Source organism: Xiphophorus maculatus, chromosome 24, assembly GCF_002775205.1.
Source record: "Xiphophorus maculatus strain JP 163 A chromosome 24, X_maculatus-5.0-male, whole genome shotgun sequence".
In the NCBI taxonomy this organism is placed as follows: Eukaryota; Metazoa; Chordata; class Actinopteri; order Cyprinodontiformes; family Poeciliidae; genus Xiphophorus; species Xiphophorus maculatus.
Genome location: NC_036466.1, coordinates 7,724,694 through 7,845,919, shown reverse-complemented (window position 1 = coordinate 7,845,919; position 121,226 = coordinate 7,724,694). Strand labels below are relative to the sequence as shown.

The 121,226-nt window shown below is 38.2% G+C and overlaps 2 protein-coding genes across 4 annotated transcripts; one reads left to right on the top strand and one right to left on the bottom strand.

Annotated features, from left to right (window-relative positions):
* Positions 1-36,154: 36,154 nt before the first annotated feature.
* arhgap6 (Rho GTPase activating protein 6) lies at positions 36,155-96,215 on the bottom strand. 2 transcript variants are annotated; one of them, XM_023329624.1, is made up of 14 exons: positions 95,581-96,215; positions 49,737-49,896; positions 46,840-46,911; positions 44,844-44,992; positions 43,919-44,047; positions 43,604-43,799; positions 43,452-43,507; positions 41,624-41,774; positions 41,330-41,478; positions 40,091-40,270; positions 39,775-39,866; positions 39,478-39,692; positions 39,325-39,396; positions 36,155-38,869 (listed from the first exon to the last, which is right to left on the bottom strand). In XM_023329624.1, exons 1-14 carry the CDS (start codon positions 96,061-96,063, stop codon positions 38,373-38,375), a joined length of 2,601 nt encoding a protein of 866 aa, XP_023185392.1. In that variant the 5' UTR covers positions 96,064-96,215; the 3' UTR covers positions 36,155-38,372. The 2 variants fall into 2 exon arrangements, with proteins under 2 accessions (XP_023185392.1, XP_023185393.1); XM_023329625.1 differs by lacking the exon at positions 95,581-96,215 and adding an exon at positions 68,033-68,381.
* A 2,178-nt stretch (positions 96,216-98,393) lies between these two features.
* Positions 98,394-105,691, top strand: msl3 (MSL complex subunit 3). Of its 2 annotated transcripts, XM_005804999.2 has the most exons (14): positions 98,394-98,613; positions 99,875-99,957; positions 100,046-100,141; positions 100,230-100,324; positions 100,405-100,502; positions 100,575-100,703; positions 100,772-100,929; positions 101,002-101,160; positions 101,234-101,478; positions 101,555-101,644; positions 102,242-102,351; positions 102,444-102,543; positions 102,621-102,705; positions 104,540-105,691. In XM_005804999.2, the coding sequence occupies exons 1-14, from the start codon at positions 98,515-98,517 to the stop codon at positions 104,637-104,639; spliced, it is 1,647 nt and encodes a 548-aa protein (XP_005805056.1). In that variant the 5' UTR covers positions 98,394-98,514; the 3' UTR covers positions 104,640-105,691. The 2 variants fall into 2 exon arrangements, with proteins under 2 accessions (XP_005805056.1, XP_023185669.1); XM_023329901.1 differs by lacking the exon at positions 98,394-98,613 and having other exon boundaries at positions 99,938-99,957; positions 100,046-100,110.
* The last annotated feature ends 15,535 nt before the right edge of the window (positions 105,692-121,226 follow it).

Below are 121,226 nucleotides of genomic sequence, written 5' to 3'. Positions count from 1 at the left end.
AGTCAAAATGACATTTGAAACATTTGACAGATGAAGACTATTTTTGGCAAAATTGGAATTTTGAGTGAAGAAAGATTTGGAGTTTCTCAAAGCTCCACACTCAGGCCTCTTTTATTCAGTATCTATGTGCCCCTTATGTCTTAGCTGTGTTAAATTTGTACATTTGTTTTTCTTGTCCTTTTCTCTTGCACAACACTTAACTTACCTTGTGTATAGACTGTGCTATGCAAAAGACCTTGGTGTATTTCTTATCACCTGCCACGATAAACAGGCTGGTTTTTGTTTATGTAAGGCAACAAATTTTATTGCTCTGCATTGATAAACAGGAAGATTTAAGCACAGCCACTTCCTTTGATAGTGCATCTATAAAAAAAGAACTGACTGACTGCTTGAATTGCTGTAAAAGATGTATCGTGAGCAGAATCCTGTTCTCTGTGTGCAAAGTTGCATAAAATGTGAATCCAACAGCTAAGTAAACGAAAGAAGTAAGACAAACTTGTGTAAAAATGCTAATATTAGGCTTAATTAACTTTCCAACTTATTTTCTTTCTTTCTCCAGTTTATTCTGTTAAGCAGTGGCTGTAAATATTTAAAGTGGAAAGCTGTAAATATATTTTTATCATGACGTCCTCATTCATAAATATTGCCGTTTAATTTTCAAACTTCCAAACACACTGTGCCCTATTAAAATTATAGTTACAACAAAACTAAAACTATCTGATAGTGTGGTACTTGTATTGCAGTAAGTCTGTTCATTAGCAGTTGAATGGCCACACAGATTGAGTTTATGGTTTATATACAAACTAAAGAGTAATTTAACATTTGAACAGCTTTTTCTTTTCATCTCAGTTTTTGATTGCAGATCAAGATAGTTATGTTCATTTACATAACTAGATAGTTATTTATATAACTATCTACAACATGTTGGTTCTTTTGTTTGAAAGAACAAAAGTGACCAAATTGGGTCTCCAGTGCACAACTCAATCAATATCATACCTGCTTTCAGGACCTTGTAAACCTAACAACCTAGAAACCTACAAAGCTCAGTGTTTAGGTCAAGCTGGATGAAATGCCGCTTGGGATCTGAACTGTATTAAAAATTTAAATTCTGGCATCATTCGAGTAATGTTCTGACACCACTGTTACTCTGATGTATGCAATCATCAACAGGCCACACATCCATTGAACAAATTCTTTAAAAAATGTATTTTTTATCAAGAAAACATCTGTATACTAATAACTTAATAGATGGGACTGACACAGATGCTGTGTTCTCTGTTTGGTAGAGCTTCCTGCTTTTGGTCGGCCAGATGCTTAACTCTTTGATCTTTGTCAAACAATGCAAAGACAAATTGTGACTTGAGTGTATTAATATTTATAGGTTTGTTTGGCTTTGAAATGTGATAATATATCCTCGCGTTCACAGCAGTCCCATTAAACTCAGATTACAACCAGCTGCAACGAGGTTTATGTTTGAGAGACTCGAAGCAAGATCAATTAATAATTTTATGCATCAAGATGGATGGTATTTTGGAAATGTGTTTTTGTTTTGTATTGAACAAATTTAATAAACTGAGAGCTGACATGACTTAAGCTGTTGAAGTGAAAACAAATTGAGAAATAAAAAGACACAGGTTTGTCAAATAAAGCTGTCTTCAGATTCAAGATGAATAGAAGCCATAAAAGAAGTCACTCCCTCATCAGTAAAATGAATCTCCCACTAGAGTTTTTCCCCATTGTTTCCCTGACGTCACCATGGCTCTCCCTAAACCTTAAAACCTCAGCTGTTTTGGCTGCTACTCATGAATCTTGCTCACTATTTTTTTTTTCTATGGCCTACAAGAAAAGCTGCTTAAAATAATCTCCAAGATGCAAGTCGGCAAGCTGCACACTATGACTGCAGTGTTTGGTTGAATATCCCCGACGTTAATCAGCTATATGATTGGACGTCACAGCTCTCTTCATCCTGGCCATTGCACATCACAACAAGCAAAATGAATAAAAACAATCTGCTTAAATCTTTTATTTTGAGGTTTTTCAGCTCATGTGATATAAAAGCATTTAAGCCGGGAGCACATCGGTTGCTGAATAATGAATAATCCCTGGCATTTGGCCTTGTGAAAATTGAGTTCTGTGGATAGAAGTGTGGAACATGGTTTTACTTAGCAAAGGTTTGTGGGTCTATTCTGCTCTGTGTTCAGTACAGTAACTTCTTTGTACCAGAAATGTTCTGCTGGGATAAAATTGAGTTAAACATATCAGCTTGAATGTGGTAGTTACCAGACAGAAAGCTAATATAAACCTAAAACCACTAAAAAGACAGAAAAAAGATTCTTTGTGCATTTAAGTTCACCCATGCTTTGATCAGTTTTAATCTGAAGGAGTGGTGATCTTAATTAATTCCTTATTACTCTGACATTCACATTGTACATTGTGTGTTTCTCTTGTGGTCAGAGTGGAATCAGTTGAGGTGAGGCGGTTGCCAAAGAATGTTCTTTTGGAAACGGACACAAACAGTTTCCATCTCGGGTCAGTTCTCTGAAAGAGCAGTACTCGCTCTCTGACTCTCCAAACCAATCATACAATTCATCAATAAAACAAAATAAAGGACCCGTAGGTTTACAAACAATGCTATCTAAAAATAGGATGCTCCACGTCACAAATCACCCTTAACTTATTGAAAGTAAATATGCTTTGGAACAAAACTCTGGTATCCGTTTAGTAGCTACAATAATTGGGGAAAAAAGTGGAATTGGCTAAACATTAGCTGTAGTTAGCAATGTTAAGTAATTGGACCACCCTGAGTCTCCAGGACCTCAGGGACAACGAGAACATTTTTTGACCGCAAGCTGGAAAACCTGCCGTTTTCCAGATTTGACTGTTTGTTGTCTCCAGTTTGTTATTTTTCTTGCTGCTTTGCCAATTATACTACAGCACTGCATTGCTTCTACAGGTATTGCATCAGTTGATGTTTCTGAGCTGACCAATTAGCTGTACTTGGTGTTTTTGTAGCTGTGAGATGAGGCAAGAATATCTGGAAAAAGTCCATGCATGCAGAAAAACAGGCAACCTCCACACAGAGAAACCCCCAGACTGGAACCATCTTTATGCACGACAATAACGCTACCAACTTCACTGTCATCCAGTTCTTGATTTTGAACAATTTGTGAAGTTTCCCTAAAACTCTGGGGGGATTCTGCACCACCTGGATTAGTTTATTAGCATGTAAAATATGTTGGGATTTTCTTCAGCACTGAGAGCTTTTTTCGACCCTGTTCAGTGATGTAATCTGCCTACTTTCCTGATGACTCACAGAAGACTTTCCAGTAAACCTTCAGAGACATAAGCTTCATATTCTTTTTGTATTGTGTTATTTCATGATGTGGTCTTGTTCCAGTGTAACGAGGATCTTTTGCATTATGTTCGTCATCTCCTCTTAGACTTTGAGATCATGGTGGCCAAATTTATTTCACTCCTTTTGCATTTATTCGATTGGATTCTGGTACTTGTCCAGCTTCCCAGGTCTTTTTTTTAAAGTTGCACTTCTTCTCTAGGTTGGATTCATTTCAGGCAGTGCTGCACGCTGACTTCAATAGAGTGAGGAAATTTGTTTTGTTAGATTAGTGTCTTGTGCTTTAAAGGTCGCAGACTGATTCCATTTTGTCACTGCTACATCTCATAGATTGAGGTCCAGGTCTAGCTTTGTCCGGTGTTCTATCATTTTTCTCTTTGGAAGGTTTCCAAAAGCTTTCTTTAGAATTAAAGGACAATGACACAAGGACTCTACATTCATCTAAGGAACATAATAGATAACGGAATGCTAGGTTTCTTTGTCCTACCTCTTTAGAAAACAGACCTTTTTTGTTGCTTACTTTGTGGGGCCATTTAATCTTCATTTATTGATTCTTAAGACAGAACAAATCAGCCAATCACATGGTGTGAGATTCCTATGCTCTTTGTCATTTCCCAAATCTGAAAGAGTCAAGAGCCTTTTGTTATTCAATGGTGTACAATTCAGATGCCAAGGCATCAAAATTGCACACGGTTCCTCCGTTTTCAGTTTTGAATAATGAAATTATTACTCAACTGTAATTTAAGGCGTTGTGTATTTAATCTTGGATAGTCAAGTTGAAATTAAGATAGATATATTTTTTTCTCAAGTCTTATGTGAAAAAAAAAAGTTAAAAAGCCCACACTATAGATCTACAGAGTGGTCTTTAAAGAAAAAATATCCACTTAGTAGCCATTGTGTGAATTTTCTCGCTTTGATCAAGAGTTGGTTCTGCTGGCATCTGCCCCCAAAGTCATGTGTCCAGTGGTTTAAGGATCAGTATGTATTTTGTATGGTACTTTGAAAAGTTATTCAGGATATTTTTGATTTGACTTATGATGCAAAAACTATCTTTTTAATCAAATAACGAACATACATGTAAACAGCACTTTAAATATTCAAAAGATGAAAAAAGTGCTTCACAGCATAAACAAAACAGAATTGAACAAAAACATTTGAGTATTTCATAAAGTCAGCCCTATTGCTTATTTATTTTAAGCTAACTGCATTGGTAAAATGCATTGTGGTCTTGCACTTGCCTTTTATTGTAAACCTACCGATAACCCCGGTACACACACACATATTTCTCAATTTAGGAAAGGCAATACGCTCAGAGTTTAAAAGCAGCCTTATTTTTAATGATCAGGAATGAGTGGAATGCTGCCTCTCCTCTCGCAGGGTGAGACCATCACGCAGATACAGGACGACAGGGTTACGACTTAAAACGTTTCCTGGGGCCATGTGCACAGTGGGTACTTTTGGATTTGAAGGATTCGCCTTGCACATATGTGCAGATACACCCACAGGACTTTAATGCCTTGAACGGCTATTCGCCAGCCTCCCAGGTTGAATAAATGCAAATGGACAGATACTGGAGGCCATTGTGCACACCAAATATGTTGACTCCATCTGCATGTGGCATCTTTACAACTAAGAGATTCAACACTTTGTTGGCTGAAACTGGGGTAAAAATCTTCATACAGTCATGCATACTGAAATATTTTGTATCAGTGTCTGTCTAGACGACCCCTGATGGTCTTTTTTTCAAGCTGACCTCTAGTTTTCTTGAGCATGGGGTTACATTCATGACAGGAAGGGTCTGGTTTTAATAAGCTCCAGGAAGACCTACAGCTGCTCCAGGAGGAGAGCTGGAGGGGAAGTAGTTATATTCTTTGTTTTAGAGCAATTTTTCTAGAGTAAACTATTCATCCCAGGAGAATTAAATACCCTAAAAAGGTTTAAAGAAGGCAGCAGATGGAGACGGATTAAACAAATAAAATGAGGGAGGGGCACAGGAGAAAAGAATCTTAGGTATCAATAGGAGAATCTCTTAAAATTTGCAAGAACAAAGTTGATTACTTTGTTTCTGTGTCTTACTGTTTGAATAACTAGAGCTGAAACTTAGTTGTATGAACTGATTGTAGAGAGAACGGGGAAAGCAAAGCTTAAGGTGCATCTAAAAAAGAGGCAAACAGTCATAGGAGATGATTGTGACTCACTAACTCAAACTGAGGTCAGACAATCTATGGAAATATTTTGATTTGCTCATTCCTCTGTGTCCCTAATAAGGAGCGTGAGGCAACTGAGGTCATAGTGAATCATAATGTTCTTTGAGTAAACAGTAGCTGTGGTTCTGTTTAACCAATGGCTACTTTTTCTTCTAAGAGAGAGAGAGGATTATCATCATATTTTGCAACCATAACTAAAAAGAATAAAGATCTGGAGTGTAGCTGAACCTGAAAGCAAATTCTGTTTTACATCAGGCAACCATCTAAACCCACTGCCTTAATCTGAGAGCCTGAGGTCTTTCTGGAGCTCCGATTCTCTGTAATAACACACTAACCAGTGAACGTGTCCTTTTACAGTAAGACGAACTCATCTTTTAAGCCTAAAGGCACAAATATGTATGTGCAGACATGAAAACGGGCTGTTTGTAAGAAACAAACGGGCACATTTGCACATTTGCATATATACATGTCAGGCAGCATTATCATTAGCCTAACATATCCGCAAACTGTCTAGAGAAAAGTCACATCATCACCTCTTATCCTCCGCCCAAAGCGGCGCCGCGCTGCATCAGATGACAACTGCGTGAACCTTCAAAAATATTCTTTTAATTGTAGAAATCACTCACCATATTTGGATTAGCGAAGGTTTTATATAAATAGAAGGCAGTTAAATATAGCTACTGTTTTATTTATGTTACAGGAAATCGCTTTGATGTTTGTGTCATGTATTTAATTTTTATATACTCACATCTTGTACTGCCGTGATGTTTGACTTTCATGGTTCAGTTTTTGAAACTATACAAGGAGACTCCATTGACTCCAATTTACTGAACAAATTATCGGTGACATGATAATTTACTAATGCAGTGTTTCACAATCTTCAAACCTAGAATGGTTGAAAGTGGTATTTAGTTTTATTCCATGCATAAAAACACAAATGACAACACTGGGATAGTTTCCAGCCTCTTAACCTCCAAACGTCTTTTGAAATGTTATCTTTATAATGACCAACAATTTTCCACTCTGCTTTTGTTTTTAATAAACTTTTTGCTTGATGTGAAATATAACTAATGTGATGTATTGCAGCGAAGCTTAGATAGATTAGATTTCTCTGTCACTGACTGGAACCCTTAATCGCATTATCTTAAATCTTAATCAGATTTCAACTAACTTAGACATTTCATCAATTACCTTCTATTGAGTCTAATGGGATATAGTGGGATGACTTAATGTTTCTGAAAACCAAATATGTCTGGTTCATATCAGAAACTACTTGGTGAATAAAAAGCTACTCTGAGAGGCAAACTTACCTTTAAGCCGATATGCTATTTCAAGCACCACAGCATAAATTTATTATATTAAAATTCTCATCCACTGGAAAGTAACATCTGGCTGCCATTTTGGATAGGGCAACATAGGGTGTAATGATGCATAAAACTGTGCTGTTTTTCTTTTTAGGTAAGATTAAAAGCCGGCTGAGTTTTAAAAACGTGCTTGAAGTTTAAGGAAAGTTGTTGCAACATTTTATCTAAAAGGTGGTCACCTGCAAGAAAAATACCCACAATCCTAATGGCATCAGAGCAAAGCAAAAATACTTTTTCTTCATAATTGTCTTTTTTTTGTGGGTGATTTTAGTAAATCACTGTCCAGTTTTTCTGAGAAGGTTGAAAAAGCATATAAGTGATTGTAAAATCAAGTTTTTCTAAAATATAGTTTTCAACAATGTATATATATATATATATATATATATATATATTTATGATATGTCCATTAAAACATATCCAGATGATAAACAAGCGTCTATTACCACAATGTCTGAAATCTCTTGGTGTAATCACTATGCATATTTTTCCTGACAAAAATATCCCGATGTTTTGAATAAAAATGTGCCTTCATTTTACAGTCAAGGACAACTGATGTGCTACAGAGAATCTATGCAGGAATTGTGTCCAGAATGGTTGCATATAGGTAGGAAACTGGTATAATAGATGTCCAAGCTATTTTAAAAACGTCCTTCTCTTCACTTACGATTTAGTCATAGAAATCTTCACTTCATGATCTGAAATCCCAAGCAGGAGACTTTGCAGTCATTATGTCTTCTTTGAATAGCCATTTTTTGTGCTCTGATGCCCTGGTTCACTGTTCTAAACGTCACTCCAAAACAACTTGCAGCAATTTCCATGTTTGCCTTTTGGTAACCTTTTCCCTTTGTATATTTCTCTATTTTGGATATGGAAATTAATGTAGCTATCATGAGCTACATGCCTGAACACATCAGAAAAGGAAAAAGTTGTAAAAGTGATGATTTATGCCCTTTTAAATGACATTTCTATAATGGTGACCTTTCCAGAAGACAGTCCCCATTCGCCTGCAAATGATACAGTTAACTGAAAATGAACCCATTCGAGCTGACATGCAGATTCCCACACAGAACAAAATGTACATCCTAATTTAGGCAACCACATTTGACGATTTAAAGCCGGTATATTTATTTATAAAGCCAGATATTTTTACAGTCATGCTTCCTTAAGATTAGCTTTCCCGCTGTGGAAAAAATTGACTTTTTCCCAGGTGTGCTGAATGACGGCATGGAGCATGAATAAGTTATAAGCGAAAGTCAAGCTCCCGAGCCCCAATGGCTGTCGCCCCTGCTGTGTAGAGTGTGAATATGTGTGTGGTGGTTAATCTAATGCCATGATTAATGTCCTTTGGGCTGCCTAAAGTACAGAGAATTTTCTGATTTATGTGCGTGTCACTGCCTGTGACCGCGAGGACATGCACACAAACTCGCACACATGCTTACTCCTGTTTTGGTAACATCTTCTTTGACAAAATCTGCATTTGGGAAAAGAAAGAAAGTGGGAATTGCAAATGAAAGTAAAATGTACTAAAAGTGACTGGCAGGAGTTCAGCACCGGAACTTTAATCAAAGGACATGCATTTTGTATGAGGGTTTGCAGGTGGCTTTACATAGTTTCAGAGCTGGTGATTAATAATTAATTGCTTAAGTGATGGACTCAGTTGGATCATTATTGGCATAAAATATTAATCAAATCTGGCTCAGGTCTGATTTGTATGAAGCTGAAATTATTGTCTAGTGATCAACCTGTTCAAGGCATACAAACTGTTAGGACCTAGAGAAAAATGCAGATTATTCCTATAAGACTCCCAGTGGCTGATGATTCTTGCTTTCTCACATCATTTATAAAATAATTTTGTAAAATGTATGAAACCAGACATCAGAGTAAAGCATTTTTTATCACTTCATCTCATAATTACAGTGGAAAATGGTTCTTGCCAATTTTGAAACAAATGAAAATGAAATGAAAATGTCTTATCACTTCGACAACGCAGCTGTCTCATGTTTTTTTTTGTCATTTGAACTTGGAGGTGCAATCTCAATAAAACAAGTTCACATTTAAAGTTTTACACAATAATCACATAACTTGGAGCTATTTAAAGATATATATATTTTTTTTTTTTAATTAAGCAACTTTTTTGCTGTGCTGCTGATGAACCTTAGCATGGATACACAATTTGACCATTTGCAACTTTTTGTTTTATTGCAGATTCATGAGGCAAAAAGAAGTAATGACAAGACCTTTGGTTCTTCAAGGACATTTTGAAATGATGTGCAGAAAAGCAGAGTAAGGTAGGTTATTAAGTCTTTTGAATTTTTTTTTGTTGTTGTTTTTTGTCCTGGGTTTGTTGTTGGGTAGTGTGGCCATGACGTGCGATCTTAGGAAAACAAGTTTTCCGACAGCTAAATGTTTTCAAAGAAAGCTTAATTGAAGAGGAAAAGATATTCTACGCTGTATAGACAAAACTCTGAGACGGTTCTCATGCAGTATTTAGATAGTGATGCCAACAGGCAGTTATGCTGTCAAACTGAGGAGCATCTCAGGAAACACAGCTTCTTAAAGTCACTGACATTTGCTTCAAACATGCTGGGGCGCTCTACGTGTCTTGCTTTCCGATCCATCCTGAACTGTCCCCTCAGGCGAAGCCAACACCTTGTTTCCATTTTCCTACCATCGGTTCAGATGAATACCACCAGGAACAAACATAAAGACCCAGTTTTCCAACTCTGATATAAACAGACTCCAGATTTTCAATCTATAAAAAAATCCGCACAGCACTTCCCAAGAAAACGAGGGAATCTAAACCTGTGCAAAACACGGAATATAAATAGTTGTTCATCCATAAGAAGTAGCACAGAAATCCATAGCAACAGTTTGCGAATATAAGACTGACGTCTAGCAACAAGGGGAATCACTTTCCCATAACTGCTTACTTAGTTAGTCCAACCAGAACACATTGACCCAATCCAGCTTGTAGGACATCTATTGAATTTTTGCTCCAGCTAATCAAAGAGCCAATTAAAGCTGTCAGTACATTGTGCACTAAGGGGAACCAATAACTAGCACACTGAGCTTCACAGAATTTGTTCAGGCCATAGTGTGTCAGCAGGCACTTCTCTTGGAAAGACAGTATCATTCTTCAAATGTGAAACTTGTGGAAAAAAGTTTTTTTTTATTCCACTCAACTTCAACCTTTAATTTGTGTTTTTAAACTTTTTACATACATGTATTGCATGTTAGACTGTCTTCTGCTGTCCTCAAGAAGCACAAGTTCTATAATTGGTTGTTTAACTGCAAGTTTGGAAAAACATCCAACTTTCACAATGTTTGGTTTATTGTGTGCAGCGATGCTAATGCAAGCTAACCTAAGTCACGATTTTAACTACAATGATATAATTCTGTTTTAGATACAACATCAGACACTCAATTTAAAAGCTTTATAAAGTATCATTTAATAAACAACTTCCATCTGAAAGTCATCGCTGAAATTGATGCTTATTGGACCCGGCAATGTTTTTCTAGTTTGTTAATGTCCAGTTTCGGTGACTGTATTGTGTTCCTAGTTAGCAGGATTGGCTAACTATCCCATTAGTGTGTTTTTCTGTTGCTGTAGCCCATCTACATCCATACTCAACACAATGTGCATTCAGATATTGCTTTGCACATGCATCGGTTGTATCGCAACTGTTTATTTAAGCTGCTTTTTGTTCCATCTTTGTGAACTGGTCTATTTTCCTCCAACCTGCACGAGACTTCCTTTTTTTGTCAACACTCCTCCTGCTCACTGGATGTTTTCTCTTCCTTTGGAGGCTTAGAAATTCTTGTGCATTGAAAATCAGAAGTTTCTGAAATATTCAATCTAGGTAATCTGGCACAAACAGTGCTACATTCAAAGTTTACTTGCATCCTGTTACTCAGTTTGAAATTTTGAAAGTCATCTTCACCACATCAAGAACCCTAACGGCATTCTGCTGCCACGATCAGCTGATTTGGCTAATTGTGTTAACAAGCAATTGAACGGGCGTGCATCAAGTGCTGTGTGAGTACATTTGCATTTTCGCCTCCATTGTCTGTCAGTGTCAGTGTCAGCTGCAAGCTCCTATGAATGTAGCTCCACTTGTAGAAATATTCTAACACTTTAAACTCTCGTAAGACCCTTCTAATGTTCTGTAGTGGCTTGCACAAAAGGACAATATGTTGAGAGAAGCAGATTCCCAGCACAGCTGAAGAACAGCTTTGCAAAAGCTGTGTGGTTGGCAGAGATGGAACTGAACGGAGCACTTGACTAGTTCACAGCCCATCTTATCACTGAGTGTCTTTGGCTCTCTAAGGCTTTGTCATAGTACAGATTAACATTCAAGTCCCATGTTTGGTCACCCGAAGAACAAACCAGTCCATTCATATTTCCCAGCGCCCCCCGGGTGGATAAAAAGAGACCATTGCAAATACATTGCCGCAAATTCTATTTGTGCTGCCACCCACTTCTCTCCAAATTCGGCGCGACGCCTTTTTTTTCTCCATTCAAACTTGCTTTCTTTGGTTTCGGTATAAGGGAAGGAAGTGGCTTGAAGCCAGTGTTCTGCTGCTGGGGAGCTGAAACATGAATGCCAAGATGGATGGGATTTTATAGCTGGAATGTTGGGGGTGGGTTGGCCGGGCATGAAAAAGATTTGACACACTGGCACTCAGTGATGCCAAGGCTCCAGCGCTCTACACCCTGCTGAGCAGCAAATATAGCTGAGAGGGTGTTATAACTGGAAGTAATTTCAGCATATCAAAGAGGGAAGAAGAATATTAAGTTTTAAAAACATCAAACATGCAATAAAAATATCTGTATTGTATTTCCAATTGCATTTTAGCTGAAAATGATTTCTCATTTGTACAAAACGTAGTGAAGAGAGTTAAAGAGATTTACGCGTTCTACTCAATTTTTCTCCGACACCATCCGCTTAGAAGTTAATATATACTGCTGGTTTGTCACACTGCTTGTTTTTAGCTTGGCATCCATAGCTCCAGGTATTCCCACTGTCACCTTCTGCTTCTTTCAACCAACACTTTCCCTCCCACACATGTCAGAGCTGATAAGAGAGTGAGGCTCATAGTATAGAAAATATGAACTTGGAATGCCAAAAGCAACAATATCTGAGACTGTGATGGCTGCCTGTAGCTGTTGATACAGTACAACTGAATGATGTACAGCCAGCCTAAGGAATGAGCAACCTGGGCCGCTGAATAGGTGCCTAAAATCATCAGGGGCTCCATTTATGTTAGGTTTATTTTTTATTTTTTTTACATGAGTTATGCAATAGCAGTAAATTTACACGTCAAAACTTGTGATTCTTGATGCGGAAATGTTTATATGTAAATTAGTATTGGGAGACTGTAATGTATTTTTGTCTGGGTAGAATATTTTGTTGTGCAATAGATAAACATTCTATAATCTCCTCATGCTGAAGTAAAGATAAATTGATTTGGTACATCAGCAGGTGAAACTAATATATTCAATCCAGCAGATGGCCGTTATCATTGTGTGAATGGGTGACATTTTGAAGCCTTTATTTCTTCCGAATTATTACCATCGGAATTTTCAAAAATTTAATTCTGTGGCTGAATCAAAGTAGCGTGATACAAATCTCATTTAAAATAAATAAAACATAGACTGTCAAGTTGAAAAATGAGTGAAGAAAACGCGCTGTGAACCAACAGCATAAATGCATTTAATTAATCTTGCTGTACAGACCTGCTCTCCTACTCACAGAGAAATGCAATACTTTCTGCACCACCAACTAAATGCATTCCGGTTCATTATTCAATACTTAGCTCTGTGTGTGTTTCTGTGCTGGCGACAAATTAGACCCACACAGATTTGCTGCAGCAATGTTGCCAGATTGCAAACATGTGCATATCGATAAAGGAAAACACTTTTATTGTCTTCTAAACTTGAAACAATCTTACTGAAGATCTTAGCAAAGTTGTCCATAATTCATAAGGGCACATATACCATGTTTGTATTATTTATTTGCCATGTCAGGTGCCTTTTACTGCTTTACAGTGAAGAATGAGGTAGTATTTAAATTCTCATTGAGTTTTATGTACACCAGAAGGAGCAATTCATCATGTAGAGGGATTCACTTTTTTAAATGTTTTTGAAGGATTGATGAATAAATTCAGTTTGGAAGCAGCTGTGGAAACTGTCCATTAATCATTGCCCCTTTCTTCTGTACAAGTTTGCAAGAGTTGGTCTATTGACTTAAACAGTCGTTTAATAGTCCAAAGTCTTGTTTATGTAGCTTAAAATTATTTGTTTTTCAGGAGACTTTTTTGTATGTATTGGAAGAGACCCAAATAATTCTGAATTCTTATCACAACTCAGAAAATTTTAAATGCAGGAAATTTTAAACTTAAAATACAGGGAATTATATATAGTGGTTTGTTTTATTGCCTCAGACTGAGAAAACGCCTCTCTATCAAAGTCAAAATAGCAATAAATGTTAATTAAAAATAAATTAATTTGTTATTTATGCAGAAACAAAAATAATAGTCTCCACACTTGCGTGCATCACACTGCAACTGACTTGAACATAAAAAAATGAATACACTCTAAATTTGCAGATGATGGCAACAACAAAGATTAAAAGGGAACTGTGCTGTGCAATGAAGCACTTTACCCATTTTTAGGAACATAAAACAAAACAAATAGCATTTTGAAGGAAACAGAAACTTCATTGGTTTTGTGGTTTTTCTTTCTGAAAAATTGCTATAGAATGCATGGGGTAACAAAATATTTTGTATTATATAACAAGCTGATATCAGACTGTATTTCTATATTGAAGATTAGTTTGAGAGGTTTTTGGGAATGTATAGTGAAGCATCAATTTAAAAAATCCATTATACAGCTAATGATGGCAAAATAGCTCAAGTTCACACCCAAAGACAAAAGCTGCTCTGGAACAATGATAGCCACACACACGCACATGCCTGCATTCGACAGCCAAGCTGAGACCACATGGAGTAATTAACCCCTAAATTTCCCATCATCCATTTGTGACCAACTCCACCCTTTAGATGTATGACATCCCATTTTAATGTGCCACAAAGGGGAAGAAAAACCTCTAAACCTACAGCCTATTGAGGATTTTTTTTTTTTCCCCAGTAAATGTGAATTAGGCAACAAAGGAGGCACTTACATTGAAGAGCCTGACATGGTCCTCTGGGAGATAAAAGAACCAGGCAGTCGCTCCACTCTCAGAAAACAATAGAAACATTGAAGAAAGAGCAGGAGAGCCGGGGAAAGTGAGGGGGTGAGAAAGACTGCAAGTTGGAGACTTTGGTAGAAAAAAAAACGAGAGCAATAGGAAACAAGTTTATCCATCCACAGACACAGCATTCAAATCAAAGCACTTTGGTTCTTTTCCTCCTCCTTCTGTTCAGCTTTGTCCCCCCACCACCACGACCCGCGCCTTCAGGTTTGACTTGTCATGTGCTCCGGCTCAGGCAAGCGTGGAGCAGACTGAAGAAACCGAGGTTTGATCTCGAGGATAGGAATGTCATACTTCCATTTGGAGAAACATGAGTTGTTTTTAAACTCCTCAATTTGATCACAACTCAATACTAAATGGGGTGGGCATTTTGCATACTGTATCACTGGCATACGATGATGCAAACTGCCTCTTCTCTGGTTAAAGCTCTCCCCTCCCCAACCTGCTTTTAACTTTCAGTGGCTGTCGCAGAGGGGAGCAGCTGAACAGAACAACTAATAGTCCCCAGGTTCACTTTGAGTACTTCAGGCTGAAAATAAAAACAAGTAAAGAGTAGAAAATCTAAGGCTTATATACATTTTCATGGCATCGTATGAAATCAGCTAAGCAAAGAAAATGCAACCAAACTAGACATCACCCAAGAAATCAATTAAAATTGTAAAAAACTCTTGTGTTCTAGATCATTTTCAAATATGGTTGCAAGCTCTGTGCTCAGAAGACTTTATCCTTGTCACTTTTGCTGACTTGCTACACAGCTTGTATTTCTGGGTGAATGTCCCAACTTTGCGAAACAATGCCATACTTGACTTGTTGACATGACTGAAAATTGACTCAGTTACACATCTTGTCATGATATCATGAAATGACGAAGTCTCAATATTGACATAATTATTTTTAGACAGGAAATGTCTCTGCCTGTTTAATGGATGTCAGTGACACGGTAAAAAAAAGAAAAGGGTAGACGCGTGGGCATGTTGACTTGACTGACAGGTGTCTTAGTCTATCACACTCAGCTGTTTTATTTATACCGTGTTGAGCTTTCGAAATATTTTAGTGGCCCCAGACGCTGCGAATGGATGAGTTCTTGTAGAAGCATCAAAACATGTAAAACTAAAAAATGTCAAAATATACAATCTGTTCACAAGAGGGGGATATTTTATGGCATACTGTGCACTTTTTATAAGCTCAGATGAGGTAAAACGCTCACTCAAAACTTTTATTAATGCAATATATGACACAAAACTCTACACCAATGCACGAGTGTTTCAGACTACCATATTTTAAAGCTGCCTCATATGTCTTTAGAGATGGACTGAAGCCATATGGATAAATAGAAGAGATTAACCCCTTTGCTAATGTTCTGAATGAGGACAGTAATTATGCCCCATGTTGACAGGGAACATGGTTTTAAAGACGGAGGGTGGTCTAAACAACATCAGTCGCTAAGTTGAGCCCCATCAAAGAGTTTGTGTCCTGCTGATGAGTGAAGACATTCCTATTCATCAACTGATTCGGTGATGGAAGAGAAGACTGATTACACCGAATAATGAGATACGCTGTTCTGTTTAGAGAAGACCGTTTAGTGCTTCGTGAGGATTTCAGAGGACGTCTGGCTGATTTTCCATGTAGTTGCTTAATCATGAATATGGCCATAATTCTGATAGGAGAATTTGCGTCACAGAGAAATCTGTTTGTTGTTTTTTTTTCCCTCTGAAACTTCTTATTCTGCATATTGCTTTGATATGTTTTTTGTACACTGTAAACAATGAGTGCATTTAAGATGAGGCAGAGCTCAAAGCTGCTTTTCATTTGAACTCCTTCGAAGCTGCAAACGACCAGCTTCATTGTTCATTGGGGGAACAATGAAGACAGGGCTGTGGCTGTCTTCATTGTTCCCCAAGCTCTAAAATTCAGTCCTCAAGTATTCCACAGCACCCTTTGCTGAGTTTTTAACATTTTTATCCTTTTGTTGAAGAAGTCTATTGACACTTGAGCAGGGTTCTCGATGTCCTCACCTTATCAGTGTTACCAGTGTGCCTCACAAATTCAGGTTAGTCAGTCGGCGCCTTTAAGACACTTTGGACACGTTATACTGCAATGCGGCAAAACAAGTGAGATTACTGGATTCTACTGTGAAAACCTGCATTGAATCTTGAAAAGAACAAGCTTGAATAGGATCACTGGGAGCTGACAAACTACTGCTGACAAACTACTCATTATGGTTGTGTTATGGAAAATAATGGAGATGTCTTACACTTTTGGCGTGTTTTATTTTTAAAGTTTCTATTTCTAATTTATGTAATACCCATCAGTCACCACAAGGTGTATTGGGTTATAAACCAGCACTTTTACTTCACAATGTATAAAGATACTTAAGATTATAGATGAAGAATCCACATAGTGTGTTTTCAGTTGTTGAGTTGAAAACCTTTGGTACACTATTGTATCAGTGGGAGTTGATAATCAGCAAGTGACTTGTTTTAAGACTAAAACAACCTTTTTATTAAGGTGCCTATATCATCCTGAAAAAACAGGCTATAATTTAGAGAACAGATTCTAATGCTTGAGGGATTGAAATGCTGTGAAATTAACAGTGTCCTAAGCTGTCAAGAAACACTGTCTATTAACATTATTCTGGTAATTTTAGGCATGTGGGAATAAGAATCTAAATAAGGCTAGATTAACTAGATATGAGTTTTGATGTTGAGGATAGATAGATCTGAATTTGTGCCTTTTCCATTAGAGCGGGTGGCGCAGTTCATTTCTGCTGTGGATCAGTTGAACACCTTCAACATACTTCAATGATGATGACGAATGAGATGATATCTTCCAATCCATGAAGTTTATTTCTGTGTTGACAGTTTGCTCACACATCCCAGGTGTGCTCTGCTTGAAAGAGAAACAAACGGGTCAAAGCCGCTTGAAATTTTGCATCAGCAGCTTTTTCTCTCCGCTTCATCTTCACGTGTGGGGGGTCAGCTTTATACCATCGGGACATCACTGACATATATGCAAGGCCTGTTGACCCATTTAGCCCATCTGTGCTGCAGGAAAAAAATTCAAGAAAGTTCTTTTTTTTCCTGGAGATGAATCATAGAGGTGACTGTTACATCATGATGTGTATTTCACTTTATCAGCTGAGCCAAACTGCCTGTTGAGACTTCATCAAAAAGTTGCTCATACATCACCAGCCTTCAGTGCAAGGCAGCAGTATTTTGGGTCAAACATCAATGGGAATCAGCCAAAAAAAAAAGAAGAAGAAATATTATGACAGTGTCAGATGGCATATATTTTTTTCACAGGTTGCCTAAATTTGCATTTGACAAGAAAACTGTCAGTGTCAGTTTAAATGTTTTCTATCATTACTTACATCAAAAGAGAAAAACTATTCTGAAGAAAAAAATAGCTTATATTCACTATATTTACAGTATCTTACAATAAATCCTAAAGCATTTTTAGATATGGCATTCTTTAAATGTAAATGAACGAGGGCTTAAATATTTTGCCTTTAATAGAACTATAGTTGGTTTCTGAAGAAAAAAAATATTTGTGCTGGTGTTACTGGATGCCATTGCTGCATTTGACACAGCTGATCATAAGTTAGTTTGGTTTTAAAATGTTGACACCTTGGTTTTCAAATCTTTAGTGCTCCCTTTAGTGCAGAGGATAACAAAAAAAAACAATGTTACTCTGTCATATGTCAGCATTGTTCAGATTTAGGTATATTGCTTGAAAATGTGGACATTTCATGTATTTTATAAGCCATTTTCTGGGTAAATGTTCCACTACATCGGAACAACCATATGCTACAACAAAGAAAAATAATTGTTGGAGGAACAACCAGGGTATTTTACATAATGTGCTTTAAAAAGCAAATGGACTATAATGAGGAACAACTACTGACTTGGGATCTTATTTAACTTAAAGAAAGCAGCTACAAAGAAATGACATGATAGTTGCGGGTTGAGCCCAAGGGCACCAGTTACTGTATCCTTTGGGGCCAGTCACAATCAGTGTATCATTAAATTACAAGACTTGTGTGTCGAGTTGGATTTAGTTTAAATTCTTTGTTGACGTTAACTGAAAATAGCCTATGGATGACCTACTTCCTCATGATTTTAAAACTGGTCTACATTCTTTTATTATTATTTTATTTATTTTTTTTGCAGGACTCTTTCCTGTCTCCAAGGCATAATTCAACCATGTATCCAAGCTTTTATTCTTTCATGCTACAAAACAGGCATTTTTTTTAAACAAGAAATTGGTGAATAAGTTTATATTTATTATAGCTCATCTCTAATTATTCCTGGTTCAAAACTGCAAATACAGTAGGCTAACTAATCCTTAGTTAACATATCCTTTAGCAATGTTTGCTTTGTGTCCTTGGCTTTCTGGATCTCCCCTAAGTTCCTTCAAACAACATGTGACCAAGTACTTCAATATTTTTCTCATTTGACAGTGAAGCTTTTCTCCAGAAGGCATTTGACTCGTTCTTGTGGGTGTTCAGTGTCTTAATCAAGCTTGAAGTTATCAGTTGTAGAGCAGAGAGCTTCTTTCATCGCTGGTATCCTCTCATTCCATAGCAGTGCGGTACTTGCATCACTATGGAAAGTTAGACCATTTTCCAGTAGATCTTAGTTCATGTCAGAATGGAGTCTTGGTGGTTCTTGGATTGTTCCTGATCCTCTAACTCAATTACCGTTTATGGCAACTACCGAGTGCCTACCAGCTAGTGATGTAAATCTCAGAAAGAGCCAATGGTTCAAACATGCAAATCTCACACTCTTCTTTCTCTTGCTGTTTGTTGCAATTTTCTCCCCCACCACTCTAACACAGTATTACAATACATTTCAGCTCTACATCCCCTTTACCCAGTCATATGTGACTTTCATGAGCCACATTACTTAGCATGCATCTGTCTCATCCCCATGCCTTCATCACCCATGACGACGCCTCAGGGATAAGGAACATGTGTGTGCGGGGGGAGGGCCAAAAATGTCACGACCACTTACTCTTCTGCTCCTGCCCTTACTGCCTAACTCCCTCCACCCGGGGATCTCCTTTAATTACCCTATACGTGCTTTACCAACTGTAGCCAGAGATGGACTCAGCTGTGGGAAACAAACAAGTGTGCTGACCTGGAAAAAGAAAGCCTCAACTCCGAAAGGCCCTGAGGCTTTATAGGGTGCTATAAGGGATAACAGCTGGCTGGCTTTCAAGTATTTGCAACATCATTCCCATCAGACTCAGTTGAACTTGTTTGCTATGAGCTAACAAATGCTATGAGCTGCTGTTTGGCAACTCATGCAGAACAGCAGACTCTATATGTTCAGTACCTTGTGAAAGTACTTAAATCTTCTGTGCTCTACATTTTTTCCTCATTATAACCACAAAATTTAAGATTTGTGGAACACCAGCACAACGTGGCACATAATTATGTAGAAAAACAAAATTTTCACTTTATGAGCAAAAATCTGAAAAATGTCAAATGTATTTGTATTCAGGCAGAGATTTACCTTCCAGTATGATACAGATTCCAAACATACAGCAAGATCTTCAATCAATCAAAGCATATTCAAAGTCAAGCTCAGAAGCATTGAATTGAAAAGTGATCTTCAGAGGCATCTGGTTGAGCTTGAAGACATTTTCTAAGACTTTTCAGTGTGTAGATATGAAACATGGTTGAGGTACAATCCATGGTTGAGGGCCAGCCATCTTTATTGCCCTCGTTGTTAGATAACAGACCCTGTCTCACAATGCCTTTCACTACTGCTAACTCCACAGAGCATGAACAGTAATTTAATCAAGCCCTCTGACTTTCCTAAAGGGCAATTGTTAGAACAAACACAATTAATAAAAAGGGTGACTTTTCTGCTCTTTGTTCCCCTTTTCTCATTTGAGTGGCTGAGCAGAATCCCCTGGTGGCATCCTGACTCAATTTGCATCTAGAAATTCAAACCTGGCCTTTTTTCCACTAAATATTCATAAGTTTTACATAAACAGCAAACAGTTTCCCAAGAAGAATTAAAGAAGAGGGATTATAAGTGCTAAAGGCTAAACACTTATTGCTAAAACAGTGACGCATTCATTGACTGCACAGCATTTGTGGCTCAAGCCATTGTTTAAGTAAAATGTGTACATCAGAATATAGTCCTCAAGGAGACTATTTATCACTCTTAAATGGCAATCTTTCACTAAGGATGGTACTTGGACAAAAGTTGGACCTCTTTGGGATTTCTTTGCTAAAGCTGAGGGTTATTATCAGGCCAAATGCAGCTCCAAGATGACTGAGTTTCCATAGGATAGTTCTGATTGTAACAAGGTTAATTAGCAAGAGTTGGGAACTAGAAGCAGGAATAAAATTGTGAATAATCTGTTAGTGATTGGGAATTTTAAGAGATGGTACAGAGCAGGATACATTTAATCAATTTTGGGTAACCTGCAGTTTCAAACAAGATTAATGTTTTTTCAGAGAAGTGTGTTGTCCAGATTCCTGGATCCTTTTTTCTACAAGATTCAGGTGTAGGAGTTGAGATGACCATCGACAAAGGTTGATTGTGTGTCTCGTGAACCATTCCTGTGTTGGTTTGGCACTATGTTCTGAATTATTTAATTGAAAAATGCAGTGACCACTCATTTTCAGGTTTCCATCAAAAACCTCCATATTTTTATGATGCCATGGACTCTGTAAATACTAAGGCTCTTTTAAGAGAAACACGCCCACGGCATTACAGACTCCACTTCACAAGTGGGCAGAAATGCTTTCCAACAAACTGATTCATTGTTTCATCCTAGATCCAAATTGAAAGTCGGCTGCTTTCTCTGGCCTCTTATTAAAAAACCTCAAATCCTATGATTTGAGGAAAGAATTATGAAAATCTCAGTTTTTAAAAGCAATGAATGATTCAGATTTCAATTAGCATATGCTAAGAGTAAAACATTCTCAAATGGAATTATTATAGATTCCACAAATCTTTTTACACTGTCTATGTTGCCTTTACGCTAAAAAGTAAAGCTCGAATCCCCCAAGCCTCCAATATTATGCTGTTTTCCATAAGTACCAGAATCTGGGTCTTTACAAAGAAAAGAAAACTGACTGGTTTGACTTAAAACTTAAGAGAAATCCTGCAACCAGTCATGAAAGTTAATCCACAAAGATTTGAAGGGACTGCACATTTCCTGCCTAAGGACCACTCACACACTGGCTAGGTCATCCAGCCACCAGTAGAAGGTCATTGGCTGGAGGATTGTTCCCCACAGCACTAAAAGTAAAGGATTAAAGGTCAACCAAAGACCAAACCGCTCTGACACAGACAGTTGTGTGAGTGTGTGAATAGTAATGGCTGGTCGGTGTGTTCATGTATGGGGTCGGTTCTAGCTGTTCTACCTGCATATATGATTTTCTGGTTAACTGAGTTTGTGCTCTATGTGCGTCCCGCTGCTGAACCATGTGAGAGGATTACTGTGCTGCCAGCTTTACAGTATGCCAACATCTGTCTTCTACTGGAAGTCTTCAATTATGAATCTGCTCACCTGCTTGTAAGAGTCACAAAGCTTCCCAAATGTACAGTACATGCAGTTCCACCAGAAGGTATGAAAAACACTTGGCTCTGTCCACATTTTGCAATGTTGCAGATTTTGTTTCTAAAACCTGAATCTGAACCTTTCAGATGGTTTTATGGGAGTACTTCAAACATAAAAATATGTGTTCACTTATTTTCTTTCTTGTAAGAGGTAATAAAAATTTTGTAAGATTACAACATTGGGTGAATTAGATGGCAGAATTTCCTCTGACCAGAGCAAGCTATGAATAAAAAAATAATCATATGTTTATTACACATCATATAATTTAAAATATCACTATCAAAAGGAATTTTTTAGCACAGAAAGTCACTTGTCAGTCACTGATGACTGTGAAAAGTCCAATTAATTTAGATACATTAGTATACAACCATACTATTGTGCAGCAATTGTCATTTTAAAATGAATGTGCTCAGCCCCATATACACAAACTCAACCCAAACTATTTACACATCCTCTACACTCATCTTCATGCCTTTCAGTAGAAACTATTCTTGTCTTTAGAGAAACACAGGTGTACATCACACCTAGCTAAAGTAATTGGATGACAGTGTTCAGGCAAGTTTCATCACATTACATGACAAGCTAAGTTTAGATTTGCTTCCTTGGTAAACTTGCAAGTACCTCTCTCTGAATGAACCAAGCCATTGGTCTGATTTTTCATCATTTGTTCTTCTTCTTCTCGGTTTCTGGCATTGTTGAGTTTACTAAATGGAAGCATGGCTAAAATCTGTTTCATGGCATTACATGAAAGAGAGTATCATGTTTCTGCTTACCAGTATATTCTGCTTCCAGTAATTTTCACAAACAAGAAGGGTGTGATGAAACAAGACACAAATAGAAAGATTATTTCTATTTGTGTCTTGGCTCTAGGCTTAATTCGTGTCGGTTCTGCCATTTTTATTCACTATTAAATCTCATGTATTTGTCTTTATTTCATTCAAAAAGTCTTTTGTGGGGTGGGATTACCTTTTTCACAATGTTCAAATATTTCTGTGATCATATTTTTTCATTCCGAGTTCATTCTTTGCCACTTTTACCTTAAAGTGATTTATCAAATAATAGTCCCTCTGACCCCTCTATCCAGTAGCTGGTTCTGTTTCAGCTTTAAAAATCCATGATGATGTTATATTATAGGGTAAAATGGCATTTCTATTTTTTGCCGTCTCGTCTGCCTCCAAAAATTCCCAATTGAGATCATGTTAAGAGCTTTTCAAATAAAAAGGCAAACCACAGCCTCCACTTCCCTTCATGCATATTTGACCTTCTCTGATTCTCAAACTGTATTTCTACATCTGTAGAAGTCTGTATTTTTACTTTTACCCAGCAGGCTTTGGAACAATGCAGCCTTTGGCTCTTAGGAGGCATTAGCCTCTGTCAGATGAATTGGAAAAGTCAGATTTTCAGGGCAAATGAAAGAGCTCTCAAAAGACCCCATGAAATCTTAAAGACTTTCCAGACCAGCACTTTTCATGCTTTTTCATTTGGCAAGTGGTTTAGGCAGTGCGCAAACCCAAAGGGTTTGTGACGAGACCACAGTTGTTCTATGTGTTGGTTTGTTTTATGTCGCCACAAGAGAAATGTGCTGTATTTGGGGCAGAACCTAAATTAGGTTGCAATTTGAAATATCTGATTTTAAGTTGATTTAATCAAACTTTATACAGATTTGGTTTTTGTCCCTCAGTGGTCTCTTTTACAGCTGAAATCAAGTTACATTGTACCAGGCAACGCTCTTTCAAATTAATGAACTTTTATGATTTTCAGCCTAATTTTTTTTACCACCATGCTGCTTGCCACAGGCACTCAAGTTTGCTTCATATTTGACGTAATAATATGGGGGGAAAGAAGCTAATATTGATAAATCACTGCTGCCTAGATGATGCATAATTTAATAATTTCTTAATTTCAACAAGACTGGGTCCTTTGTTCCAATATAACCTTTTTAGAAATGATGGAGCCCAGATAAGTACACCAGTTCACCATTTCCTTTTTAACAATGACTTTTTTGGGGTTTGGATTTCTAAAATTACAAGCTGTAATGAAATGATTGAAAATTTTTCCTTAACCAAAAATCATGCTGTTGTACTTTTGTGGCTGGACTTTGGTCAGTCCACTTTAAGTAGTTTTGCATTTTGATGAATGCCAAAGCTACCTGAGGTGCATTTTGAAAGATTTTCCATCAGATGCACCTTTAACTGATAACTGGTTATTAAAGGTTTGCGTCTCCTTAGATTGCTAAATAATTCAAACCCCAGACGCAGAACCCTTTGCAAATATACATTTTCCCCAGACTCTAATGACCTGGTTTGGCCTGTAAGACACTAATTAAAACACAGAGACGCTGGAACACAGAATAATGTGAAAAATAAATCTAGACCTGACTTTCAGGAGGTAAAACATCTGTTTGCCTCGTTAATTATCAAAGCGCCATACTGTTGGATACACTTGAAGCCTATTGATTTTCCTCGAAGAGGGTGCGCAGTCTGTCTTCTATTTACCCTAACAGGCAACAAAGGTCTGTTCAGGCAAGGATGAGGGAAAAGAAATGGCAAGATCTTTCAGCAGACATAAGAAATCCCCAATCCATTAGAGGTCTGCGGTACTTTGGGCAACACTTATGCAGACACACATCACCTCAGTCACTTTTTCCGCTCTGGTTTGCTGGCGGTTAGCTTACATTTCTATCTGTCAAGTCAAAAGCCAAGGATTGCTTTTGTGCTCCAACTTTCCAGAAATCATCTTAAACATGTAGAATATTTAGCGCAATGTCACTCAAGTGAACATTTTTGATGTCAGTTTCTAGTAACAATTGTAGACTGTCAATGTATAATAGAGTCTCTATTTGGCCTCTATAAGTAATAAAGTCGCATCCATGTATAAACTTGCTAGCTGTTATATCAGCCTCTACTTCAGCCGTGTTGGACATTAAATAAAGGAACAATGAATGAATAGAAGGACTAGTAAGAGAGTTGCAAAACTTTATAACTGTTGGTGATTACCTAATTTGATTTTTAGCATGTTTAAGTCAGCTTTGTCCTTTACTTTGAAGTTATTTTCAGATGTTCTTCTGTATTCCTGAGAGGCTGTCTGAAAGGCCGCTTTATGGTCCTGTTTTGCATTCACAGCTATTGTGCTAAAGCTCCTGTAGATCAGCACTTTCTGAAATACTCAGATCAGCCAGTCTGGCACTAACATCCATGCCACATTCAAAGTTATTTAAGCTCCTTTCCTTCCAATTCTGGTCCTCTGTTTGAACTTCGACATATCGTCTTCACCACGTCAAGTTATTATCTTTTTTTATTAATTTTGCTAACTATTTTAACAATCAGTAAAACAGATGTACCTAATAAAGCTAAACCCACATTTTCACTTTTGCAAACAGGAGAAGCTGAGTTTTGTCAGTTAGCTTTAAATCCTTATGGAGAAAATTGCATTTCATTGGAGTTTGCTAAGGTAATTCCAGAGCCATTGTTAGTTTTAACAGAATGGGATTGACACCAAGGTCCTGGGAAGATAGATTTTGGACAAAAATTGGTAGCAGATGTGTTGGACTTGCCCTTTAGAGCTCTACCAAATAATCAGTTTGGATTTTCATCAGCGACTGACAGAACAAATGTTTGACATATCTGAAGCCTACATCATTATGCTTGTGGTCACTGAGAAAACAATAAGTCAGTTGCTCTGGGTCAGAGAAATGGAAAGGAGTGGATGCCGATTCAGTCAGTTTTGACTAGACCACAGACGTGGACCGGCACGCCCTGCTCCAACCACATGGTAAGTGTTTCCACTCACAGAGGACATGAAGAATTTGAACCAAAATATTTCAAACAAAACAAGAGGAAGTGGTTTTCTTTAAATCCTTTAGAACTGAAGTAGAACTTTCAGAAATATTTTATGGTTTTCAAGTAATATCTGAAACAGATCAGCTTCTGTCATCCTTTACTATACGGAAAGGAGTGTTTATAAAGCTCAGGAGATTGAGCTCTACCTCATCTTCAGCTGCCTTGAACAATCTCTGGTTTCTTATAAATTCACAGATGCACATGAGGCTTCTGCTCCTGCATTCTGTTATTTTATTTCTGGTGTGTGGGGACAAAAAATAGCTTTAAAAAATGCTTTACTTCAGCTGCTGAAATACAGAAATCCACTTTTTCCGCTTGCTGCAGCACCAATTTGATCATACTTAAACAACAAGCCCACATACATTTCAATCCTTGCAGTGCTGTGCAAAGCAATTTAATATATAGCCATTAATTCTGAAAATTGTAAAATTGCCCAAACACAGCTATAAGTTATATTGCTGATTTATTATACGAGTGAAATATGAGAATAAAAAGCACAATTTCAGCTGGTTGGTTGTCTGCAGTTTCAGGCCAACATTTTTTGACCTTGTCCTGATTAATCTGCTGCAAAGGCTTTTGTCATCCACTGGCCTTGTTTTTTTGGGGTTTTTTTTTTTTTTGCTTTTTGAGCCAAAGCATAATGAGAGATGTCTCACTTAGACATCTCTCATACAAGCTAAGTAGTAAACAGATCTTTTTTTTTTTTTTTGTTATAAAATGTTAAACTAGAGACTTTCTGACCTTTCTTGACTTCCATTGGCATTGCACAGGTCACATTAATAGTAATGTAAATATTTTTTTGTTATTTTCTTTAAAAGAATACAAAAGAAGCACTTTGTAGATTAGTTTTTTTTGTTAAAACAAAAAAAGTAAAGAAAAATGCAAGACATTTTCCATCATAATGTTTGGACAGCCATTCTGTTCAGAAAAGATAACAAGCAGACATATTTGATCAGAAAAGATATGAAAAGTATTAGGAGTCATCATAAAACACCAGAAAGAATCAGAAATGTAGGAAACATCTGAAAATATAATTGCAAGGTTAGAGAAGAAGCAGGTTAGTCAACATGTCAGATGATTTTAAGGTATTCGATAGACTTTATTGAAATATGTAGATAATGTCCGACTGTGTTTCCACAAACACTGATGTGGTAGGTAATAAACATGCTGTAGCATGCATAGTTTTTTTGTTTATTTTTTTACTGCCAAGTAAATAGTCTCTACTGAAAACTCACTGCTAATTCAGTTGCCAAACGCTGAATGTTAAATATCTTGAAGCAGTTAGTATTTTTAACATGACGAGCCAAAAGACGGCATGTTTAAAGTCTCAAATGACAATGAATCTAAGTCGTGTGGTTAGGGGGATGAAAAAGCTCAGCAATATGGTGCTACACTAAATTTAGGACCAGTGATGCATCCAACCAGGATAATGAAATGTTTCTTCTTTTTTTTTAAAAAAAAAAAAAAAGAAGTGTAGCAAGGAAGTGCAATGGAAAATAAGCCCAACACTAAAAGTGGAGTGGAAGTGACAGCCAGGTTCCTTATATCCCATAATTAGAGCTCCACCACCTCATCTCCTCTCCTAACCTCCTGTCCTGTCATTTCTCCTTTTAACACCCGGCTTCACACTTCTGCTCAATCACAACACGCATTCTCCTTCCTCCAGCCCTGTCAACTGTCATTTAATAACACTCTTTCTTGTGACTTTCTCAGCTCCTCCTGGAGTCACCCAGGCCACTTGACATTTTTGCTCACCCTTGGGAATGCTTCTTCTGTTTGTTTGGCATCCAGTCTGTAAGAAGACCTCTGTTTTGTCAGTCACAAGTAACCTGGCAAGAGCCAAATTACATACAAGCTAAGTAGTGCAGCTAGCTGTTTAAAAATGCTAACATCTTAAAATAATAAATATAAATTGATTTCAAAAGATTTTCATTCTAATATTTATTATTCCTGCAAACATTAGTCTTTAATATTTTATGGCAATACATACCAAAGATCATATTTGAGCATGCCGTATTTAAACACTAAAGCAATACTATATGGACTCCTACCTTTCTTTTTAATTTTTGCTCATTAAACGTTGACAACCAGATCTAAATTCACCAGACTCCAGCACAGTATGGTAAAGTTTGAGTTTCAATGACCAAAGCAGATTTCCTGGCTGCATACTGCAGGACACAAGGTACAGTAGGCCACCGGTATTCAGAGATTAGAGACCACAGCGTGTCTAAAATATCTAAAACGCTTTTAGCAGCCTATTGTAGTAGTTAAAGTAATATAATACATTATAGTTGCTGTATATTTGGTGCAAATACACACCAAAATGCATTAATACGCACAGTAATATCAGATTAATATCATTGAGTATGTATTATAATGTATTAATTTGTTAAAACTATACTAAATGCAACACTCCAGTTTGAAATTAACATATTTTTGGTCTTTTGGAATTGCATGGTATTGATGTTAATCTGTCATTCCAATTTCTCAAGGACAAAATTGCTTTTTATCATATTTCATATAATCGTTGGCTTAAACACTTACGTCAAACATGCTTATCTAGTCTGAAAAGCATTATATCTTGTAGGGACTTTCCACAAGAGAATTCAGTAAAAAAAAGCCTAACCCTTCCTAAAAGTCAGACAACATCCAAACAACAACTTGTAAGTGGTGAATCAATATTTCAGTCTTCTGTGCTGCATTGTGAGCAGACGGCCTTCACCAAACAATAGGATCCTGACCTGCATTATTCATCTCTCACTCTTTCAGTCCTCTTTGACTCAGATGCACAGGGGAATCAACTTTCCCAAACCACACTTCAGATAAGAAAACCTTTCAGAACACTTGCCTTTTCATCCTTGATTTTTTTTTGTGGTACTCCAAGTTACTTTGTGCTGTCCCTCATACATTAATGCTAACCAAGTTGAATAATGCATTACTGCATTATCGTTCCTAAAATCATTGTGCCTTAAGCCATTGGGCCTGACAGAATACCAATGACTCCAGCAAACAAACCCACTGCTATTGTGATCATTTTCATTTTAGCTGGAAAATTTCTAGTTCACATATAAGCCCACCAAAATTTATTTGGTATCTGTGTTTATAAGTATGAGAATTGCATTAAACCACAGGACAGAACATTTCTCTGGAGCATCGGTCTCTATCTCCAAAGTCTGGCTTGTTGGACTGAATTTCTCTGTCCTCTTCAATCTTAAGCCTGGCGAATGGAACAACGAGAAAATTCTGTGCCTCTGAACAAAGACGGTACGCAGCAGTATATTTTGTAAGAAGATTAGATGAGTAATCTGGGGCCTGGTTGTTTAGGGCTCCATATGTTAGTGTGAGAATTTTAAAAACCAATCCTAAAATCCATTGTAAAGAATATAAAATGGAGACAATGTGAGCTTGCTTGCTGGAACACCGGCATCAAATAAATAAGTTATGTTCTTTGCATAAGTGACAGCAGTCATTTACTGAGCCATCCATTAAATTTGGGTTAAGAGTACGGATCTAAAAGTTGCAGGTCAGGACAGGTGCATAAATAATAATGTTCAGACATCACTAGCATATAATAAGTCAAAGTAAATTATTCTGAAATTTTAAGTATTTATGCAAAAAAGCCAAGCCATAAAATAGTTCAGTCGCTACTGTGACTGTAATGTTAAGTATCCAATTAGCATAGTCAGGCTTCAACAGAATGGCTCAAAATCACGCAGCAGATTTTTAATGAACTTGACATTTAATGCTTCATGGCTTTTAGTAGGTTTTTCCCTAATGTCTTTTCACAGCGTGCAATTAGGCATGGACCTTAAACAATGTGTGCGTGCTAAGGTTTCTAACAGGATGAGATGAGGATCGCTCTGCTTCAATCAGTGTATCATCTGGGTCTGGACTATTACAGAGTCTGGCTACTTAATAGCCTTTGAATTAGATGTGGGGTTGATTGCTCATTGATTAGATGGGAATGAGGGCAGTGGATGTCAATCGCTTTACCCAAAGTGACTTTAAAGATCTCGTAGAGTGGACCCTGGAGGAGAATTTTACTAATGGAGATGTAAATCAGGACACATATGACACCTATAAGTCTGCCATTAGAATTACCATAACAAGACTCAGAATTCTCTAAAAAAAAAAAACTTTGTTTCAATCACCTCACAAATACAGATTTTTGGTGAGGTTCTGCTCTGTGCTAAAATATGATAGCAGTCTGGCAAGTGTCAAGCAATTGTTGGTTTGCAAATTGTTTTCTGGGACTGATGCCTCCAGAAAGGTATCACAGCCAAACAAAAAGCCTGATCAAGTGTAGTTACTACAGAGAGACAAAGAACTGAGAGCAAACATAAAAGTTAACAGTCAAAATGACAAATATTGCAAATCTGAGAGTAGTTGTAGAAGAAAATAGTGGGGAAAAGTGTGTCCTTCTGCAGGCAAGGCATAACTTTCTTATTTTTTTTCTTTATTTAACCAGGTAAACCATTGAGTTCCAGGTCTCTTTTTCAAGGGGGACTACAGACACAACTCAGGAAAGCAAAACCCGTTAGAATGAGGCATGAAAGCATCAAAACCAGGGAGAACCATCTTTCCAGAATGCATTCACCCCCACTGGAAAGTCCATCGGAGACATGTAGGACTGTAGGCCTCAGGTTTGAAATTAGACACCGCTGCCCAAGGCACTTATGGTCTCCCGTCTGTTAAAGTGAAAAACAAAACATCTGTTAAAGACTGAAATAACTTTGAAAGATCACATTTCCTGAACTACAAAAGCAAGGAATAATGTGAACTGGAATAAAATAGTTCTAAGATCTGTAAAAAAAAAAAAAAGATCTGATCACCTCAGGTTCTACTGAGTGTTTTAGTACCTTCTGTAATTTGTTTGGCATTGCTAAAGAGGCATACCTTAGCCAATATACTTTATCTGTCCTACATAGACTCTTTGTTCTTTCCTTTCTGCAGTGATGTCTTCCTTTTTCACTTCTCATGGAGCTCCTCCATTGGAGAACTAACATTCAGCTTCATAAATGTCCTAATAAAAAGTGTTGAAAACAATTAGACAAAAAAATTCTAAGTTAGTGCCACATCCTTTAAGTGTTCAGAATTTAACTATTTTTCACATCCTAAAACAGGACTTTCAAGTCGTTTCTTGGTCATCTCTGACTTAATGATGTAATGTCAGCCGCATTCCACTCGGAAAGCGGCGACAGAGTTGAAGACATGAATTGAAACCAAATGGTCACCAGAAACCTGGCTATAAACAGGATATTCTCAATATCACGTCTCGGCATGCTGCACAGCTCTATCCACAGAGGACTCAACAAAAACCAGCTGGCCGTCTCTCTAAGAGGCTCATCTGTTAAACGTGAGGTTGGGTGATGAAAATCTGTCTCTTTAGAAGATTGCTCAAAGGTCAGCGTGAGGAATGTGTTTTTGTAGATGTTAAAGGGAAGTTAAGAAGTAAAGTCCACATGCTGAAGCCAGGCATCACAAAATTCAGTAGGTTGATGGATGGAATTACACATTTGTAGGTGTCCGACGTGGCCTAATATAAGAATTGTTAATGTGAATTCTTCACTTTCAATTTCAGCTCAAATGTTTAAATCAGCAACCATATATTATTTAAAAAAAACTGTCAATGAGCAATAAACATCAGTTATACTGTCTCTCCTGGTTACTTGCCTACTGTATGAGGACCAATCAAAGCAGAGTTACAGTGTCCTTCATCTTTTACTCCTTTTCTGCTTCAGGGTCATCCTTTGTCATCCTTTACTCCTGTACAACTTCAGCTGTGCCCACTGAGAGAATACTTAAATATGCTGATAGATACAAAACCATAGCCATGTTTCAAAATGTATATGTCTTGCAAATGTAGAAATTACTTGTTATATTTTGATATTATTTGCTAATGGTTTCATTTAACAAAACTAAACTAATTAAGTAACTGAACTTGATCCTGCTTTACTATCTGCTCCTTGTCCTGGTAATAGTATGACATGTAGAATCACTTACAGAGAATGTTTGACAACATAAAGTTGGCTAAAAAATATCAAAGACAAACGATCTAAGAAAATTAAGAAGAGAGAAGAAACAAATTATTACAAAGCCATTTGTCGGGATTTAAGACAGAAGTGAGAACAGTTATTCAAAAACAGAGAAAATATTAAATTTGAAAATGGTTGAAATTTTATAGGCTCTTTAGAGTTTGCTTTTTAGTCCAGCTTCTCTTGTCTTGACATACCTGTTTGGTCACTGCTGCAGTGCTCCTTCATTAAACCTAATTGCACTGGTTGCTCATTGATTGCAGCCAGATTTGCTCTACTATTGATTTTGGTTTAACCTTTGAACCTTGCTTCATGACTTTGTTTGCAGCCATTCAGACGAACCTCAACAAGAAAAACTAGGTTGTTGGCACAGAACAGAAGGTTATATATGCAAAACGCCCAATCTGAATTAAACACAATAAAAAAAATAACTGATTAAAGCACTTTATATGAATGTTTTTTTTAATTGTTTTTCTAGAATATTTGTGTGCCGTCTAGCTAGAAAGAACTGCTGTAGATTTAAAAATCATACGGGTGGGATGAAAGTAAGGTCTCTCATTTGGTCTTCAAATGGAAATGTGCGTTTTGAATTTTGCCAAATTGTGTAGGAACATGTGTGCATCATGACCTCCTGGGGCAGATCAGAGTTCTGGTTGGCTGGTTACTGCTGCCTATGTCACATGACTGCAGTTGTCACATTCATGAGTGCACGGTGCAAATAATGCTGCTTCTTCACCGCCTTGTGGGCCCTGTAGCCACAAGGGGTTTTGGAATATATTCTCTTTTTAATGTTGCATTCAATTTTCACTCACTATATGACAGTTTTGATTCTTAGATATTTTTTGGGCTGTTTTATTGAACAAATTGTTGCAATTGGAAGTATGACAATTTTTGTGGGGAGAGCTGGTTGTCTCCTTTGACCTCCCCTTGCAATTTAGAGCACTTGTCATTTTTACACGTCTTAGCTAAAATGTCCAGATACTTTAAAGAAAAAGAGCTTTGGGTTTAAATTGAAAACACTGCAGTGGAGGCTTGTCATCACCTCAGTCTATGCGTGTCAAACAGCCATGCAAGGCAAAGCCCAGCCATGAAGGATGGCAGGTTACCTTTAACACTTTCTCTCTTTGGGGAAAAAGGTCATGAGTGATGCTGTTGGTGTTTTGACAGAATGTCTCATTTATAGGATTCTTAAAATTTTATATGTTTATAGAACTGATGATCTGTCCGAGAAGGTGATCCTGTGGGCTTTTTGTTTGGTTTTGTCTGAGTTCATACTAGTTTTGTTTTTTCTTGAGTTTTTGACATTTGGCTTTCTTTTCTTAGAGTTGCTTGTGAATAGTAGTTCTGCTACTAATTTTTATCATATGTGGTGTTAGCTCACTTTTGGAAGCTATAACAGTTTCAACTTCACAAGGAAAACTTTAAAGAAGGCCTAGGAGTGTGTTTATGGGATATTTTGATTGTTCTTGAATAAGCACATTTGTGAGGTCAGACATGAATCTCAGATGAGAAGGCCTGGCCTGTGCTGTTTATGCTCGAAAGACTTGACTGGTTTGCTGGGTGCATGCCACACAGCAAACCAGTATGCACACAACCTTTCTACATTGAACTCGCTCATTTGTTTTTAGGAACCTTCCTTTGTACACTGGTGCACCGCCATGTTGGAACAGGACGGGAGCATCCCCACCTGTTGCCATAAGGTTGGGAAAATGGCATTATCCAAACTGACTATGTAGCAATAACTTAGAAAAGGCAGAGCCCAACTCCTAACTCTACACCAAACTTTACACAATTCAGTAAGTTGAGCGCCACTGCTCAGTCAACTATCAGTGACACATAAGTAATTGAAAGAACTGAATTCCATCAATGGATGAATGCATACTGTTGTCAAATATTGCACCTGAGTTTTTTACCATCTTTACACATTTGTGCCATTAACAGGTATTCTGAACTCCTTGGATTTGCTTCCCTCACATCTGCTATTCATCCTGTCTATTTGACTAACTCGATTTATTTGATCCTGGTCTCACTAAGCAGGATCAAACCTTCCCTTTGGGCCCTCAACAGATTTTCCTGTTTACCAGTCTTCCTCTTGTTTTGTCTGGTGTCACCCTGTTGTCCCAGGGATTTTGCCCCTCTCCTCCCTATCCTATTTGCCTGTAGGATTTTTCCTTTTTCCAATAAAGCACCTGGAACATGATCAGATGTCCCACTGTCTGCATTTGGGCCCATTGCAACAAACCCATGACATCTGCTATTTAAAGAAGTATCCATTTTCTAAGTGGAATAATTTAGCACTACATATGTTAGGTGCATTGGGTTAAGCAAATGCTGTGAAATTTGATTCAGTCTTTCTCTGCGTTAGCCAGAGCGGTGAATTTTGGTGCAAACTATAAGACTAAGCGGTCTGAAAGAAAATCTTGTAGATACATGAGTCATGCAACGTCTAAGCAGGTCATGAACTGCAGCTCTTTCAACTTGTCTTCCCTCCAGTCTTGAAAAGAAAATATGAGGTACTCAAACATTTTATTTTAGCTTACTTTCAAATAAACATTTTATTTTCACTCACTGATTTCCAAACGGGCCTAAAAAGGAAGGAAACTTTTTCTGTCTTTTGGTCTGCATGAAGCAAACGCATGACTAGAATAAACCAACTGTGGCCACTAATGAGGACCTTGTGGGTACACATTCCTTTCAGGATGTGTCTGCGTGGAAATGTTTCTGCAAGTATGGGCAAGAAGAAAAAATGTTTTGCACACTGTCCAGATTGTTGCACTCACAAAACATTACCTCAAACGACCCTCCTAAAATATGATCAAAGAAAATGAAATCCGCATTTTATTTAGTGGCGTGCATGAATTCTCCTCTCCCTTTGGGGCTGAGCTTTTGAACTGGCAATTTCAACTCTCTCCGTGTGGGCGTGTTCATGCGTAGCTATACGATTTTCTGCCTAATATTTTTTTAATTTTGTTTTTAGCTTGGCCAACTGCATAGCTTTACTCCAGGCCAAGTCATTAGCCGCTACAATAAAGCAGCTTTGTTTTGTTGTCATGGTCCGCAAAATTCTATTTAAAATCCGGCTCCTTTCCAATGAGCCGACAAAGAAAAACAGAAGAAGCGCACTTGCAGTACGGAGTGTGGAACAAACTGCTTCTGTGTCTACGCTGATCCCAATTAGTCAGAATGTCCTGAAGCAGACATGCTCATTTCAAACATGAGCTGCATGAGAGAAGTTTGATTGTCTTCTAAAGTAGAGTTAGTGTTCGAAAGAGTCAGTGGATAACCTGAATAACCTTAACATAAATTGATTTCTAAAGATATTTATCTAATCGGAAGCTATTATTATTCCTAAGGCCCACGTTGAGAGTATAGTCAAAGTAAATGTTAATTGAACCTTGTCACTATCGCAGTTATCAGATTCTGCCCTTTCAGCCATTGACTTGCACAGCAAGTAAACACTCAAATCTCGATACTATATCTTGCCAGTATGCGTAAGGCTGTGCTAACTGGTACAAGACCTCTGATGGAGTCTGTAAAAAGCTAACAGCCAAAAACCATAAAATCTTACTCCTCTTTTTTTATTCTCTTTGCTCAAACATGTTTCTATTCATTAAACTGAGGAAGACATCTTTAGTTTAGACTTTGTCATTTCTGTGCCGTTTGTGTAACTTTATTAATCAGCTGTTATTTTGATGTCAAATAAAAAGGTTTTGAAGCTCTTGACTGACCTCTAGTGGCAGTCTTGGTCAAAGACAACAGATGGAATAGCAGCAGATGGAATCGAAGTATGACTGATATCTCAATGTTACCTTGAAAACGAGTTTATTGGTTGGTAATGAGATATATTTTAGGAATTTTTACAAAAAACAGGGATATTTGTTCACATTCAAACTACAAAATTCTATATTTTTAGATATAGATATAGAGTTGAATCCCTAAGCAAGTAGCCTACTTTCTCCATTTGCTGATCACCAAACTTTTTTTTTTCCCTTTTTGTTCTTTACAGTTTGACCACAGACATGTTCTCTCAGGTGTCATGCTAGGTGAAAGCTCTGTATCTCTAAACCACTGGAAGCAGATGCAAAAACCCCCGACTCAGGCCTCGACGCCTGACATTTAGCCGTGAAGAGACTTAGTCGCTTTTCTTCTTCTCTACATTTTCAAACGAGCTGTCACAGATGAGGCGCACAAGGACGTCATCACTCTCCCTGACTTCCTGGCTGATGCTACTTTTGTTGCTTCTCTGCTGGCTTGCTTGAAAAAGCTTTCACAGCCTCTTTGTATCCCGAAGCACCTAACAAAGCACAGCCTAGAGGTCGCTTTGATCTCCCGCAGCAAAAGCTGCCGAAATAATGCAACAAGGCACACAGACAGAGGCAGTAAACTCTGCAGAGAGTGCATCTTGGACTTTAATCTACAGGTTGTCTATTGGGATTTGCTGCTATATATATAGAGAGAGACTGGATAGAAATGAATGTTCATGAAATGTAGTATGAAAATATTAAAGGACATCCAGGTGTAACCTTTATCATATTTAATTCAATGGTAGCATATGCTGATGAGGACACGCAGTACAAAAGCAGTAACCAAACACAACCTTTGACCCCGTAAAAGCCACCAAAACAAACAGGCTCTGGTGGTTTAATAGTTAAGTCAACAAGACATGACATTAAATGAAGACCATTGCTTTCTTTTTTTTCTTTCTTTTTTCAGTTCAGATTGATACATTTTATTTCATATTATAACAACAAAAAAACCCACAGAAGTATAAAATAAAATGAGCTATACATGGAGATACCAAACCTATGGCACACTCAATTCCTAGCATTTATTCCAAAAGGTGCTTTAAGTCACATGCTTTGAATCTCCGTACTGATAGGCGGGTGGGTTTCCATGGAAATTTTGCAACGTGGGAGGCAGGAACAAGCTGGAGTGCGTTTTTCCAACACTAGATGGCACCACCTGCATTATGAAAACCATTTCTTCTGTTATGGCGCTATATTTTGCTGACTAATAGAAATCAAAAAGGGCTTTATATGAGCAAATATGATTTGTGTAGAGAATAAAAAAGTGAAATATTTGCCTGCAAATATTTTACTTCAGAGTCAAATCTGAGAAGAGTAGGCCAGACTGGATCAATGTCGTTAATCAGTTGGGTCTGTTTGGCATTATTCAGTTAAATGTGTGCTATGCAAAAGAACCAATTAATAGCTCTGAAAAAAACATTTGAAAGAATATTTCCAGCACCCTACATGACTATCAACACTCCTGGTAAAGATCTGTAAAAGTTCTCAGAAATAAATTTTTTTTTTTATTGTAGTGCATTGCCTTTAGTTGTTAAAGTTTGCCCATATCTACAGTCAAAGGGATAACTGAAAACATTTTACAAGTGCTATGACAAAGGCACACATTTATCTCAATACAGTCCATAAATCTCCAAAACTAGTTTTAAAGAAAACTGCATCAAAATGTGCCAGTTTGAATTCTCCTTCTCTCCATAGCATTAGATCCTATCAACATGTTGCTGTTTGGTAGGTATTATAGGGGAAAAAAACCTGTTTGACAATTGCAAATGTAAATGATTGGGAGTTACACTGCAGAATCAATACAGAGACAAACTTAAAAAAAGAATATCTTCCCGTCACAATCCTAGTCCTCACTTAAATTCTTTGGAGAACACAACTTTACCAGGGGTGCCAATAATTATAGAAGAGGCTGTACATTTTTTTATTCAATATTTTACATTAAGTATATATATGTTTTTTCTTCTTTTACAAAAATCAATAATACCATGAAAAAATATCATCTTTTTTTTTCCAAATTTGTCATATTTTGAAATACTTGTAAATATCAATATCTATGCATGGTGTCTAAGGCTAAACTTTGTGTTTTTGCATCAGAATTTGATGAATTTTCTTTTAATGACCTGACACTTTGCTTCTAAAATCAGATGTTTTTTTATGCTTGTGAAATAAAGGAAATATTTACAAAACCTGTCCAAATACCCATCTTGAACATTCGACAAAGCTCCCCTAGTGGAGCTTTGTCACATTGTGTCCGCAGTCCAGCAGGCAGCAAGAGCGCACAACTTACAGCATTTAAGCCAAAAGAGAAACTTTCTACATTCAAAAGGAAATATGGTAACAAAAGAGAGACAAAAAGCATCTAGACAAACCAGCAAAGCAGGTGTCTTAATTTTACGGAGATACTCTGAGGAAAACATACATATGTTACATTATCTTACATATTGTACAGTCCAATAACATTTAACATTAAAGCATAATTAAAAGTTTGATCTTTGCAGAAACGTGGCTGAGTTACATCAACAGAATTCTTATTCACAAAACAAGTTAGCAGCAAATAATGATGTGTACATCTTAGAGTGTGTGTACAAAATAAAAGCAATAAAATGTGTTTACAAAATGGAAAATAGTTTTCCATCATGGAGGATAAGCTGACTCATAGTGGAATACTTGGGTATTTTCTCTACAGGGGTATATATACTTTGAGGTATTTTTGGTGGACTCCTATCTCACAAAAAAAAGAGGTCACAAAATCCATACAAAGAAGAAATACTTGTGGCTCGTAGATTAAAAAAAGTCTGTATAAGGCAGGAGCTGCGCATGTAAACATCTTCAAGGCGGTGAGATGCAAGAGCTCAAAGAGGGTTTCTTAAGAGAAGGAAAAGATGGAAGGGGGGGTCAATGAAAGGTTTTGGAGACTACAGTCTTAAGATCACACCAGCGTCTCCGGCAGTGTGTCGGCGTTGTCTGACGAGAGCAGCTGCCAGATCTGCCACCGTTCCCGCTGCCATTCCTGCCACTCGGAACTCTGCGGAACCATCTGGCCCAAGTTGGTCTGCGGCGTTGTCGGTCTGCCGGGCTGCGGCGGGGGCCGAGGGGCTGCAGCAAGCTGCGGCAAGCTCTGAGAGCCTGCCACACGGTGATGGGCGTTGTATGGGGGAGGGGAGCGTCCGTCGCTTGGTGACTGAAGGGGGCCCGGCATGCTGTTCAGGTGGGCTGTCACGGGGGGTTTAATGTTCAGGTGGAGGCGCGGCCGCCCCGCCTCCGAGTGGGGGGCCGTGCACAGTCGGGTTACAGGGGGGTGGGATCTGCACTCTGGTGTCGTGTGAGTCCGTTTTGCATCGTTGTGCAGTTTGACGTCACCATGGAGTCCGTCAAGACCTTCCTGAGAGCTGCGGGAGCTTTCCTCTGACATGTTGCCATGGGAACCTAGAAACAGCATCACATCATGAGAAAAAGTCATTATTTTTAATGAATAAGAACACAGAAATACCTGAACACTTAAAATTAGTAATAGAAAAAATCATTTTTATTAATATATACAGTATATAGAAATAATGGTTGTGATTAATTTTCATAACGAACTTCCACAATCATGACACTAACATTCTACAGTTGCGTATTTAAAAATATGTGCAACTGTAGCATTTTGTAGAATTATTTTCATTTCAATAATTCAATTAAAAATGTAAACTAACACACAGATTTAAGTGTTTATCTCAGATATTAGCTTAGAGAAAACTATAGAACTTCTCTATTTTGCTGTTATATCAGTAGGTTGATGACCTCAGGAGAATCCATTGAATATATTTTATTTTGTGGTATTAGTTTGAAGTTATAATCCTCATGGTGCTCAAGGCGGTAACTGATTTCAAAATGGTTACCAGTATGCGATTGATTCTTGAGAACTGGCTTGAGAGTGGTGTGCCATGTGCCCCAAATGTTAGCATGCTCCTCTGAAAAAGGTTAAAAAATGTTACTTGGTACCACAGGAGAAAGAAAAGACTTAGTGAGTTGATAAATTCTACAGAGCTGACCTTTAGAAGGCTCTCGACTCCAGTCAGCCACCTGCTCCACCGCAGGGAACTGCTGGTCAGCGGCTGGACTCCCTGGATCTCCTCTTCGCTCGCTCAGCACCGGCGAATTGTTGTCGTAAGGAGAAACTTCACCACTGGACACCTTGTTGGAGTCGCTGGACGAACGTCGCTCGCTTAGAGCGAAGGGCTCCTCAGACGGAAGGAGGTCGGGACTCCTGTGGTAAAACCAAAAATTAGGGAACATACAGACGGCTAAAGAAAAACGAGACATGGAGACGGTGAATGAATGCGACTCACTGTGAGGCTTTCCTCCTGAGAAGATAATCAACCACATCTGGATCTGTCTCCAAAAGGCTCATCAAGACTTCATTTTGCAGATCAGGGGGCACCTATAAGACCACAATCAATCACATTGAATTCTTCAATCAATGCTTGAACACTCACTAAGACCTTAAATCCATATTTGTGCGAAAAAAGTAGCAAAAGTACAATAAAAAATGAGAGCTCAGTCTAAAAAGTTTAGTTCTTCTCAAGTTATTGAGGACTCTTAAAGTCAAAACAAGCAAGCAAATGTGAAATTGAGTGCATATGTGCACCAAGCAAAGCTACAAACCATGAAGAGGGTTTGGCACCCTGCGATCATCCTCTGCAGCACGGCGATGACGGCAGTGCTCTCCTCGGCCCGGGCAGAGCTCTGGACGCTGAACTCCTTATCTGAGCTCTTCTGTTTGTGGAGCAGGTTGGGCCCGAAGATGGTGGCGAGATTTAGAGACGTCATTTTGTTCCCTGGAATCTGAAATAGAATCGATTTAGGCAACAAAATTAACATTATACTCGTTATACATTTATATACTAAAGTACTAAGAGTATTTTTGTAGTTTTTCATAACTTCTTAGCACTTTCCCATTTTGATCATTTGGTCTCGCTTTCCATGTTGTTCCTAATGCCTTACATTCTACTCTAATTTTGAGCACTTGGGCACATTTACCACAGTGTTTTCTTTTGTGTTGAGGCATAGTAGCTCATATTTGGTAACAAAATGTACAACCCCAGCTCAAAAATCTGAATCCAGTTGACTTTCTCTTGTCCAGTTCACTCCCTTTCCACACCCAGTCCCTGCAGAGGGATGAGAAGCACCAGCAGCCGAAAAAAGTAATGAAGAGATCTTCACAATCTGGTGTGGAACATCCGGACTTCCTGTGACAGGGTCAGGACGTGGGAGCCTTAAATCCACTTTCAGTGTTTGAGTTTATTGTCATGTAAACACATTAACACACACACACACGAAATACGTTTTTATGTGCAAAAACCACAAACACTCCCTTGAAGAAAATGTACTCCTTAAGGGAAAAAGTAAGAAAAACAAATCTTTGAAACATGTTTAAAAAGGTATTGGTGTGGAAAAGTGATGACAATCACAAAAGAATGTTGCTGAAAAACAATTGGAATAGTATAAAACAGTTTCAATGTGTTTTTATTTTCTCTAATCAGTCTATTTCTGAAATGAAATTCTCATATGTGCCTATATGATTCCCCGTCTTTAGGCTGTTTCTGTTGCAGCCAATGGTAGCTAAATGTCAGTTTAGTTTGCAGATCTGGGTGTAAGTGCAGCCATTCACATAATATCTGATGTGATAGACACTCCAAGACCACTTGGTAATCTTCCATCAGTGTTTGTCCAGAGCATTTTCTCCTCCAGGGCTGCAGATAGAGCCTGGTTAAACAAGCCGCTTCCTGTTACTTGTTTTTGGTTATTTCCACCAAATGAGGTGGAAATAAACCTTACACAAACCGCCCAGAAGATATTTAAGCGCGTTCTCTACTCAACCTGATACTTCTGTTCGGTCCTCACCTCCTGACCATCCTTGGTATGCTGGTCATTGGCGTGGTCCGCTACGGTGGACAGGAACTCAAGCAGGCGGTGAAGAGTGTCGCTGTTGCATGCTGGGAGAAGGTAGATCAGCAACTGCGTGACGCTCTGCTGCTCATCCAGATCCAACACTGTGCAGCACAGATCAGGAGGGAATAAGATAGAGAACAAAATACCCGTCTGGGGAAAATGTTCACTTTCTTATAGGTTTGATTTGTTTTTGCAGTTTTTAAGTATGGTATGGTAACCAGAAAGTAGCAGGTTGGTGAGGCTCACATGTGGTGTTGATGAAGGCTGTGTAGAGCTCCCGGGTTAGAAGCGGGTCGGGCATGTCTCTGAGGAACTCCTTCAGCAGAGCCGCCACGTCGTGAACGCTGTGTTCCTCGTCCAGCTGCACGTCGATACCCCGATCGAACTCTTCCCGCAGCTGAGAGCCAAGGAGAGGAAGAGCGACTTTCAGAAACATCCTCTCCACTAAACAATGGACATTATATTCTTTGAAGCGACACACCCGTACACATTCCCAACCTTTTGACCCTCTAAACGACTGTATCCAGACCACTTCTGCCAGTATGAGTTGTAATCTTGACCATCTAGCCTTTTGGAGGAAATCCAGACGGCTCATTCCAGTTTTGCTTTTCTTTTTTTAGGAGACGATATAAAACACATCACTTCCAACATATTTTGATTTGAGAAATTTGCTCTAATAACCACGAATCATCCAGAACTATCTGAAACAAACTCAAAAATAAGTTACACACTCTCAGGTATTGGGTTTACATAAATAATATGATTTATGCGCAACAAAAAGGTTGTTGATCTTCATAAGAACGTCATCGCTTCTAAACACAACATACCACTTAGGTGGGAGAACTAAATGTTCTCCCACCTAAACGCCATCCCCTCCCTAAGCAGCCGTCCATCCATTACCTCTGAACCATTACAGCAGATAACACCAATGCAGCTGACGGTTTACAAGCTGATTATATATCAGCTCATGCTACAAAAAAAAATGTAAGTAATGCAAATTTATGAAAGATTTGACCTGTTCTGGTTGACTGAGCGAGTTGTAAACCATGCGGGACAAAAACTGATTAATTTGAAGATCAAAGATAATCCTTAAACCTCTTCCCAAATAAGACCTGGCTGTTATTGAGGGAAACAATAGTCAGGCAAATATATATTAAATAACTTATGTTTACAACAGAACTTGTATACCTTCAACTTCAGTTTTTTTTTTTTACACTAAAACCACAAAACAGGGTATTTTTAGGGCTCCAACAGAAAGTAATGTTGGATTGTGAAGTGAAAATAACAAATCTATAGTTTTCAATCCTTTTTTTACATCACACCTTTCAGATTTGTGTGTTAATGGATGTGTGTTTGTGTTAGCATCCATGAAGAGCCAGAAATGCCTCAATCAGATTGGGTGGTGCTACAAAAACATGTTGCCACCATCGCAGAGCTTGTTCATGTTTGACAGCAGGTTGGTGAGTGTGCATCTGTCCAAAGGGTTCTAAAGCAATAGCATAGTGATAAGAACTTTTGTACGAGGAAAACATCAAAGACAGAATGAAATTCATTACGAAGCACAAGGATGAACAGTTAAAGATGAAACCTCCCTTAGATTGATTGGAATCAGTGGAAAATAATTTCTCCAGAGCAGCAAAAGTGGTCGTGCCAACCATGAAGGACTTTGATTGAAACCATGTGAGAGGTTTCGTTTCATCCAACAGAATGGTTTTCTTCCCAGTTCTACCTTAGAGCAATGCCATTAATAAATGCTACTTTTTTAAATAGTCCAGGTATTTTTTTTGTGTGCGTGAATTTTCCCATATTATATAGAGCTGTGTCACAATGTAGAGATAACAAAAAATAAGTCTGAAATTTTGGACCACAAAACTCAAGAATGAACCACCATCAGACAGGATTCGGTCTAGACGATGACCTGCATGCCAGCATGATTTTGTTAAGTCATAAAAAAAGAATTTGCTAAGCCAGTGCCAATATTTCTGAAAAAGGAAAAATTTCTGGATTGAAGTGGATAACTTTGCACCAACTGAAGAAAAATCCTGTCAAATGAGAAACATTTTGGAGAACTCACTTGTCTTACTCTCTTCTTAGAGCTTCCCACTCTGAAGATTCCCACAGTCTGCAAACCTGAAAAGAAACGAAAAAAAACCCCAACAAAAATGAGTTTGAAAACATGAAGTGCGAAATGTTTTCACCAACTGCTCAAGTTGGGCATATGCCTACCGTATTTCTCGATGTGCTGACAGCAGCTGTCGACCACCCGGGGCACCTGCCGGTAGATGGGGTTCAGGCTCAGACGTTTGTCTCTGTGCTTTTCCTTCTTGCTCTGCGTCTCGGCCGGCAGGGAGAGCTGCAGCGCCTCGAGGAGGCGGGACTGGTTGTCGTCCAGGTCTGTGATGGAATCCACAGACATGCCTCCCTGGTGGGTAATCATGCATTTGATTCAATCTAACTCCAGTGAATTAAACAAACAAAAACAAGCAGGTCCATGTTTGGGATTCGAGGAGAGGAAGGAGGACTTTTAAAGCGCTTTCTTACCCTCCGGCGGACTCGTGGTGCAGACTCGGGGGTGTTGGGTGACGTTGACTCATTGGCCGTCTCTGACGTGGAACTGAGTGAGGAGTTACTGCTGGATAACTCTTTGTTGGAGGGTCGCTTGGTGGCGAACTAAACAAAACATCCATCCAGGGTCTTAATTTGTGTTTTTCTCCACAATTGAAACCCACAATTGCTTGTTTTTGTCTTATTTTGTCCCAGTTAAATGCTTCAGATTCGACAGATGTAATTTGAAAATTATATCTAATTATATCTATTATATCTATATAAAATTATGACAAAATGCAATTTTTAAAACATTTTCATTTTCATGCCAAATATTGCAGGATCACAAGCCTGTTACACATTTTCTAAAGAAACATCTTGAAGTTCATCAGAACCTGTGGAAAATGTTCAGTGGATTTTGTGTTTTTGCAGCGTTTGAATTCTACAGAAAATCCTCAAAAGTCCAGATTGCATCTTTAAACTCGAGCTAATTTTGCTTTGGTTATGTGGTCCAACAAATAATGAAGATACACCAACAAGTCAAGCTCCCAATAGCTAAAAACAATCTAAATAAAAGTTTTGGAGTGACTTAATCAAAGTCCAGTTAGTCCTTCTTCAAATGACTCGTATATATTGAAATTAAAACAATTCTTAAACAAGTGGACCAAAAGTTTTCCATAGAGATGTAAATTATGTTTTGTCGAATTTTTTTGTTTTTTTGAAAGGCCAGCTTTAGTTCCTTCATAAATGACATAATCGTTTGAAAAATCCATTTTGTATTTTTCAAGTTATATTTGTCTGGTATTAAAAGCAAAATTTAAAACATCTGTGAGGGAGCAATCACTTTTCTTTCTTTTTTTTCACAGCATTTGTGTAAAAAATGCTGTGAATTTCCAAACAGTAAAAGTAGATGATTAAAGACCTGCAAAATGGATGACACAAGGTCGGAGGAGTCTTTGTGCTCCTCCCTTTGCGGAGGGTCCAGGCGGTAAGCATCCTGGCGCTGCCTGTGCGCTCTGTCATTAGCAATAACCTGGGACAGGGGTATGCTGAAGGCCTGGGGTACACACTCTGTGGAGAGGGGGAAGAAGCAGGTTCTTTTAAATCGAGACAATAAAACGTATGAGGCATGAAACTACCAAAAATAGTCCTGAAGATGGTAAGCAGAGGCTCTGCGTCCTATCTGTTTCGGCTTGGCCTTTTACGCAGACGCAATAAAAAGCATCAAAAAGCATGTTTACCGTGTCAGTAAAAATCTTGCGCGGTGATTAAAGCGCAACATCTGTTTTCCAAAATAATACATCAGAGGAAACGTGACGATGCCGCCTTATTTTAGCTTTCTTGACCAAAATAACATGGATGGCTTCCTGCCAAGCCATCCCGTACTCCGCCTGCCCATCATCTACAGTTGAAGAGGATCGTTCTCATTGTATGCTTCAAACCTTTTTGAATATGTTCATAAAGACTAAATTCTGTCTGGAGAGTCCTGTAATGCAAAATCTAAAAGCGCAGGTCTGCGAGCGACTAAGAGAGAGAAGAAAAAAAAGCCATTCCACAGCCACAAACGCAGGCCTGCGGTTTTTAGACAACATGATGGCTTCCACTGTGACACAATGTGTTTGCTCTGGAGTCTCACTGTGTTAAAAGGCTTTACATAATTGCACATAAACACAGAAATGCATTTAGAGTCGATGTGACTCCCGATTATTGGATTTCACAGATGAGTCCACAGCCAAACCACATTTCTCATGCTGTCAGTTGTATCAAAATAGCCCTGGGGAAAAGTTGGGTATGGTTTGAATCGTGTATGCTAACATGTGAAGGTAGGTGGGGATTAACTTGCAGTTCAACAAAAGTGCTAAAAAACATATGAAGGAAGGATTATTTTGTTTACCAAGATGAGTCTGGATCAGACTTTTGTAACGCTCTGCGTAGGATAAATGGGCCATATTTGTTCATGTTGATCTCCCAAGTCTTTTCAAAAATACTTCTGCCAACCAGATTTCTGCAACCAAATTAATATCTTCCATTTGTCCATTTGGCTGTCTTGCGTAAAAGCCTCTAAGTGAAAACCAAGGTTGATATCAAGGACCATGAAGAGAAGAAGTAGTTTAACACATAGATGCATCTGAGCCATGTATGCAATGGTAGAAAGAGATGACTACACCAGATTTATGACTCCTTCAAACTGACATACATCTTGGAGGCACAAATGAATCACCTGACTTTGTTATTCTCCTCAACATGAGCTCACATGTAACCCAACTAAGTATTTGCACAGCTGGAGTGGAGAAGCCTCAGCGTCATTTAGGTCTAAACCTGGACTGAAGGAAATAATGTTGTTTCTCCAATTACAGTACAAATATAAAATCTGTACACCCCTGTTCCACTGGTTGGCTTTTGTGATGGGCTAAAAATTAAACACTTTTAGATGTTTTTCAATCTTTAATAAGATTTAAAATTTGCACAACTCAACTAAAAAAATAAACTAAAGTGGTCACATAAGTTTGGACAATCTTAAAACTTTCTAGAAACCCCGTTTTATATTCCTGAACTACCTCTATTTGCATTAGGAGACTATTGGTGTGGTGCATTTTAGCCCTCTTCAGATCAACCCACAGATTGTAAAACCAGATTTAGTTTTATGTTCTGGCAGGGCCTTTCCGCCTCCTGGTAAAGTTGTCTTTTTTTGCTGTTACTGGTTGTTACCAAAAACTGAAGCTCCTCTTTAGAATGTGAAGTGTTATCTTTGTACCAAACATACCTCAATTTATGGCTAAAACATTTTACTTTGGTTTTGCCACAACCTAACACATTTTACCAAATGATTTTGGGAGTCTAACTCCCTTTCAGACCCTTTTTTTCTCAGAGAATTGAACTCCTGTCGATTTTTAATGTATTTAAAACACTTTACTTACCTTTATCTTTGCCCTTTTCTTTGGCTAGAGAGTCCAGCTTCCTTCTTAATGACTTTTTCCTCTTCTGTCCATCTGTCCCAGGCGGGGAAAAAAAAAACAAACAAGTAAATAAATCATGTGAAACAAATAGTTCCCATATCTTCGCTTTCTTATCTGACTTTTATGTTTAATAAAATTATGCCAGGAATGCAGACATAAATTAACCACAGAGGAAAAACCATTTCAATGAACAGTCAGGTTAGAAATAGTAGCTGCCACCACAAAAAAAAAAAAAAAAAAATTAGTGAGACACAATTAGTGAGATTGCTTATGCAAACACTCCGCTGTGTCTTTTATTAACTTTGGTTATTCATTGCCATACATGGTCATCTTGGACTGTCTTCCTCTTTTGATCTGCCTTGATCTCTTATCGACTCATAAAAATGGCAAAAAATAAACAAACGGCAACAAAAAAGTAGCTCAGCCCAAAAAAAGAAAAAAAAAATAAGAGTAACACACGAGAAGTTCAGCAGCAAACGGCTCAGTTACGGCTCGCAATCACATGAGGATATTTGTGTTTGGATGGAAGGAAGCCACTCTGTCAGCTCCCAGCATGATAAATGACTCTTGGATCTGCTGATTAACAGTCAGGAAACTCTGGAAATCGAGACACAAGCAGGTTTCAAGTCTTTCAGGGCATCTTGGAGCATGATGTCATTTGTTGGAAAGCTTTTAACTCCATTGTTTGTATTGGTGCTGTCCAAAACCGACTGCTTAATGCATGAAATCCCTTTTGGTTAAATTAGGATTTCTGGCTTGAAGACTTCTGTTTGAACCTCACGAGTTCTGAATAAGAATGAATCTCATTTAAAGTGCTTTGGAAAAAGATTTATTCCCTTTGAGCTTCTTCATATTTTGTCAGAATACACTGACAAAAGTTAGTCCATTTGTCATAAAAGCAGTCAAATAAATGGCCCACAGTAACTCTGGAGGAGCTGTAGAGATTCACAGCATAGATGTAAAAATCTGAAAACGTTTACTTTCACCATTTATCTATTTCTCACTAATCTGGATATGTTGGAGCTCTGAATGCTACCCAAGATCCCGAAATCTTGTTTATTTGTGATCTATAGAACAGCAAAGAAATTCTGGGTCTCCGTGACACGACACCAGGGAGGACGGGGTGCAAACTGTGAGGAGAAACTGCAGCAGATGTTGTGATGGAGGCCGAGGGAGAATGAGAGAAGGGAGATAGGAAATGGTTTGGATTTTTGACAGATGGCTCCCAAAGCCGTACGGAAATCCCCCAAACCTCCACACTCTCTTTCTGCTCCAGACCTGTGTTGCAGCGCCTTCTGATGAACCTCCGCTGACTTTCTGTCTCATCGCATCGTCTTCTCGTCCGTTCTTGTCTCTCTTAATTTTGTCTTTCTTTAATCTGCTTTTTCGTCTTGAAGAAACGCCAGACATTCAGCCCTGCGGCGCTCGCACAAATATTATCTAAAAAAATCTGGGACTGGAAAACAAGCATTAGCTGAAATAGCCCTCACAGATGTGCACACTTGTCCATTTGAGATATTTCCCTCGCCTGCACATGGCAGCAGTCAGGAGCTCTGAAATTCATAAGCAACACAGACAAGTATGTATTAAATCATGGTGGGGAGAGGTTTAACCTTCAGCTGGAATGCAGAGCCCTGGATAATCCATTAGCTGCTCAACACTGCTGCTATGAAACTAACTCCAGCGCTATACAGTGCAGTGGAACAAATGCAGCCCTCAGTGTGCATGACGTGGACTGTTGCAAAAACAAGACGTAATCTCTGAAGGAAAGTACGGAAAAATGCGACACTGAGGAAATCCAGAGATCTGGAAACATGGAAAAAATATCCATTGATAAAAAATAAGTTAAAGGAGAATATAAATCGTTTGCACCACTTGAAACCAGATCAAAGGCTCATGAAAAAGTTGTGAGAAAGTAAAAAGCCAAGTCAGCATATCAAAACCACTGGGTAGGATTGCAACTTTTCATCTGGTATTACCATGACTATAATCTCATGAGATTCCGACTTTATTACTATTCCGACTTTATTCTAAGTTTATTTTCATAGTATTAGAACTTTTTATTGTATTATTACAACTTTTTTCCTACTACTATGTTTTCTCTATTATTACGACATATGATTTTATAATTTTGACTTTGATCCTGTAACATTACTTTTTCTCATGATTACAACTTTTTCCTCATTAAGACTTCTCATAATATTATGACTTTTGTTGTTTGACTATATTCTTGCACAACTCTTCATATTACAGACAAGTATGTCTGTTACATGTCTGTCTTCATATTACAACTTTATCCTTGTGGGGGTTTTTTCAACTTTCACAAATTGATTTTATTCTCATACATTTTTTTATCGCAAAGTAAATATTTTTCTGTCTTTTCTTAGCCTAGTCCTAATACTGTTGTAATACAAACAACAATTATGTGGTTAAACAGCGAAAGAGTGGGAAGCTGTCTTCGTCAAAACGTCTGTCGGCATCAAAACGAGTTTGGAAAAAAATGTAAAATCTGGGAATCGCTTATTCCGTATTCCACGAGTAGCAGAGGGTTACTTGGGAAACGATTTCCATCTTGGAACTGTTGCCCCCCAAGACCTAATCTTCGCTACAGATGGATGGCACACTCTTTTGCTTAAAATTGAGTGGAAATTATTACATTTTTCCCTTGTACAGTTTTTGACTCATAATGGGACATTTAGGATGGGCGAGTCCAGTAGAAAACCATCGACTCCTTCTGTATTCTCATGTGCTAGATTTGCAACAATTGTTTAATGTTGTTATTTTGTAATAAATGCCAAATTATCAAGACTCAAATTTTATAAATCATATCAGAAAAAAAATGCATGCTTTGCTCCTACCCTTTGGGATGGTTATTTGACATCCCAGGTCATAGTCCTGGAGTAAGCGGCTGTAGGCTACTTCCTGCAGCCTGGCTCTTTCCAGCTCTGACAGGCTCTGGACGGCGACTGGAGTCAGACGTACACTCCGCCCCGACAGACTGCTCCAGGTGAAATCTCCCTGAGATGGAAACAACCGGGGGAATGTTTAGACAACATTAACAAAAGACTGAGACACAAAAGAAGGGACTAATGCACCTTCTGACAAAGAAGGACTTAAAGACCCACTCTCCTGGGTAGTTGAGTTTTTCTTTCCAACTCTGCCAGTATGCAATTTACTCACGAACAAAAGAAAACTAAGCACTCAAAAGTCCAGGTGCTAAATAAAACAGAATTGTGCATTCTTTGTCGTCATTGTTCACCCCTATAAATCTTTCAACACAGATGTTAACTAAAGATATGTGGTCCTTTTTTTGCTGTTGTTTTCCATAATTGCACAAAATTATGATCTGTTTCTGGTAAAGAGGGAAAACAGAATCACGATTAAGCATTGATGAGGGGAAAAAATGAGTTTAAACACAAAAACACACAAAACTATCCTGATGTTTGGACTTCACAAAGTTAGTTCTAGTTTTTGGAACTTATCTGAATAATTCCAGTGTTAAAACACAATGGAAACAGTGGACAAATGGAAAGAAATTACATCAATCCTCAAAATAAGCATTCATTCCTTACTTGTATTTACAAAAAAATACATACAAGGGGGAAATAAAAATATGTTTCATTAAAATAAATACTTGATTCATGATTGTATGGTCTGACATCAGTCATGACTACTTCAATCAGGGGAATAAAAAGAGAGGAGAGTAATAATGAGTTGCTTGAAACCTAAAGATGGACAGTGGAGATTCTCAATCTCCGGTCATGCATTCTTGTGTCTAAGTAAAAGGGAAAGAGAAGACTTTGTAAAAGTCCATTTAATGCCTCTTTCAGACAGATGGCTTAACAATGTCCTCTAAATGTGTCTGTGTTTACATAATTTTGTAATTTTGCAAGCAGACAGCACACAGTTCACATAGAGGATATACTTTTTTTTTCTCCAAAAGCAGTAACTGTAGATCTCCAAGCAGCAATCCTGAAAATCTGACCCGCAAATAAAAGAACGGTCACGAGTCAACAAACCACGTTGCCGCCTTGCTGCATTTCATCCAGCACAGCTGTTCTGTGTTGTTGTGAGCGCATGCCTGTGTAGGCCATTCCTTATCGCTGGCTGAGGAAAGCCTTTTGCCTCCTGAGTGACCTCACTCACGGCTCAACGGTGCACAAAGATGCACATGCCTTTGCATGACCACGAGTCTCCAGCAAAAGAAAAGACAACAGGTCGGAGAAAACTGTGATAAGCGGGCCGCCGACCGTCGAGTCGGTTCCGCCCAGCAGGATGTTTGACGGGGATGGATGAGCTTGAGTGAAACTATGGGAATGCTGGCGGTGAGTGATGTGGGAGATTAAACGCAAGCGTGACTGCTGGGCCTTGGAAGCCTGATTGACCTGTAGTGGCGTCCAAACCGAGATATTGGTTTAGCCAACAGCTAACTTTGTTTGCTACGTCATTCATGCTGCACAGCTGATGAACAATAGTACATAGATTGTCCTCTACATGCCTAGACTCTTACTCATGTGAGTTTTTTTGTACAATTCACAACGGGCTGCAGCTACAGATTGATGGATCAGGGCATTTATCACATCTGTGATCGAAAACAAGTGTTGAAGTTGTTGTTCTTGAGTTACAGGTTCATCATTCTTCCAGTGCTCATCTAAAGTTAATGAGATTTTGTTTATGAGAGCTCTGCAACTTCTGTTCCCAATGGGTGTCAGTCAGGGCAGGGGAGTTTAAATACCACGGTCTTGTTCAGAACTGCTCACAAGGTCTGACCAAGAGATTTTGCGATAGATCGGACCCTTCTGATTGGTAGAAAGGATGATGTCTCTGTCTTTCGTAACAAAGGAATGAAGCTAACCCATTTGTCTTCTGATGCTCACCTAATGGTAATGACTTACTGGGACTTTTAAAGAAGACCTTGGCTGGCTTATTATCATTGATGGCATGATCAATTTTAAATTTTAGCAAAAAATCTTTAAAAAAACATTCTACTGGTCTGCGCAACAGTGAGGCCAAAGAACAGAACTATGCAAAAAAACATTGGGTCAGGATCAGAAAACAAACACCAAGATGTTGCTCTCGATTTTACTCATTACAAATACTGTAATGTTACTTGAATTGACTGGTACACAATCTTGGCATTCAATGTTTACAATCACTGTTAGAATCTTGCCTATACTGAATTATAATCTTGAATACTATTTCTCTTTTAAAGTGGCATTTTGCATTACGAAGAAGAACCACCTTGGATTTGTTTGAACTTTCAAACCATCAACTTTCGATGTTAACGGTTATTCTTAATGATGGCTCTTCACAGCAGATAAAAATGCTGCTCAAAATGTTGCAACACATATAGTCCGCATGGTTACATAATAGACAGAAAATAAAAACACTAAGCTGATTAAGAGCTTGGTTTCTTTACTCTTCTTGTAATGACAGCCAGTTACTATTATGTACATGTTAAACAGAACCCATGGTAATTAGTTTCTGGCTATATCAATAGAACAAATGAGCAGTACAAAACACACACGCATGATAACATCACAGCCAATTTCCTAATACTACACTGAGACCCATTAAGGTTAATGAGATCATATATTACTGGGCCACAAATTCCATTTAAAGACAAATGTCAGGCCACTGTGCAATAATACCTCTGATGGCATTCATTCTGAGAGATCTGTGTATGATATGAAAGCAAACTGTTTGGATAGTTTGTGTGAGGACAAATCTGACAAGCTATTATTACAAGCTTCTGATTGTATTTGATAGACATTTCAAAATATTTGTGGCGTCGTACCGCTATCTCTTTGTGTAACCCGCATGCACCTCCCACAAAGAACAAACATGCCACCAATCTGTGTTTTTTGTGACCCGAGTTGGCTGTTGTTGCAGCTTGACAAATACAAGCAATCATAACTTCTAATCTGCTTCTAATAAAACAAGCACCAAACTATGATAGCCAGTATTGTTTTCAATTGAACAAAATGGCCTTTGAAGCTTTGTTATCCTCTCAACCAGCAAACGCCGGCTAGTTAATAAGCTAACATGAAATTGTCAAGGTTTGTCTTGTTGCACAACATCAACTTTTCAGTCTACCTGCTTCCTTTATTTTCTACAATAGAGCTTAAGCTTGTACTTAATGAATCTTAATAAGTGATAAAGGTTTGGTATTTATTGACTAAGTTTATCATTCAGTCAGAATCTCATCTCGGCCTTGGACTAGTCTCAAAATGCAATGTTTAGTTTTTACTTCCTTTAAACATGCCAGAGATCCATTTAAAAAAAAAGCCTATTGAGTTGATTATTGTCTATCAATTTTATTACTTGGCCAGACTAATTATAGAAAGCTTTTGAAAAATGGAAATCTCTGCTCAGAATCCTGTATACAATTCTGAAAATACCAAGCCGTCGTTGCTGCAGCTATTTTGTGCTCCCATGTCACAAACGCTTTGCTGGAAAGATTAATAACTCAAACTGTATGCATACCATGCAGTTAGATGACTAATGCCATCTGGAGATTCAGTACAGTGCTGCGCAGCATGTGGTTTTTGTTCTATTTTAGACAAAGGGACAAATGGCGCAAATAAAAAAATATGTCAGTTTCCATAGCAGCATATACATACAGAAAGGGAAGTGAAAAAAATATTACTATGGCAACCCATTTGGAGGTCACACAAAGGCAGTGGGACGCATGTTGCTATGACGCACTGCTCAAATTATTGAACAACACGAGAGAGAGATTTAAAACATTAATGGCAGCCATGTAAATGTTTTAAATTTGATGTAAATCATTTCTGGCATGAAAAGTGTGCCGGAGGTACATTCACATTTGAATAAAAATAAGTATGACGGCAAATAATTTTGTTTAGGCAATTTTAGAGATCTGTTAAAATGGAAAAATAACTCACGAGGAAAAAGTTTCAATCTCCTGTGGTATTATATCTTATCTTTTTTCAATCATGTTATTTATTTTCATAAGCCAACAGATGTGCAAGGCTTTAATGACAGCTAGCATCATATTTTGCTTTTTTTTGTATATTTTTATTTAGTCTGTTGATAAAATGTTTCTTTTAAGTCATAATAGTTGTCTAGTTTCCTGTAGTCTTAATACAATCTCGCTTATAATGTAGATTTTATATGTATGGCAATAACCAGATAAGCTAGCAATAAACACAAAGTAAGGGTGGGCGATTTGGACTTCAAAATTTATCAGGATATTTCGTGGTACTGTTGTGATGACAGTAAAAGTTATGATAAACTTATTATTACCTCTTTAAACTTTTAAGAAGTGTGTTTTTTGAAGGTCAAGGAAGGTTATGGAGAAACTTTCTAACAGGGGACACTAAAGCACAAAAGGAGCTTTCCAAAATTTCACATTGTACTCGTGGTTTGTTTTCTTCTGCTTTACGTTTTGCAGCTGGTTTTAAATGACCCTTGAGCAGAGATTTGGAATCATAACACTGAGCTGGAGGAATGTACAAGAATGTTCCAATGCTGCTTCTTATTTCTTTCTTTCTGTATTGTTTGTTTTTTACAAGTTGGCTTCACACATGCATGAGTAACTCAATAATACATGGATTTTACTGACCTGGAACCTCCCCAGCACTCACATCTGCTTGTAATTACTGACCAACTCACCCTGCCAGCTAGTGATGATAGTGTGTGCTGCAGTGTTTGTACACTTATCTGTCCCAGATTCACAATTAATGGCCTTTTCCACCTGTTTTTAAATGGCTGAAAGGAAAACAAGCACATTTATTTTGGATCCATGTTATGCATGTTAAAAAAAACTCCTTGCAGAAGAAATGTATCTGTTTTTTTTATTAACTCAAGAATGTTGAGGTTATTTAACCCAGGAATGTGACATACCATTGCTTTGGATGACAAAAACAGTCTGACTTTCTAAATTAGAGTTATCATGGCTTCCATGGTGCTTAACAACACCATGATTAGCATTGAGTGCTGATGATTAGACCTGGCCAACGTCAGGATATTTTGAACTACAGGGCTCCAGAGCCCAGCTAAGCTGATGTGACTGTTAAAAATATAAAAAACATTTTATGTTTTTTGGCATTATAACTGCCTTAGAATAAAGATTTTATGAGGATAAAAACTTAAATGTGCAAACTGTTAGAACCTTTAGTAAATTATTGCATAGTTGTTACAGATCTTATGAAACGCAGTTTGTGATTCATTAGTTTTTCTCTATTTACGTAAACTAAAAACAGGAAGTCCTAGTTTTCCCCAAAATATTACAAAATTCCTTTATAATCTGGTTATTAACTGTGTTGTTTATTATCCCATCTCAAAGCTGCAGTGTCAATAAAAAGACATTTAAGCTTCATTAGTCATAGCACTGGCCAAGACCCAAGGCATTTACTAAAGAAAAATGTTGAGTGGATTACTTTTGGATTAAAAGTATTAGAGTGGATTAAGTGTTACTAATTCATGAAATGTATATTTCCTGAAGATTTATCATTGTGAAATACTCTAACCAGCATAGAAAATGATATTAGCATTGAAAATGTGTAGCTTTAAGTTGTGCTAAAATGACCGTTGTGGAGAACACTGGAAAAAAAGCACTTTCTAAATCCAAAGGAGTAGAAAATGCAGGAATTTTACATTTTAAAATCAGTTCTCTTCGGTTAGTAGGGCATCATTCTCACAATATTGGGACAAAGAAAAAAATGCTATGTAGATCCTATTGCTTAACTTTCTAATCATTTTTGAAAATAACTGAACAGAATCAATTTGTCATGACACATATTGATAGTGTTACTGTTTATATGGGCATAATGTGCTTTGTTTAATAGAATTTACACACTATGAACATCTTGATTTAGCTTCAATTTAACAAGATCAGAGAGTAATTCCTTTCAAAACATACATAGTGCACTTAAAATGTCTGTTTTAATGGTTGTTTAACAGACCCAGCAACCACCTTTTTATTTGATTCACTCTAAACGTCTTCTAGATGACGTAGGCCGAGGCATTAGAGTGGATTTACATGATGTCAACACTAGCTGTGAAGCAGTTAAAACGAAGGTTTCAACTTTCACCGCACATTGTTGCAATAGCTCCCTTTGCATTTAATGAGTCCTTGCTGGCTTGGTGACAAGAGTGAGCAACTTGGAGTGTGTGCTCCAGATACCCCCCACCATCACCACCCGAATCACTGGCAAGAACATCTAAAGCCTCAGGCAGGCTTCAAACATCTCTTCAGACAGAATAATACGAAGGGCCTGTGGCAATAATGAGGGCCGAGCTTCAAGAATTAAAGCCTTGCATAAATGTTACATAAGCAGCAAAGGCGAAGGAAATTGAAGCATCGCGACCCGGTCCCGAACGTGGAAGGAGAAGTTGAGGAAGTGAATGGGCTTTGTGTGTTTTGTGGTGCTGTTATCTGCACATGACAGGCCAACCACTGATAACATACGAAGATATGTTGAAGCATTCTCTTAATCTGCTGTCACTGACAGATTGGACTATGTTAGAGACATTAGACCCCATCTTGGGACACAGACCTCAATGACTCATGGGGTTAAAAGCAATTAAACAAACCAGGTATTCCCAGTAAAAAAGAAAAAAAAATAATTTGAATTGTAGTTTCAGTTTGCTGCTGTGGTATTAGTACTTGCCCAGAAGGCAAGTCCAAAAAATGTTCACAACAAGCTGGGAAACCTGTTCCAGCTAACAGGGCTAGAGTAGGGTTGCTGCCAGAGTAGTAGCAGAGTGTGACATAGGGCCCACCTCATGGACCACCACCACTGTTGAACCCTGCACCCAAGATTGTAATAAGCTGCTACTGCAATCTCATCATAGAAGTTTTGTGCATGCTCAAACAAGTCAAGAAAATCTTACATCACTCATATTGGTTCACAAACGTTATTCCTGTCGCACCTTAGAAAAACTCAAGAGCCTGAAAAAGCCAACCAAAAACCCAGTATATAAACAGGAGGTGTGACTGTTTTCAGTGATTTAAACTTGTATGTTGCAATTATTTTTGCCTGAAGCTTGTGCTATTTTTTTTATTATTTTGTTTTGTTTTTTCGATGCATTACAATTGGAGCCATCAGTGACTTGTCCTTGAGCTGTGAGTGTGTAAAAGGGTGTTTGAGAGCCTGATGTCTGCTCTGGGATTCTGTGGTATGAAATTGAGGTCAAAACTCTGTGGAAGCCTAACCAATGCCAAACACTTCTAAACCAATTACCACTCCTGGCTTCTAGCCAACACAAGCAGTCAACAGTCATCTACAATGGATAAATGGAGAAGCAATCATTAAAGCCCTTTTTTTTGCATTTTGAAATCATATTTGTATGAAAATGTTCCTTTATATTTTACACATCAGCACTGAGGATATTACAGTTGCAACAGTAAGAGACCAAACACCACTCATGTGAGTTTAAAGCAGTTTGTGTTCCCAGAGTATTTGCAAGACAATATCTCCCAAATGTGCCTCCATAGACTGAAGAATCTAATGCAAACTGAATAAAGAGCATGCCTCAACATTTGAGTCGAATTAATCCGTCAATCAGTCAAAAAAGTTATGTAAGTAGACCCATGGGTATAAGGTTCCCATCAACTTTTTGGCGCCCAAATGTTATGCCATGCTAGCACCGTGAGAACTGGATCTTCCGCACACACACACATTTATATGCATGGGCAAAACAGAAAACACTCCCAGCAAAGTAGTATGACCCATCAATGCAGGAATGTTTTTAAAAATTGGATTCAAAGATTAGCCCAAAAGGCTGCAATGTGTCAGCCCCCCGATGTTAACTTGGAATCTAAATCATCCTATCTTATCTTTTGACCTGACTGTGAATGGAAATATCCAGGCAATTGAAATACTTTCAGCTCCAGTCATGCTTCCTCGGGTTTCATCTTCAGGCTCAGCAATGCGCACAATCTAAACACCTTCAAGGCTGAGAAGTTTCTGACTTTCAGCTGTCGACATATTTATGTGGCAAGCATAAAAAACTGTACATTTACAAAATTCACTGCTTGATCTCAAGCCCTCCTGAGCGATGACGGCAACAGAAAATGTGCCAACAACACACCTGGTGTCGTGTTTTTCAGCTGCCATTAAAAGCACAGGACAAACTGTCCAATTTGTAGAAATTAGCCTCTTAAGCTCAAACGTTACATTGATGTCGTTTTTTTGTAACAGGTCCCATCTTCTAAGCACTGCTTTAGCCAAAAGCTTGACATTTCACGACAAACTCAACTGTCCACAGTCTGCAGGTAGGCGTGTTTTAGGATCTGCTGGTATTTCTTGAGGAAATGGGGCTACAACTGTCATTCATGATAAGGCTAACATCTCTGAACTGCTTCAAACGAACTCTTGTACATGGTAAATCCAGCAAGACGAACTGTATGACCTCACCCTTTCAGCAGCTGTGTTTAAACAAACTTCCATTTCCACATAGCTTGGACGCATTCAGACGAGTGATAGTTTTTCATGGATATGAGATTATGTGTTGATCCTCTTAGGGAATTATTTACTTTTCGCACCAAGAACAGAAGCTTAAAAAGTTGCAACACAATTTCGTGGTCTTGCCTTTGATTTTTTCCCCCACCATATCCTTTAAATGCAATAAGATCAGAGGGAAGATTTCATAAGACTCTTTATGTCCCACGTGGGTTCTGGGTTAATCCTTTGAGGTAGCTGAAGAGCACAGATTATAAAACGTTAGGTCTGTTCCTCACAATCGTGATGATGCTGGTGATGAAAATGACAGAGTAAAAAATAGAGGTGGTCACTTTAAGACACACGGGCTAGTATTTGGTTGCTGTGCTTATAGTTCCACATAGAGAAGAAAAAAAACTATTTTCTTCTGCTTTTGCTTTGTCACAAATGTTTGAGATCACTCAACTAATCAAATATAAGACAAAGATAACCACACCAAATAAACCAAATAAAAAAATGCAGTTTTCTAATCATTATTTCATTTCATATGAAAAAACTATCCAAATCTGTTTCCTAAACCTAAGAACTGCTTGTTCACCATAAAACATTTGACATAACTTTAAAAAAGTCTTACATCCCCTTGGAGGATTCTTTGTAACGTAGTATAATTAGAGGGTTTTCAAAAATGAAAACCCTAGTTCAGGTAATGCAACAGCATATTGATTTTCAATTAAGTCTGGACTTTGAATGGACCACTCCAAATCCTTTGTATTGCTTTTGAGCCATTCAGAGTTGAACCTGCAGGTGTGCTTTGCATTATTGTCCTGTTGCAAAACCCAGGGATGTTGGTCAGAGATTTTTATCAAAGAATTTTCTGTTCAAGAGCAGAATTCATGGTTACATCAATTACAGCAAGTTGACTAAATGCTAAAATCCAAATCTGGACTTCCAGACTGGCTACAATGAGCTTAGATAGGGTCATAATGTGTTTTTGGAATTTACTGAACATTGTCGGACACATTTTATTTTTGATTTTACAGCTCTGGCATTAATCAGACTTGGGTGTGACTCGTGAAACTGAAGTCACATTATGTTTCAAAGAATCTGGTTGATTGGGATTGTGAGGCAGGGAATTACTTTTTGTTTCTCAACTTAAAACATTTAGTGAGCGGCTAAATGCTTTTTCACAGCACTTAAAATGCAAGCAGGAAAAATCATTGTGACAGAAACATTTTAATATGTGCTAATGTGCTAACAATGCAACAAGCACACTGTTACCCTAAGCAATTGTGCTTTGGCTGGGTCTCAACATCTTTAAAAGTAAATGTGTAGAAAAAAAGGTTTTTCAATTCCATGCTGTAATGACAGCTTAAAGTTTCACCTTGTACCACAGACAAGACTGAAAAAGTTTAATGTGGCAGATTATTTTTTCACAACAAGTAATACATAATAATGAGGACGTAGCCCATCAATGTACAGTATTTATAAAGTTACAACACTTAACCTACTTAACTGTTTAGTTGCATAAGAAGCTACCACTCCAAATATTTCCTCCCAAGCCTTCAGCCAGTTATAATAGTGTTTCTTTTTTGGAGCTAGCTATGCAAGCTAGTTATTGGGCAACTGAACACTTATGTCACCCAATGAAATGACTTTTTCTACTCAATAGGTAGTTTTTATATAAATGACGGTGGCCGGTTGAGCATGTCCTTCTACTGGCATTCATCCAACCAAAATGCAGGAAGACAACAGTGCTACTAACTGTGCGACTCCTCTGTAAAGTCTGTTAAGAGAAATAAAATTAGCAATTTAAGACCAGCAGCCTTGTTTCAGTTCAGGAAGTTTTCTCTAAGTGTGACTTCCTGAAGACCCACACCACACCCGATACGACCCGGCGGAGCTTTGTTCTCTCTGCACAGTACCTATGACTGTGCATGTGTTTATATGCATACGGGTTTGTGCACGTGTAACAGAGGTCACTGGCAGAGCAGCTGGTTTATTATTGATTTCATGACGGAAAGAGAACAAACACAATGCTTCACTGTAGCTGTTCTTTGTAACAGAACCAGACAAACTTTAACTGATCACAATGTGTGTGTGTCGGGTGTGTGTGTGTGTGAACAGAAAGCTAGTAAACAATGGCTATTAAAGAACAGTTAAAGTAGGTGCTAATAAGTGTTAATGGGCTGTTTAATGTGGTGCTTGAAGAAAACCTTCAGCTCTCAGTCAGTGGATTGGTATCAAAAGCTTGGCTTAGATTTGGTTTGATTGGGAGTCTAGATCCAAGGTATCTACAGAACATGAATGCGTTATTAATCAAAATATATTAATCTGTTCCATCATATCTGGTTTAGTGTTGATGGATGAATGTTGACATGGTAAAGTGATCAATGAAATGTTTTTTGGTTTTTTTGTGCTTCATAAGGATAGAATCTCTGCTCTATGAAAGGAGTTTGGATCAATTCTCTGGTACAGTCCTGGTACTTGACAATGGTGACATATTTTATATGTTTTTTTTTTTTTGAACAAGAAGACAAGGTGGTGCACAAATAGAAATATATTTGAAATGCTTGTTTTAAAAACTTTGCTACAGGTCAATCAAAATTTAATTAAAATGAAAAATTAGGACAAACTCACCCTGCATTTGATACATGAACAAAAAAAAAAGTCTAAATATGCAGTTGGAAAGTTAAATGTCAAACCCATACAGATGAGGATTAAACTGCTAATTTAACAGGAATCACCTTGTTAGCAATTTGCTAATTTAACTGGAACAGCTTGTGTCTTTTTGCCATTTTGTTCATTTTATGCTGGTGACTAGGCTGCTAAAGTATCAAAAATACGTTCACAAAGCCAGGTAGCAGGATAAAGACATGATGGATGACTTGAATCTACTCCATGCTGTCGGATTGCTGCTGTTGTAAGAAATTCATATTCTTAATGTTATAAGTTAAGGTTAAAAAGATCAGGTAGTGTCCTTTAATGGTTCCAACCACTGATACAAAAATGTCATTTGACCTCCATTTTGCACAGTGCTGTCCAGTTCTGTAAATATTTAGATCACCAGGTTTGTTGAAATCAATTTTCACACATTCTGGCAGTGAGAACGAAGAGGGGAAATAGCCTTTGAGAACAGCCAGGGTGTATTAATAAAGAGTGATAATGTGGTTGGAAAAAAAGTCACTGAGCCGCGTTGAGACGAGCTTGTGAGTTTGAACGTGTACTGCCACAACAGACTTGATCCCCACATTCTACTCACTGCCTTGAGAGAAGCTAATCCAACTCTAGGAAAAGACCCTCTGAAATCCTGGGACACACACACACGCCCACACACACGATGCACGTGCACTGTTCCTACTACTCTAAATACGTGCGTGATTCTTGACCTAAATATCTGTGTTATTCTTGGCATCATCTGCATTGCTCTGTGTCTGGATGTTTCCCTCGGTGAGGCTCTCTGATATGCCACCCGGCTGGAAATTTGACTTCCGACTTCCTGTCTGTCAGCAAACCTGATTGATGCTATCTGGTCAGAAAGACTCCAATATGTCTGACATTTCATCTTCTCTACAACCCTGATGATTTGATTGGGCTTTCAGGGGCAATCAAATAGTCAGACATGAAAGCCACAGATATAGAAGTAATGTCAGATAATCTTTGACAGTCTTCACTCTCCATCAGGCTATCTCTCTACCTTTATTAGTAACATTGTAATAAATAATGGATTCTTTTGATAAATATATGAAACAGCTCGGATCATTACGGCCAGCTAGCAGTAGTTTAGTTATTAAACTCAAACTCAAAGTCTGGATTTCCTAAGGAATACACAAAAAAACAAGGTCATTCACCAATTTGTATCCCCATCATGCATTGTTCCATTCTTTGCAAAGTACCAGCACCTTTTTTTGTAAGAAATTCATAAAACAGTTACTCGCAATTGCTGTTAAATAAGTCTTAAAAGTCTAGTTTAGTTTACTTTTTAAAAAAAGGAGCCGACATAAAGGTTGCATTTAAATCCCCTTTACTCAACATACAAATGGCAGTTGGTGAAAATAAAAATGGCACTTTTTGCCTAATAGGAGATTATTAATTATTAATCCAAAAAAGTAATCAACAGATAAGTAAACAGTATTTATTTAGTTGCAGATGCATCATTTGTTGCAATACTTATTTTAGGTAATAATCTGTTTATTTTCCCCATTCAAAAAGAAATTAAATCATTTGTTTCATCTTCTAATACTAAAAAAGCTTTTGTGGTTCAATGAACATTTTTCAGAATGTACCTTTTTTAAAAAAAATCCAATTAATCATTGGAATAATTGTTAGAATTGAATAACTGAATAATGGAGTACTAAAATAATTTGCAGCCCTGTATAAAAGCAAAGCTTTACTTACTAATTGGGGTGAGTCAATGTTAATCAACATGCTAGTGATAACCCATAATCTACTTGTGGTGTCAACATGCTAGTCGCTCAACATTCTAGTGATGGTCCTCATGCTAACAATATCCTTGTAACTAAAATATGCATTACAGCCAAGTTTTAAAACATTTTTCAACAAGAAGATGGTTCTACTAATTCAGTCAACTAAGAAACTCCCAGAAAGTTGTCCAAGAGAATCACACATCTGCCTCGTTCAAGTAAAAACAATCAGACCCAGCTTGTCAAATGCTCCCTGACCTCAGGAGACGCACTGAAGCAGCACCAGATGACTTGATGCTTGATGTAGTGATTCCACAGAGACCTCCCTGCCTGACCTTTATGGCTTGTTGACTTTTTTCCAGAGAGGAAATTTTTAACCCAGTTTGAGCGTAAAAGTTTATTGTGCGGGCGGAAGATCTGTTCTCGTCTGTTATTTTGCAACTTGAGCAGGGGAAATAGCTGCATTCTGATCAGATTCAGCAGCTATTGTTTGGCATAGTTGTGCTGTTTGTCATGTATGGAGCAACAGCTGTCTTGGGGTATTTCTACATAGGACAGCACAATCTGTTCTCATTGGTTACCATCCAAGCGTGTTTTAGTGCTCATAAAGCCCAGAATAATCAGCTATGCCTTTCATCCAAGTCACTTCACAATTCTGCACCATTGAAGTCTCTGATTTAAGATATTATACAATGACATGTCAAATGTTGCCATGTCAAACAGCTTCTGCACAGTGAGGGCAAAAGGGAATTTTTGCTCAACCAATTTTTCCCAGCTATGAGAAGGAAAAAAAACGCCTTTGGGTTAAACGAAAGCATGGCAGGAGTGTCAGGTATAAATCATCCTCCTGGCAATGCATATTTCGCTACGGTTAGGAGACAGACCCCTGCATTTGGAAGCACATCTGGCTCTGCGCACGCTGGATCCGATCTCAACAGAACTCCCTCTCCGCCGCTCTCCCCTCAGCCTTCTCGGTCCGTCTCCATAAAAAGACAAGTCTCGAGGAAGGGCGGACTTCTCCCCGTGCTGTTGATAATAAAGCAAGTGCTTTTAGCCTGACACGGTGAAAAACGAGGTACGGGCAGCATTGTCATGACGGGCCAAAAGTGACAGCTGTGGAATGCTCAGAGCGGTGTTCATTTCTAGCCATGCCATAGCGGCTGTCCGCTTTGCAATATCAAGACTGAATCCTTTCAGATTCAAGCTATGTGGATAACCTGTGAACTGACCTTACAGGATGCTAATGCTTTAAAATTGTCCAGTGAAGCACAAACAACAGAGGGTAGTTGCTGCCACTAGAGGAGGTACCAACAGCTTTAGATTTATTTTCAGAATTTACCAGGTTGGTTAGCATTTTCCCTTAACTAATGGCACATAAACTCTCAACAAGACATAATTGGTGTCTGCAAATAAAATAAAAAGGGGTTCTATTCCCAAAAGTAGAACTAAGAGGAGATTGTACTCCAAGCTAAACTTTCTTTCAGCCTACACATTCCAAATAACAGCACCCCTGTAAGCTCTCCTCCTGGGTCAGGGTGTGCTTTGGAAAACATGTAATCAATGTAAATAAACTTAGTCTGCAGATGACTAGAGACCCACATGTGCTGTTGATTCACCCAAGACCCAGGTTTTTCTTTTTTTTTTTTTGTCTTTTACAACCTTAAATTAGACAAGATGTACTTATTCAGTTAAATCTAATTGTCGGTTTATGAGGCAACGCATTGTATTCTTTTTCGGGCCCAAGTTGTTTGTACTGGGAGTGGCACGGGAGTAAAGCAAATACTTGTAACCGCTGCTAGAAGGTCGTCACACATCATCAGGTAAGCAGAAAATGGTGTGCTGCAACATGTTTGCTCTTGGCATTACTGAGCAGGAAAAGGAACAAATTGAAATTCTTGGAAAAGTCACACTCAGACGGTAACAACGGTGGGGAGGGCTTAAAGAATACCCCACTTCCACAAATTTTCTTACGTCTCAGACTTCTATAGATTTTGTAACATAGTTACAATCCAATGTAACTATGAAACCCAAAATAGTGGTAATTATGATGTGGAGTCCAAACATCATAATTTAAAAAATATTTTACAAATAAAAACCATTCTATGAATATGAATCGATCTAAACCAGTGGTTTTCAATCCCCATCCTCAGTAACAATATTGTTCAGCAGGTTTAGATGATTCCCTGTAACCACATACCTGACTAAAATGAACGAGTGACACAAATTTATACAAGACTTCGCACTGCTCTAGAATGCAAAATTCCAATGACTATTAAAAAATAGTCATTGTGACATAGCAAAATGTCAAGGGTGCAGAAGGAAAATATTCCGTCCTTCCAACAGTTGCTGGTCAGCTATTTGAGCCACTGAAGATGCTGTTGCTCTACGCAAAAGAACGGGCTCTCTCACAAATCCTTTGTCTAAATGACAGTCTTTCTATATAGCATGCAACTTGTACCAAAATGCCAGGACTCGCAAACAAAGGGCAAGGTTCCAAGACAATGGCAGCCTTGATTTGACTATTGGCATACCATCAGTGTGGACTGGCTGCTCTGCAGGCTTGGCTTCCTTTAAACTTCCTTGTTCGTTAATTTCTCTGCCACAACCTGACAGAGAGACAGCAAAGTATCCCCGGGTACACGCGACCTCCACAGCGTCTCGTTTGAAATAACAAATTTGGAATGTGAAGCCCACTGTTGTTTTTAGTGTTATTGGAAAATCAAATTTTACAGGACAAACAGATAGAATTGAATACACACCTTTTACTAAAACAATAAATGTGATTAACTGCTCATGTGGTTTGAATTTTCCTCTGAACGCAAAGGGGTAGAATGCAATTTGCCTGATTACATTCGTTAGAGGTTATCTGCCGATGATGATGATGATCTAGAGGGGCGAGCAAACTGCTCAGCTGATCTAGATTGACTAATAAAATTTAGCTAGCTCAACTACACACACATGTGCAGACAGAAATGTTTTTGTGAGGAGATTTTACAATGCTGTGGCAATCAGAGTTGGAAATGGGAGTATCTTAAATTGACTGAAGGCCTTTTAGGTGTGGACAATATTTTCTACATCACGAAGCTTAGATGATCTAAAACTGAGATCTTGAACCTCTATGCTATTCAAAAAATCTACATCAAATGGAACATTTTTCCAAATGGAGTCATTTTAGTTCCCTATTTACTGGTGTTTAGCTTTCTAAATGATTTATATAAGCATACAAATTGGTAGAGTTTTCTGAGTTGTAACTTTATGGGGCCTTTGTAGTTACATGACACGCTAAATCTAACTAATCTATATTTGATTCTTGGTTTCTGCTGTGCTAAGAGGAGATGATAACACAGGTGAATAATTAATTTTAGGCCAATAAATCACTCTATCTTCTGCTACTAGTCTACTTTTTTTATCCAGAATGCCGCTCCTAAGAGAACTTATCAGGAAGCTTTCTGATAAGTTCCTTAAGTGTTTTATTGGGCTGAAAAGAGGAGGAAAGAATTTTAGTCCAACAAAGGCACATCCAAACACATCAAATATAATCTCCTAAGGATGATGACATGCAGCATAGCTGACAATTACATTGAGAAAAGGCTTGTTGGATTTTAGAAGTTATTACTGTGGGCAGTGTGGCAGAGCTTCCACACCACTCAGCCCAGCTACAAAGCCCTAATTCAAACCACAACATTGTGCCTGTAAAGCCAAAGAAAAAAAAATTTGTTTCCCAATCAGTGCTTGATGTTTTATGGGGGACTTCCAGCCACAGAAACATTGCTCATAAAGATCCGACAGACCACTGGAGCAGTCCGTTTCAGATCCCTCACGACTGGGGAAATTAGGGAGGTGGGATGATGGGGATAAGAAAGGGAGGACAATAAAACACACTTGTTTGTGGATATATATATAAATCAGTGGCTATTCTTGGCTTTATGACATCTCACCATGTTTAATATAATATCCATGTACTGTACTGTAGAACAACCCAGATCAGGTTTTATCAGGTTAAGTATTTTATATATTGAACCATCCATCCATCTAATAACTTGTGCCTAGTGGTTTCGGGAGGGCTGCTGGTGCCAATCTTTTCGGTCGCCAGTCTGTCGCAGGGCAACACAGAGACAGACAGGACAAACAACCATTCACACCCACACGGACAGCTAGGGCGAATTTGGAGAGGCCAATTAACCTGACAGTCATATTTTTGGACTGTGGGAGGAAGCCAGAGTACCCGGAGAGAACCCACGCATGCACAGGGAGAACATGCAGAAAGACCCCAGGCTTCTTGCTGCAAGGCAACAGTGCTACCAACTGCGCCACTGTGCAGCCCCAATATTAAACTAGAAATCATGAAATACCATAGGTTCTTTTTAAAACATTGAAGTAAGCTTTTTTTTTCTTCTTTTTTTCAATGGCTACTCTATGGTGTATAGTGGTGATTTTGTGATGTACAACAGAGGGCATTTTAGGTATGTTGCCTTTTTATTTTGAAGTATCAGTTGGCTCCAAAACAATTACCAAGCCCCTGTGATTTTCTGATTTGGGTCAAAACACTCAACTGAGGTATGATATTCAATATTGATTACACAATATGCACATATAACACTGATTCTGTGTGCAATTGACTTTCACCTCTTTAAAATTTGGCTCCTCTAACGTGCTGCCGCCCTGGGCAATGAACCACAAATCCCACATGCAAAACAGCAACTGATTAAACCAACTCCACATTTAAAATGAACCTGCTCTGAGAACCACCTGCTGTGTTTCTTTCTCACAATCTTGGCCTTTCTAATCTTTGCCACAAATATGCTAAATAGTCAACTCCAGCATCTGAGAATTGCAGTGTGTTTCAGTTTGAAGCACGGTTCTCAGTAACCCTCATGCGTCCTCAAAGCCTTGACCCATATCTGCGTGTTTTGCCTTCATCCCTGTACGCTTTGAGGGTGTAGCATGTAACACAACACCTGTTTCTCTGCACAACCTTGCACTGAGCTCGCAAGTTGCTTCATCTTTTTTGAAATGTAAAAAAAAAAAAAAAAAAACAGGAAACATGTGGGGTCTTGCGCCTCCTCTGAATGCATACTTGGTCACTTAAGACGTTCCATCACAGGAAGTTTTTGCATGTTGGTTTCACTGGCAGTTTAAGAGGAAATCCGTTTTCATTCGTTTTTAAGTCAAAGTCGTCAAAGTAATTGGCACACACACACACACACAACACTTTAAAGGATTCAAGCCACAGTGTTACTCACACACGCGCGCTGTCAGACTAGGAGATGAATGCGCTCAGGGAGGGTTGAGACATTACAATGTATTCAGTTGACTACTTACAAGATACGAGTGCTGCCTGTCCAGGAACACAGAGTCTCCCATCATCAACAGTAAATTTCCACATAAAGCAGACACCAAAAATCTAGAGGAGAATAAATAACATCCAAAGTCCAGGAAACAGGATTGGTGCGCTTTTGGCAAAGCAAAACAAAAAGTATCCGCGAATCACTCTTCTGTTTTCAATGCAACCGGAGATCGAACTTTATGAGTTTATTTTTCAAAGCTCGGCTGTCTTAAAATGCACTAAGAAACGCGCGTAAGGAAACCGACTGTGCCAAAAAGGACACCGCGGTGCGTAATGCGTAACGGATCCATACTGCGCGCCCCGCGGATTCTGAAGGCAGATGCTTCACCCGAGCAGAGGAGAGCGACTATAGTGTTAAGGCAGCATCGTTACGAAAACAACTTCCGGTAAAACCTTTCAAAATAAAATGTAATTTGTAGGTAGGCGTCTATTTTCCCCTCTTTTAGCAAAACATACTCATGATCTTTGGACTTTTTTTATTTTAACTTGCACACTTCAAACAATAACATTGTTAAAGCAGTTTGCACCCCAAACATGCTGCTGACCAAACTGCACTTGTTTTTATTGATTCATTATCAGTTATGAAGTTAAAGTCCCTGCATGTGATGTTTTCATGATGAAAAACCTTAGGATCATTTCTCTAAATTGCCATTTGTTAATATGCTTTTATTTTAAAGGTGGGGATGTCTTTTTCCTGTATTTCATTATGCTCCTCTAAAAATTCCCAACGGGAGAAGAGAATGGTGGGCGGGGCACTGGAGGAGGAGGGCCAGCCATGGAAGGAGTCTCTCGATTATCAGCAGCAGGACTGCTCAAATGTTTTCATGTCACTGACCCACAAATGGGGCTTTGCACATGATAAGATTGGACTGCAGAGAACCCCATGCAGGAAGGCTGCTTATTGTGCAGGAGTTCACTCTGCAGGGAGAAGCTGCTGTATTTAGATTTAACTCAAGTGGAAAAGACTTTTTTTTTTTTGACAACCTCTTTTCTGAAGGTGTAAATAGCTTGCTGGGGCCGGATGGTTGTGGGAAATAAATGGGAGCAAATAAAGCTGAAGCAGGCACTCTGCAGAGCCGAGCTGGAGTGAGACGCTTCAGATGCAATTATCAGCCATCACTATTGTTTATTAGCTTCCCCCTCTTTTAAATACACTCTTAAATCGGCCACTTTGACTCATCCATCCTTGTGTAATAGTTAATGTTGAACCAGCGTCGGGCAATCTATTTCTAAATACTCCACTTGCATCCAGTCTCATTAAAAAAACAACAAAAAAAAAACAGAAGTTGATTTCATCGGGGATATGACTGCTGAGAAATGAGCTAGACTCACACTCACACACATAAAGTCACACGCACTTGAGTTAATGAAAACCATCTGCTTTCTTCAGTCCCCCACCACCACCTCCACTTCTCTTTCCGAAGCAGGACACCAGGTTCTTATGCTTTTAATTCAATATACCAAATGTATGAATGGCCTAGCAAGCTAGAAAACCGTAGCTTGCTCCTTCCCTGCTTATCAGATTGGGTGGAAAACCATTTGAAGAATGCAGAGTTAAAAGTTAAAAGGGATGCTTATTGTGAGATAACAGACTCCAGAGGACTGACTCTGCTGTAAAGTAGCTGCTGTGATGTATTGTTAGGGAGTGTGTGTGCATGTGGGGGGGAGGGGCGTATCTCTCACACTGGCATCATGAAAACACTTGCAGTGTTAGCAGAGAAAGAAAACCTGTTTTTCTAAAGCAGAGGCTTATCAGATCTTTCCTAAATGAGGTTTAGAAAGCTGCAAGTTTAGAACCTAAACTCAATCGCATTGAGGCAAAAAGTGACAAAAAATGTGGCTAATCAAAACAAATATTTTTTTTTTATTCCTGTAATAAATAACATTTACGTTATGTTTTCATTTGTTTTAGTCATTCTGTTAAATTTTCTTGCCACATTACAAGCATAACTTTTAAATGGCTGTATTTGCATTGCACTTTATTTAGGGGGATTAGAGGAAAATAAGCTGAATACAAATACTAACCACACTTTTCAGATTTTTATATAATCATGTATCCTTGTTTTCCACTACACAATTAGGTACTAGTTGTGTCGGCCTAACATAAAATCCCCAAAAAAGAGACACTTATGTTTGCAATAACTTTGCAAGACACTGTATTTATAATGTACATATGCTTGATTTGGACTGAGATAACATGCAAGAAATCTGCAAGGGCTGCAAACACTTTCCAGTCGACTTTGGCTCTTCAAGATAGAAGTGCAATGATTTTCCGCTTTGGTTCGGTTTTAGATATTTGATCAACAGCTGCAAGCAATTTGGCTTGTGCCTTACAACACTGACTAAACAAATTACTCACCAATCAAAACAATGTCGGATCCAAATCCCAAATAGTTGTCTTTCTGCCTCTACAATTTGTTTTGAGAAAATGACATTTTAGTTACTGCGTTAAGTATCGATGATCTCCATGGCGATTGCAAACACGGTGCCACGGCTACTTTTTCCCCCGTAAATGTCCGTAAAAGATCCCAAATGCAGGATTTTGCGGCTCTTTCCACACATTTGCACAGATTTTCACCAGGTACTCCAGATTTCTGCCACAGTTAATGGACATCAGGTTTAGTGGTGTTGGAAAAAAATAAAATTTCCTAAGCATGAAAAATAATTTTGAACATATTGCACGAGGGAACTATGTTGCTGTTTGTCAGTAGTTTTTAAAATCCACATTGTGATTAAAAAAAACAAAAAACTGTCTAACTTCCTCATAAGTACCACTGCAATGATGCTTGTTAATATTTGCCATTGCTTTTATTTTTGTAAGCATATATTTTTTGTTTATGTTCATAATTTCTTAACATTAGTCAACTTGTCATGTAGCTAATAAGGGAATTTCTTGTCTCTTATCGTGTTGATTTTTGAAATCTCAAATCGTGCTGTGATATAGCTCCTGTTTAAATACATTATTAGAATTATTTCTTGGTTCTGTTGACCTGATTACTTTTTCCACATAGGTGTAGTTCTGTTTGCATCGTTTTGTTTTCTTTGACTTAACAATAACTGTTTCTACTTTGATTATTTTTGTTTTAGGTTAAAGTTTGCTTGCTGATCTGAAATATTAAGGTGTGAGAAAGGAGTGAAAAACAAAACCAGAGGACACCTGAAAGGGGTAAATACTTTTTTCCAGCAGACTTAATATTAAACAATGACAGATGTGGTGAATTGCGTAGTGTACAGGAGTATACGTCTTGCCATGGGAATGCTAAAATTACTATTTAATATCAATTAAATGGTCTAAAGAAGAATTTAAGGCTAATAAAGACCTCAGTCAGTAGATTTCTAAACAAAATTATTTGGGTCCAACCCCTGTGGACTTACAGGGAAATTGCTTTTTACAATTTTGACTTGACTATTTGGCCAATTTTAATCTCCATAATCTGTTGAAGGGATTTGGAAAACAGTAGCTAGAATAATATGTACCACACTAAAATTGTTATGTTTGACAGCTTAATTTCAAGGTTGCAGAAATTTATAAAGGTACTAATAAGGGACATTCATAGGTGTCTAAAATCCCAATCAACTCTTCCCTTTGCCTGGGTCAGTCAGCATCTGAGTACTGATTTGTAGGCGAGTGGTTCAGATTTGCATCTGGCTCGGCCATCGCTGCTGAGCTGCAGCCATGAACTGAGTTTCATATGCAAACTCTCTTTGTTGTCTGCTGCACAAAGCAGCAACCATTGTTGCATAAGCCTCCGGCCTCAGAGTACATGACAAAGTGAGTAGTTAATAATGCTGCCAAAAGCAATAATTGCCAAGTCTATTTAAAGCGTGGAGGAGAAGTAATGGTGCAACAGGTTCGCACTGCCAGTGATGCTAAAATCAGCTCCTTCAAGTCCACATTTTCACTTTGCCAATAATTAATGAGAATTATGAGCTCAGCCGACTGCACCAGAGAGAAATCTTATATGGCTTTATGAGACTGTTTACTTGGAAGGTGCAGCATCCTTCCAAATGCGAGATGCCTGAATTGTGAAATCACTCCATTAGGCGGAAAGTATTTTTGCTAAAGTGGTTTAAGCCAGATCAGTAAATGACAGAGAAAAATCTGTGCAGGTCTTTGATTTGTTTATTAAACACCAAACACGCTGTTGCAAGCCTAAAGATTTGCAACCATGGCTGACTTTTTGAGGACGATGGTTAAAATCTCCAAGCACAGTGTTGAACAAAAGTTGTCAGAGGAAGACGTGAAGATTTTCAAATAATCAGATTTCCAACTATGTGAATCACCTACTTGTTTCATAATGCTTCTGCAGCTCAGGAAACTGCTGGCTTGAACAGTATTTTTTTAATCATTTTAATAGAGTTGTTGGCCATCAAAGATAAACCAGCAGAGGTTAATCTGGAGGGAAAGTTGTTAAAAATGCTAGCAAATGTACTTGAACTTATTTGCTGTGTTTAATCTGAGTTTGGAAAACTGTGACTTTCCATCAACATTGAAAATAGCTGCGGTTTTCCAATAAATTTTTTAGGAGTTTTTTGTCATTAGGCTGTTTTTTTTTTTTTTCTTCATAATCAACTTTTTAGGCCAGGATTGTCTGGCCAAACAACGATTTTGACCTCTATTTCAAAAGCTTATATTTTGTAGCTGTTGGTTTGACCTTTTAGATCCACTGTACATTACGAAATATATGAAAACAAGCCGTTAGTTTGGTCAGTTCTGTTTTCTGCTCGCTTAAAATAGTGGAAGATGAGAACTACAACATTGCAGTCGCATGTTTCCCAGCTTATTAGCTTATGGTCTTTAGGGTGTTTATCTCGTTCTCTCTGATGTTGCACTTTGACCTGCATTTTTACAAGACAATCCTACAAAGTGTTTTAAAAGAAAAAGGACCAAAATTGAAGAGAAGAGTGGCTGGTAAAGAGAGAGTGTATGTAAATGACTTTACAGCAGGAGCTGCACAAAGCAGCTCAGGGTGATGACCTCAGAACTGGAGAATGCGTGCTTGTGTCTGTGCGCAGAAGAAAAAGAGGAAAACGACAAACGTACGCTCGAGAGTTAACTTGGGGGGTAAACAGTGTATGCAAGCATATAAAAACAAATATGACACAAAAATTTGCACTTTTCTGGGTTCTAAAACTGCAGTAAAACATGAGATAACACTTGGCTAATAGAAATAACATTTCCTCCCCTTCTGTAGTTGATTCTCTGAGCGTCCTCCAAATCCAGGACACACAATCATGCGCGCACTAAGTGACGACGGCATGGGTCTGGATTCAATCTGGATGCTTCCATTAACAAGCCAACCCACTTCTCCTAAATTTTTATACTCAGTCCTGAAAACCAAATGGCAGAGAAAAAGAAAAGAGAACACTCAGAGAATGTTGGACATTAGTCCTTTGTTTTTATTTAGCTCTCATCTCTTTCTTATCGCCATTAAATCAGCCTTATTCAGCCCCTACCTGCAGACAACTTGTTAAATGCAGCATGACTCTTGTGTACAGTAAAGCAACACTTAAGCACCTGCATATTCACCCTGAAAAAGTTTGATTGCTGCGGGCTTTGGGTTGATGGAATCATGCAATGTAATGGAAACGCAACAAGTGGATGGAGATAAAACTTGCTTGGATGCAAATAAAATTTTAAAAAGCTAACCAGCATTTTTTGAGAGACACTCAATGGTTTAGAGTTCATGCTTTAGTGTTTCGCTGCACGCACCAACATGCAAAAAAAGTCAATACCACAAATGAAAATAGTCTACAGATAGTAACCAGACAGCTTCTGCATCCTCCAGTCCAGACTAGCAATCCATTCAACTGCATCAAAAATATGTGGAAACGGGAAGAAAATGTCGTCTTTATGGATCTTCCTGACACCGTATAAACATTTTGAATGGTTGTGATGTAAGCTGTTGAAATCTTCAATGAGATCCTATTTAAAGGCTTGTTGTACTATGAGAAAAAGTCTAACTGAGTTCAGTGGCGCCAGGGGTCTTCGGGGAAAAGGCCAGGCCTATAAATTAGCCGGCTTGTGTACTGGCAACCCTGGCTAGACAAACTTGGAAGCCTTTGATTTGTTAAACAACTTCAAGGAGTTTTAATTTTTTTTTTTTATTTTTAGTTTATTTTTGCTTTCTAGCCTACTGTTTTTAAAATCCATCAGAGTCTGACACTCCAAACCTTACGTTTGTGGGGTTCAGGTCGGGTAAGTTTCCTGGCCAGTCAAGCCCACTAGGTGCTAACTAATGCTGGAAAATAAAATCTGCATTTCCATAAAGTTTGTCAGCAGAGAAAGCCATAAGTGCCCTAAAATTTTCAGGTAGAAAACTGAACTGAGTTTGGACTTGATAAAACTTGTTGCACCAACACCTACAGAAGACATGATGCCCAAATCATTGCTGACTAACAGATATAAGCGCACACTTTCTTATTTTATGTTTTTTCTTGACTTCGTTTAGCACCTTGTGCTCTGCTGTCTAAGTGAACTTGCTCGGACTGCCAGACCAGGGGGTTGGCGGTAGTTTCCTGACTGCTGATGCTGTTATCTGCCCGTGTGACCTGCCACCCCTCTGTCACAGCTGACGCATACTTTCATGTCAGCTTTTTTTTTCTTTTTCCTTGCTGGTTTGTTGACAGATTTCTTCCTGTGAATCCGCAAATAATGCTGCGCCAGTTTTCCATAAGGGGTTCGGCTGACATGAGCTGTGGTGTCTGATTCTGGTCTTTGAGGAGCAGAGATGTTGCTCTGCTTCGACACACTTGATTTAAATTAGTGGGCCATTAAGAGTTCTCTACAGATGTAAATTTGTTTTTATTGATTAGGAACATGGTGATAAAAACTTTATGAAGTTCTGAGCGTCGAAATGGCAAAGAAAGAGCATTTAAGTGACTTTAAATGTAACCAGATTTGCAGCAACTAAAAGGATGGACAGTATGGACCAATATCTCAGAGGAATGTTTTGGAGATGTTGAATTTATCACCTAAAATAATTAGAGCAGTTCTGAAAGCAAAAGGTGTCAGGGCCATATATATTCTTTGAGCATGTTCCTTTAAAGATTGGACAAATGAAACAACATAAATTTTACTATTGACTTCTTCTGCTACTACTATTCATAATTAGGAAATATCAATAGGTTTTGTAGTAATGCGCAACTTGCTACAAAAACATGATTAAATCCTCGCTGGCATCATTTACTGATCCAAATGCTGACACCAATCAGGTTAGGATCAAATCAACTTCAAAATTGAAAATCAGATTTGATTCTTTTTTTCAAGTAACAATTAATTTTGAAGTGGTTTACAGTTTATTCCTAAGTAAAATGATGTCACAGATGTGTATTTCAGCATTATATTTATATTTATCTTGGACCTTTGCCCAAACATAAGGTTACAATGTAAAAAACAAATTCAACATAAAACTATAATTCAGATGTGTAGACTATTTAAAAATGTACTGCCATTCTATTGCATGTTCTTTTTAAACATGTCTTGCAAAATAAGAAACATTTTTAAAAAAAACATGGCTATATGTTTAGGTTTTATAAATGTGAAACACTTGACAAGCTTTTGAATTGTGAGATGTTTAACTGAAACATAATTTGTTATGTTTTGTGCTTTTTAATCATAGTATTCCTTGGTTATGATCAACATGTATTGTTTCGATGGATATAATTAGAAGGTGAAGCATTCAGATGGGAGCCAGGTGCATTACTAAAACACAACCTGATTGCTCAAGTGTGACTGAATGGCATCAGTGTTTAATTCAGGCTGGGGTTTTTTTCTAATAAACATATTTAGTCTCTCAGCTTCAGCCTCTCCACATTGACACACACACACACACACACACACGCTAGTACCCACTGTTATCAACCTCCTACGCCTCCTTACCGTCTTCTGCATCAACAGTTGCCATGGTGTCTCAGCTCGCCTGCTGCTCTGGACGCCACATTAACAATGCGTGGATTTTGATGACGCCATGCGTTATGACACATGGGTTTGCTTTCTCCGTTTAGTAGTCGAGTGTGTTTTAATGCCTCGTAGGGAACTAATGACGCATTTCACATTTGAGATATCACAGTGCCTGGCCAAAGTGTTCAGTTTGTGTTGGTCAATCACAGAAAGTCCCACTTTGATACACTGAAGTCTAGTCGTTGTAGCAGGATATTGTACATGTAAAATATGGACTTATGTTCAATTTTCTTCCAAAAAAATTCAAATATTAATCATTCATCGTCTTTCCAAAGTGTGGTAGAAGTGTTGAGTAGAAGGGTTTTACTCTTGGTATGCCATAACTTTTTACATTGTACCCTATTCCTTTGCACTGATCATTCTGCCTGACACTGAGTGGAAGGTCTCATGAGTAAATACCCGGGTCGGGTTTGTAATAGCGTGACTCGCAGAATAAAATATTGCGCCATGTGACGCAAGTTTTGCTGGCTCAGCCTGCTCGAGAAGAAGGAAAGCACTTATCCTGGAAAAAAACTGTCCTAACATTTCCTATGTCTCTAAGTGCGTGTTCCTACCTAGTCTTTTGTATTTAGGAATCTGCCATTGTGATTTGTTTGAGGTGTTTTTATGGTTGTTCGTGGCGGTTTGGAAAGTTAGAAATTCAGAATGAGTTTGAACATCTTTAGCAAACAAGACGCTTTTTTGTCGGTCCAACTCTGTCTCCTTACATTTTTTAGCAACTTTACAGATTACTTCTAAGCATTTGTATCTTTAGATAACCTATATGACATCTATTCATTTCTTGTTGCCGTAATGTTATCTTGTTTCCGATCTTTTGTTTATTTTGTAATTTAACTTTAGGAAATGAATGTGCTACAGTGAAATGCAAAGCTACCATTAACAGATCTAGCACTTGTTCACAGACATTTTGTTGAGCCCTGTTTCCTGCTTGATCATGTTTTCTTCCATCTTTTCTAATTAAATCATACTCCATGTACGAAAGCTAGGTCACGCATATGTCAGGTAAATAAACAGATTCAACTCTCTGTATTGTTATGCTTGTTTCCTATGATAATCTAATCAGCCCGGGCTGCTCACAATTGCACTTATTCCACATGCAAATCAGCTTCTCGTGAATTTTTTGTTGTTTCTGGATGATGATGTAGAGTCAGCAGTAGGTTGCTGTCCAGAATGTCGTACTGTGGTTGGTCAATTTGAATTTGGTAGTTGAAGGATATTGGATCAAAACAATATCCTTCAAACTCTGGCCACTTGTAGCTATAATATCATATAATAAATAATGCAGTCGTTACATTCAATAAATTAGAATATATGTCTTGATGCGTCTCATTTGTCAGATTAAAAATAATTTTGGAAAAAAAAATACCTTTAAGCAGGTATTAGACTTTTCATTAAGCCTGCATCTCTTTAAATAGATTTTTATTGGTCTGATATGTAATTCTAATTTTAAATGCCATGTTTTAATTTTTTTTAAATCACCATAATTAACAGAAAAAAAGGCTTCCAAACAACCATATGTGTATAACTACATGTATAATGGGTTTCACTTGGTGAAAAAGTTTTGAAAATTAATGGGATGTTCAATAATAATCAAATTAATTGAACATATCTTGCATAAATGAAACTCTTTGTGGACGTGGGAGCATTTCTGTTGATGTGGACTCCACAGATTTCTGTTCATTATTGTTTTATTGCTGTGTGAGCCTTCGTGCCTGTGTATACGCAGACAGTGCCAGTACACCACATGTACAGCAGAGATTGTTTGCATAACTGTATAAACATCACATGTGGGTTATGTGTGGTCTGTGCAGCATGTGGTCACCTGTCCTGCAGGGAATCAAAGCTTTACCAAAGGCAGAATGAGCCGTTCTTCTCAGCTCATATGATAAATATTTAGTCTGCAGTATAAATACAGCAGCCTTCTAGGAATGCTGCGCTTTAGTGTGAAGCTGATAAGGTTTTAAAATACAATAAGTGGTGCTTTTGTTTCATAGGTAAAAACAGATGTTGTAGAAATTCACTTCTAGCAACATCAATAAACATAAACTTCCATGAAAATAGTACAAAATGCCCCAACTTTTATTGTGCAACCTTTTTTGCTAGTTTGAAGCAACGATTAGTTAAATATTGAACATGGAAAGAAAGGAAGAAAGAAAGAAGGACCTGGAGAAGGGAGAGAGGTTGGAGATGAGAAAGGAAAGGAAGCAAGAGCCCGAGTGACGGAGGGAGGACACAAGAAAAGAAAGGAGGACACCACGTTCAGACAAAGGGACAGTGAATAAAATTTGGAAATAAAAAAGGTTATCATTTATCATTTCTATATACTTTTCTAGATGTAGAAAACATTGAAATCAAGTTCCAGGCTGCTTAGAAATCATGCAAAACTGTTTCCTGATGATTCAATGCTTTGAAAGCTTTTAGCTTTTAGCATCTTTCACAATCTGTCTAAATATAAATCCTTCAACTTTGTCTCCCCTTAATTTAAACTTGTGTTTTGTCTTATTCGTGGTTGTCCAGTGTCGTAAGACGCATGTAAATACAAGTTTTGTTTTTGTTTTTTTCTTTTCATCCAAACAAACTCACTTAAACACATAGGAAGGTTTCATGTTCCCAGAAGGGTTTTCATTTCCCAGACAGTATTGTCAGGAGCTCTAACATGAGCCCCAGTGTTTGTATTTATGTGCGACTGGTTAGAGGTGAAGAATGAAAAAGTAAGACGTAGAAGAAAAGGACGGGAGGCGGGGGTTGACAGATCCATCTCATCTCTTTTTCTATCTCTGGAATGCTGTTGGAATCCAAGCTTGCCTCCCTTGTTGGCTCCACACACTCCCAGCGCCTTGTATCATGCTACAGTGCACACGCATGCACCCATTGCACTGGTTATTACTCTGGTTGGGTCATTTTAACCATGAAATCACTGAATAACAGCTGGAGCTTTGCAGCTGATACAGAGATGAGATCACTCCTTGTGTTTGAGAGGGAGCAACTTTCCATGTCTGGCACAAAGCTGGCTGGAGCAGAGACCCTGGCCTCCACTAATCAACCTTAATGGAGTAATTAATGGTTGCTGGAATTTCTTTTTTATATATACTTGAGCACTTAAGGCAGGGGTGTCAAACATCAGTTCTCAAGGGCCGGTGTCCTGCAACTTTTAGATGTGCCTCTGCTGCACCACCTGAATAGAATAATTAGGTCATAAAGGCTCTGGAGAACTGATCTACACAAGAAGGAGTTCATTAAATCATTTCATTCCAGAGTTTTGTACCTGTGGCACATCTAAAAACTGCAGGACAGTGGCCCTCGAGGACTGGAGTTTGACACCTGTGACTTAAGGCCTTATAACAAAAGCATGCAAAATAAAATTTTTCTATTTAAATATATGGGCACAGTATGATGTTAGATTATGTGAAATTAAACTCTGCAAATCTGCCTGGTCCTAGTCAAAACAAATCCCTTTACAGGTTCCAGTTCTCTGATTTAGTGACTGACTCGAGAAATTGAAATATATATACAGTATATATATATATATATATAACAATTGTTCTGAAAATTCTGGCGCAAAGGCTTAACCACATTGAAATTCTATGAAACTCCAATTCTTTTAGGGTATGTTTTGCACCAACTTTCCATGTCTAGAAATTGCAATTATTTTCAGGAAACTACCTAAATCTCTGTAAGGTTGGAAGAACAGCATCTAGAAATGCTGTTTTTAAGTTTTACAAATAAAAATGTCAATTTAACTCAGCTGTAGACAAAGGTAACCTCGTATTTAGTTCAAAGAGTTTAATTTTGGTCAAATATCAGAAGAATAAATATATTTCCTGTGTCCTCTGCATGAACTGTGATAAACTGCAAATGGACTATGTAGACCTTAAACTAGCTTCAGTTGATAACTACCCGAGGTTTCAGCATTACGTGACTTTTTATTTGACTACCTTGGATAGGACATACCCTTCTTCACGCACAAGAACATGATAAATTTTACTCTCTTCATCAATAGGAATGTTTATAATGGGGATGAACCATAACAAAACCATACTTCATAGATATGAGTTCCTGTTTCACAGTTCTTTACCCTTAGAACTATCTAAGATGTGTTTTTTTTAGATAAACTAATAGCCAAGAAACAGCTTCAGCACAGAAATCACAGCTGAACTTGTGCTCCATAGTTATCAGACATGCAAATGTTCTCTGTAACTCCTACAGTGAATCACCTTCATGCATAACATTTTGCTCCTGTAATGTCAGTGATAATAGATGTTGGAGGTGCAGTAACTGACGTTTTGTCCTCAACTTTCTTGCTATTTTCCAATCTATTTATGCTTTGAGCCAAAGTTCCTCACGTCTTGAGTTTTTTATTTTTTTTTTCCATTGCCTAGAAGTTGTGCCGACTGCGTCAGAGCCTTTCGACATATAAACTATCTCCTGATGCTTACGTTTGAGAAAGATGCTTTCTTTGTTCTCACTCCTACTGCCGGGGTCAGGCAGTAGTGTTTACATCAGCGAGCCGTTGCCGTGGCAACAGACTGAGCCCAGCAGTCAGACGGCTCGAGGAAGCTTGCGGACTTGGATGGAGAAATCCTTGAAAAATGAAAGGAAACAGAAAGCGTGACGCATTTTTGTGTTTGGGGAACTGCTTTTTCTTCTAAGCTCTTAAAACTGAGCTGCCCTCGTTTTATCATGGTTCATTAGTGAGTGTTGCCTTTGGACAATTTGAGCACTCAAAGAGCTTTTCATTTGAAAAATTCAAATATGGTTTTTAAGCAACAACAAATGTTTCTCAAACCATCTTAAAGCCTTAGAAGAAAAACAATCGAGCATCCTTCGGTCTGGCATAGATTTCCACCTTATTCAGTTCTGTCTCCACTGTCAACAGAGAGAAAATGGAAAGATTTAATAACATATAAAGCCAACAAAAGCCCCAAAATATACACGCGTACATTCCGTCACACACTGCACGACTGCAGTAAGTCATTTCAGAACCTATTAAATCTTCATTAACACGCAGCCTCCCTCCTAGCCACAGGTAATATAATCCATGTGTGTGTTGAGAGTGTTTTCACCTTTCCCCTTCTCTGTTTTGCCTTTCTTCTTTCTTACCTTTCCAAATCTCTCGTTCCCTACTTCCCTACTTCTACTTCTGGTTTATGTCTGCTCTTCAGTTTTTGACCATGCTCTCACGTTAACCTGACAAGCCTTCCTTTAGACAATCATTTTATAATTAGGTCAAATGATGGCAAACCACTGTTTCCAGAGGGGGAACCAGTTAAAGCCATCTTGCCTTCAGTTTAAAGAATAAGGCTGATGTTTTCACCTGACTTCTCTATGCCACAGTTCCTATATTTTTTGACATCTTTCAGCCCTTAATTTTCATCTGAAATGTTGAAGAGCAGGACAGAAAAACAGACAGATAAGACGCAGAACTAAGGCAAAACATCTGCTTCCTATTTAGCCGCTTTCTCACTATTGAGACTGAAAGATGATGCACAGTGACAACAGGCTTATAAAAGCAAGCTATGAACTCAAAGAAAGGTGAGACATTCCATTGTTGCCCAACTCTCTTCAGGGTACCTTCACCATTCCTTTCGATTCTCAAGATTTTTCACCCAGAATTTTCCACCCACTTTCCCACCAACTCAATTTCAAAACATGAATTTAGAAAGTCATATTTGATACACAGCATTTTCATATCAACTGAACTTACTTACTTGTTTATCCATTTTGCCATAATAGAAACATTGAACAGCAACATGTGAAATATTTGGGAAAATTAACTTCTTGCAGAGCTGTCTGCATTGATTAATACATTATCAAACATATGCTTGATGGAGGAATCAACTGATGGCAGTTAATGTTAAAAATCCTCGACTGAAATAAGTCTTCCCTTCCTTGCACACTCACACTCATGCCCCCTTGAACACACACCCGTGGATGTTCTGGGAATGCACACTGCAGGGGAGAATCTGATCCCTGCTTGGAACACTGTTCCCTCAAACAGTGCAAACACACACCGTTGTGTTGGTGCATGGACGTGCAATCGTGTTTATGCACATTTGTCTAAATGCGTTGCTGACAGTACAAACAACTGTGTACTCTTCAGGAGTTCACGAGAACACCAAACAAATGTGTCACCTTACAATACGGGCCTCCGTTAACAGGAAGGTGGCGTTAAAAAGTTGCAAGGGAAACTTTGCAGCTTAACAAGGTTGAAATGTCTGAGGCTTGTAAAAGACCCAAACAAACCCGGATCAAATAGTTTGGTTCTGTTCTCCCATTGCGCTGCATTTGAAACAGTTTGGTTTGGCCCAGGCACTCGGAGGTATGCTGTGGCTGCAGCTGCTATCAGCAATTTTGTTGTTTTTGGGAGATAATTATGAAGCAGACAGGCTGAGAAGACAGACGTGTGCAGCTGTGGCAAGCCACAATGTAGCCCACCCACATATTATTATTATTATTATTATTATTATTAATCATTTCGGTATATATGCATTTTAGTGTGTGGGACAGTCAAAATACATTTTAAAGGGTTTGTTTTAATAACCTGGTACATATTGGGAAAGCTCACTGCTGCCCTCTCTTGGTTAAAAAGCTCTTTACATTAACTTTATATCTTAAGGGAGAATATAATATTGGAAAGCAGTAAAACATATAAATAATACAATAAATATGCACAATTAATTCATAATTAGGGCTTTCACATTTTTTTCAAAGTTGGTGAGATTCCAAAAGAACTTTTTGACTCTATTCCTCTTACAAAAATGAAGTGTGTCATGTAAAGTTGTTGTCACATGGGTCTGAAAGCACACAGACTGTTTACCTTTTAAACAGGAGGACTATGTAAAAAGAATAAAGAAAGTCCCTACATTGCAAACAATTTTAGCAATTCTTTGGTATGAAGCAATTGGAATTTTTATCTTAGGAGAAGAAAATAACAAAACCTAAAGGACAGGGACACTACACAGCCCATGCCACAGCTGGCTTGAAGAGGAAGTAAATAGCCAAATCACAAAAGTGACCACAGCTTTCATATGTGATTGTAAAATTTCTCTGGTAAAAATGCTTCCCTTTCCAGCAGTTTTTACTTTCTTTCAAAATCAATTAATATCTTACCTGAAAAAAAAAAAAAAACAATACGATGAATAATAATTACTTGTTGAATTAAATGAATAAATTTAAAAATGAAAATAATTTCACCAAAACTGCCCACTAGATGGCAGTCAAACATCCCAAAACTGATCACTTGTCATGTTGCTTGCTGATTTCTACTGCATGGTTATTAGCACTTTGCTTTGACTTGATGTTAAACCCACCCACCCAAACTTCACCATGCAGTATGTTATATTGTATGCATGAGCCATCGTTTCCTTTAGCCTCTCACATTCAACTATAAGCTACAATATCTTTCTCCGTTTCCCTCCTGGAACCTGAGCGTGTCAATCCATTCCTCTGCTGAGCTGTTTTCTATTTATAGCTGCAGAACTCTGGCCTGTCTCTCTCACTTTTGCTTCCTTACTGTATGGGGCAGTTTTGTGGGGGTGGCATAAGAGGTGAGGGAAGGTCAGTCATGTCTTCTTACATTATAGCTGCTTCCTTTTTTAAAATTTGGACATGGATTACTTTTTATCTTTTAGTGACAAAAGTTTTGACTTCAGTCAATTTGAGAGTTTCTGAGCGATTTATTATTATTTATTTGTTACAAAAAATGTAGTCCCACCTGGCCCATAAGTCAGAGACTTAATACAAACCCTTTTTTTTCCCACGTAAAAACACTTAAGAGTTTGAGTTCCCTCAAAGCTAAAGATGCACAGTTCTATTTTCCAATAAAATGCAGATTTAGCTGCTAGCAGACATGAGTATCTATCAAATTAACAAAGTAAGAAAGTGAGCTTCTAATCAGAGAAAATAAAACCATGCGAAAAGGAGAGGAAGCCATCAGGGGGTCACCAGTCCTGGGGCATCGGCACAAAGCTCTAACCTGGAATTCCAAATAAATAATTCCCCAACACAACCGCCTTCCCACTATCACACTGAACGAGGCCCAGGCACGCTAACACACAGCACAAGGTAGTGCCTGAGCAAAATACACTGTTTAATTAGTAATTTCTGTTAATTATTATCTGATAGGATGCAAAGTAGTTTTATTCGTTAAAGGGCACATATCCCAAACTTTCCCCTAGTGTTCTGTTCAGGCTTGTAATTCACAATATTTACTTCATGGACCATGAACAGTATGTAAATTTATGAGGGGAAACAGCGAGTGATAATGTTATGGTTTGAACTCTTAACTCGGGGATCACTACCAACAATCTCTGCCCAAAACAAAAGTACAGAAAGTTCTGCTTGCGAAAAAAACTGCAATTCAAACACAATTTCTATCAGAATTTCAGATTGTAATTTGCCCTTTATTTATGCTAGAGTAAAATGGCTGTCATAACATTATAGTGGGGACTCAAACAAACCTTCATTTGGCTCAGAGAAAGGAGAAACAATTGTACTTGAAGCTAATTTTCATGGCAAAAACTGCAAGAGGTAGGAGTGTTAATATTCTAGATTTTACATAATTTCAAATATAAAAGTAAAAAAAAAATGTAGAAATGGCATGTTTTTGTGGATTACCATTAAAATCCATATTGCTCATCTTTTTTTCTAGGACCTTTGGAATAAACATGCTCATTAGATCCTTTTTTTTTGTGTGTTGCCAATAAGAGACCAAGCAGAAATTTCAAGTTTCTAATGAAAACTTTATAAATAAATAAAAATCAGGCACTCCGGTACCTTTTCTGTAAAAATAAGTGGTCATAAAATGACCTGTCTTGAAAAACACTAAACAGGCTGATTTTGACTATTGTATTTCATAATTGGAATATTTAGAGGTTTTATATAAAAAGTATGATGTTAGTTTTTAATCAATAGACATGCAACAAACATGACCTTAAATTGACATGAGGTTAAATTGACAAAAGTGAATGCAAAGAAGCAATTACAGCCTATACATTCATTATGGAGGTAATAAAATGGTAAATGGAGGTACCAAAGGCAAGTAAATATGTGGCATGTCTTCTACTGGACTTATTAAATCTTGCAAATCAGCTCAGGGATAATAAAGCAGTGCAGATAAAATCGAGAACAAATTTTTGATATCATTCCTTTCGGCTCATTTCTCAGCAACCGGACAGGATATGAACAGAAAGTATTTCTTTGAAATACTCACACAAACACACCCACAGCCTGCAGCCAGTAAAGCGTTGTACATTCCTTTTTTGAAAAACTATAATTTAGTAAATAATTAACGAGAAAGCCACTGCCTATTGAGTACTTGCATCAAATATGTGTTCGCATACTGTTGGTTAAACAATTGGTATGTACAAACTCTTTGTTGTGAACTCAACGGCTGAATCTTTTTAAAGGCCACTTATGCATGTATAGTTCGCTAAACCAGTGCTGTAGCATTTCAAAAAGCAATTTTCCAGATATGTGAAGACGATCTTTAATGTTCCCACAATATCTGAATCATTTCTGTTGCAAATTGCTCATGCTTTTTTAGATACTTTTTCAAATAACATACACAATGATGACACATTTTTAGTTTATTGGTGAAGTTTAATTTAAAATCCCCACTTTATTTAAAAGACTCCATGAAACCATGCATGTGCATAGCTACTTTTTTATTGAAATTTCCTGACTCCTGAAGATACTTATTTGCCAAACTTGAATTCCACGTTTTTGGTTTCACATGTTGAAGAAAGTTTCAGTAGATCCCTGCCTATTCACTGGTCAGTATTGGTGAATCAACGCAACTCAAATTATTTTCAGAAGATTTGCCTGCTTGTGGATTTCAGCATTTTTAAAAGATCTAATTACATCCAGTTTTTGTACATTGCAAATCTCATATGAGAAATGCCAGTAATTGAAAGAAAATGAAACTCAGGAGTCTGAAATATTTAGGCAGGCACAATGCTATTTGTCACTATTGATTGGAGTTTGCAAAGCAGCCAATCGTGAAGTGCCATTTATTTATTTAAGCATTTTTAGAGGGGGTATTTTCCCAGATTTGTAGATTTTAGCTATATGAGAGTGACTGTGACCTCTAATCCCTGCAAAAGTCGGGGAGACATTAATTATTGGGAGTACCTGTGGAAAAATTCTTTACTAGCTAAAATAAAATAATCAAATATTTGTAAGAGTGTTATTAGTTAAAAAAAGAAGAAGAATTGGTGTGAGGAACCATGAATGAAGTGTGATGCTAAATGTATACATTCAGAACTCTGTTCGATCGTGTGATTAAAAAGACTTTTTCATTTTTTGACCATAAAGTAACTGTGACTTCAAAACATGCCCTGAACCACAAATTTTGTCTACAATTTTACCCATGCTTTTAACTCCAGAGCATTATTATTTTTAAACATACGCTTTTTCACCAGTGTAAATTCTCCTTAGTTAAAGTGACCTCAAAAATGGCATCATTCATTTGTTTTTCTTTCTCATGAAGATGAAAAGTTATCTTTACGACTAGCGGTTTTAAACTAAAGGGTTGATATTATTGACATATTAAATTTCTTCCCAAAGAGTGAGTTTAACCTTTTTCACATTTCTCTTAATACGTTTAGATTTTTTATTTTTTATTTTTTTTTAAAGATGGGCTAAAGTTCATGTCGGAGCCCCTCTGAGGATCAGATTACGTGGTGCATTAATAACCAACAAAACACAGTTTTTCCTAATGTGGATAGTTTCCACTGTGTGTGGCCTTTTTAATTGGGTGACCTGCATAATAAGTTTCCAATTCAAGTATTTGTGTGGTGATTTCCTAAATCAATCATTTAGTCAGAGTTAATCTTTTCCCAGAATAGTTTAAGTGTGTTTTGAGATGTTATGAAACATTTTCACTCAGTGTGTGTGTCATATCAGCACAGTTTATACACAGCCTCAGATAACTGCATGATATCCCTATACCCCCTCTGAGCCATGACAAACCAGATTAGAGAGCACATTAGCGAACATTAGCATCTGTGTAATACACACACACAAAATACACATGAGGGATAGACTTCTAGCCTATAGAGAATTGGATCATCCACCCACTGGCTTTGGATTCTCTTCCAAGTCACTCATAAGTGTATTTATCGACACAAATAGTAACTCAACACTGCAGATTTCGAACCAAAGGAGAGGTTTAATCGACAACAGACAGACAGATTCTGACTACGGAAATTAATGTTTACTTTACAGCCGTCTCTATTTCAGGCCGCTCGCTTTGCCTTCATTGTTGAGAAAACATCCCAGAGGAGATGTGAGCTCGCTCAGAACCAAAACAGTGCCAAACAAACCCTGCTGATTCATATGGTTCTCTTCAGCAGCGTATCGTGGAAACTTGTCAAAAAACGGCCCTGAGAGGGATTTAGTTACAGAGCACAAATGAGACGAGGCACAAAACATATTTCCACGCACATTTTATAATATATTTAGAGTCCTTTGCAGACCCAAGCTGATTTCATCATCCTGTAATGGCCTCAAAATAGCAAGTTCATTCTCTAAGCTACTTAATTTATCTGATTGGCTCCTTGGTCAAAAGTATGAGGGTGCTGTCAAACCAACAACTTTCCAAACCTATAAGATTTGATACCTCTCTAAACTTGGCTACCAATGATGCCACACTAATACCGGTGTACTGCATCATCATCTTTGGATAAATTTGCAGTTGGCAAAGCAGACTTTAAGGTGCCTTAGCACCACTAACCCACTCTAATTTTAACTGTAGATCGGACACAAAAAAATCTATCAATCATTTTTTGGCTTCTGTTACTTTTTCTAATAGCGTCCCTACAAGACTGTTGAAACTACATGAAAAAATTGAGGCTGATTTTTGATAATAAATAGTTTGATTTAAAACATTAAGTGATGTGCAACGATCCTAAGATCTCTTATTTAGCTGGCTTGAGTCCCACAGCTGTGAGGTCTTACTTTACCTTTAAAACAGCTCTACACTGTTCCCCAGTCCTTGTCTCAAGCCAACAAAATCAAGCTGTACTTCATCATATTTTCAGTATTCACAAAGATGGCGGCCCTTGCAACACAGTGATGACATCCTATTCTCAACTCCTTGAACTAAATCCTGTGATCTACTACTAGATTGCCCTTTTTCTGAAGCAGCAGAAATTTACAATCCACAACAAGAAGCAAGCGTGTCAAAATCAGTAAAGTTTTTCAAATTTTGTCTGGACTGCTTATGGTTGTCTGATTTGATTGTTTTTTGGGGTGTTTTTGCTATAAGCATTCCACAGATGTCAGCTTGCGAAGGTCTTGTTCCTCCAACGCAGCCTCATCATTTTGAGGGAACGTAGGGAGGAAATAAGGGAGGAAAGGCAAAATGGACAGCAGTTGGGTTCACAAGTTCAAGCATTAGTTTCTGAAGTCTGTCCAAGAATCAGCTGCTTGTCAATGTACCCTCGACTTACAGGTTAGTGTCCTGCTTTAGTCAACCATTTCATTAGCATGATTGGACTAATAAAGGCTCTTAATTGAGGAAGGAATTAATTACAAGACAAGATAGATTGACTTTGGAGTGCATTTTAGAAAATCAGACTTTCTTTCCAAGTTAAATGAAGCTGAAATCGTCAATGGATGTTGAATTCTACAGGAGCATTGGTACGATATATTTTATAGAGCTGGATTAATTAAGAATACTTAATGGCTCAACAAACTCTTATTTAGGTAAAAACTGATTATTCATTTTGGAGAATAATGTGAAATATTTTTATTCTGTCATGTTTGAATGTTTCAGGTCAGACAAAGACAACAGGAGTAAACACGAAAAGCAGTCATCGAATGATCATTTCAAACGAATTACAGAATATGCTAAATATTACTGCTCATTTTGTCAAATAAGGAATTAGCACTGGTTAACCACAACGTTGTGGTTCGGTTTCATTCAACTTACCCAGGCCTGATTACTACCAGACCTGAGCAATGAATGAATCATTTAAATAGAACTGAAAGCACGTAGTAACCTAAAAGATCTCTAAAAGCAACAAATTATTGCCCGTAATTTACAGTACAAGTCTTCAGGAGAGGTCCAAAGCCCAAAACCCAGCTTGAATTTGCTAAAGCACATCTTGTTTGATGGCTAACAACGTGATGGGGCCATAAATTGTGTTCTACCACCTCAACCTAAAGGAGCATGCTGACCTCTGAAGAAAGAAAAACACAATAAAAGCTTTGATGTGATCTAGTCAAAGTGTTTAGATTTCAATTCAATCAATTGAAAATCCTCCAATGTGATTGAATTTTATCCCACTATCATTATTATTCCACAACTCTTGTATTTATGCATCCTTAATATTTGCTCCAACAGACACATTTTCGACCTCAAAAATGTTATTTATACTGTTTTTTATTACTAGTAGTAAAGCAGATGGGTTAAATGTTGAAGTAGATTATGTTTGCATTTTCAAAGCTCACGTTTCACAGAATACAATTACCTTGAAGGGAGTTGTCACTCCCAAAGATATTTCAGTGAGACTGGACCATGAAGATATAACCAAGAATATACTGCAGTGCTAGCTGCTTCATAAGGCTCCACTTAAGTAGGCATCATTACAGCTGGGTGCATGACAGCTTCAGCCAATATAACATTGTTTTAAAGTATGGGTAAGTTAATAAGTAAACTGAAAAACTTAGAAGGAATGAAGGCAAATGGACAGCTCAATGCAAATGGATTTACATTTTTGAAAGGTATACACTGTAAATTGAGAGTGTACAGTTTATACTCTCAATTTACTTGCAAATGAAAATGAGTGAGATCATTTTAATTGTGTTAACTTCTGAGTTTATAGTTAGAAACATCAGCTGAAATGCCCTTCTGACAATGAAGTTCTGACTGGGAATATCTGGTGAACCCAGCAAATCTCCAGTTTAGAATCCAACATGGCTGCCAACTGTACAAACTCCAGTGAAGGTTGTAGTAATTAACTGTTTCTTTGACCCTTTTACACTACATAAAAAGTTCCTTCTAGTGTTTTAATGTATATGTTATTATTAGCTTGCATGGCTAAGAGTGTTTATCCTTGTACAGGCTGTACAAAATATGACAATGATTTGTTTTAGTAATCTGTATCAGGGCAAATTATTTTTTAAAGCACTGGTCTTGAATATTTATATCTCCTCAATATTACCACCACTCAATAAGTAATGTATTCAAATTGCAGAGATTGACTTTTTTTCTGAATAATTTTCATCATGGAGTCGCAGAAGCATTAGGGTTAGTGCTGTAGACCTAAAATTAGAAGTACAATGTCAACATTCTGGTTCTCCATAAACAGTCAGGATTCAATTAGGGAACCACTGCTTTCCCTCTAGTGTTGGGGGTTATGTGTGCATATTATTAGTGAAAAAAGTTAGCAGTAGCTTCAGGATACTCTTCACAGACTAAAGATTGGAGTTGGCAAGCGCTCACTAGCGTCTCAAAATCACTCATTCTGTTATTTAAGTGTTAGCTATCTCAGAAGAGCATATGCTGTCACAACCAATCACTACTAATCACTGTGAGGTATAAAATAAAATAGATGGTTTCACATCACTGGTCTTCCAACATAGAAAAATGCAACTATTGAGATCAATCACTGGCAGCATACCTGACAGACGTTTTGTTCTAACCATGATGCCTTCATTTGTGTTTCTTTCTCCAACTCTTTCTCTCTCTGCCGCTCTGCCCTCTCCTCTCTCCATAAAAAGGCATGAGGCGATACAAATCTGGGCAGGTTGCCTTATGAAGAGTACACTCTCAATTTACAGTGTATACCTTTCAAGAATTTACAATGGGGTCTTCATTCAACAAATGTTTGGATAGTAATTTGCTGACTTAAACCGACTGCATATTAAAAATCTCTGCTGGAATTCAGATTCTGGATGTATTGGACTTCTGCTGTTCATTTTACTTAATTTATAAGGAAGAAATAAGCATCTAAGTATGTTTCAATGTCTTTAAAATAGAGATGGATGTCACTATTGGGGGGAAAATTATTTAAAAGTAAAAAACAGGTCATGCAAATGGGCTCATATCACATAGTAGTGATAAATTTCAGGGTTTTCCCTTCGACGACCACATTCAAGCCCTGTCAGAAGTTGACTAAATTTTTAAATCTGAAACAATGTACTGATGCCCAAACCACTACTCCTTTTACAGTTAAAAAAAATAAATACCGTTTATCACTTATAATTCAGCATTTCAAAAATGCTCAACTGCAAAAAAATAAAATAAAATACTCCAGTAAGCATACTCTGTTATACTCTGAGTTTCACTTTCTGGCATAAAATTTAAACTTTCTCACGATGAGCTAGTTTTGTTAGCTGAACTTGTATCTTTTATCCTATGAAAAAATGCATATCTGCTGCAAAAAGTGAAATATACACGCCAGGTGGTAGCAATAATGTTTTGTTATACTCAGAAACTTTCATACTTGGGTTTCGTTTTCATCAAGGCTTTTAAAATATATACGTGTTGAACTGTGTAGCCATAATAGTCTTATACTGAATACTAAATTGTATGAGTCTTTAAGTGTTCTGCTTTCAGGAGTTTGTCTGGATGTCTGTCAAAAAGTCAAATGCTCTCTTTTATAAATAAACTCTTGACTGACTAATTTAAATAGTGGTTAAATGTTTGACTATGAAATTTAAAGCTGTTTTCTTCTTTAAATTTCACTTACTTATTCTTTACTGGTTTAGATTTATACCTCTGTTCCACTTATGTTTGCGTTTCTATGCACCTGATTCTGTCTCAGGCATACACAAATTGTCTGGATATGTTAAAAAAAATGTATTACACCAACTTTTAAACTCAGAGACATTAGGTATAGAATACAAATTAGGTAGTGCACTTTTATTCTCATGGTATACTATGCAGACCTTCTGTTTGCACTGCTGAAGATTCAACTCTTGAGCACTTGGCATAGATGAGGACCTCATTCATTTTGATCAATTTAACAGCAGAAGTTAAATCCCTAGAAGATCATGTCATATTTGGAATCACGTGGAAAAACGGGCAATTTGGGCTGCACAGTGGCGCAGTTGGTAGCACTGTTGCCTTGCAGCAAGAAGGTCCTGGGTTCGATTCCCGGCCCGGGTCTTTCTGCATGGAGTTTGCATGTTCTCCCTGTGCATGCGTGGGTTCTCTCCGGGTACTCCGGCTTCCTCCCACAGTCCAAAAACATGACTGTTAGGTTAATTGGTCTATCTAAATTCTCCCTAGAGATGAGTGTGCGTGTGTGAACGGTTGTTTGTCCTGTATGTCTTTGACTGGCGACCTGTCCAGGGTGTACCCCGCCTCCCGCCCGGAACGTAGCTGGAGATAGGCACCAGCAACCCTCCCGACCCCATTAGGGACAAAGGGTGACCAGAAAATGGATGGACGTGGAAAAACGGAACATGAGACCGAGATGTAAATTAATTTACTTTATCCCTAACTGGGAGCACTGTCAATTTTATACCCTTCTCTAAAGCACAGGTGCAATACACAAAACTGGAGTGCATCATAAAGAAATATATAATTCATGTAGGTTATGGGGCATGTTTCATAACAATGGTTTGTGTTTCTTTGTGTTTGAACCCTAGAAAAACTACATTTTTACATGTGCCAGCACATAAGGCAAGAAAGAAGTAATGTACCAGCAACTCGAAACAAACTACAATCAATATCATGGATATGTCTGGGTGTGGAGGCTCTAAAAGTACTGACTTGTGATAATGCAAGCAGTACTGTGCTTATCTATGCTCCTTTTGCACCTTCATCTTCAAGACATTTTCCTTCCACTAAACTTTCCATAGATATGCTTGGATACAGCATTCTGTGAACCCCTTTCTTTGGTAGTTAACTTTTGTGGTTTATCATCCTTATGAAGAGTGTCAATAACTGGCTGCTGGAAAAAATGAAAAATCCTCCCCATCATTTTGCATGCCATAACATTTCTGCATTACAAATTTATGCATAACTTTCATTTTTTTCAAATGATTTACTGAAATTAACTAACTTTTTTCATTATATTCTTATTTTTGGAGAGGTGGTACATTGGTGCAATAAGTTTTTGATGGATTTTGCAATTTTATTTGTCCTAGTTCCCAGATAAGAGTTCTGACTCTTAAGGCAGTAGTTAGTTAGTGGTTAGCAAACAACATTCCTACAGTGTGAGGTGGATGGACAGTTAAACATCTGTTATGTTATATTCCACCTTTTGTTGGTATTTTTGGAAGTGGGAACTATACAAAAATATAGTTTGGGATTATTCAGATTCCAGAATTTCAGATTCCAGCAGAACATTTTAGAGTACTTTTTTATTATTAATATTCTGATAAGACGATTGGTGCATTTTTCTTTCCCAGAGAGATCTAGACACTGCAGGTACGGACAAATGGTATTGGGTTGGCACACTCATTCCTACGCTATCACTTGGATGTGGACCAAAGTTTTCCCGATGAGCAGACAGCATTACAACAAACAGAGCAAGCTTCCACTAGAGCTGAAAACAACGCTGGTATGCAGCTTACAGCCGTCTCTGTCTCCCCGTGTTAGTATAGCTGCAAGAAAGAATGTCCTTTCTCTTAAATAAACCCTGCATGCATATCCTAATTGGGCAAAAGCATATAAAATTTGACAATTCTCTCTGACTGTTGTAGTTTAGCCTTTATGTAATCATTTTTCTCCACAGCGAGCAAAGTGGAACACATCCCAGCACACCAACAGCAACGTCTTAAGTCTGGATTTCTATGAAAACCCTGAGGTGCAATAACTTTACGGTCTGGATTGGACCAATGACTCCATGCTGATGGCCTCATGCTACCCTTGGTGGGCCTTAATGTGGAGGGGAGGGGGGTGTAACTACATGGAAAATACACTTATTGTGGTGGGAAATGCTCCATAGTGAGATCCAGAGAGCAGATGCATGTGCGTGTAAACAAGCAACAGAGGCACGCTGTGAGAGAAGTAGATTAGGGAATGAAGCGAACGCTGCTGGGAGAGCTGAACATGGGCCGCGTGGTTTTTGACCCTGTGACCCCCTCCCAGTCGTGAGAACTTTCTTTTCAGACCCTGAAACGAGCGTTGCACACTCTCAGCACAAGAACAACAAAACTTGAGCAGAAAAGGAAAACACCTCATTTTCTAAAAAAAACAAACAAAAAAAGAGTAAAATCATCATACCTTTCCACCAGTGCAAGTGGACTCGTGCCAAGTATGCAGCCTGTGAAGCACCCCCCTCCTAGTTCACTTAAAATAAGTCAACCAAGTATGTTTTGGTTAGGATTTCATACCTGCCTGCTCTTCATTCACTCTCAGTTTGAGGTTCTTATGAAGACAAAAGGTTCCCAAAAGTCAATGATGGCAACAGCAGGGGGCAAACTAACTGCACTTCATTGCACCTTTTGTTGGGTTGGTTTAATCCTTAAAAGCTCCTGGGTCATTTTCTTATGCTTTCCCACAGGTACAGTGGCTCGGAAAAGTGCCTCTTCACATGCTGTCCCTTCAAAAGCGCAAATGTAATGTGGTTTATTGGGATTCTGTGTGATGACCAACACAGAGTATTACAAAAATGGTGAGGTGGAAGTACAGTGATGCATGGCTTTCAAAATTTTTAAAGTTTTTTTTTGTTTTGTTTTGTTTTAAGAACAATTCTTAGAAATGTGAAGTGCTTATTAGTAAGTAATATGATGCCCCTAAATAAAGCTATGATAGCTAACCCAGTGCAATTAGCTTAAATTTTAATCTGCTTGACCATTGTTGTCACTCTTAGAAGAAAACATCCCCACAGTCTGATGCTTTGAGGTCACAGAGAACCATCTTACCAATATGCTGAAATCAATATGACGGTTTGTCACTAGAGATGTACGGTACATTTTGATATTGATCAGAATAAATGTTTTTGTGTTTTTCTTTTTAATTATTTTGTTAAAAGCTTGTGAGTGTCAACATAATAACATACTAACATGATAAACAGAAACAATAGCAAAAACAGCACAAATTTGTGTCCATTTTCTACATAAAAACATACAAAATATTTTTCTTTCAGAACAAATCAGAGTAAGATATTTTTTTAACAATAGCTGAGAGTTGGTCTGCCCACCTGCAAGAGGTTTATGGTAACTTTGGAGGAGATGCAGAGTTACAAAGCTCAGGTGTGAGAATTTATTTTGACTGGATGACAAGTAAGGGATATATATAAAAGTAGAAATAATGTGTTAGTTTCTACAAGTCGTGCAGGGAGACATGGCAAACAAATGGGAGAGCATAGTCTCTAATCAGATTAAAAGCACTGAGAAAGAAAACAATGCATATCACCCTAAACACACCATTCCAACAGTGAACCATGGTGGTGGCAGCATCACGCAGAGGGGATGCTTTTCTTTTATCATGCAAAAGACAAAGGAGAAAAATACTTTTTTCTTTTATTTTTGCAAATTAGGACAATAATGTCAACCAAGCAGGGATAAGAACCCGTGCATTTGGTTAACTAATGCCCTCTTTAAAATAATAATGAAAAAATTACAAAACTTGTAAGGCACCCTCGTTGGTTTCCTTACCTCTGATTTCCACACAACATACGCATGAGGGCAGGTCGGCTGAACTTTCCTCTGGAGCCACCTCCGCGGCGAGAAGAGCGCGCCGGTGCTCCCCGACTGCGCAGCCCCGGCTCCCCTCACCATAAACGGTAAATCCCCCGCGGTATTCCTTTTTGGGCGCTTCGGGATATCATAGTCGAAGTGGAAATTGGAGGATGGAGAAACGTCCGAAGGTATGGATGGGGAGGAGACCGACGGCGTGATGGGTTCTTTCAGCGCCGGGATCCTGGCGCGCAAAGCCGGCTTCGCACCCGGCGGCGCACCTGCTTCGGCGGCCGCAAATTGCGCCCCGCTCATCCCATCGGTCCCGGTCCCGGTCCCGCAGTGCCGTATGATAGCCGGGTCCAGGCTGCGGGTTTGGCGCAGCCTCCTCTTGGCTATTGCTTTGGAGGCAGGAGAGGAGCAAGAAAAGACGCTGTTGAGAAGTCCCTGCGCGGCTGACATGTCGCCTCAACGTTGGATCAGCTCAGCAACTTTTCTAAAGCCTCCCCGGCGAATACAAGTCTGGAGTTCAGAAGTGCTCCATTGAACGCAGAGCCCATGGAGAGCTGCGTAAAGACTGATCAAGTGTTCCTCTCTCTTGTGCGTCTTCTGAGGAATGGGCGTGAGTGGGGGCTTGTGGGTAGAGGGGAGGTGGTCTGAAAACTGTTTTAGCCAGTGTTGAACTTTCACTTTTAAATTGAAAGAAAATAGTCCTATCCAAAACCTCATCCTCTGAAATATTTTTTTTTAAATTAATTTGTGCAGTTTATAATCTGTAAGTATGGAGTCATCAGACAGGCAGTAGGTCACACACAGGCACATCCATGATTTAGCTGAGATGAAAATAGGAGTATTAATCCTCCTCTCCTATTAATCCATCTGTCTGGTAACACTAGACCTATCAGGGGAAGCCTTCTGTGTTCTAAAATTAGCCAAACAATAAGTGAGCAATGGGATTAATAGCTCTTCTTCTCCTCATATGCACTGCCTTGCATTCATGCTTTTTTATGTTGTGTAAGTAAAACCACAAACATCATTTTTGTGGGGGAAACTGATTGTGAGAGAGTGATGCAAAAGTCATTTAGAAAATAAGAGTTTTTTTTGTTGTTTTTTTTTTAAAGAAAGGTTGTATCCATTCCCCCATTGTACGAATACATTGAATCACATTTGATAGACACTTTCCTGAAACTTTTAAGGAGTCATTAATTTGATTCAGGTGCTGGAGAAGGGATGCAATGTTGCAGGATAGCAGGGGTTTGTGACCTTTACAACCTAAAGAGTCATTTTGCTCTCAAGACGGTGAAATAAAACTCATTTAGCAAATGTCACTTGACTTTCAAAACAACAGGCAACTCTTTTAAACAATTACCTACTTTCAGAAATGTCTTGGCATTTTTATAACCAGCATGTTTCTTCCTTTTTTAGGATTTGAAATAAAGATAAAAGTGAGAATATTAATATTTAAAAGTAAAAAAAAATAAAACAAAAACCAGTCTTATGACTAGTCAAATATATTTAAAAACATATTTTAGTCTCATTCTTTGTGGAAATTCAAATTCAAAATTAAAAACTGCTAATCAAGCAGCATTTGTTATTATATCCGTATTTTAAACATCAGCTCGTTCCTTTTATTTTTAGCCAGTTATTCAGAAGTGGAAGATGCAAAGTTGTTACTCTGGAGCCACGGGTAACAACTTTGCATCTTGCATCTGCTCTTTAGGACTGAATTTGGTCATCTCTAATCGAAACGTTGCCAGCTCTATTGCAGTTCTGGCTCTGTTTCTTGTCCTGTGCAGCCTTTAACAGCTTTTCTTCCAGGGATACCTTATATTTTGCTCCTTCCATCTTTACTGTTCCTGGATATGAAAAGCATCCTCACACCATGACGCTGCCACCCCCATGTTTCACAGTGGGGATGATATGCACGTTTTAAAAACAATGTTCATTTTCATTCCACTTAAGAATTATGCATTTCTTTGATAATTTAAACATAAAATCCTAATAAAGAAGGTCAAAGTTTGTGTGAAGCATGATCAAATATTAAAAGGTTTAAATGTATGATAAAATTGAAAGGGAATAGCGTGAAATCCCGCTAATGAGGGAGCCCATGAAGCAGCAACACAGCATGACATGACACTGATAACAGCTGAGATAGATTTGACACTTCTAAAAACAGTTTGAAAGGGGGTGGCGGGTAAAGTGCAGAAGCTGTGGATTTAGATAAACATTGTCTTTTTCATAGCGGAAGAAAGAAAAACATTTCAGGAATTATTGACGGTGACTATCAATTTAGGAGAGAAAAAAAAAATTGCAGCTCAATTCAGTTTGCCTGACATCTGTTTATTTCAATAGAGTACATTCATAACAATTGTCATCTCCAGGCACTTTATGACACAATCATGTTAATTTTATGTAGATAAATATATAGAATCATATTCTTTTGAAGTTAGACTAATTATTTATTACTCAGGTTGCGTCCTGAACTTTTCCCGTGTTATATTGCCATCTGCTGGTTAGGTTTTGAAATCGCAATTTTTAAGCAGTGTTTCCTGTTGCCTTCGCGTCTGCGCGGAACATCAACATTCATTAGAGTGCGACTGATTTTAGCGGTAATCATTGAATAGTAGTTTTTTTTTTCTAAAAAACAAAAAAAGTACTTTAGGATTAATTAAAAAAAACATATAAAAAATACCATAATACGTATTTTCAAACATGTTAGAGCTGAGAATGGAGTGTAGAAATTTCCAGTTGCCCGTGAATGCAGCGCTGTGAAGTTTCGCCCTGTGTTCCCACAACAGCGCCATCTTTTCCAAAGACTCCTTTAGCTGCGAAACTCCCACATAGGACAGGAAAGGGTTAAGAGGGTTTAAGAATCCGATCGATGCCTTCTCTCCCACACGTCGCCATGAACAAATGAATTCGCGGGGAATTAAATACCAGTTTCACAAAGGAGAACGAGTCTTGTGCTTTGAACCCGATCCAACCAAGGCTAAAGTCTTGTATGACGCTAAGGTAAGATTTTAACCAAGCTATCGTTGCCATTTGGTGTTTAAACCCCCGAAAGAGGAGTCATTTACAAAAGGAAAGCAAGGTTGTTTTATACAGTGTGGAGCCACGAGTGACCACAAAGGCGACTTAGGCCATTACAAAAATGCATTCTTGGTATTAAATTACCGGGTTGTTTCTCTTTGCATAATCGCATGGTTTCCGGGTGCGTTCGATTACATGTTTGCAGCTGAATGATGGGTTTATAAAAAAAAAAAAAAAACAGAAAAACGTAAACAAAGCTGCAGTACTGCAGTTTTACACGGTCGTGAGTCCATTTGAGGAGAACTTCCAATCCGAGCATTTCCTCAAACATTTATCGTCTTCTTTGAAAAAAAAATAAATTGTCATAGTGATTTATGTCGTGACTTTAGTGCTGTTAAATGTCAGCATCTATAAACAAACTCACCGCGACTGCGCAGCTAATGTAGATCTTAGTTTTGCTAGGTAGCTAAGCTGAATAAATTCGGCCGTGCATTTCACTGTTTTTTGTACAGCGTTTCCATAAACTAAGCAAATTGCTGTTTAATAGATGGAGACAACTATTTTGTGAAAATTAGCAGCTTGAATCTCGCATTTTGCTAACCTGAGCTAGCAGGTTAGCCAAACCTGGGATGCTAGCTGTAGGTTAGCATCCCAACTTCTTCCAGCCCTGCTTGTATCTTCGTATTCTGGTTGATTTATTATAACTTTGTAATTACTAATAATTTACGCAAGTTTCTTGAAAAAAAAAACTTACCTAGTAAATATCTAAATATTGCTACTTTATATTAATATTGCAAATTTTACTACATTTAGGCACTTGTTGCATTTTTCTTTCAGAAGCGTTAATAATGCTTGGTATTATTTTGAGTTCTACAATCAAATACCAATGTAATACAGATGCATACATAATTTCGATGTCATAATATAAATTTATATCAGTAAATTTGTTCCGAAACTGAAGATGTTCTACTTTGAAAGCTTAAGCCATATTTTGAATATATTTTAATATCAGGATACCAATTTTTGACTGAAGCTTAGAGCACAAGTTTCATAACAGGCCTAAAATCTGCAGCTTGGGAATCTACTTTATTCAACTTTGACCAGAAATATTCTGAAACCTCATGTTTCTAAAGCCAAAAACAAGGATGTGTAAATGTATACCTCCAATTTACATTTGTTCACTAGGGATTGTTCAACTTTAATTTCATGGCAATTGACAGAAGCTTTGCTTTTGATCCTGCAGGTCCTTGATGTCTTGATAGGTACAGATGAACATGGGAGACGAGTCCCAAAGTACCTGATTCACTTCAGCGGTTGGAGCAGAAGGTAACAGTATATTCACTAGGTCATATTTAGTTTCATGTTTTGAGGTTTTAACTCTCTCTGTATTAAACTGACGCTTGCGTTGGTGCAGCTGGGATCGTTGGGCTGCCGAGGATCATGTCCTAAGGGACACGGAGGAAAACCGCAAATTGCAACGTAAGCTGGCTCGCAAAGCTCTGGGGCGCATGTAAGTTCTTGTTCTAATCAAGATTTCCATTTCCAAACGTGAATAAGCTTTCTGAATTTCATTTGCTCCATTTCATGCCGGCGGTAAGGAAGAGAAAGGGATGGACGAAGCGGCGACATCGTCAGTCTGGTAACAAATCTTCTCTGAAGACTCTCCCAAAGGAGGAGGACAGCGATGATGCATGTGAGAACTCCCGTCTGCGGCGCTCGATCTCCCGCTGCCGTCTGCAAGCGTTTCAAAGTTTTACTCTTCCCCGCCGTCAGGTTTGATTTCGACCTCAGACAGCAGCGAAGGGGACGACTCGGAGCCTGACTCTTCGAACAGCGGCGACAGCACCTTCTCGGAAGACGTCAACAAAATGGTGACGAGTCGTGCTGGGGCTATTTTCTCGGCACGGCGCTTCAAGGTAGTCATTCGCCTTTCATGTTTTCAGCGGGTCGAGCCGGAAGTTAACGTGAAGCGAGAATGCGAGGAGAAGGTGGTCCACGTGGACATCAGCATCCCCGATGTTCTAAAGAAGAAACTGGAAGACGACTGCTTTTACATCAACAAGAGGAAGAAGGTACGACTCGACCTCCCCAAGGTTTCTGTGACGGGTTTTGCTCTTAACGCTTCTCCTCTCTTCTCCAGCTTGTTATGGTCCCCTGTCAGACCAACGTGGTTCACATCCTGGAGTCCTACGTGAAGCACTTTACGATCAACAAGGCCTTCATGGCCAACGAGCGGTACCGGCGGCAACAGAACACCACGCAGAGCAGCAGCCCACAGACAATTCCCCCGGAGAGGAGGTGAGGACCCTGACGGCACTAAAGTTAAGAAATCAGCTTTTTTTTTTTGTGAACTTTGTGTTTGTTTTTCAGCGAGGAACTTTGTAAGGAAATGGTCGATGGGTTGAGGATCACTTTTGACTTCACCTTACCCATGATCCTGCTGTACCCCTGCGAACAAGCTCAGTTTAAGAAAGTCACCTCCTCCAGGCTGCTCCTCACGGTCAACGAAACCTCGCCCAGCTCCAGCAAGTATGTGCATTCTGACCAAAACGTTTTCCCTCTGTGACGGGTGACTCTTAACTTTTCTTTCTTTCTTTTCCAGCACCCAACGAGAACGTAGCCCAAGCCCACCGGCTCACAACCCCCCCACGCCTCAATCCACGGACAGCCAGCCGGCGTTGAGTGACACCTCCGCCGCCACGCCCACGGCTCCGGCCCCCACGCCGAAGCGCCGCCGCCACCCCGACATGGACTGCATCTCCTACCAGTCCTCCCAGTCCCAGTCCCTCAGGCGCTCCACCAGGAACACGTCTGGTGGAGATCGGCCCACCGAGGGAAGCAGCGGAGGTCAGAAAACGTGTCACCTTTTTTCTTTTCTGATCGGATTCATGATTGCTGATGTCTAAATGTGAAACATCAACAGGTGGAGGGAGCGCTACGGCTTCTCCGCAGCTCAAACGACGTCTGATCGACACGTCAGCGCAACCCAAGTTCTTCCTCAACCTGGAAAAAAGTATGATTGATTTAATTATGAAATCAATGAATTGAGGTTGTAGTGATGTTGATAGTCCAGTAGATGGCAATGTACTTCTGGTTTAAACATCTGCAAATTCAACCTGAGTGAAGTTGCCCCCCGATCTTCTTCAAATTAAACAAAATTGCAATGACACGTGCATGCTTGTTTATGAATCAAACATTTTGTTTGTCTCTTTATTATTTTAAAGATATTAATGTTTCCAGAGGTCAACAAATGTCAACCAGCCCACCCACATTTACAAACTTTGTCAATCTACTGTGCTACAAAAATGTTAGCTGCACAAATTTAGCACAATTAATTTCTGGAATCTGGAAAGGTTTACTTTTTTTAATCTTAAAAGTTATAACGGCACAAACAAAGAGTTTTCAACACCACATTGTTTGATTTTGTATATATTGCTGACTGTGGTGGTTTACCTCTATTGTTAATATCTTTAAAATGACAGCAGCACAAACATTTGAGACCATTTTCATATTATTTGCAGAATGTGGAAGGGTTTGTAAGGGCCGACGTTCCGCAGGAGGAAATGCAGTATGCATGTTTTCATTTCCTTCCCCTCGTCTCTTTACCCAGAAACCCCGGTCCACAGTGGCTCATCATCTCCGTTGCCGTTGACGCCAAGCAAAGAAAGGAGCGGACTTTTCTGCGGCTTAGAGAGCCGCAGAAACAATGAGCTCAATGAGGTGGTGAATCAGTTTACTCCCTTTGAAATGCCTCTGAAATGCTATAATCTGTTTTATACATTTCTTTAATTCCTCATCATCTCATCCACCAGGTTCTGAGCTGGAAGCTAACTCCTGATAACTACCCTCTCAACGACCAGCCTCCTCCACCCTCCTACCTCTACGGATCCCAGCACCTCCTGCGGCTTTTCGGTCCGTTCTGAATTCCGGTTGCATCTGTCCCACTCAAACGCAGCGCACTCACATTTCCCAACTTTTTCTCCTTGCAGTGAAGCTACCGGAGATCCTGGGGAAAATGCAGATCCCTGAGCGGAACCTCAGAGCCCTGATCAAACATCTGGAACTCTTCCTCAGGTATAAAACCAGAACTGACTGAACACTACTTTGGATATCAATTTAATTAAACACTCACTTACGAATTAAAAATTAGTGAGATAATGTAGCAAGACAAAAATAAGTCACTGAAAATAAGTTTCTCCAAACTCAAATACCAGAAAATTCAGTTTGAAGAACTTTTTTTTCTTCTTTTTTACACATTACTGGTTTGAATTTGCTGCCAGACATCCATGAAGTCAACCTGGAACCTCCACATGCCGGGTGAATCGGTAGGAGAGCTCGTGTTAGAGGGCGGGAGATGAGTGGGCGTTACACAAGCACAGGAGTCTAATCTTTAAATCCTCACTAGCGATCTTCAGGGATTTAGGTCTTTTCATTCTCTAATCAAACTCAAACAATACACCCCTCCTGTCAAAAGGTGGCGCTAGAGAGCTGAATGTGTAATGCCTCCTTTTTTATATTTTTGTTTGTTTGGCCTCCTGGCTGCACAAACAGCTGCAGAATTGGTTTTTGGTTGCTTTCTATTCATGTGGAATACCGATACCTGGAGACCCAGCAGCTTCTGCCAGGGAAACATCTCGTGCAGCATCATCATTTGCAGGGTCAAAGGTCATCTCTTTGCCTGAAACAATCAGCTAAACGTTAATCAACTGGTTCTTAAAGGCAGATGAATTACTACCCAAACTTTTATGATTTATAGTCATCAGTCATCTTTCTGTCTGTGTCTTTCTCTCGTTTCCTGTCTCCCGTTTCTTCTGTCTTTCTGTCTCTTTTTCTTTCATTCTTTTTATCTCTGCCTTCTTTTCTTTTTATGTCAAAAATGTAATTTTTGATTTTGCTTTTTAAAAATGTTTTATTCTGTATTTGTTATACACACACAATTATTAAACATTTTTAATGTCTTGTTAAAATAAATATTTTGCTCGCCATGCTGTGGACTCAGCAGGACACTGGCCACGCTCTCAGACTCGACTCTTTTGGGAAAGACTCCGTGTTCCTACTCTGTAATCAGCCTCCAGGCAGATTGTGCCGAGTGGGCAAAAACTGATTGATGTCCCAGAGACTGACGCGCAGTGCATGCTGGGATTTGGCCACAGCTGATCTCTCTGCGCTCCTCTTTCCCTCCATAAGAATGATCACCATGAAGTCTGGGCGTAGTGTGCTTTATTTTGACGTTCCTCTGACAGGAATTCAGAAGAATTCTAACAACAAATCAAAAAATGATTTGCTTGCTATTAAGTATCTGTCTGTATATTATCAGCTGAGGATCAGCCTTTATAGCACTGACAGAAAACCAACCAGAACCTGCTCTTTCCGACCTTCCTTACCTTCAGCAGCCATCGTCTTCGACGTTCACTCTTTATAAGTTCTCTTCTGATGAGGATAATTTGTTTGCATTGAGATTAGAAAGGCCGGTGGAGCTAAGATGAGATGGCAAGATTTAGAGGATTTGGCCGAGTAGCGGATACTAAGAAGATTCCGGATTAGTTTTCCCCGCTGCTGATTAGATGGGAAGAGGGAGGGGGGATTTTTTATTTATTTATCTTTTATACTTCTGCTGCTTTCCGACTGCTGGTCAGGCATTCCCATGTCCACTCTGTCTGAGACAGCGATTGGTTTCTTCTGATAAAAAGACAAATTCATGCATGTTGAGAGGGTTGTCCGTAAAATGTATAGAAAGGCCGAGGGGAGTTGGATGTAAGTCTTCCTAGAATGAGTTGGTGGAAATCTAGGAAAAACCACAGCATGATGTGAACTGGAACGTGTGGCCCGACTGTTTCATCCAATAACGATTAAATGTTAAAACCATTCCCCCTACTTGTACCCCTCACCCCCCCGACCTCTCTTTTAGGTTTCTGGCTGAGTTCCATGAGGATTTTTTTCCAGAGTCTGCATACGTGTCGGCGTTGGAGGCCCACTACAACATGAAACAACCGAGGCCGGTTTATTAAAGGAGGAAGGGACAGCTTCTCTTTCTCTCTCTAAGCCCCCCTGCAGCATCTCCGGGCATTTCCATCCCTTCTTCTGCTCTTCTCTAACATGCTTCCTCCTCCTCCTGCTGCTGCTGCTGCCGTGTGGATCCTGTTACTTCCCCATCGGTCCCGCATGCGGGACTCTGACTTTCTGCTTTGCACTAACGTGGAACGCATGGTGATTTCCATGAATTCCAACCTGCAGAAGTCTAAGGTTCTCACGGCTATCCCTAGTTTGTCTTGCATTTTTCCTATTTTCCTTCCTGAACGGCAATTTTGGAGTATTCTTTGAAGAACAAGGGGTAAAAAAGACACAGTGGGGTGTTGCTGTTTTTCTGCCTGCCTGTGAAAGGGGATTGTACTTCTGTTTGGAAGCTTAGCTCTTTCTGAAGAGTGACTTTGTCCACTTCTCAGTGGCCCAGAATATTGCCAGACTACAACAGGACTTTCTCTTGCTACCCTTGATTTATCTTGCTGCAATTTCCAAAACTTCTGTTCATGAATATTGTCTTTTTCCTCCTGTTTTTTTTTTTTTTTTTTTTTTTTTTAGCAAAATTTACTCTTTGAATGTTGGTTCCAAAAAAAAAATTTGCTCTTTCACTTTTTTTTTCAAAGACAAATGTGTTATTCTGCAACTCCTCCCAGTAAAATGTAACTTTTTAAAAAAAGCACTGGCGTGTTCTGTTTAACGGTGCACAATTTTTTTTATAACATTAAATCAGTACATCAAATACGAAGAAAAAAAACAAACAAATTTAAAGAGATATTTTAGATTTTATAGTAAACTCCTACAAAGCTGTGTACATACTCGCTCACTCTGGATGTAATATGAATAAAAACCTAATCGGATTATCTGGTGAAAATGTAAATATGTACACGATACCCATATGCTATTTATTTTTCACTCTTGGCAGGACCTCAAACTTAAAGCAAATAATCCAAAATGTTTTATAGAAGTTGTAGGGTGTTTGTTTTTTTTTCCCCTATATTGTGACTGTTGTTTGTAAAAACATAAATAAAACAACTTTTTCTAAAATTGTCACCTTTTTCTACACATGCTTGCAGTTGTGGGCGTTGGATGGATTTTTTGTGGCTCTTAGCTCCATTTTAAGAAAGATCTAAATTTATCAAACTTTTTTCTATTTTTAATCTGCGCAAAATTAATGCTGACATAATAAATGTTTAGTACAACTCGGTGCATTTGTCTTTTAAAAGCAAACTTTTAGAATAAGTAGAACCATGCTTATCCAGAGATCTTTACTGAAAAGTTGACTTTGCTGCACCCAAAAAAGCTTTGTAAATATTTTATTTAGCTTTGCTAAATATAGCCAGCTTTTTGAAAGAAAGTGACCAAATTTTAGATAACTGGGAATAAATTTGTTGAAAAGTAGATGCCTTACTATAAAGCAAGTTTGCAAAGTCTATTCTAAGTTTTAGATCAAGAATGATTAAAATCCCTCTACTAAAAAAAAAATTTGCTTGGTTTTAGTTTTAGATTTTGGCCTGTGTGTACTTTTGACTTTATGAAAAAACGTTTGGACACCCCTGCTGTAGATCACCTGTGTCAAACTCGAGGCCTGTGGGCAAAATCCAGCCCAAGATAGGAATTTCTCTTGCCCTATAGAGTCTAGAGAGCCATAGAAATAGAACTTTAAGATAACAGTTCTGTGCTTGCATCTTATTTTATCAATCTAACCATCTTATTTAGTTTGTATCAAATTAAATAAATGTGAAAAGTTAGACAAAGTCACAAGTATTTGGAGATTGTAGCTGGCGGTTTGGTCCCTAACCGCAATGAATTTGAACTTCATTTGACAAACATTCATTCCTGTTCACCTGATCTACTGTATACAGTCTAATGGATGTATGTTCTCCTGAATATGCACAGCTGAATATGATATAAAGGTCAATACTGACTAAAGCTTAGATTTCAAAGAAATCAGATCACCACTCTGTTCTTCCTTTATACTTTACCACCTTCTCTGTCTGAAGAACTATGCTCTTAGTTCACTCCCGTTGCACCTGTGGGAAAGTGGCGAGCATGTTCTCCCCACATCAGTGGTCTAATTGGTTTTAGTGGTAGACCTTAATTGAATTTTGCCTGGATCAGTCTTCTGGTAATGAACCATGTATCAGTGCAACCTAAGACGGCGCTCTCTCAGCCGGCGCTATCACATAACCACACAAGCCGCAAGTTCAAGCCTCTCCATGCATCACCAATCGATTTCCTATCTTGCGCCAGCACTATCAGATTACCCCATAATTTAATTGTTGCGGGGCAAAAATGGAATTTAATGAGATGTGAGCAATCACCTGTGAAGTGCTGCTGCCTGCACCTATTACCTATGATGTTTGGCCCTGACTATCTTCATCGGTGCCTCTCTGTTTTTCCTTCCTGCTATCTCTTCTTCAGTCTGATTGGTTTTATTTTCTTCCTTGAAATCATGAACTCAATTCTCTGATGTTCATTCTTATTGGTCCTTACTCTCTAGCACTTGACTGTAGAGTCCACACCAATCTAAAAGTATATTCTGACTTGTCCACAAGCTCATGGCTCTTCAAGACATTTTCTAGTATGCTCTCTTTGCATTTGTCTCCCTACATAGCTGGGTTTGTCTTACTGTAGTTCCTATGGGTTCCAAACATGGACTGTTTGAGGAGTGGGTGGATACCAGCTCTTCCTTTTCCTCTGACTCGTCCTGGACGTCGTTTGACCTTAGCACTGACCTGACATCAGTCAGCTCTGAACAGTCGGTGACAGCCCCCGGCATCAACTGCAGACCTTTAGAGGACTGTCCTCCAAACAATCGTCGTCCACTTGCAACCGAAGGGCGAATTAGCAAAGCCGAATGGAGGGAGACATCTTTTCTCAATATGTAAGTAAAACTGGAACCTTTAGCTGAAAATATAAGCAGGGAACTCATTATTCTTATAGTGTTTAAAGTTGACATTTCAATAGATCTGCCAAGTTAGTTGAGTGCTGCAGATACAGCAATGGACTTGACTCTGAAGTTCTGTTCCTGAAGCATGCAAGGGAATCTAAGATTTCCGCTCACTCTGACAACGATTATCTGTTTCATCAGATTTTAATCACAAGTGCTTCTATAATGGCAATGTGATTCCCTGTAGCAGGACGGTGAGAGCGGACAAAACAAAGCCCCGCATTAGTTTAGATGGAGGCTATAAATCACAGCTCCTCCCGGAAGTCCTCTGAGAATGTCTGGGAACTGGGAAAACCAAGGGTGTTATTCACCTGCTTTTAGTCTCTTCTTTCTCATTTCCTTTCATTTTGCAACCCACCGTCGCGCTTTAGGGATCTGATAGGTGGAATTACATTTCCCCGTCACACAAGCCTCGGCGTTCGCATCGCCTGTGTTGTTTCTGGTTGGGTTTTTATTTTTAATCACCAAAGAAGTTTTACATCTAGGCAGAGCAACTGTCTGCTTCAGGTGAGCTCAAGTTCAACCGGGGACAACTTTTCTCTGTATGTTTGTTGTTGACCTCACATACTTGCTAAGTTTAATTTTGTAATTTTGCCATAGCACATGAGTTCGTGACCTAGCGATAAGCTTTACATTTATTTGAGGTTTTTTGGTTTTCAAGAGTTTTTACTTACTACATTTTAAACTTCTTGGATAATTAAAATTCAAGCTTACATGTTTAAGACATTTGTGTTACTCTTAAGTATTTGTGCTCTTGATTTGTCCGATTGTGTCAGTTTATAGTAACATTACTCTGTTCAGACAGCAGGAGAAAACCCAGACCACTGCGACATTTGCCAGGATGATGGAAAATGTTGTTGGCTTTAAGCTACAACTTCTTGAAAGTCCCTGTCACCTTAATACCAGCCTGTCTGCATGGTTGACTTGTACATTTAGGAGAGCTTGGTTTCACTGAACCATCTGGGGGGGAAATGGAGCATCTATAATGAAAATAAAAAATAAAAAAAGTATTTCTGTTGATTACTCGCTGTTTGGGCTCCAGTTTTGCTGTTTTCTTTTATATACAAGTAAAGAAAGAAATAACTAACATTAAGTACTTATACGGCAAAGACAAAAGGAAGGTCTACCATCATGCGAAGAAATACCTGCTTCCACTTATTTTGCTCTCATTCTTTTTAACCTTTTCAGTTTTTCTTTTGATTTTTTTCCCCCTCCTTGTCCCACTGTTTCTGTTCTTGTTAGACCTTGCATTTATGCTGGTGGCAGCCTGAGGATTAAGAAATAGTTAGGCTTCTTATGGGAGAGGGTGTTTCCATGTTCTGGCGCACTTTGCATCATTAGTTTGGTCTTCCAGGGAATTTCAAAGGAAGCTTCCATTTGTAGGTTTCAAACTCAGTTTCATTACATTAATTTCAAATAAGAAAAGATATAAAATTTCTTCATACATTTGATGATTAACATGAAATTATTCTAAAACGTGTGCATGTCTATGTTGTTACACTGTTCTCTACCTGATGCAATTCTAAGAATTATCATTTGTTCTGCATAAATATTCTAGATCTTCATGAAAATACAGATTTTAAATGGATTTTTACCCAGCCTCGTTGGAGCCTGGTTTTTTAGTAATGGTGCTTTGTGAATGATAAGATGTGATTAATTACTTTTCAAGGCAACAACAAGAATCTACGACACCTGGGAGTTTGCATCACATTGCATCACTTCCCCATGTTTAATAGTCAAGAGTGAAAAGAGATGTGAATAATTAAGGGATAACAGCATTGAATGGTAACTTCACTTATTTTTTACTTCTCAAAGTTAGATGGGATGGCTCAGTCGGACGTAGTTTTGTTCATGCTGGAAAATTGACGGCTTGATTCCCAGCTTGCACCGTGTGTCAGTCTTTAGGCAATTTTATCAGATAAATGTTTCATGAAGGCCACCCTTTGACCTCATACTTCTTTATACTTACATGTGCATCGGTCAGATGACATGATTTTACTTTTGTTTTTAAAAAAAATCCTTCTCTTTTCTTTTATCCTCTTAGTTTAAAAAAGGAGCAAAGACATAACAGGGCAGTGATGTTTGCATGTTTTTTCCCCTGTTCATCTCATGAGATATTAGTGCCAGTAGTCAGCATGGACAGGTGCATTATTGTGTTGTCTTTTGTCATCGTGTTCTTTGTTGCTTTAATCTCACTCTGCTTTTGCCTTTACGAGAGCACTGAATCATAATCATTGATTCTTACTTTTGAATACAAACTTGCACACATTTTAGCTGCACTTAGCGGTGGTTTATGTAAATGGACTGAACTTATATATACTGTACATATATATATATATATACGTATATATATATACCTATATATATATACGTATATATATATATACATATATATATATACGTATATATATATATGTGTAGTTTGTGGTGATTTATATATAACCAAAACCTCAACAAAGATATCGAACTTTAGAATTTATTTGGAAAAATTAATTTAGGGGAAGCTAATTGCGCTAAACGTCTTCAAAGTTGGCAACAATCAAACAATAGCGGTGGTAGTGTGATGGCCTGTGGCTGCTTTGTTTCATCCAGACTTGAATGATGTGGTGTTGTTAATGAAACCCTTAAATTAGCTAAATTAAGTAATTTAAAGACAGGATGGGTTTGTCTGGTGTCAAATTTTGCTTAATGTAAATTTGTGTGACGGAAAAGCAAAAGCTAACGGATGCTCCTTTGTTCCCTCTGTTCTATAACGCTGCTGATGTTAGTGCGTGTGTGTGCGTGTGCTGTCTTTCATGTAGGTATTCGTGTGTCCATGTGTTTGTGTGTGAATGAAGTTTATCCCCGCTGGCCCAGATGCCCCGGCTAAATCCATCACCAGCGGCGCTGCACAGCATTGCTAAGCTGGAACATTTGGCACCAAACTAGAAATGAAAAAAAAAAAAACACACACACACACACACACCCACACACACACGCCTACACATGTACGCACTGAGAAAATTGAGTTTGGGGATTTTTTTTTTTAAAGAGATTCAAAGTTGTTGTTTTTTTCTTTCAGTGGAGGAGTTAGACTGTGAGCGGGGAAGCAGCTCTTTCTCCAATGTTCTGAGCCTTTTAGCAGTCGTGGGGCTGGGGCTTCCATCCCACTCACACCGACCCATTATTCCTTCATTGCCTGGAAGAAACGATGGAGCCGTGTGATGATGATGACGAACTGGGAATGTTAACAGCTTTCCAGTAAGCTATCATAGCCTTTTCTTTTTTTTTTTGTTTGGTTGCTTATGCTGGAGTGACTTGATCAAAACCTCCTATCTGGGGTTTTGAGTCTGTTAGGTTTGATTTTGTCATTGAAACATTTAGGGATGTTATTGTTAGACCTTGTTAGATTTTAAATTCACATTAGAAATATATGTGAATCTCACTTTTTCATAGCCTTTGTTTTTTTGTGTAAAAATATGAAATTCATTGTAAAATAAGCATAGGAAAATCCAATGAGTTTGTAGCAATTTAAGTTTTTGCGGTAGAATAAGAAAAAAATTATTGGATTCACAGATAGGTGTGTTTAATACTCAATCAGTGTGATTATCAGAAATTATTTCAGTTTTGTAACTTGCCAATAAAAGTTAATGAGCTAGAACAACTTTCCAATGAGTAATGGTTCCACTCAGGATTTTGTAAAATATCAATATATAGTGAAATAATCAACATTGAAAATCTTAGTTTACTAGAGACTGGAGGAAATATCACATCTAAGACTAATCAATTGCTATTGCTGTCCAAAAATGAAACAAATAAGGAAAAACTGAAATATGAAGTTATAAGGAAGTTATGTAGGAATTAAAACTGCTAAAGAGATAATTGTTAACAATTTGACTCCAATGTTTTGGGAGGAAGGTTATTTAATGGTCTAATTCTGTTTTGATTTTCTTTATAAATCTAAGAGGAGAGGTTTAAATGGGGGAAGAAATCATGAGATATAGAACAGCCAATCAGAAGGGGGATTTAGCGTAACTATGGCAACAAGTTGCCTGGGGAGGATATATGACATTACTAAAATTGTACAACAAACATTTGGAATGTCAGAAGTTTTTTTGAAACCACGCCATTATTTTTAGAAACCCCTCTGCCTGCCGAATTTGTGGAAAATATGCTAGAATCACTAGCATATTTTCTGAAGCTAGGTTCACTATCTAGCTTCAGATCAGAATTGCCCTTTGTGATCTTGATCACTGAACTGGCAGCACATTACGTAAAGACGAGGTGATTCCGAGCTAGGATGAGCCCAGGATTACCCCTTGTAATTACTGAGCACCTATAGAGATTAATTCATGGCTTTACAGGGTTTAGCTAGCTGTCCACTGGGAAGTATGGCTACATGATTGTGTGGGTGCTCACTGCTTTTAAAATGTTGGTAGGATGCTTGTCCAATGAAATCGTACATTTTACTGGACACTCTTAAGTGACAATTGGCTCTCTCTAGTTTGTATTTCTTAAAACATTTATGTATACCTTTGATATGGTTAGCCTGGTCATATCGGGGATCAACTAACAAACTTAATTTTCACAGTTAGGATTACAGATCTATATATTTCATGTAATTTAGTTGTCCTGTTGAAAAGGATGAAACTTTAACAAAATGAATAAGCAGGTAAAAGCTGTCTACATCACATGCTAGAAGATAAAAAAAAACATTTTACTCACATTGTGGGACATTCTAACTAAATGGAAATAAACAACCTACTTGAACTGAATCTGAACCCACAGAGGAGGAAAGAAGTAGACATAAGCTTTTTCGCTCCTTTTCTCCTTGTACACACTGACCCGTACAGCTGCCGGTCAGCGGTGAACTTTAGGATTTAGGAGCGCCAAATCGCAGCATCATTGTTTAAGGATTACTGCGAGGAGGTGATGGGTTATTGGTGAGGAAACATGTGGCCCGGGGAAACAAGTCAAATGAATTTTGACAGACAGGCAGACATGGGCTGATTTTCTTACAATCTGTACCCCCTGCTGTTCCTGGTTTACCAGCTACAGATATTCCAAATATTTGACTGTTGAATCAGCAGCCGCAGACAAAGCAAATACAAGTGAATCGGCTTTTCATTCTGATTCATTTTTGATGGCATTTTGCAAATCCATAGTCATCTTCTTTGTTCTGGAAAATCTTTAACAAGGAATAAGTGATTTAATGAAAGTCAGAGTATTAGGAGACACAGAAAAGTATCTTAAGCACTGGACTAAAACCTTTTCATGGAAGCTGAATACATATTTCTTTGTTCTAAGGGGGATCATACAAACAAGTAGCTGAAATCAGTTTCTCTAAATGAGGTGACTGGTTGGAGACCAAATAATTGGTAAACAGAACATAAACCTTTTCCTAGTTGGATGGGTGGATTGGTGGTGGGTAGACGATGGATGTAACTCAATAAATGGACAGATGAACTGACAAAATGATGAATGGATGAGAGACTGGATTTCTGCATTTGTAGTCTCACTAAATGTCTATATAACACTCTTTTTCATGTTGCATCCTACAGTAGTGCAGACTTTCTCTAACATTCTTTGTCTCTTCTAAATAGTGAAGACACATCATCATCTTTGTTGGTAGCTAAATCTGATTGTTTCATTGTCGACCACAGGTTGGGATGTCAAATGTTTGTACTGAGACTTATCAGTTTTTAGTCCTTCATATGCTTCTTCTCCACTTCAGTTCCTGCCACAACCTGATGTTTCGACTCTGATTGGTTAGGTCAGACGGTAACGGTCTGGAGGGTCACACATATATTAGCATTCTGGCAGAATTTCCATCTTGAATTTTCCTCCTTTTCCTTCCAGGAATTTATGTAAATACCTCTGGGTCATGCGAAGGAAATAGAAATGATACACTATCTGGCTGCAAATCAGACCACCAAGGAAGTTGGTTGTTGGGATGATTTTTATTTAATATTCTCGGTTAGTTTTTGTTCTTCTACTGAATTCAGCCACTCTTTGTGATTCATACGAAGATGCTTTGAAGCAGATTTTGATCTCCACTTACTTGACTGCTGGAGTGTTTGGACCTGTGGATCAATCAATGAACCACACTAAGTGGAAATTTGTGGTGTGAGCCTAACCAGTGATATCAGTGATGTGCTAGTGTCACCCTTCAATCCTTTAGTAGCTTAATGCAGATTTGGCAACAACTAGGCTGTTTGGGCAGCATTTCCATGTAATGAGGTTATGACATGACGCTTGCATCTGCATGTTTACACTAGTATGAGGCTCAAAAGCCACTTACTTGCATATGGCCTGACTCTAGCAGATGGGCGGTAATTCACTATATTTCACTCAGAATTCAAACATCCTTTTTAAAGTTTTGGAAAGAAAGGCAATAGTCAATGGTTGAGTCTTTGGGGTGGCATGGAAAGGGCTGTCTTCCCAATCTGATGAGAGCTTTTGCAATGTAAAGTGATCACATATCAAGTCAAGACATAAAAATATACCTAAAATACATAAACAGCCTATATTTAAAAAGTTAGCCAGAGCTCGCTGTGCTTTCTCTGTCACTATGTTTATATGACAGGAAAGGAAGTGCAACACACACGAAACGCTTCACTGCAGCCCCTCGGCGTGTGTACCGGGACAGTCTGTTATTTATAACATCACCTCCTGCTCAGAACACTTCCACCATCACTCCCACTTTTCCCTCTCATCTCTGGGATCACTGCCCAGTCATGTGCAGCGAGCTTCGGATTGTTGCCCAGGCAGAGACCCCTCAGGCCTCCTTTCCTTTGCATTGTAAGCTCTATGTGTACTGGGAAATATTCAACAAATACACCAGTAAAACAAATTTATGCCACAGTTTTGTTTTTATAATATATATGAAAACATTCATGATCAATTCTGAATTATTCCTTGCATATTCAAACTAGCAACACATCTTTTTTTGTATTACTCTCTAAGCCCTGGTCAGAAATTCGGCTTTGTGAGTGCGTATAATTAAATGTCACACTTGGCCTGAGGAATAGCTAATAGCATTTAATCAATTTATTCCGTCTACTTGTTGCCGTTCATCTCTACATTTTGATGCATGCTCAGGTCTTGTACAGCAGAGAAATGTGCACTGCATCCCTAATATGCATTTACAACAGTCGCGTTTTGTTTGAAAGATGCATGCCCTTTGTGGAGTCTGGTTTGCTCCGAGGCTGACAAATGGCTCCTTCCGTTGCCTGGTTTTCCTTATCTCTTAAATGTCTGCGACAGGCTGCGTTATTGCAAGGGGAAGTTCAGCAAGCTGACGGCAGTACGCTCAGGGATAGAGGACGGAGCAGAGAGAACGTAGAGCCGAGCCAAACACTTTATTTGTTTAAGCTCAGATGGAGCCATCAACCGCTTTATTGCATCAGAGAGCGTTTGAATGCTTCCAGGTAGATAACATATGCCAAGTAGATTAAAAACTTAGCTGCTGTGGGAGGAAATTAAACAAATTTGCATGCACCAGAAGGATTCTCAAAGGAAAAAAAAAGTTTTACAGAGTGATTCAACAACATAGCAATCTTTACTTTTGTCAAAAATGATTGTTCGTGGCATATAAAAGTTAAAGATCTGGTGAAAAAAGTGTACACCTTATTTGTGATGAACACTTTAAATTTTATTTTTAATTAAGTTTTAATTTAATTGGTAACATCTCAAAGTGATGACAAAGCAAGGAAAGGTCATACTTTGGCTTGTCTGAAATGAAAAAAAGCTGGCTTTGACCACTGGGCTAACATGTGAGTCAAATTTCAGGTTACAGTCCAGCCTCACACCACGATTTGTTGCTGCAGGAGTCGTGTACTGATTTAGTGAGGCCAGGTCAGCATGAAGTTTTGAACTGTTGTTAGGTCTTTTGTCGTTAAAATACAAAAAATTACGATACTTCTCAGACTTGCGTAATATACATAAATACGTTCAGTGGAAACAATCATAGAAGCTATATCTACAGTCATCCATATTTCCACTTTTCACCCCATTTTTCTTAGGGGTCCAGCTGATCAGGAAAATAAATGGTGCTCCTGGATTTGCTGCTTTGCGAACATAAACCAGTAGCGTGTCAAGTAGAATTACGCTGGAATACCCCTGCGCAATTCTACTTGCGCTGGAAGTAGAATTGCTATATTTCCTTTCGAATATTTTAGGAATATGCTATGGAAATAAAATCAAAGAATTGGTAACTTTTCTATGAATAATAGAAAAAGCCACAAATACTGAACTGTCAATAAGCTGGGGTTCACTTTATTGGAGTACTGTTTGATTTTTTCTTGTTTGTTTTTTTGTGTGTGTTGGCATTCAGTTTTATTAGGTAGGAATCTTTCATTATTCCACATTTTGACTTTTTAATATTTACCAACTCTGGCTTCTAAATTACATAGATCACAAAGACATCTCTTGGCGTCAGTCCTCTTCCACTGACTGCACAGGTTTTGACAGATTTTTGTGTGGCCTGCATTCCCAAACATCATTTTTACTTTTATGAAATCATTCCAATGTGGATCTGGGTGTATGATTCAAAGTGTGGCTGTAAAATAGTCTATTGAGCTACTCATAATTACGTCACCCTTCACTCCTACTCCATCTGATGTTTATTTTAAGCGCATCGACTGCATTATGTTTTAGTCTTTCAACCCCATTTTTGTCCATCCCTTAACAATGCCCTCTATCCATACATTGCCTGTATTCCGCATATTAGTCTAGTTTATTTTTCCCAATCCCGCCCCTCCCGTGCTAGGGTTGCCTACCCTATCAGATTAGGGCTGCGTCATAAGGAAAAGAAAGACCCAGCGAGATTGCTTGTTGGATTAAAACAGGGTGCGGGAATGAAATTCTATGATCTCATTGTTTGGACGAGTCATGTAAAGTTTGTGTATGTGTGCGTGCATGCGTGCGTGCAAAGGCCAGCGTTTGCTTTATCTCCTGTAATAACAGGGAGCTGGCCAAGAAAGACTGACCCTGCACTGCTGCATTTTGGGTAAAATAATGCATGTGTCTTTAGCTTCAGGAACAAATGCTAAATATGAACAAACACTGGGCAGTTAAGCATTTATAATCTAGACTAATTTTGCATTGGCTCTTGGCTACAGAAAGACTTAAGATAAAAGGATTAAAATGAAAAATTAATAAATAAGTAAGTAAAAGTGAATACTTACTGCAAAACAAAGAGTAAAACACAACCATATTAAATTAAATTGAAAAAGTGCTGCTTGTGAAGGCAGTCTGTAGTTAGCCTGCTTTTGTAGTTCTCCTAAAATTTACACCTGTTAAACATTAATGTCTATAAAATACCTACGTATAGATCTGAATGCTGCTCAAAAGTGTTGTTTACATTGTAGTTCTGTAAATGTGGGTAGAGTCAATTTAAGATCAGGGGCCTTTCAGCACAACTGCGCCTCATGTTTCCTCAATAAGATGTTAAGCTGTTTCTACCTGAATCACCAGCTTAATGTCATTTTTTTCCCCTGTATTTCTGTGTGTGTGTCACTATAGCGGAAAATAAGAAGTGCCTCTGGATATATACTATATACTGTTAGGCCAATAAAATACTGTCTGGAACTGATAAGTAGATAAAAGCCTTACAATGAAGAACTGCAAGTATATCTCAACTGACCCATTTGATATAGTCTATAGCGTCTATGTCAGAAGACAGGAATATGATACTTTGCTGCTTATGGGAATAATTACTAATACTCATAAACAAACCAAAGAACTAGTAAGATTGATGTAAGTACTAAAACTAGGTGGTGAATGGAGCAGTGCACTAATAAAACATCAAACACTGTGACTGAAAATTATACTGAATGATTACAATTGGCAGGATCTTAAGCACTTGGAGAAATCAACTTTAAAATGCTGATGAATGTTTAAATGTAATGGTGTTTATACATTACATTTAATGTATAAACATCAAATGTATAATTTAATGTATATATATTAAGTTATACATTAAATTTAATGTATAATTAATGTATAATTATACATTGATTAATGTATAATCACTGTTAACAGTTTTAACAGTGATTAAAACTTATAATTGAATCACCGAAAGTAGAGCAAACCCCTGGGACTTGTGGTAATTAGGGATGATAGGCTCACGCAAAAAGCTCAAATTCGTAAAATCCTGAGACTCTCTGTAAAAACGCTTACTACTGGCTTTTTTAATCATTGAAACACCAAATATAGCTTATTATGCATTGTTGTCTCAGCCAATAGCATGCAGGTATTTCAGCTTACATTAGGTTGTCTAAGTATATCAAAACAAGTAATTTAGAAGTTTTTCTTCTTAAATTTTTGCATGAATCCCTAAACCACAAAATTGACTACGGTATTTATAAATGCTCTTATAGGTGTATAATCAATCCATTCATCCGGTCGCTATAATTGCTCATCTTTCAGTAACAAATAAAACTCCAGTCAGTTCCATAGTGGCATCTTTTTATTCGTTTCTGTTGATTGAAGCAATCAGAAACGCGCCGAGCCGTGACTGTAAAATTGCATTGCAAACCGAACCATGACGCTTATTTACCATTACATCCCTAGATACCGTACCTAGCAGATAGAATTGACTTTTTCTTTTTTTCTGTGTTGAAAGTACATTTAGTTATGATTGAGTCAAGGTTAACAGTAAACATTGTAATGGCTAATTGATATTCATAAGTACATAGCACATTATCCACGTAGGTTTACTCCATTTGAAGCAACATCCCATCATTAGATGGAAGCATCTTTGTTATTTTGGTCAACATTTAATATTTTTTTCCTTTATAAAGAGAGGGAGAAAAGTAGGCCAGTACTCACATTCAAACACACACCCAAGGAAATCTTAATGATAAACTCTACACAACTTCCAACTGTCTGTGAAGCACGAGGACCGCTGAATACTAATGTGGGATATAATAATCCAACACCAAGTCTTTCTTCGTCTTTCTCAGTTTTCACTCTCACTCACACCGTCGCTTCCTCTCCGGTGGTGACCTTGGGCTATATTGTTATTCATTAGTGGACAAAGGCACGTCGACTGCTTTTCTCCTGCTATCTCTGTGGGACACAAAGCAGGAGTGAGATGCCACTGGCGTTCCTATCTGTCCTCCCCAGTAATGATTGCCACTGTTTTATTAAATCAACCTAGTGGCAAGATCAGACACCCACCATGAAATGAAGGAAAGCGTGTTAACAAGTTCATGAATTTAAATAAAGGGCTGTAATTAATTTTCATTAGCCAATACAGTGAAGCCATGAACTGTATTGGCATGGATACAAAGCCACAGTGATGCCTGCGTCACTCTCTGAAAGGTTTTCTGGTTCATTTGCAGGGTCCATTAGTTTAGAACTAACTTCAGTGTTGTCAGGTAGCAGCAGTGTGTGTGCTTATGAAACATTGCACCTGGCTGCATCTATAGTTTGGAACTGATTCTTTTTTTCTGCCTTGTACCCAAAATGCTTCAGCATGAACAATGTAAACGTTGTGATGGCTTCTTTGTTCCAGGAACTTGCTAGCTAGGTAGATGAGCAGTCGTTATTGGTCTGCAGAGTCTTAAAAATAGATATAGAGCGTTGAGGTAAAAGAAGTTATCTTAATATCTTGGGCTACAAATAACCATCCGTCATTTCGTCTCTATTAGAGATTGCATAACAAGAAGGAAAACTTCAACTGACTTATTTTAATCTATAAGCTATATCCAAAATCGTTCCGTTAGTCATGATTGCTCTATTGACAATGGGTAAAGGTTGGAAAATAGATGGACCAGAAACAAATCATCTATTCTTCTTCTGCTCAGTACCATCTTTATGTGTGAATAAAACACCAAAATACTTGAACTTGATATATAGACTGACCCCTAATCAACAGGAAGCACTCAAACCTTTTTCCTGTTGAATAAATTGATATTCTGATTAATTTTAGCATATATTTGTTACACTTTACAAAGTCACATGCTGATTGCAAGTAGATAGCCTTTTCCAAGACAGAATTCACTTTAGCAATAAAGTATTTTAATGTTATCAGATCCCATGCCTTGAGATCTTGTTTTTTTGCAGTGTATGAAAATTAAGGTAACAAGAAATACACTTACTAAATAACCACTCCAGATCACAACTAAGATTGAATATTTTCTGTATCTACAATATGTGGTGCAACCTAGGATTAAATGAGTTCTTCTGCCCCGCTCCAGCATCACCTCCTATCGGCTATAAAAACTGCTGTCCTTATTATCCCTGAATCAGTTTCTGCCATTTGCATCTTTGTTCGGGCGCCTCTGATGACTCCTAATAGCTTGAGTTTATTATTGACATGTAATGAGAATACAGAGAATGTCTTGGGGTTCTTTTTTTTTTGTATGTATAATTAAACTGAGTAAAATTTGAAAATAAGCCCTCTACACTTAAAATATGCAATATCGTTAGTGTTTCTTGTTTTGACGAATTGTTGGTATCTGACTTTAGAATGCCTTTAAACCTCGTCAGGTTCCAGTGAGTTCAAGAAATACAACAACAATAAACCACTGAAGTCAGAATACCGACTGGGAAAATCAGCATCTCTGAGATCCCTGAGTTCAGAGTGCAATAGGTTGCCATGGGTACGAACATAGGAAAAGTTTCACAGATGCCGTATTTTCGCTATCTATTTGTACCTCAATAAATATCTATTTGTTAGTATCTTCTTTTATTGTTTAGTACATAAAATAAAGAAATGGTTTTTTGTTGTGTTTTGCATGTTACTTTGTTTTCTGTATTTAGCACCACAACATGTAATAAACTGTTTTCTCTAGTTTGAAATGATAACAAATAATCACACAAGTAAAAACAAATTACTACTTACTGATTATAGAAGAATTAATTATTAAAAGAAAACATCTTTAGGAGTTTCCTTAAACTTCTTTATCCCAATGCGGCTGGTTTCAAAGTCCAGTTTTCATCACTTGTACTGGAACACCCATGTAGAAGGGAAAGCTTAAGTTACTGGAACAATAGTCAGTTGAAGGGGAGAAGAAAAAAGATCTACATGTCCCCCGAGTGCTTCATTTATTAAGAGCAAAGCTTTCGCTTATTTAATAAACCATCTATTTAGTTCTCTTTCACATTCATTATGCATTTCTGCCTCAGCGTGTGACTTTTGGTGAACTCAGTTGCTCTTTTCCCAATTTTTCAATAAGAATGATAACATGAAACAGAAACTATGATTCAGTTTAAGATTAAATCTGGAGAATCAAATTAAAATTGCCTGAGGTCTCCTCTTAATTTTTCATGAAAGTGATTATTACAGTGGCACCCCGCAACAAGTTCAAAGATTGGTGGGAAAGATTGTAGGCAATCAATACCTAGTTTTCACCCCTTTTGCATCTCTTCCGAACATAATTCATAATATCATTTAAATTTGTAGACCATGGTGAAAGTTCATTCACTCCCCTTTATGTCTTGAATCTTTCCAAGCATGTCGGTGACTGAACCTTTTGTCTCCTTTGCATTTTCTACCCTATAAATTCAAAATATGCAAATACTTTTTCAGTAATTTTTCTTACTCTCTTTAATCTAAAGTCAGATGACATTATGATTATAACCCATCAAATACACTAAGAAGTTGGTATTTGCCTTGGTTTTTATTTTATGTTCC

Coding starts and splice junctions, on each gene's coding strand:
- msl3 (XM_005804999.2), top strand. CDS start 98,515: ATGAATTCGCGGGGAATTAAATACCAGTTTCACAAAGGAGAACGAGTC. Junction 100,704..100,771: donor ACATCAACAAGAGGAAGAAG/GTACGACTCGAC, acceptor TCTCTTCTCCAG/CTTGTTATGGTCCCCTGTCA. Junction 102,706..104,539: donor CATCTGGAACTCTTCCTCAG/GTATAAAACCAG, acceptor CCTCTCTTTTAG/GTTTCTGGCTGAGTTCCATG.
- arhgap6 (XM_023329624.1), bottom strand. CDS start 96,063: ATGTCAGCCGCGCAGGGACTTCTCAACAGCGTCTTTTCTTGCTCCTCT. Junction 43,508..43,603: donor TCAGCACATCGAGAAATACG/GTAGGCATATGC, acceptor GTTTCTTTTCAG/GTTTGCAGACTGTGGGAATC. Junction 41,775..43,451: donor CTAAGAAGAGAGTAAGACAA/GTGAGTTCTCCA, acceptor CTTGGCTCTCAG/CTGCGGGAAGAGTTCGATCG.